The following is a 120,929-nucleotide window of genomic DNA, read 5'->3' on the forward strand; positions in this document are numbered from 1 at the left end:
CTATATGTACACGGTACACCATGATGTAAAATAATGTACGACTTAACTACGCATCAAAAAAGACAGTTGTTTTTTTTAAGTAAGAGGAAGTACAACATGGAGACCAATGCTATGCTATACCATTAGAACTGAATGTGGAACAGTTTTGTAAGTAAATGTGGTAGGACTGTTTATTTTTTTCCCTTTTCTTATAAAACTTGTTTCAATTTAATTTCCCATTAATATTTGATTAGCTTTAACCCAAAGACTGTGCACGTGTAGGAGATATTTTGTCAAAGTTAGACAGAAGGCTTTATTCTATCTTACATGTTAGTACAAGTTGATTCATCATGTACGTAACGTCGTTCCAATTTCACCTAATTCAGTCATCTTTCTAATCAATGGTGATTACGTGATGTGAGATTCTTGGGCACTTTGAGTTCTTAGTTGTTGCTTGCATGTTTAATACTTAATCTCTTTTTTTTTTTTTTCCTTTTTCATGTTTATTTCATTGTTGATATATACTCTAGTAAAAAATAATTTGTTAGAATAATAAATCTGGTGTGTATTTTTATTTGTAGAACGATATAATTAAACTTTAGTAATTTGAACTAGTTATTGATTCGACAAGATGAATAGATGATACTCGTAATTCTTTGATACACATATCATTCGGGTATTTAAATAAATAAAAAGGTAATGTTATATGTAGCTCTAAAGGTTACAAATAAGCATTAAATACATTTCTTTAAATGAAAATACATTTCTTTAATTGTTGATATATAATAAAGAATAAGGAAGCAATTTTATATCATTTAAGGAGTAAAAAAGAGGGAGAGTCACAAATGAAAATTTTCAATGTAATACTCATTTCACGAGGGAGATGCAATGTGACGGATATCTTAATGTCATAAACCATTTTATATATATATATATAGCTTTTCTTTTGTCTTTTGATACTAAAATGAAATATAATTTGTTGTGAGAAAAAAAGAAATCCATAACTTCAAGTAATTACCTTGATAACTTTATTGTAAAATTTAATTTATTATAATTTGGAGAAGAATCATCTGAACTTTTCTGAATTTATAATATCTAATTTATTTTAGTTGTAAATTGAACCTATTAGAAGATATAATAGTTTATATCTCATTTTAATAACTTTCTAGGAATAAGTATAATAAGTGAAACAAGTATAATTAGGTTATAGTCAAAGATAGAACATACATGACAAAATAGCAAAACATATTAACATGCAAATAAAAAATCGAGTCATTAATAATAAAAAAAACCAGATTTTTATTTCGTTGCACCGCTACTTTTTAAGATTAAACTTTGACCTATTTAAAAGTTACAAGAGAAAAAATATATGATGGAATTAATTTCTTTACTACATACATAAATTATTGTTAGGATATTATCCTCTATTCTATATACCAATTTGAGAAATAAGCCTTTGATATAATTAACATGAGTAGGAATTGAATAGGAAAAGACAAAAATTCGAGTTTAAAAAAAGTTACAAGTTTATACATAGTGTACACGCCCTTTTCTCAATAAACCGGATGAAAATAAAACTTATATTAATTAGTTTATATGACAGGCTTACAGCCTTACACAATCAATTATTTGCATAATTTTTTTCAATCAATTTACAAGTGATATACGAAGTCATAACATAATAACTATTGATACACAATTACACATGCATATAAGATTATCGAATGAAATTACTATAACACAATACCATTTTTTTTAACATACAACACATTACAAAGAACACTATTTTTTTTTTTTACCATTATCTACTACTTACTAGCTAGACCACATATTCTACTAAGGAATATATAAGTTGATGTACCTCCAAGACTTCAGAACAGTAAATTTACTGCTGAAAAACAGTGTAAAACGATGATGGAAAATTGGAAATGAATGATATCACTGAAAGAGTGCATGTGTTATGACTTATGTGTATGTAAATTGTAATGTAGTTAAGTTGTGCAAAAATATTTATACGAGTACACTGCGTAGCTGTTTGTGTGTGTGTGGTGAGGATTAAAAGAGTAGTCAAAGATGATGAGAGAGAAGTAAAAAAAAAGCTTTGATTGGATCACTGTGAAAGCCCAACTCCTAAAGGCCCAACTTTTTTTCTTTTTAATGTATTAGTAGTATACTTCATTTAAATTTGTCCACGTCATCTGTAACAGACAGTTGCACGTGCTGTTAGCAGGTAGTGCCCCACTTTTTATTTCTATTGCATTAATCAATAACAGCATGGATTACGCCATCTGTGTGTTATTGCGTAGTCCGAATTCTCTAGGGTTTTAGTGAAACTTTATAGCCATATTCGATAACTGAAATTTTATACATTGCCTCACAATTATTTAAAATCGCCCAAAAAAATAGTTGAAATTACCTCTATAACCTTCTCTTTTTTTTCCTTAATCACCACCCACCTGCTAAGCACCCACCACCACCCACCTAACAGACTGTCACCACCACCACCCACCTAACAGATTATCACCACCACCACCACCACCACCACCCACCCACCTCTGATCCTGCCACAACAAGCCCTTAACCTTGAGTTCTCTCTCTCCTTCTCAAGCCCTTAACCCCTTAGTGTTCTCTCTCCTTCTCAGTCGCTGACCACCTTGCTGTGGCGTTGTATTCGAACTTCCGACGACTTTGCTGGTCCACCACCCCCGACGACTTGAGACCAAGGCGGACAGCTCTCCGTCGACCCACGTAGAATTGTTGCGAATTTTTTTTAGGATTGGGCGAACGTCCGCGGTGGACGTTCACCCCATGGCCGGAAAACACGGGTTGAGAATTCAGACATTATTATTACTATCATGTAAGACCATTAAGGATGCTAGTAATTTAAGGATCCCGTTTAATTGGTTAGATTCTTAATTATAGTCTATGCTATGATGCTAGTGTTTCATTTACATGACAAAAGAAGCAAGAAGGGGAAAGTTTCAAATATACTATCTCTGTATTTTTTTAGTTATATCATTTGTCTTTTTACATTTGTCGAGACGCTTTTTGAACGTTATATCTTTTATTGGCGTAAGTAAAAATTATAAAAATTTGATATTTGAAATCCTCACATTGCGACGAATTTAACAAGACTCCACTTGACTATGCTTTTTCTTATATAATAATACGAGATAACTTAATAAAGTTAGTTGATAAATAATGTAAAAAAGATAGATACTGTAACTAAAAAATAAAATTAGTTGATGAAGCCTAAACCCTATTAAAAAAATGTAGCTGAATTACATTAGTGGCCTGGGGGGGGCCCTACAAGTGTGCAGGAACTTAAAGCCAAAAGGCTGACAAAATATATATAACTGAAAATAAAAACAAAAACATTGAGGTAGATTTTTTTTATAAAAGAAGAACGCAAACAAAGAAAAAGGTACTTATGTACGTTCTTGCTTTTTCACAATCCAACATGCCAAGAATTGGAGAAGAAATGTGAATATCAAATTGTGTAATGATGTAAATTAACATAAAGAATAAGCTTTTTGCCCTCAAAACAAACCAAAATCACATTATCTATTCCCTAATTATCTTCTTAGTCTCCCATAAATCCTGACCCTCGTGAGCCCAAATCTTAATTTTGGTATATTAATCATGTACTTTGTACATACTTTATATGTTTTATAACAAACTAATACCTAATTAATGATGGTAAATAAAACATGGAAATAAAATGACTCCAAGTCCCGTTCGTCTTAACAGATGAAGTTATAATCTCATACAATAATCATAATTAATTTTGGTTATGATTAATGAACAAAGATGGCGATCAAATATATAACGAATGTACAACACAATAATTACAACTATTAAATAACACACACCATTATATTTTCAGCGTTTAATTTTATTATAATATTACTAATTAAGTGATGATATACTTAGGAAAATAAAATTAATCGACATTAATACAAGAAGTAACAACAAATGGAGAAAAAAATAGAATCATACTATGTGCAGCGATTGATAAACCAAGAGGTGATCATGAAACAGATCGGATTCGGGCCGGACCAATATTCAGGCCAAATTTTTGTATCAAAAACTCGCTATTTCGGCCCAAAATCAAAATAGACTAAAAAGTCATTTTTACTTATCCAAAGCCCAACCCAAAGCAAAAAAACGAGCCGAGCCCAATCGCGGGTCAAAAAATTCTGCCAAAAATCGAGTCGGATCGGAGCTGGGTTGATCGGCTCTATATCATAGGAATCTAAGTTTTGTATTCATTTGTCACAATTGACAATTTTTACACCAATGTAGTAATGAGGTGTTAAGTTTTATACCAATTCGTCTGGTTAATTGGCCATAACCAACAGTAGTGAAAGCAAAGCTATAGACCTGATGACTATATTGTTGTTGGTCACTTGATTAGTATACTTTGCACGTCTGGATATTAGCTAGCTCTTAGGTACGTACTTGAGTCCATCTCATCCACTGAATTACAATCCTCCAAACTCAATGAGAAAAGTCACACATGAAAAAATAGATGATCAATTGTCTCATTCTCCTTACACTAAACAAACACTTGATCATGATGTTGATGACACTGAAAGCTAATGTAATTAGAAGATTGTTACAAGTAACTAATCGGCCAAGCAATGCTAATTGCTAACCAAACAATGGAAACAAATTGGTACACATTAACAATATATTTTAAAAATAATCAAATACTTCTTTCGTTCTTAATTATATGCTTAGTTTTCTTTTTTGGAGTAAGTAAATTGTAGAGTTTGACATTACCAATTAATATATAAGAAAAATATATCATCATTTACATGACATATTCACATACATATAGTTCAAAATATTAGATTTTTATATTTAGATTAACATGTACTTAAATATTTTTAATAATTAACCACAAACATCGAACTAGTGAAAGACTAATAAATAGGAGCATATAATTAATGATAGATGAAGTAATACTTCTTTCTAATTTAGCAAGGAATCTTATTTTAAGAGCGAAAAAATTATGCTCCCATTCTTCCAAGAACGGATTAACAGGGTCAGCTATTCAGCTAACTTTCAAAATTAAATACCATTACTGTACAGGTGAATCTCATTGTAAAAGACCTATATATTACTGGATAATTCATGGGTAGAGCCAACAGATTCTAGAAGCAATATTTGATTTCTTTTTCCAACTCCAAACCAAAAAGTAAATATTTACATCTATAAAAAAAAAAATCTAAAATAACAAACACTTTACATTCCCAAAAGTTGAAATTATTTTAATGAATTCTTTTATATTACCTTACATATTAACATCATTTAAAAACTCCATGACAATGAGCTAGCTATGAGTACAATAAGTTGCCAATAATTCCAAAATGGATCATGTAGTAATACATTCAAATTGAAGCATGCATGTGAGTACTTCAATAGTCAAAGAAAGACCAAACAATCCAAAGATTAACATTTAGCACTTAGATTAGATTAGATAGATAGCATGGATAGCTTTTAGATGGGGACCTCTTTAGAAAGAGAGATGGTGACATGTGTGTTGCATAGGGATGGATCCATGGTTACTCACACGTACACAACCTAAAAAGAAAATTACATAAAATTGACAGACAAGACAAATAGACAAACACCCCTCTTTTTATTTCTTTTTTCAACATTAAAAAACCTAATCAATTTCAATTATTTAATTAATTAACTACACACCTTCCCTCCAATTACCCAAAATTTCACAACCCTCTAAATATTTTTTTAATCTGATTTTTTTAACATTTTTTTTTTTTTTTTTAAATTTTTTTTAAATTTTTTTTTAAATTTTTTTTTTAACAGTTGAGAGAAGAAGAGAACTTCAAGAAACAAAATTTTTAGAGAGAGAGTGGCACATGGCATGTGAGCACCAGCTGTTTCCTCCACTCCTCCCTAAGTCTTCTTCCTCTTAATATATACACTTCTCTTCATTCTTAAGACAGATTTTTTACCTCTCTTTTTTCTAGTTTTTGTTTCTTCTTCTTCTTCTTCCTCAAATTTAATTTTCTTCAAGCTCTCAACTTTTTCAATAATGGCTGACTCTGAAACCCTAACCCAGTAAAACCCAGTAATAATTAGCTTAATGAAACAATACCCAGAAAAAATGAAGCTACTTTACACACTATTATTGCTGTTTTTTCTCACCCCACCTCTGTTTTCCTCTGTTTTAGCTGCTTCACCTCCTCCAAATGGTAAAAATAGAGATACCCAGAAATTGTTGAGCTTTAAATCTTCAATCTTTAACCCAAATATCCTGAAAAACTGGCAAGAATCAACTGACCCATGTGAATTTACTGGTGTTTTCTGCAAAAACTCTAGGATTTCTTCATTGGATCTTAGTTCTGTTTCTATTTCTACTGATATTTCTTCTGTTACAACCCATCTTTTCTCTATTGAGCTCTTAACTTCACTTTCTATCTCCTCCTCAAATATAACTGGTTCACTTCAAGCTTTCTCTCTATGTTCTTCTTCTCTCAGTGAAATTGACCTATCTCATAACTTCATTTCTGGGTCTTTTGTTGATTTGTCTAGGTTTTCTTCATGTTCTTCTTTATCAAGTTTGAATCTTTCTTTCAATTTATTGGAATCTTCTAAAGATTTGAGGGGTGCTCATTTTGGGCTTTCTCTTAAAAGTTTGGATGTTTCTGGAAATCAATTAACTGGGAAACAAGCTCTTCCATGGCTGTTATCTCAAGGGTGTGAAAACTTGAGTCAGTTGGTTTTGAAAGGGAATAAACTTGAGGGAAGTTTTTCTGTTTCTGGGTGTTCAAGTTTGGAGTATTTGGATCTTTCTTCAAATAATTTCTCAACTCAAATCCCTAATTTTGGGAAAGATTGCCCTAATTTGAAGCATCTTGATTTATCTTCCAACAAATTTGATGGAAAGATTGATAATGCACTTGATGGGTGTAAGAGTTTGAGTTACTTAAATGTGACAAATAATCAATTTGCTGGTGGATTTCCAATATTACCCTCTTCAAGTATGGAGTTTCTTTACTTGGGTGACAACAAATTTCAGGGTTTAATTCCTGAGAGTTTTGCTGAAGAAATTTGCTCCACTTTGTTGGAGTTGGATCTTTCCTACAATAATCTCTCTGGTATGATCCCAACTGGCTTTCAATCTTGCAACTTGTTAGAAATTTTTGATGTTTCTAACAACAATTTCACTGGAGATTTGCCTGTTGATGTATTTTTAAAAATGGGTAGCTTGAAGAGATTAGAGCTAGCATTTAATCACTTTGAGGGTACTTTGCTTGATTCTTTCTCCATGCTTAGTAGTTTAGAATCCTTGGATTTGAGCTCAAATGATATTGTTGGGAAAATTCCACCTGGGATTTGTCAAAATCCTGAGGGAAAACCTAGCAACTTGAAAGAACTTTACCTTCAAAACAATTTGTTTAGTGGCCCTATACCATCAACTATAGCTAATTGCTCTAAGCTTGTTTCACTTGATCTTAGTTTCAATTACCTCACTGGGAAAATCCCAAGTAGTTTGGGTACTCTCACACAGTTGAAAGACTTGATTATGTGGATGAACAGGCTTGAAGGGGATATCCCTTCTGAGCTTATGTATACGCGAGCACTCGAAAATCTGATTCTAGACTACAATGAGTTAACTGGTACCATTCCATCTGGCCTGATGAACTGCACAAACTTGAACTGGATTTCGTTGTCGAGCAACAAGTTGAGTGGAGTAATACCATCTTGGATTGGTAAATTGAATAATCTTGCCATCCTCAAGCTCTCAAATAACTCGTTTTATGGCGAAATCCCACCAGAGTTGGGGGATTGTAAGAGCTTGTTATGGTTGGATTTGAATAGCAATAATTTGAATGGGACTGTTCCTCCTGCCTTGGCGAAACAGTCAGGGGAAATGGCTATTGGTCTTGTTGTTGGGAAGAAGTTTGTGTACTTGAGAAACTATGGAGGAAAGGGTTGCCACGGTACTGGGAATTTGCTTGAATTTGCCGGGATAAGGTCCGATGCTGTTGAAAGAATCCCTACCATGTGCAAATTCCAGCAAATTTACCAAGGTCATACTCAGCCAAATTTTAATTACAATGGTTCCATGATTTTCCTGGACCTGTCTTACAACAAACTCCAGGGTGGTATCCCCAAGGAGCTTGGCAAAATGTTCTATCTGTCGATATTGAATTTGGGTCATAACAATCTCTCTGGTCAAATCCCCGAAGAGCTTTCCGGGATGAAGAACATCGGTGTTATGGATCTCTCTCACAACCATCTCTCAGGTCTAATTCCATCATCCTTGGGCAGTCTCTCTTTGTTAACGGATATGGATTTATCCAACAACAACCTCTCGGGTATGATTCCTGAATCAGCACAGTTCGAGACTTTCCCACCTTCTAGATTCTTCAATAACACCGGCCTTTGTGGGTATCCCCTGCCAGTTTGTGCTAAGAACCCGGCTGCAAATGCATCTCAGCATCGGAAGCACGGGAGGCAGGCTTCCCTTGTAGGGAGTGTAGCAATGGGGTTGCTGTTCTCTCTGTTCTGTATATTTGGGTTGATCATAGTGGGCATTGAGGTGAAGAAGAGGAGGAGAAAGAAGGAATCATTGCAGGATATCTACATGGATAGTAACTCTCAAGCAGGCAACACAGCTTCTGCTTGGAAGTTTACCAGTAATCGTGAGGCATTGAGCATCAACCTCGCCACATTCGAGAAGCCCCTTCGGAAGTTGACTTTTGCTGACCTTCTAGAAGCCACAAATGGGTTCCATGATGACAGTATGATAGGCAAAGGTGGATTTGGTGATGTCTACAAAGCTCAGCTCAAGGATGGAAGTGTGGTCGCTATCAAGAAGCTGATACATATAAGTGGGCAGGGAGACAGAGAGTTTACTGCTGAAATGGAAACCATTGGGAAGATCAAGCACCGGAATCTTGTGCCTCTCTTAGGATACTGCAAAGTGGGGGAAGAACGGTTGTTGGTCTATGAATACATGAAACATGGGTCCCTTGAAGATGTCCTGCATGATCGAAAGAAGGTCGGGATCAAGCTAAATTGGTCTGCAAGGAGAAAAATTGCCATCGGGGCAGCTCGAGGCTTAGCTTTCCTTCATCATAATTGTATCCCACACATTATTCACCGGGATATGAAATCAAGTAATGTTTTGCTAGATGAAAACTTAGAAGCAAGGGTATCTGATTTCGGGATGGCTAGACTTATGAGTGCAATGGACACTCATTTGAGTGTGAGCACGTTGGCTGGTACCCCTGGATACGTGCCACCTGAGTATTACCAAAGCTTCAGATGTTCAACGAAAGGTGATGTGTATAGTTACGGTGTTGTCTTACTCGAGTTGCTTACAGGAAAACAACCAACAGATTCAGCTGATTTTGGTGACAATAATCTTGTGGGATGGGTGAAGATGCATGCAAAATTGAAAATAAGCGATGTATTTGATCCTGAGCTAATAAGGGAGGATCCAAATTTGGAAATAGAGCTCTTGCAACATCTAAAAGTCGCGTGTGCTTGCTTAGATGATCGACCATGGAAACGACCTACAATGATTCAGGTCATGGCTATGTTCAAAGAAATACAAGCGGGTTCAGGGCTCGATTCGTCATCCACCATTACAGGAGATGATGGAAGTTTCACTACCATGGGAGGAAGTTTTAGCACCACAGTTGATGTGCTAGATATGACAATAAAAGAAGTCCCTGAAGGAAATTTCAAGTGATAACTATCATTTTTCTCCCAGTAAATTCTTTGCAAATTCACAAAGGATCAGAAGATCAAGATGAAAGTGGTGTTTAAACTCCACAAAAATTTTCCTATACCATTTGAAAATGGTATAAAACAGAAATTTTTCACTGTATCTTGTAACAATTAATGTATGTATAATCAAAGACTTCTTTTTTTTTTTTTTTTTTATACATAGGTGGTTTTGTTAAACCTCCCTTTTTTTCCTCCCTATTTTGGGTTACTTTGTAGTTTGTACATAATGTATTAGAAATGTAGTTTTATTTTTCTTTGTTTGTTTCTTGCATGGGCAAATGAACACTGAATCAGTTGTTTACTTTGTTGTTAGTATATCCGTGACCTCAGTTTGATAGTGACCAAGTGTAGCAGGCTGTTTTGGCCATTTTCTATAGAAAGCACTTGATTTGTATTATTGCAATTTTTTTTTCTTTCTATACTTGTATTCCCAATAACTTTCTTTCAAGTGTCATAACTTCATGTCTCCCTATTTTTATGCTATATTACTATTACTATCTTATCTACCACTTCCATTATAAATTAACGGATTTTTTTAACAAGAATAATACAAATTTTCGTCCGTTCTCTCGCAATAATACAAATTTTTGATTATTTTTTAATACTTCCTCCATTTCAAAATAGATGGGACATTGTGATTAAAACGGACTCCTAGGCAAAATTTCATAAGTATGTTTAGGTAGTATAATTAATTCTAGTGGTCCCATGTGAAAAGGAGGGAGAAAGATTGGGGACCACCACTGGAAAACCTCTCCCCCAAACCTGCCCACCGAAAAACCACCCTCCCCCAAACTCGCCCACCGGCCATCCACCACAACACCTCCACTACCGGTCACCACCACCACTACCGAAAAACTCAAAAACAACCACCACCACCCGAAAAACCGCCCTCCCCCAAATATGACCATCGAAAATCACATAAGATTTCTCCACCATTTCCACCGACATCCATAGTTTCTCCCTACCACCACCATCACACCAACACATCATGTCACAAACCCCACCACCGTTCAAAAATTGAAACCCTAACCCTTCACCACCGTCGGCATCTTCTACCTCTTCCCATCACCACCATCACACCAACACACCAACACTACCATCGTCCAGGAATCTGGTGCGTGGTGGTGTCGAAACCCTAGATCTAAAACTAGTAAAGATGAAGAAAGGAGTGATGGAGGAGGTGAGAGAAGGTGAGGAGGAGGAGTTAAAGGAAACGAAAGAGGAGGTGAGAGAAGGGCCTAGTTGTGTTCGGTTGCATCTGGTGGCGTGGTGGTGCCGAGGTGGTATTAGGTCGCATTAGGTGGGGTGGTGGTATCGAGGTGGTAGTGGTGGCGTTGGGTCGCATCTGGTGTCGAGTTGGTGGTAGTGTCGGGTTAGTAGTGACGGTGGTGGTCTCAGAGAGGAGAGAGAAGGGTGGTGGCTAAGAGAGGGGTGGGTTGAGTTGAGGAGAGAGAGGATGGGTGGTGGCTATGAGAAAGGGGTGGGTGGGTCATAAAAAATGGTGGGAATCGTTAGTTTTAGGTTAGGATTAATCAGATTATTAGAATTAAATTAATGTACATAACACAAGTTAGTAAGGGTAAAATGGTAAAATTGTAAGGCAAAAGTTACTAAATAAGGAAAAAAAAAACAATGTATCATCTATTTTGAAACACCCATAAATAGACAATGTCCCATCTATTTTGAAACGGAGGAAGTAATAAAATTTTTTGATCAAAATTCCTCCCGTAAGGCAATATCGGTTGTTAACGTGTTATAGGAGGTAACAAGCTGAGGTGGTTTAGGTTGGTGGGGGGTTGGGGGAGGAGGGAGAAAGAAAAAAAATCATTTTGTAATTTTTTTGGACCTATTTTACCGGTTACAAGTCTACTTAACCTATAGGAGGAAGTTTGATGTAAAGTTCGTATTATTAAAAAATAATCAAAAGTTTGTATTATTGCAAGAAAACAGGTAAAAATTTGTATTATTGTAACTAAAAAATCCTAAACTTAATGAATTCACTATTTTTATAAAGTAAAAGAAAGAGTAGATATCTAATCATTAGTAGATTTACCTCTTCCGTTTTAAAATTAGCGAAACACTTGTTATTTTTAAACGGAAAAAATATGTAAAATAGAGAAATCGATAAATCTTACTAGATTTATATGCGAAATAGAAAAAACAGTAAACCCAACTTTGTTTAGTGGGATTACAAAACGGTTGCACAAACTCATATTTCAAAATTTAGAATCTAACAATTTATTTAGTCTTCATCATTAATATATTCTGTCATCTTGTATGTGTGTGTTTTATGTCGTCAAAATATATTGATCACTTCCATAAATCTCTGCTTTTTATACAATACAGTAGTAGTTAGTTTATTGAATTACTTTTACTGTTGAATTTACCCAGAAATTGTGTAGTTAAATACTCCTATACTAGAAGGTATCAGAGACCTGTGTTACGTAGGTTGAGGTATCTCAGATATTGAGACAAGTAAAACAAGAAAGTTTGTGCTTCACCTTCACATGAATCAATCAATCAATCAAACTAAGAAGACAATACCTTTTTTCCATGTAGTTGCGCTTTACCCTGACACTTGTATCTTTCCTTGAACTTCTATTCATCGCCATCACTACGATGAGAAGAAAGGCTTGGTAACCAACGATTTGAGTCCAAAAAAGACTCAAACATCCAAAATAAAACACAATGATACCATTATAACCTGACATTGGTATCAAATTGTTATCAGGACTGGTACCAAGGTATCAATATTTTTGGAGAATGGTACCATTATAACCTAGCATTGGTACCAAGCAAATGTCAGCCACACGCGCATGAAATCTTCCAATGCATAAAATGATCAAATTACCCCCGTTTGAGTCCCCTAAGAGACTCAAACGGTTGGTTGCCAAGACAAGCTCCTATGATGAGAGTGTGAGAGGTTCGTTTAATTTCAATTCGGTTTAATTTAGTTAGTTTTCTCTCACAGTTTCCATTCAGTTCAGTTCAGCCTGGTTCAGTCCAAAAGAACAGGGTCGAAATAATAAGGTCATATTCTTATGGACTTATTTTCAATTTAGTTTATGTCATTTTAGTTAAGTTAAATTTTAGTTTAGTTCAGTTCAATTCAGTTTAATTTCTCTTAATCTTAAAAAAGGGTCTAAAGATGTTTATTTTACCAAAATTTAAGAAAAGTTTTGATATATATAGTCCCACATTAACTTATATAGGGTATTAGAGTTATCTTTCTTTAGAAATATGATGTCTTTATTAAAAATAGTAAAAAAGACCCAACCTTAAAAGTTAAAATGAGTTATTACAAGTGTTGAGACAACTATAATAAGACCTAGTAATTCAAGCATAAGATAAAGTAAAATTAGTAAAGTAAGTAAGAAAAAGTAAAAATTTGTACATTCCATTAAAAATGTTAGATAGCTAACATCAGATTAGTAGTCTTACTCTTTATACTATATTTGATCCTTCAAAAACATATTGTTGGTATATAGTCAGCAGAGACTTGCCTTGTCAGCAAGTTTGTTATCATACAACTGCAGTTAGTTAGAAGTTAGTTAGAGTTTGTTAATTCAGCTTCTAACCTCAACTTCTTTAATTTATTTTCTCTAGTAAATACTGAGTTGTATTCTCTCCAAGTATAAATACTTGCTCATTGTAATGATGCTATTCATTCAGAAATAATAAACACAAATCTCTCTTTCTCTCTCTAATTTTTCTCTCAACATTTTCATTTCATCAAGATGAGTTCATACCAAAATAGTGAACTCTGACATGGTATCAGAGCAGATCAATTGATCCGCTAAAATTCATGCATTGAATTGATCATCTTCTTATGATCAATCAATCAATTCCGCAACTCATTTTTTTTGAAATCAGTAAAGTTCCTGTAAACAGAGAATTTCTTTAGCAAATTTTTTCATATTCTATTGAAATCTTTTCAATCTTCTTGTTAGAATTCTGCAATTCAGCAACAATGTCAACTGAAAATACGCAAAACAAAGAAAATCATCAAGATCCTAATTCAGTATATTTTCTGAATAACTCTGATGTTAATTCATCAAAATTGGTTAATGTTGTGTTCGATGGAAGTACTGGATTCAACGATTGGCAAAGATCAATGACAATATCTCTTTCAGCAAGAAACAAGTTATGTTTTGTTGATGGATCATTGAACAGACCAGCAGCAACGTCAACAGACTTCAAATTGTGGAGCAGATGCAATGATCTGGTAATATCCTGGATTTTAAGCTCTCTTGAATCTTCAATCCGTAGAAGTGTATTGTACTTAAGAACAACAAGAGATATTTGGCTTGATCTAGAGGAAAGATTTGGCCAATCATCTGGACCTCAATTGTTTTCTATTCAACAGCAGTTAGGAGATTTAAATCAAGGAAATGATGAAGGAATTTCATGTTTCTTTACAAAAATCAAGTTGCTATGGGATCAGCTTCATGGATTAGAACCTCTTCCTTTCTGTACATGTGTTGGATGTAAATGCACTATTACAGAAAAGTTGTTAAAATCTCAGCAAAATCAGAGATTAATTCAACTGTTAATGAAGGTGAATGATAAGTATGCTCATACTAGAAGTGGTATACTAATGATGAATCCACTTCCTACAATCTCCAAAGCTTACAATCTGTTGTTACAAGAAGAAACTCATAAAGATTTGAGTAATTTGAAGTCTCAATTTAGTGGAGATGGTTTAGCTTTTTCAGCAAATAAATATCATGATGTGAGATCTTACAAGCAAAATGGGCAAACTAGTACAACCACTAACACAATACAAAGAAACTATGCAAGAAACAGCTTGTATTGTGAACATTGCAGAATGAAAAATCACACCATTGATAAGTGTTGGAAGTTACATGGTTATCCCAAGAACAAAGGAAAAAGAATTGTTGCTGCTGTCACTCAAGATTGCAATGATGATGAACAAGAATCTGGTACTGTTCATGCTACTCTTACTGCAGAACAACATCAACAATTAATGGAGTATCTGGAGAAATTTCAGAACATAGACAAGCCCAATCCTACTACAAGTTCTCTTGGTTTGGCTGTAAGTTCACAATTGGAAGGTAATTTTTGTCTCTTATCTAATTATTAAAGCAATTGGATATTAGATAGTGGAGCAAGTGATCACATGTGCTCAGATTTGTCTATGTTTACCTCCTATGATAATATACATGAGCCTTCTTCCATGATTACTATTCCTGATGGCAGTAAATTACAAGTAAAACATAAAGGTACAATCAAATTGGGTCCTATGGTTGTCCTTAGAAATGTTCTACATGTCCCAGGCTTTCACTTCAATCTCATTTCAATTTCCAAGTTGTGTCAAGATGCTGGTTGTTCTGTTACCTTTGCTAACAATACCTGTATTCTTCAGGACCTTCCCATGAACAAGCAAGTTTTGCTTGGTAAGCTGGATAAAGGTCTTTATATCCTGGACACTTCATTGCTTCATACTTCACCTTCCACTACTACAACTGCAGCACCTAAATCAGCATGTTTCTCAGCAATAACAGAAGCCAAATTATGGCATCTCAGACTTGGACATCTCTCTTTTGGCAGAATAAAGAATATCAAGGGCATTGATATTCAGGGTTGCTTAGCTGAGTGTTTTTGTAATATATGTCCTCTAGCTAAGCAAACTAGACTCCCATTTCCTTCTACTAGTCCTGTAAAAACTCATCAACCTTTTGAGTTGATTCATATAGATGTTTGGGGTCCTTACTTGACTTGTGATTCTTCTGGTAATACTCAATTCCTCACTATTGTAGATGATTTCACCAGGATGACTTGGATTCATTTACTAAAAAGCAAGAGTGATTCTGTTTCAATTATGGCTAATTTTTTACAGCTTGTTGCTACTCAGTTTAAATGCAATGTTCAGATGATAAGGTCAGATAATGCTCCAGATCTCACAGAGGGCAAAATGAAGCAATTGCTTCTTGATAAAGGCATCTTACAACAGAAAAGTTGTAGTAACACACCTCAGCAAACTGGCATAGTCGAAAGAAAACATAAACATCTTCTTGAAACAGCCAGGGCACTGTCTATTCAGTCCAAACTCCCTCCTAAATATTGGAGTGAATGTATCCTTACAGCTGCTTATTTGATAAATAGAATGCCCTTAAAGAGCATTCAATTTCTTAGCCCCTATGAAAAACTTTTTCATCATCCACCTGACCTTTCTCACTTAAGAGTTTTTGGCTCTTTATGTTACATCTCCACCTCTCCCATTCACAGAACTAAATTTGCTCACAGGGCACATCCTTGTGTTCTCATAGGCTATCCTACATATCATAAAGCCTATAACGTCCTAGATTTAACTACCAAGAAAATAGTTATCTCTAGAGACATTCATTTTCATGAGGATCATTTTCCTTTTCACTATACATCTTCTCCTCATACTACTTATGATACTCATTTCTTTCTTCCTCACAACACCCCTATTTATATTCCTCCTAATCCCTCTCCAACAACATCTCCTCATTCTGATTCTCCACCTACTTCACCTGTTTCACCAACACCACCTGTTTCACCAACACCTTCTCCACCTAGAAAATCCACAAGACTTATCAAACCTCCTTCTCATCTCACTGATTTTGTTTGTTCTACAGTTACATCTCACTGGTGTAATTTAGTCTCATTTGACTCTCTTCCTTCTACCTCCCAAGCTTTCATTGCTACACATACTGATATGGTTGAACCAACTCACTATGCTAATGCTGCCAAGAACAGCAAGTGGGTAGAAGCAATGGATAAGGAAATTTCAGCCTTAACTCTCACTGGTACTTGGGATTTTGAACCTTTACCTAAGGGCAAGAAAGCCATAGGTTGCAAATGGGTTTATAAGATCAAAAAGCATGCTGATGGCTCTATTGAAAGGTATAAATCTAGGCTTGTTGCCAAAGGTTTCACACAGAAGTATGGGTTGGATCGGATTATCAAGAAACCTTCTCTCCTGTTGTAAAGATGTCTACTGTGAGATGTCTCATTTCTTTGGCTGCTAGTAAAAATTGGAATTTATTCCAATTGGATGTCAATAATGCCTTTTTACATGGGCATTTACATGAAGAAGTTTATATGAGAGTTCCTGAAGGTGTTACAGCTCCACCAGGTTGTGTATGTAAGCTAAAAAAGTCCCTATATGGTCTAAAACAAGCAAGCAGGCAGTGGTTTGCAAGGCTCTTAGAAGAACTTCAATCTCAAGGTTTTGTGCAATCAAAGAATGACTATTCATTATTCTTGAAACATGAAAATGATGATATCACTATAGCTGCTGTTTATGTAGATGATATCATCTTAACAGGCTCTAATGAAGCTACTATTGCATCTTTGAAGCAACATCTTCATTCTACTTTCAGCATCAAAGATTTGGGTCTCCTACATTTCTTCCTTGGTATCGAAATTTCCAAGACTTCTGAAGGCTATGTTCTTACTCAAAGAAAGTTCACTACAGAACTTCTTGATGGTTGCTCTCTGAACATTACTAAACCTGCCATTACTCCTTTTCCACTTAATTTCAAGCTAGCTGCTGATGACAGTCCTGCTTATCATGACCCTGAGTTCTACAGATGCTATGTTGGCAAATTAAATTTTGTCACCCATACTAGGCCTGACTTAGCTTTTGCAGTTCAAAGCTTAAGTCAGTTCATGCACAAACCTTGTGTCTCTCATGTTCAAGCTCTTACTCATACTCTTAGATACCTTAATCACACTGTTGGTCAAGGAATTCTTCTCAAGGCTTCGCCTCAATTAACTCTTCAAGCCTTCAGTGATTCAGATTGGGCTGCCTGTCCAACTACTAGAAGGTCTGTTACTGGTTATGTCCTTCTACTTGGTAATTCTCCTATCAGCTGGAAATCCAAGAAACAAAGTACAATATCTAAGAGTTCATCTGAGGCTGAATATAGGGCAATGGCCCAAGCTGCTAGTGAAGTAACATGGATGGTCAGACTATTGGAGGAACTAGGAGTATCTTCATTGAAGCCTGTGGTTCTTCATTGTGATAATCAATCAGCACTTCACATAGCCAAGAATCCCATCTTTCATGAGAGAACAAAACACATAGAAGTGGATTGTCACTTCACAAGGGATAAAGTTCTCACTGGTCTTCTTCAGCTCAGTTACTTGCCTACTACCCAACAGTTAGCTGACATTTTTACCAAAATTCTCCCTAGTATTCAGCACAAGACTCTTTCTTCCAAACTTGGCATGGTTGATTCCCTCCCAAGTTTGAGGGGGGGGGGGGTGTTGGTATATAGTCAGCAGAGACTTGCCTTGTCAGCAAGTTTGTTATCATACAACTGCAGTTAGTTAGAAGTTAGTTAGAGTTTGTTAATTCAGCTTCTAACCTCAACTTCTTTAATTTATTTTCTCTAGTAAATACTGAGTTGTATTCTCTCCAAGTATAATACTTGCTCATTGTAATGATGCTATTCATTCAGAAATAATAAACACAAATCTCTCTTTCTTTCTCTAATTTTTCTCTCAACATTTTCATTTCATCAAGATGAGTTCATACCAAAATGGTGAACTCTGACACATATAAACAATGTCATGCCATAATATTACGTGTATAAAGTCCTATTGTTTGGATTATATTTAGTTCAATATAGTTCGGTTTAATTTTACTCAGTCTAAAAGAACGGTGTCTAACTATTCCAATTTGATTAGGTGTAACATTGCTAATTTAATTTATTGTACATTCACACACTCTCCATAAATTAGGCGTATTTTTGAAAAGTTTCTCCCCAATCTTGCCAAAAATAATAAATGATCAATTAGATATTGAATGTCAGTCCAATTTACTAATTCGTCGACTTGCATTTTCGATGATCAACACTCAACAGTAGGTAGTTGTTAGTCGGCGTTCAGTTAGAGTACTGACCAGCTAGAATAAGACCACTTGAAGTAAGATTAAAGAAATATGTATTTTTTTTAATTCGTATGAGGCACGAAGGCAGTATAAAGTACAAAGAAGGAGAGGGACGATTCAAACCTGTGATTTATCGTTCACACTTCACAACACCGCAAACTTAACCACTCGGACAACACATCCTTGGTAGGAAATTATGTATTTATTTACTGAAAAGAAAATCACTTTTCAATGAAAAGGGTAAATTTGTTATATTTCTAATCATTTACTCCTTCTGTTTTTTTTTTATCATTCTCACTTTCCTGTGCGCGTCTTCCCAATGCACGTTTTAAAACTTAAATATCTTTCATTATATATTAGTAAGAATTATAACGATTGAATATTAATAAAGTATTAATTGAGACGAATCAAACAAGACCCCACATGACTATGTTTTTTCTTATAAATTGAGAACATTTGAGAAGATTCTCTCTATGCATGAATAGTGTCAAGATTCCAAGTGAGAAAGATAAAAAAAACAGAGGGAGTACCAATTTGGCCAAGAATTTAATTTTTTTACAATATATCTTTTCATATCTGAATTAAAGTTATTAAAAAAGCTATTTCATATGATTCCCTATGAGAGTAACAAGTGTTATTATGGAAGTAACAAGAATCTGAAACACATAAGCATGAGTTGATTTATCAACAACAAGTATTTTTTAATACACAAACATAAATGCATAAGATTTCAATTTTTCACTTTTTCTTCGAAAAATCACACTTTTGCTCTAAATGGTAGATAATCCATTCATTATAGAATGGTAAAACACTATATATTTTTAACTAGCTTTAGTATTATCCTAATATATTCACGGAAAGTCGGAGGAAAAAAAAAATGAAAAGTTACAAATATAGTAGGTCAGCTTTTTGACAAAAGAGGAGAAATCTTCAAGAATTGATGAATAAGCAATTCTATGCTTACATAATCAAATTCTTAGATTGTCAATGAAACCTCAAACCTAATTGTGTCTTTATCACGATGAATGCGCAATCAAGACAAACAAATAATCCTAATTAAAGTAGGTTGATTTAAAGATAGAACAATTTTCCAATCTAATCTAGTAAATTAAAATAGTACTCCATCCATTTTAATTTAGTTGTGACACTTTTAAAATTACGGACTTTTAGGTAATTTTGGAGAGGAGAGAGGTAGAGAAAGAAAATAAAGGATCCGATGTGATAGAAGAGAGATAGAAAAAATTTATTACCCAAAATAAAAGTGTCACAACTAAATTGAAACTTCTTAAAATAGAAAACGTCACAACTAAATTGAAACAAATGGAGTAGTATACTTTTGCATGGGGCTTATCCGTTATACCACGCAACCTCAATGACTTACGACTTATGAGGGCTACTTTTATTTCAATGACTTGGGACTCATGAGAGTTAGGCTATGTTCAGTTCATCTGAAATATTCTGATCTGAACTTATCTGATTTGATCTGAACTTAATTTTTCTGATCTGATCTGATCTGATCTGAACTGATCTGATTACAAGATCTTATCTTTTAGATTTTTCTCAATACATAAGAAAAAATATAGTCATGTGAGGTCTTGTTTGATTGGTCTCAATGAGTACTTTATTAATATTCATTATTATAATTTTTACTAATATGTAATGAAAGATATAATTATTTTTAAATATAAGCATGATCTGAACTGATCTGATCTGAACTTATTTTTTCTGATCTGATCTGATTAGATATGAAATAAGCAAAAATAAGGTGAACTGAACATAGCCTCACTATAGGAATGAAATCCATTATTTGAATTTTTTTTTTCTTTATCATCGTTGCATCATTTTTATATTAGGTAGACACTTTCAACATTTCTATATCTTTATTATCACCATTTATTACACTATTTAAAAAGTTCTCTTATTTACCCCTCCAAAAAAATTTCTTTTATTCAGCCCACTAATTAATATACTCCCTTCTTTTCGTAATATAGTGTTCGTCATTGTTTTTTTAGTGTCTCAAAATGTTGTGCCTATTTTCATTTTTGTATTGTTTTACGCTATTCCAAAGAACATTCATTACTTGTTGATTTAATTAAAAGAAAAAAGAAACTAAAGAGCTTGTTCCAATCAAGACAAAAGCTACCAAAAATACACTTTCTAATTTTTTTTTTGTGAAATCCTACTATTACTTCCATTTTTCTTAATTCATGTGAAAATGACAAATGAACACAATATTATGAGACGGAGGGGAAAAAACTTTGTCTACCCACCTTTAATAAAGACTTAGGGCCTGTTCTCCCCAACTTATTTCCATTTCAGGTCAATTCAATTCAGATCAATTCAGTTTAGTTCAATTCAATTCAATTCAGTCGAGTGCAATTCAGCTCTAGATAATACTTTTACTCTCACATATCACTATTCATTTCAGTTCAGTTCAATTCAATTCAATTCAGTTCAATTCAATTCAATTCAGTTCAGCCGTCTTATACCGAAGAGAACGGACCCTTATTAATGGTTGTGGTAATAGAATTCGACTCAAAATAATTATTATTTTTCAATACTCTACTAGTAATGGCCAATAGATTATCGATTTGGCGAGTAAGTGTAGCAATGTCCGAACGAGAGGAGTATTATTTTTCAAACACTAACATACTCCCTCCTTAATTTATGTAAGAATCATACTAGTCATGAGCATAATGATTGGATTGATGTACTATTACTATATGCGTTTAAGCTGGCTGAAGTAAAGATGACCTTATTGGACATGCTAATCGTTTAATTCGGCGCCTCACGACTCTTTGAATCGCCTTAAGTCGTAAACTAATAAATTTCCCAACTACTAATACTTACTATTATTTAAATTAAATCACCAATCATAATAAGATAGACTTTCTTAATAATCATCTTTTTTATTGTTTTTGTGGATGAGTTGGTATAATTATCTAGTACTAAATTTTTTTTTTTTATGCCAGCTAGAATTTGTAAATTTCTCACCAACCACGAATGCAAGTTTGTCCACGGTTGTCCGTTGTGAGAGATTTTGCAATAAATGATCTTTGATCTCAATCTCCATTTTTTTTTTTTTTTCAATTTTAGTTTCTGAAAGCTGCCCTCTGTCTCATTCTCATCTGCAAAATTTTCTTGAAATTGTTTGAATATTTAATGTTTTCATTGTATTATTGTATAGTAGTACTTTTAGGCCATGTTATATCAACGTATAAAGACGTATATGAACTTATCTGAACCTATTAGGCTATTAGATCTTATATGGCGAGAGTCTCATATAGTCATATATATCTTATACTGTGAGTGTCAAACGACCTTACTTTAGGTTAAATTAAACGTATATACCTTATATCATGATTATATATGGTCTCACCTACATAGGGCGGCCTAACTTAGTTTGAGGTACGCCAATCGATTATTTCTTTCTTTTGGCTCGATTCTTTTTGTTGTTGTTATTGTTATTATAATACTTCATAATAAGAAGGCCCAATGGCATGAGAGGATAATGAATTCTAGTACTGCCTCTAATTTTTTGTTACTCGCAATGTTTCCCTTATTTGCACAAGGATTAAGGAGAATAAAGAGATAATTAAAAAACTCATATGCTAGGAGAAAGGAAAAAATAATATAATTCTCAAAGATAGAAATGTTACAAATAATAGAAAATTGCTAAAATGGAAAATGTTGCAAGTGTTAAAATGAAGGAAGTTCCATTTTTTTCCCCTAATAACAAAGTGACTTCCCCACTCGTTTTCCATCTCTCCCCACAAAAATGATGCCTTAAGGCTCTGTTTGGTAGGGCATAAAACATTTTCAGTGTAAAATGATTTTCATGAAAAATAATTTACAATGGAAAACACAATTCCAAAATTAGTTTTCCGTTGTTTATTTAGTTCTACGTAAGAAAAATAATGAAAATGAAAGAAATATGAAAGAAAAAGTAAGGAGGTAGTGAAAGGAGTGTGTAAGAGAGATAAGGAAAACAGTTTTTCCCTTCATTTTGAAGGGAAAATGATTTTCCATCATTGGGAGTATAATTTTACTCCAAGGGAAAATGGTTTTACACTCATTTGCCAACCAAACAACTGAAAATAGAGGAAACAGTTTTCCAGAAAAACGTTTTACGCCCTACCAAACAGAACCTAAGTGCTAATGTTCTAGCTATTAAAGGTCATATTTTATGTATAAAAAATGTAATATTTTCAAAGTTGTATATCACGAACTGAACCTTAAAATTCCGTTCCTATATGGACTGGAAATTTCGGGCCGATGGTCCAAGGAAATCCAAATCCCTATCTACGGGTCTAGCTATAGCCGGTCCGATCCGCAGATCGAAGCGAATCCTAGTGATTAGAGTTAGACTCGACCCACATCCGACCTGCACTCGCAGCCCAAAATTTGAATTTAACCCAACTAGGAGGACACCTGACCTGACATTTTGTGAACCTGATTCATACACCCATGTCAACAACTCTAGGTGAGATGACCCTTGTCCAATTTGTTCCCTAGATGATCATGCTTTTGTCTCTGTTGGTTCATGCACGTCGACGCTATTTTATTTTATTAGCGGTTTTGCAAATTGCAGAATTAAAAAATGAAAATAAAAGATAATAGGAGTAATATGTGTTATATATTAATTAGGTACATCAACTATGTTAACGTTATTAAATTTCATGTCTCAAAGGGGAATAATAAATCAAGATGGAATACGTCAAGGAGGACAATGCAAATTGCATTCCCAACTCAATTCCTCAAAATCCCAACTAGTTATTATAGTAGATGTCAATGATACCATGCATGCATATGTACATATTTTACAAGCTTAGATAGTATCATAGATTCATAGTACTTTCATTCTTAGAGAATCAGGGAGTGGAATAGTGGTAATTAGGGGAGATCTAATATCTATGGTTTAAATTGTGGGGTTAATTGACTTCATTTATAAATGATATTTTTGCAATTTTTGCTTATAATATTTTAGAAATTTGCAATATTACATTAAAAAAGTACCAGTCGACCTTATTTTGACCACAATAATTCCTATTCCAGTGTAAGCCACTATCTTGATTAGTGTCGTCTCGGATATTTTTGAGACCCGTGCAAAAGCAAAAAAAGGGGCCCTAACAACGGAATCGTATTTGCGTTTGATATTATTGGAATTTTGCGTCTTATAGTGTTGGAATACTAATCAGAATTGTCGGAATTTTTAGTCCGGCTACCATGTATACCAAAACGCTAGCCACCACAAGAACTTGAGATGTGAGAAAGGGGAAAGCGCAAGACAAAGGTTGTTGGCATGGTTGTGGATTTAATTAGGAAAAATTAGTAACGTTAATTGAAGAATTTTAAGAGTTATAGCTATGAGAACTGGAAGAGGAAAAGTTGAGAATTAAATGAAGTGTGAGATAAAAGGTTCAAGATCGGGATGTTTAATAAAATAGAAAAGAACGACCTCAAAAGCTTCTTATAAGAATATTTTTTCTAGATTTTTTTCTAAAAAGTGGAACCTCTTAAAAGAAAACCTAGCTAAATCATCGTTCAGAGTGCTCCTCCTAAACCTTTTATTTTATGTTAGTTCGATTCTCATCAATGAGAGTTTGAAATTATAGTTAGGTGACTTGTACGCGAGAGAACATAATTTACCCTACCAAATCTCTATAATTAATCATAGTACACTTCCTATCAATTATCTAGTATGCAACTTAAAAATACTAACATACAACGTCACAATGCAAGCATATAATAACATTTTTATAAATATTTATATGAATGATAGCCATCGTCCATCGTTTATGGTCTTATGAGACGGACATTGCTACATTTACCCAGTTGGTAATCTATCCACTATTAATAGAGAATTAAAATATTATTAACGGTTTTTTCACCATATACCCCTGACAAATTTTTTTTTGCACCGTATACCCTTTCAAGTTTCCAAATTCATCATATACCCTTCACTTTTCGAAAAATACATCAACTTACCCTTTTGACTAACGGTGTTAGACTTCCGTTAGTCATTAGGCCCTAATCCTCTCCTAATCCTAATTAACTATCATAAACCCTAAACCCTAAATAACCCTAATAACAATAAGAAACCCTAAAAACCTAACTAACCCTAAAGCCCACCAGCCCAGCCCCCAGCCCAGCCCCCAGCCCATCCACCACCCCCAACACCCCCACCCCCACCAGACCACCACCCCCACCACCCCAGCCGCAACCTCGCCTAACCCCACCAGACGACCACCCCCACCACCCTAGCCGCAACCTCGCCCACCCCCACCCTACCGAAATTTCGCACCCGTGACCCCCACCCTACCGGATTTTTGCATTGTGAACCCCACCACTCAGTTTTTCGAAGCCCACCCACCACCACCACCCCCTAAAAATACTCGCACTACCCTCGCAGCACCTTGAGAATGTTACACCACCCCAGAAACCGTTTGCACCACCCGAAAACCGTTCGCACCATCCCAGAAACCGTTCGCACCACCCCAAAAACCGTTTGCACCACCCGGAAACCATTCGCACCACCCCAGAAACCGTTCGCACCACCCCAGAAACCGTTCGCACCACCCCAAAAACCGTTCGCACCACCCGGAAACCCCTAAAACCTCGCATCATCCTCGCACCTCACTGAAAAATGTCGCACCATCCTCGCTGCGGGGAGGGAGTTGCGCAATTTTGCAGGGGAGGGGTGGTTGCGCGAGTTTGTGAGGGAGGTGAAGGAGACTTTTCGGTGTTGTGGGGTGTCAGAAGGTGGAGGGGGTTGCGGCGCTGTGGGTGGGGAAGGAGTGGCTTCGGGGGTGGTGGGGATGGGGACTGCATGGGTGGGGTTGGGTATGGGGATGGGGATGGGGATGGGGGTGGGGTTAGGGTTAGGGTTAGGGTATTAGGGAGAGGATATTAGGGTTAGGGTTAGGGTTAGGATTAGGATTAGGATTAGGGTTAGTTAAGTAGGATTAGAGGGTGATTAGGGGTTAATGACTAACGGAGTTTAACGCCGTTAGTCATTAAGGGTAACTGGATGTATTTTTCAAAAGTGAGGGGTATATGGTGAATTTCAAAAGTCGAAAGGGTATATGGTGCAAAAAAAAATTTGTCAGGGGTATATGGTGAAAAAACCGTATTATTAATCGTGTGAGTTGGATTCCGGTATCATCACTTACCATTCTCTCTATTAGTGATGGTATATCACCCGGTGGGTAGACTAATTATTTTCATTATGGGATATATAGGCCAGGATTATTTGAATGTTAAGGGCCCTACTTGCATGGATGGTCAAACAGTTGACCGTGTGTCTTAAAGGTACCACTCTCTTGTTAATTACTCTTAATTAATCACAATCAATTTCCATTGCATGCACGACTCTATACCTAGCTAATACTCCATTATGACAGCTATTATATATTATATGATCATCATCAAACTAATTAATCTTAATCAAATAATGTAACAAGTGCAAGTTGATGAACTATTTTTATATGATTTATACAACAGATCATGTAGCCAAAGATAAACAGGTGTATAACCAAACAAAAATTATAAACAAAGCACAAGACAAACTGATATCATAAGAAAATGTTCCCTCTTTAGAGGGACAAAGGATGAATTAACAATTATTGAATCTTGGTATTATTAATAACTAATAAGGGATACATTGAGCCTCAAAACAGGCTCAAATTAAGTCTAAAATTGCACCAAAATATCATATTTTAAATAAAGAGTAGTGAAAAGAAGTGTAGAAAAGACGCAAAACCTTTAATTTTTGTTGGAGATCGTAAACATTTTAATTACATTGTAATCTGGTGTGTGTGGGGCTTATTGCGCACTCCCACAGTCTTACACAAAAAACATGCACACACGTTTGCATTAATACATGCATGAGATTTTGACTAGACTTCTTTTTCATAAGTTCCAACTTTTGTTTTGTAGAGTACTGATTCTACTCAAGTTTTTTTTTTTTTTGTTAGGAGATACTCCCTCCATACTTTATTAGTTTACTTCTTTCTTTTGCAGAGTTTTAGGAGAAATAATATTCTGAGTCATAAAAAGAAAGAGAAATTATTATTTTATATTAAAGTTGAATGTATGTGTGATGAAAAGTTCGTGGTCCCATTCCAAAAATAGCAAAAAAAAGAAAGAGATAAACTAATAAGAGACACCCTTAAAAGAAATACGGGTAAACTAATAGAGGACGGAGGGGGTAAAAACTAAAGTTACACTCAAGTAGATGTTTATAGGTGTAACTAGTAAAATGGTCTTCTAAATTTTAAATAGTTATTATTAATGGTTTTTATTTAAAGTTTAAACTATAATTATCAATCATCACTTGAATTTTATTTAAATCTCGATATTATGATTATGTGTCTCCTTATCGAAAACTCATAAAAATATGGTCAAAGAAGAGTATACGAATAGTGTAAAAGTCAAATTGTGCTATCTAGTCTAAAACGGAGGAAATATATCACATATATCATCAAACAATACTGCGATTAAAAATAGACAATTATTTTATTGAAAAATAAGATTAGTTTGTGAGATATGTTAGCACTTCAAATTTATTTGGAAAATTTCCGATAATTTAGAGATATTGTATTTAGGCCATGTTTTTTTTGGACTGAACTGCACTGAACAGAAATGAACTTAACAGAGCTGGAAAAAAACTGTGAGAAGAAACTAACTGAATCGAATTGAATTGAAAAGTCCAAAAGAAGAGGGACTTATTGTGTAATTCTCCTAAAAGTAATTCTTGGAATTAATGTTGCAAAAAGTTGTATGTTCATTGCGGGTTCACATATACTTTTTCGTAGGAAAATCTCTTTATTTCTTATAATACATGAAACTCTTCCCACTTTCATCACATAAATTTTCTTACTAAGTGTATTATTTCTTAATTTGTTAATAGTAAATAGAAAAGAAGATATTTGTTTTGAAGTATATATAAAAATATACTCCTAATTTTTGGAAAGGATGTCATATACTCACTTTAGATTTTATTTAAAAGGATATATATATATATATATATATATATATATATATATATATATATATATATATATATATTATATATATATATATATTATATATATATATATATATATATAATATATATTATTATATTATTGTGATTTGAAATAAAAAAACAGTAGCTTATGTTGAAGACACCACCCCATATTTCTTAAGGAATTAGTGTACTAAAATTAAATGTACATTTGAAAAGCTTATACAGTACTTACTACTTGTCCATATGTCCCCTCCTAAAATTGCTAAATTCCCTTGGTTTTGCTCATTCCACCAATCTATGTGACCCTTGCTTTGGCATACTTAGAACTTCTATGCTACTTGCAACATTCTATTATTTCCAAGGCAGCAAAGGATATCACAGTATAAGTGCTCCTCCCCATGCGGCCATGCACAATATTTGTAGAGTTTCGAAGTCTTGCGTTGATGAAGGACATAAGTAAGGGAAAATAGTTGGTTTGCCAAAATTTGGAAAAGTATAAATAGAACCTTTTCATATAATAGAATCTAAAAATGAAAAAGCAATTAAAATGCATAAGATATATTATATGATCTACTCTTTTTGTTTCATAATAATTTACCCATTAGGTTTTTCACCACAATCTCCAATATAATTATGATTTTTAGCTATTGATAATAATTATTTGGTTTTTTCACCATATACCCCCGACGTTTTTATAAATATATCAAACTATCCTTATTACTAACGGAAGCCTAATACCGTGAATCATTAAGGTATAATCCCCCTATAACCCTTTTTTTTTTGATAATTTGGCACTTGCTTTTTATTGAAGAGGGACAAATGTTACAGAAGGGAGCATTCAGACTTAAAAAATGAAAAAGCAAGCTATTCTATAACCACGCCACAAACTCGTCTGCCCTTGAGAGACCTTGCTTAGCAAGACGGTCTGCCACTATATTCGACTCACGACTTCTGTAGAAGATTTCGATTCCCATACCACGGCACATCGCGTTTCTGATGAAATTGATTGCAAAATTTAGATTCCAAGGCCCCTCATTTTTATTGTTGCACCAATGAACTGCGTTTTGGGAGTCCGATTCAATCTCAATTTTTGACTGAGATAGATAATCAATTGTGGATGATAGCTTGACTGCTCTGTGTATGGCCAATACCTCTGCATGATTAATCTCCATAAAAGGAATAGGGCTTGAGAAAATGCATAAAAATTTACCCTGGGAGTCCCTAAGGACCCCTCCAATAGCTGATTTGGATTCACTTAACTTCAGGGAAGCGTCAACATTCCATTTATACTTGAATTGATCTGGCGGGCCCAACTATAGGTTTTCTTATATATTGGTGAAAATTTATGTTAAAATAAAATCTTGAACATACAAGTCACAAGAACCACGATGTGGGCCCCAGTGGTCCTGGACTGCATGATCGACCCGATGGGACGGGATTACATTGAAATCAAAATTCCTCGCTTCTTTACGAGGTGGGAGACCAATCCATCTCTTTAAACATATACAAATGTCTCCTTACATAAGAAATGAGAATGAATCTTAATCACACTGAACTAGAGTTATAACACTTGTTCATTAGAGTTATACTCCTGAAAAAATTTCGACTGCAAAAATAATTTTCTATATGTAATATCATTTGTCCTATTGTATCATACTCTCTCTGTTTCAAATTATAAGGCATTTTAGCTAAAAAAATTTGTTTCAAAATATAAGGCATTCTACAATACTAATGTAAGATTAAATGCAATTTTATATTATCAAGATAAGCTTATAGGTTGTTTTGTACTATCAATACAATATCTAATGTCAATTCTTATTACCCATGCAAAACTAACTAAAATTAACTAAATTATTAATTTGTGTGCAAAAATCTTAAACGACTTATATTTTGGAACGGAGGGAGTAGTCTCTTTTATAGATATACTCATATACATCATCACACTACCATCATCTATCACTTCATTTTGGGGTAATTATGTTTTAAAATGACCCTATTCTCAATAACTCTAATATAGTCTATGTAACTATTAATTCTACATAGAATAGTATTAATATTTTACCTTTAATTTGTTTTTAATTCTTTATAGTTATATGTACTATATCATTATTTATCTATGCTCTTAAAATCCAATGCATCTTTATCTTGGAACTATGTGACTATACAATGGCCAATGCAATATACTACTATACTAGTAGTCTAGTAGTAGTAGCTAGCATTAGAATTGAGTGCATTTATGTGGAAAATTTTGATAGGGTTAACGTGCTATTGCTTTTCTTAACACAAGCAATCCTTTTAAGGAATGCTGCTAATGAGGACACTGTAACATTATCTTATTATATTTGCCGATTACTAGTATTAATTATGATATATATCAAAGATGTTTTGGCCTAATGATTAAGATTGAGGTGCTGTGAACGATAGATTACAGGTTCAAATTTCCCTTCTCCTTCTTTATATTTTGTATCGCCTTCGTGGCTTGGATAAAAAAAAATTAATTATGATTATTATTAATGCTTAATCTTTCCTTTTTTTTCTCGATTACTATTTTACATTTGCTTAGCTTTTGCATTCATCCACATATGGACCACAATATACTTGAATACAGTGGTCTACTTTTGATCATTCACCTGACATGGCCTTTGCCAAGAAAGTAGTAATATTCAATAATGCTATTCTACATTGAAACTAATACCAGATGCCTATCTACTCACAAAATTAATTATCATGCTTAATATTGTCGATCCACCACCAACTTATACGATTGTAATTTAGCCACTTTGAGTGGAATATTATTAAATTGGGTGCGAAACGAACAAAATAATCTTTAGTTTATAAGAAATTCTTTGACTGTTGCTTGAGCTTTTACTAATAACTCCTTTTCCACACAAAAAAGACCTTATTTTAGTAACCGGAAAAAACTTTATTTACCCAGTGGGTCAACAACCAGGCCACTACTAATAGAAATAAATAAATAGTGGAATCCAACTCATCAATTCTAATAGTTTTTTAATATTCTATTTCTAGTGGGTTAACTACCCACCGGGTAGATGTAGCATTGTCCTTAATAATACGATATTTTCTAACAAATATGTGAGTATTCTTTATAAATGCAAAATTATGTGGAAGGAGATGTCGGACGTGAAGATTGAGTTCTGTAGTAGGACCCTTAACAAAGTAGCTGGCTAAACAGTTTCGTATGACGGATTCTAGTTGTAATGTAACTAGGCTGCTTCTCATACCCCCTAGTTATTATATGGAACCTTCTTTAAAAGGATTGTAAGGAAATTTTTAAAAGCTTTTAATTAATTATTGGATGCTTTGTTCACCAAAACAAAATAGTGGCTATTTGAATTTCCATATTAACTTTTGATAAATAGTTGATTGAGCTAGTGAGGAGGAGATCCTAAAATGAGCTAGTGAGGAGTAGGAGATCCTAAAATGAGTAACCACACACAAGGTTAAATGAGTTTCCTACCTAAAATCAATTGTCAATAAGAGAAATAGTCCATTAAGTTTATATGTGAGTCATCCTCTCTCTCTCTTTCTTCAATGTGGGACAAACTCACATCCGGATTAACACCATAAAAACTTTAGATCCGATCCAAGTTTATGATCAATTAATTCTTGTAATGAAGGAGTTATGCCTAACTAACCAAATGTATCTTATTATTTTGAGCAAGAAAGATCCTTGATTAATATGATAAATTAAGATATATATAATGCACTTGAACCTAGATTTTGATCATATAAACATGTAAAATTATATCGACTACAAACTACTTAATTAAGTTTAAGGCTTGATTAATTAATATGATAAATTAATTAAGACCGCGACAACGTACGTAAACTAGTATTATGCTTAAGTATGCATGTGTGGTTGGCTAAGCCTAAGAAATTAAGTTAATTATATTTTGTTTTAATTAAGAGGATTCCTATGACAAAATTGTAAGTACGAGGCTTCGAGGAACCGTCCTTTGGACAAGGATCCGCTCTAGTTGGAAACTTCAACCTCATGGATCTAAAATTCCAAAACAAACCAACAAAATTATTGTTACTTGCAAAAGATGGTTTTGGCATGTAATTTGCTGGCTTCGATATTCTAAGATAAAGTGCACTTGAATAAGCTAAAAATTAATAATGTTGAAGTTCGTACGTCAATATGTACACAAAGTTTAGCATTTTCATGCAAAATAATATAAATCAATTAGTATGAGAATCTCAAAGTTTTTTTTTTCAACATTTAATTTAACGATGAATTCTCCTAGTATAGTTTTTGTTTTCTCGGTTTGAATTTTAACTTTAGGGTTCCCTAAAATAGTATGCAAGATAACCTACATTACAACATCCCTTATTTTAGAAAAAAAAACAGATGCTTATAATTTGTGTTTTAGACTTTTAGTCAGTATTTTACAACTTATTTTGACTTATATAAGAAGGTATAATAAGAAATGCTCATTTAATATATTCAGAATCAAGCAACAACGAGCAATTAACTTGTAAATGAGCACAAATACAATAAATCCCTTCCTCTCTCTTCCAATTAAAGTATTTTTATCTTTGATATCTAGTTTTAAGTAATGTTGAGAATTGATTTTATATTAGGATGGAACTAGTATTTTGGCCAAGGAGATTCCGCGGGTTAATTACTATTATCAAATATATTATTATCATAAACTCATACTTGATTTTATCATTTTTCTTAATATTCTATGTAGTGCAAAATTAAAAAATGGACGTTATGACATGATGAGTGTTCGAAATCAAAAAGTTTATCTATGTCTTTATAATTATGTATATAAGACTTTATTATGTTTTACTTTGAAACATTAAGCATTAAAATTACATTGAATTAGTGGTTAAACACTCACATTTTATTTCAAAGGTCATTTATTCGCGCGAATCATAGTAACTAGTAACTACATATATTGTTAATATTTTTAAATGAGATTATAAACACGTGTATTAAAAACTTGAAACAGAGTGCCATGTGACATCGTTCCTTTGATAGGAACGCCTTTTAATATATTTGTATAGATTGATAAATTTATCCAACTACTCCCTCCGTCCCATAATATAGTGTTTGTTTCTTTTTTATACGGTCTCCAAGATGTAACTTTGGCCTTTAATATCTTCAATTCCGTATTAGTAAAAAATATAAAAAGTTGATAGTATGAAACTAGACATTGAGACGAATCTAACAAGATCCCAAAATGAAGTAGACACTATATTATGAGACGGAGGGAGTATATTATATTTGGTATGTTTCTTTAAGGTGAAGCATTTGTAATTAATTTTTCAGCCGTCGATTAGTACCAGACTTAACTTATATTAACACATTTTTATATGATATTGTATACTACAAAGTACTTGAAATAATAATGTTCTTAAAGACTTAAGGATATTTACATAATTTTATGTGATTATTCTGTATAATACAAAGTACAAACTAGAAACAAGAGGAAGTTACCTCAAATATTATCCGTACAGTAGATATACTGTATGTTCAAGGAAACAATATATTTTTTGTACTTTATTTAATTTTAAACTTGATTCTCAACATTATTTTTGGTCTAATTCATCAATCGATTTCACATAAAAAATATCTATTAAATAACAAATAAGTTAATAGTATTAATCAGTTTTAAATAGTTGTCTCGACCCATCTATTTCGAGCAACAATGTCTACAGATTGGTAGGTGATTTCGGAGCACAAAGTCAAAATAAACAGACAACTCTGCATTAGTTGGCTGCTTTAGCAAATACAACCTAGTACTCCAAAAAGAATACTGTACAAAGGTACATCATATTAGAATATTTGTTAAACCACTAATTCACATGCATTTTTTTCTCTAATCTTAAGATTAAAGGACAAGTGTTGATTTTTAGATTTAAGTAATGGTATGATGATTTTTATAATCAAGATGCTCAAGTTTTCTAATAGAATCGCGTGAGATAAGGTAAAGGTCCAAGGTGATATTAGCAGTTCTAAGATTTGAATCATATATATATATAGGGTAAAGATCACATGAGCGAGAATGTTACATGAGCGAGAATATTACATGAGAAATGAGAATGAATCTGAACTACACGATTGGATTAGAGTTATAAAACTTGTTAATTAGAGTTATACTTCTGAAAAAACTTTAAGGTCAAAAAAAATTTGTTTTGAAATTTTTTTTCTAAAATTCTTTTTTTGGAGTTACATCACTTGTTTATTAAAGTCATAGCGCGTAAGATTCATTTTTATTTTTCATGTAAAGGATGCATTCTCATATGAACTCTCTATATATATATCCTCTAATATAATAATATTTTTTATACTCCTATAATGATGAACATCGATTTTGTGGTAAAATGAGATTGTCATATAGTAAAAATGTAGTGGGAAAAAAGTGTTACACTATGATTTTTATTTATCTTTAACTTATACTGGAACACTTGAAAAATTTACAATTTTGTATTTTTAATAATCATATTAAATTGTGTCTCTTTTTTACATTGCTTTCTTTTCTATTTTGACGGGAAGAAAAAAAATATATAATTAATAAGGTAAATGACACATACAATAATAATTATGATCTAGAAAAAAAAGATTTGCTTATATACTTTCTTATAGAAGAAAAAATTTATTAGATGTACCGTGAACATAGTACATTCAAGACTTTTTTTTTTCCATTACTTATTTAAAAAAGTGGAGTTCCAAACGCGCAAAAAATAGATTTCTACTACTTTATGTATAATGAATGAACTACTTATCGAAGTACCTTTCACTACAGACGGCATTGTATTTTTTTTCTACCATGCGGGGATGCCAACATATAGGTTTCTGTATTACTACAATACAAAACGTTATATAAGGCGGATCTATAATAATTTCATGTTTGATTGTGATTCCTTACTGAGATTAAAGATAATAAATTTTTGAATCTTCTTAAGGATAACTTTTATGCCTAAATTATTGTAAGTCCACCTTATCTAAAGCTTCATGTTATTATAATGAATATTCTATAATCAATAAAGTAAGATATTTTTTGTATGTTTGTCCAAAACCTGATTTATTACCTAATCCTATATAAAGAGGAACTGATCATAATTAGTTTTCTGTCAAATTACAACTATTAAAAAAATTTATTATATCCAGTATTAAACAAACATCTCTGAAATTATCTTGAATGAAATTGGTAATCTATACAAATATATTGAAAGACGTGCGAAAACAAGAAAATGTGCCACTTGGCGCTCTCCATGAAGAGTTCTAGTTGATGTTATCCATGTACAATTAAAAAATTAAGAAATTTCATAGTATAGGGTTTGATCCCGAGATCTTAAGTACATATACTAAAGTTTTAACCACTACGCTAATTGTATTAAGTGTTATTATTATAAAGTATTATATTAATAAATGAAATTTTTTCTTATCCGGGGCATAACTCGGGCCTAATAACTAGTTTTATTAAAATGAAGATTGTCTTGCTACAAAAAAAACATAATGGATACTTATAATTAAGTTAATGAAATATCATACCGGATATCAAATAAGACCAATTACATTGAATACGTAGGAGATACTTTATACTTTGACATTCTTCATATACTTACTTTACCTACTATTTGTGATTTATACATAAAAAAAATAGTCACGTATGATCTTATTAGATTCGTCTCAATATATATTTTCAAAATATCAACATTTTATAATTTTACTTATTCAAAATAAAAATATTAATGGTTAAATTTCTATATCCATAAGCAAGCAATTCAAACTTTGTAAATTAAAATGACATAGAGATGGCAAATCTTTTTGATAATTTAAAAGATAACAATTCATATGGAGTTATCAGATATTCTAAATCAGTAGTACTTACTACTAGGAGTGGTGATTTGTTTTTTATGAAGTTGGTCTGATTAGTTCAAAGGTTTGGGCCTACAAGGCTACAAACATACAGGGCTACAATATTATCATATCAAATGATAAACCGAAAACGGGCCTGGACAACATGGGCTTAACTTTTCAAACATGTTTGCGCACCTTAATGAAACGACCCAACGAAAGAAGAATGTCTTATGGTCTATACTCTTTCTTTATTGGATTTCCCATATTATTTACAAGGTAATCATTTGTGTCTTAATTTGGCTATCCTCTATCTTCTTCTTTTATACTCTGTCCGTTGTTTTTTAGATGTAACAAGTTGACTTTTGACATTATTTGTACAACTCACTTTGATCATAAATTATTATTTATATATATGAAAAAATATAGTCATGTGAGATCTTGTTGGTTTCGTCTCGGTATACACTTTTTTAATATATAATTATTTTTAGTTTTTACAATTATATAATTAGAGATATTACGGGTCAAACTTGTTTCTCGACAAGTATCAAAAGTCGAACATCACATCTATTAAAAAAACGAAGGGAGTATTATTGTTTCCACTAACAACCTCAATAAGTAGCTCTACTTGGAATAAAAAGAAGTTAGTTGTTTTTTGAAATTAGGAGTGAATGAGCAAGAATCTCATACTATTATAGGAGCAAGTCGTTTAAATGAATCCCATCGATCCTAATCAACTTGGTAAATTAAGAGCCTTCACAGAGGTATTGCGTTGATGTTTATGTCGAGGTAGATGTGATGTAATACTTGTGCCTGTTGAAATATAATGGATTTATGATTTAGGTGTCCAATATGTAGAAAATTTCCCTCCACAATTGTTGTAAATCTTATACTTCCTCGGTTTCTAAATAAGTGCAACACTTCTTTGCTTGTTTTCACGTTTGTCAATGCATTATTTTAACCATTAATATCTTTAATTATCAATAAGTAAAAATTATAAAAGATATTAAAAAAAATTCACATTCAGACGAATCTAACAAGATCCCACATGACTATGTTTTTTCTAAAATGTAAATCACCAAAACTAATTAAAGTTTAAACTGTGATAGTAAACACTATGCAAATGTTACATTTATTTAGAAACGGAGGAAGTATAGTATAAACTATAACCTAATTATGTGACCAAAAAAAAGGAGAAAATTACAGTGACACTTATCTAGCTTGCTTCCAACATGTTATTATTGTTTTTACATGTTTTTTACTGAATTTCAGCAAACTTTAACTATTAACTTCTGATGCACGGACACTTCAGTTTGGTAGACGTTTTGCGTGTCGAAAACGTTTTGCGTGTCAAAACACAAGAAAACATTTTTGACACTCATGGACACCCTATCTAATATTTATCCTTCTGATGGCCAGCTGCAAGCCTGCAACTATTGTAATCAACTATGCAGTTCATCTAGTACTATAGTCTATACTGAATCAATGTATTTATATGCTACTATTCCATATCCATTATATATATTAGTAATTCAAAAGGTCTAAGATAGTTGAAATTTGATTAAAATATAAAGCTAAGGCTGTACAAATAAAATGTAGATTATTAAGTAACTAGAATTACTAATAGAGATTGTTTAAAGTTTTCTCAAAACGTTTCCCCAACGTTTCCTCACTTTTAGAACTCGCGTTTCCCCGTGTCCCCGTATCCCCGTGTCCGTTTCCGTGTCCCGTTTTCGTGCAACTTCATAACAAAAGTGGTGCATTGAGAGTTGAGACTATTTGAGAGGCTTGAAATTCTATATGAAGCAATTAATATGAAATAAAAGGAAATATTAGTAATTCTATGATAATAAATTGGTTTGTAATCAAGACATACCATTCGAAAAAACATAAAGGAAGAGTGAGAATAATATGTATAGTTGTTAGTCATCCCATTTTGTTCCCATTATTTACTTTGATGCCACATTTGACGAGTGATATCAAGGGTCTTTATTTCTCAAATTTATTTTTGTTGAACTTAACTTATTCTTTCTAAAGTTTATCTTAATAAGTTGATTAGAACAAATCTTGAATCACGTTCACTATCGTAGTTTAATATCTTAATTTAATTTCTAATCTAAACGTTCGTGGATACATAATTATGTATAGAAACCTCTTTTTATTAAAATAATTTCAATAAGTTCAATAACACTGTATTATTTAACTCAGTTTTCGAACAATATTTTCCATACATCCTGCTCCTTGTGTTGTGCTCGTCTAGTAGCCGAAAAGTCTCAAGTCATCCTAACCAATCTCATGAGTCATGATCAACGATTTTTTTTATGAAGATACATATAGTACTTTGTTTAATTTCTTACAAGAATGCTCATAAACTTGTACTTTTTAAATCCTACAAGATCATTTATAGGTGAAATATTGTAAAAATAGGGTACATTTAGTCTGATGGAAAACATTTTTCTTTTCGTTTGAAAACGCAAATGAACATTAATTTTCCTTTATTTAGTTTGATGACAAACTTTTAAGATAGGAAAGGAAAATAACTAAAGATGTTGGAAATGAAAGAATGGAGGAAACTGGTTTTCCTTCAAATTTTGGAAAAAAATAGTTACAAAGGGATGAAAACTCTTTTTCACCTATAAGTTCTCCTTTTTAATTCTCTTGACCAACCAAATAATGGAAAATGAGGAAAATCGTTTTCCTCGAAAACTTTTTCTTCCAAATAGACAGAACCCTAATAACAATCAAACATTATTTCAAACAGTTTTCTTTCCCTAAAAATTGCAAAGAAATCTGCATACGATCTCAAAGTAATTAAGTAGCTATATGATTGAGAGATAATGTCCTACGTCTCTCTTCACCTTGTGCAAATGATGCAACTATGCGAACATAAAACAGTACTCTTCCAGAAAAACAAACTGCTTTTTTATTTTCCATGTAACGCAAATTTACTGTCTGTATGCATGGTTAATCCTTGCGCAGTTTCGCTGATGTGCCATTTCCATGTATCTAACTTCTCATATATACTGTATGTATCTCAAGCTTTTCAACAACTTATGAATTGTCAAGGCTAAAAAGTAAAAAGAACAGAAAAGACAGCATTTAGCTGTTCTAACAACTTCACTTAAAACGAGAAACTACAGTAATAATAAAATTTTACAAGTACTTTTCGATTATTCCCATACAAAAACATGCAAAAAAGACCAAATTTACGTACTAGCTAGACATTTACATATAAAACACAACTATATGCTTGAAAGTACACTACGTACTAATACTACATGGATTTTGGATTTGGCATGGCAAATTAAAACAGCACCAGCTCAGTACTTGAGAACACGTCGATGATTAGTGAGTGAAGCTAATAAACTATAAACTAATACCACAAAGGTCGTCAAATAATTATATTGATCATGTATAAACTAATCACCAGAAGAAATTATTAAGTTGAGGTAGACCGCCTTGTGATTCATCGAGATCATTAGAAGGAGAATGAATGTGTCTACCTTCATAAGTTGTGATTACCATCCTTGGATCTTCAGCTAATCGTTCAACTCTTTTTTTCACTCGGCAGTTGTCTTGAGTGCACCGGTAATAACTCCTGCAACATATATGTGTATATTTTTAAAATTACATTAGCTTAGCTTGAAAGTTAACTAGAGGATTTCCATAAACTTAATGCACATTCATTAATATATATTCTTTACATCGTTAAATAGTGTCTCAATTATGTTATACTGTTACAAAATAATACTAACCTCTGTTTCTAGATAAGTGTAACAGTTTGACTTTTATTGGTTGCCAATGCATAACATTGACCATTAATATCTTTAATAATGTATGTAAAAGTTATAAAAAGTTGATATTATGAAAATATTCATTGAAATAAATCCAACAACATTATACAAGATCAATTTTGTTTTTTTTTTGTATATTAGTTAAAAAAACTGGTTAAAAGGAAGTGTGAATATTGTAAAAGTCGAAGTAGTGTTGCACTTAAAAGAAACAAAGGAAGTATAACATTACTGTAATTGGTAAGTTGAATTTCAACGTGCTTATGTTACTCTTATTAACACCTTAAACATTCAGATATTGCGACCATTATAAGAACAATGATTAACACTACTTTGATATTACTACAAGAATAAAAGAAAGAAAGAAGCACCAAAGGCTGAGGGGGTGTATAGTCAATATGATCATCACCATTATGAGAACAATGTTTAAAAAACATGTTATTACTCTTAACATACTCTTTTGGTTTCATTGTAATTAATGTTCCCTTTTGGAATATTATATAATGGTCATAGAAAATATTCACTAATACCTACTCATAGAAAAGCATGCATTGAAAACTGTATAATTTAAGCAAATAAGAACATCAAGTGAAACCAAGTAAGTATGCTATACTAATCAAAATAATGTTTTGTTTACTAGCAAAGCTAAGCACAATATCAAATTAAGAAAAACAAATCAACGTCATTCTATATATACTCAGTATACTTCCTCAATTTCGTTTTAAATGCAACAAATGAATATTTTATATCTCACATATAATACCCCTTTGCTGCATTTAAAACGAAACAGATGAAGTATATTAAAAGAAAACGTGTTTTTGATTAATTTTAGGTCACAAACATAAGATCAACTCAAGAGAATAAGAAGCTGTGAAATCTTCAATCTAACTAACTTTTCACTCAAACTAAAGCATGGAAAGATTCAAGTTTGGTAAGAAGTTTAGTCGATTAGGTTTGAAATAATTAATTATAGCTCATCTCATATCATTACATCTGATCCCTTAGATGCACTAACTAGCACTTTTTTCTGCCCTTTCTTTTTTGTCATAGATGTGAAAGTTTCATGATGAAAATTAATAATGGTTGCACTTGCACTGAATTAAATGTGGATTAGAGTGAGTGCTAACTTTTTTTTTTCATGTGTCAATATACATATATATACAGTACTCATGCATACTAAAGGACGAATGAGCTAATAATTTAACTTTGATCATATATTATATATAATCTTGAAATGTTAGCTAGATATATAAATAATGTGTGCAAGATGTTGCTTATCCTTCTTCCATAGTATATATGCTTGGATTAGTATCTATCATGATTCATGAAGAAGGAAAAAGTTGTCTAGCTAGCTACTTCTATATCGGACTATAGTATATGAATCAATAGCAGTCTTTTAAAACATATTATACTTCCTCCGTTCTGTTTTAAATGAAACGTAGGGTTTTGGCAGGGGGATTTAGGAGAGCAGAGAGATAGATAGAAAGAAAAAGAGGGACTCATGTGATGAGGAGAAAAATAAAAAGAAGTGAATACCAAATAAGGTAACATTTCATTTATTTTGGGACGACATAAAATGGTGTGTTCATTTAATTTAAAACGAAGAAAGTATGTAATGTCGAGTAATATGTTACTTCAAAAAGAAAAAATATCTTTCGAGATCGATCGAACTTAGAGTATATAGAAGTGAAACACCAATAGAATATCCAATATTTATAATAACATAATTATGTAGATGTCAGCTAAAGTATTGTGCGGGGGACAAATTTTATTTACATTAATGTCCTTTGCGACTTTTTTCACCTTAGAATTAAAAAAAGGGAATTAATAGACTATAACTATTTTGAGACAAATGGGGGGAAAACATTATACATGTTATAGGGTCAAAATTAGTATTTTGGCCCGGACGATGTCTCGAAACAGTTACAATTACTAAATATATTATTATTCATAAATTCTATAATTGAATTTATTAGCTTTTCTTACTTTTTCAATAATGTTATTTCCTGAATAAAAGTATTAGAGAACAAAAGGAAAAAAAATTGTGTATGTTTTTTTATTGTTATATATACTTATAGGTTTTTATTATGTTTTACTTTGAAATATTAAACATTAAGGTTGTGATGGATTGGTGGTTAAACCCTCACCTTTCATGTCAAAGATCATGGGTTCAATTCCTATAGTAGCTACAAATTATTTTTAATGAGATCATAAACATGAGGCACACACGAAGAGTGCCACGTGGCACCGTTCCTTTGATGGGAATGCCTTTTAATATATTTGTATAAATTATTAGGCGTAATCTCCAATACAATAACCAACAAATTTCTCAGCATTTTCTTAGATTAGACAAAAAAAAAAATCACTCCAATTCAGACCTGTAAACTACATTAGTGTAGAAATAATCCTTCAATTAATGAGCACCATATAAACACAAAGCTATAGAGTATAGAAATTCATCATGAAGCAGCTAAACTTTACATAGGCAAATTTGATTGTATTGTCTCTATTTAGTTATAACGGCTTAGGGTCTGTTATTCCCAATTTATTTTCAATTAAGCTCAATTCGATTCAGTTTAGTTCAGCTCTGGACAATACTTTTACTCTTGCATATCACTATTCATTTTAGTTCAGATGTTTTATATCAAAGAGTAGAATAAAAAGGATGTATATATAGTAGTAGAATAAGGATTACTAAATATTCTCATGATTCTTTTAAATCATAAAATGCATTATTGATCTGATCATATATTATGTTTACCTTTTTGTTTCATGGCTTAAAATGTAGCATGATTAGCTGAGGTCCACTCTTTATTACTTTTACCCCTCTGCAAAAGGTTGCCTCACTACTATTTTTTTGGCTTAATGAGGAGGAATCATTGTTTAATTGTTACTCTACATTATGTTTTTGGATCTATCAATGAACAATAATAATGATAATATTCATCATATCTTCATAAATCCATGATTAAATCCTTTTTCCTACTTACATCAATTATCTCGTAATTCATCTACGATTATGAGTGTATAATTAATCATTTACAAATTCTACGAGATCTCATTTTTTTTCATAGTTCTTCAAACACTAATAATAATAATGAGAGGTAAATAAAGAGAGTGAGATCATTTCATTGCCATGCATGCATGCTCTTAAAAACTATTCTAAGTACATAATATAGTACTCCACATATTATTATCAATTATGCACTTGTAATTATCATAGTAATTAGTACTAATTAATTATATGAGAAAGAAAGGAAATGAAGATGTACAAAATTAATTAGTGAAGATTTAGATAATAAGTATATATTACCTAGGGTGAAGAGTGTTCTTAACCACTTTTTGGCCATATTTCCTCCATTTATAACCATCATCCAAGACATCTACATCACTCATGGTTTTGAAGCAAAATCTTGGTTCTCTCACCTTTCTTCTTGCTTTAATCTTCTTCATTTTCATGGTAGATACTCCAAGAAGTGGATCTTGATGATCTCCATTATTACAACTTCTTTTGCTTCCTCCTAATTGGAATTCCTTCCCTTCACCCCATGACCTAAAAATGAAAGATTCAACAAAATCAATAACTAAGAAAGTAAATACAAGCAAAACACATCACACGCACATCGCAAAAGGTTCGTTAAAGATTACTGGCTTTGATACCATGTAAGAATTTATCTCTGTATACGCACTTGAAACCTATTGAAATAATTATACAATATAATACATGATCCATGTACAACTTTTTTTCAAAGACAAGACAAAAGAACATTAGGAGACCCTCCGCTCGAGGAGAGCAGCAATAATCCATATACAACTTCTTACCATAGGTTATAATTTGGAGTTGGTTTTTGAAGGGAGAAAAGTGGAGGGAAGTTGTTGTAAGATGATGAGGAAATGTAATCTTCTTCTCTAAGCTTTGGAGTAGTGGAAGAAAGGAGGGCTTGAGTAAGAGTAGAAGTAACATGATCTAAAGCAAAGGAAGAAGGTAATAAACTATTGAAAGGTTTAAGATCATTAGATTGATGGTGTTGATTATTGCTATTAACAAGTGGTGAAAAGTTAGTCAAATTTGTAGAGTTTAGATAAAACCCCATTTGAGAGTTTGATATTCCAAATTGGTGATGATCCTCCATTAAACCTTGGTTCAACATAATTTGAGATATCAAATTTAAAAGCACCAAAATTTTCTTTCGATATATTCTTTCTCTCTCTATATCTTTTTTTGTTGGAGAAGAATGTAGAAAATGGAAAAGATAAGCTTAGCTAGGTAGGTTTTTATTGTTTTTTCTGCTCAAGAATGATTTTATTATTTTTTTTAGAAAATTATTTTAGATCTATAAAAGTGTAGGATAAACTTTAAAAGTATATAGAAAATGTTGAGAGGACAAAAAAAAATGGGGTTGCAGATTTGATAGGTTACCATCAGAACAAAAGAGCAGCTAGCTTAGCTAGTTGCCACTTTCCCTTTTTATTTTATTTTTATTTTTTTTATTAGAAAAAATAATTGGTTTGAAGACCAACTTCTGCTAGGCTACTAACCTGCAGGACACACCGGTCCAGAGGTTGGGTACAAGACTAAATAGTCCAAAATTAAATGTCCAATATATTATTAGGATGAGGATTCGAACTCTGGACAATGTCCTAGAATTCAAGGTGGCCGGTACTCGACTGAGCTACCACCTCTTTTTATTTTTATTTTTATTTTTATTTTTATTCTTTTTGAGGAACAGGAAAAAGTAGAAATATAGTGGGAGCGTTGAAATATTTTACAGGTGATAACAGTGCCCTACCTGAGAGTTGACGAGCATAAGCGACGAATAGAAGATAACAAAGCATATGGAACTTCTATACTAGCAAAGTAGCAATACTTGAGTAAGATTTTTTAGATGCACTTTCACTATTCATATAATATATGCTCACTCTTTTTTTATTTTTTTCAACCCTTTTTGATGGACTATAAGGAAATGAGTTTTATATAATCAAACATTATATATTATATAAACATGCATAACATATTAACATACACTATGATAAAAGATTCTGTGTAGTTCTTTTGACTTTTGTTTAGAATGTTTTTCTACATAAAGTAACAAGGTTATTATGTTTTTGTGTAATTTTAAGTTCAAGCCTGTTCTCCTTAATTTATTTTCAGTTTAGTTTAACTTAGCTTTGAAAAATACTTTTAGTCTCACATATCACTGTTCATTTCAGTTATGTTCGGTTCAGTTGTTCTATGCCGAAAAGAACAAGCTCTATAATGAAATTAAAAAAAAATCGGAATTTACTCATTTACTCATGTAAGTGTTTCGTTTGTTTTTTTTACTCATGAAATTGTTTCGTTTGTTTTTTTTTCAAAAGCTATCCAAATTATTGAGCAATGAGTAAAATATAATTTCGGGTGGCGTATGATGAAATAAAAAAAAAAAACGGAATTTGTATTCTAGCTAAATGGAATTGTGTAAAATTATCATTTTGTTGGTAACTCCAATTATGTGCATGGGTAAATAACCTTCTATGTAATTTGTCTTGGTCAATGCGTTAATTAATCTGTAATATACGGGATTTTAATCTTGTCTACTTCGTACATAGAGATTTCTTTATAATACTATATTTCAGATATCCGGAGGTGTGGAAAGAGCAGCTGTGAGAAGGGGAAAAACCATCAAAAAACGACGATTGTTCGTGAAGGTTTCCACAGAAAGACCCCTCGGTTATGTCAAATGGATTGTTGGGTATATGGTAGTATATGAAGCTCATGGAGGTGTATGGGTGTGGAGATGAGGTTGCGTAGAAGGAAAACGTCATTTGGGACATAAGGCTAACTTTGAATGGACATATCTTTTAATCTATAAATGATTTTGAGGTGATTCAAAGTGAAGTTGATAGCTTGTTCTGAGAGCTTTCCAATGATAGGTCATATGTCCAATTTCGGTGAGAAACGAGAAAGTTATGATGGTTTTACAAAGAACTGACGAAACTGACGAGTTTCATCAGTGTTATGTCCGCCCGCGGGTGAGGACCCTGCGCCCGCAGGATGTCGAGCTGCGGGGTTACGTTTTTCCGGGTTTTCTTTCGTTTAATGAGGGTATAAATAGGTGCCCTAATTATAATTATTATATTCATCATCTCTAAACACATATTTGAGATAGAAAAAGCTGTAGAGAGAGTTCTTGAGTGCTTTTGTAATCTTTCTTGAATATTCATCGATTCCTAGTGCAGATTCGTGGTTTTTCTCCCAGTTCTTGGGTTTCCACGTAAAAGTTCTGGTGTGTTCTTTCCTGCTTTATTATTTGATATTCTATTATTGTTTGATATTATTCTTAGATTGATAGTCAATAGAACTTACAAGTGGTATCATCAAGAGCTAGGTTTGATTATTGTCTAGATCTAGAATAATTAACAATGGAGGATTCAAATATTAGAATTGAGAAGTTTGATGGAAGATTTTGGATATTGGAAGATGCAAATGAAGACATCTTATATCAGAAAAATCTGTATCAACCTTTGTCTGAAAAGCCTGCTGAATTGAAGAGGCTAAGTGGAAGTACTGGATAGGCAGGCACTAGCGGTGGTGCGTTTGACATTGGCTCGGACTGTGGCGTTCAATGTCAAGGATATCAAAACAACGGCGGATTATCAAAGCATGTCAGATATGTATGAGAAGCCCTCGGCTATGAATAAGGTATATCTGATGCGCTGTTTGTTTGATTTAGAGATGAATAATGGTAGTTCTGCTGCTGAACATATTAATGAATTTAATTCATTAATAAGTCAGTTATCTTCGGTTAATATTGTCTTTGAGGATGAAGTGAAAGCCCTAATTTTGTTGTCCTCTTTACCTACTGCTTGGGAAACTGTTGTAACTGCTGTTAGTAATTCCTCTGGTAAAGAGAAATTGGTTTATGATGTTGTCCGTGATCTGATTTTGAGTGAGAGCATTCGAAGGAAGGAGAGTGGAGAATCATCTGGAGCATACAGTGCAGAAGGTAGAGGGAGGGAAAAAGGAGGAACTTTCAGGGAAAATCGGAGTCAAAGGGGGACCGGAGTAAGTCAAAAGGCAGGCTAGTGTTACTTGTGGGGTGTGGTAATGAAGGACATTTAAAGAGAGATTGTCCTAAGAAAGTGAATGGGAAAGGGAAGAAGAAGGTTCAAGAAAGTGATGATGAAGAAGAGCATCAACTAACTTGATTTCGAGTACGATTCTGATGCTTTGATGGTAAGCATGGATGATCAGGAAGAGTTGGTTGGGTGCTCGGATCATGGGTCTTGGATTCGGGTTCTTCTCATCATTCTCACCATGCAAGGAGTGTTTCGGAATTTCAAACCGGAAAACTTGAAAAGGTCTACTTGCGGATGGCAAGGCAGTGGAAGTCATGGGGAAAGGTGATGTGAGTGTGAAACTCACTCATGGTGGCTCGTTGGAGTTGAAGAATGTCAAGTTTATCCCAAGGTTGAAGAAAACTTGATATCGTAGCCCAACTTGCTACATCGGGTTACAAGGTTGTGTTTGATGGTGGTTCTTGGAAGATTGTCAAGGGAGCAATGATCATAGCTCGTGGGACAAGGACTGGAACACTTTACACCATGGGAGCACAGTGAAGGGGCCGGGATTGGGATGAGAACTTCATGTAAGGTGTCGTTTGGTCGGAAAACTATCGATAGTGGGCAAGGGATGAGAACCGTGGTGAAGCGGTATCCCGGTGGCAAATTGACCGGTAAGCGCACAAGGTGAAGGACGGCACACAAGCATGTTGTGCCGGAAATCCTAAGTGGAACAAAGGGTGTATTGTTCGAGTGGGAGCAATGTGAGTTTGCTTTTAGAACAATGAGAAGCTTCTTTGGCTTAGGTGGTAATTGGTTTTATTGAAGTTTGATGAGACTTCAATGTGCTTCTTTGGTTGGAGAGGAAGTGGTTATCTTCTTAGTTGTAGAGGAAGGGATCTTCATTTGGTTGTGCTTGTCTCTAAGGTGATCCGACCTCCGGGGTAGGAGGGTGTGTAGGTTCATGGAGTATGGTGCAATTTTGGAGGTTAGTTATTAAGAATTAAAGTCGGTGTAGACTTTGATATCTTTTGTATTGGAGTTGGTGCAAACTTCAATGTTATTTTCCTTGGTGTAGAGGAATAGATGTTGTCATGGGATGCTTGATGTATGTCATGGTTTGGACACGACTAGAGATTGCTTTTGCAGTGGGAGTTGTGTGTAGGAGTTGAGATGAATGAGAGGATGATGAAGGTATGAAGTTTTCTTCACTTACACCTATCTCCAAGTGGGAGATTGTTATATGGTAGTATATGAAGCTCATGGAGGTGTATGGGTGTGGAGATGAGGTTGCGTAGAAGGAAAACGTCATTTGGGACATAAGGCTAACTTTGAATGGACATATCTTTAATCTATAAATGATTTTGAGGTGATTCAAAGTGTTGATAGCTTGTTCTGAGAGCTTTCCAATGATAGGTCATATGTCCAATTCCGGTGAGAAACGAGAAAGTTATGACGGTTTTACAAAGAACTGACGAAACTGACGAGTTTCATCAGTGTTATGTCCGCCCGCAGGTGAGGACCCTGCGCCCGCAGAATGTCGAGCTGCGGGGTTACGTTTTTTCGGGTTTTCTTTCGTTTAATGAGGGTATAAATAGGTTCCCTAATTATAATTATTATATTCATCATCTCTAAACACATATTTGAGAGAGAAAAAGCTGTAGAGAGAGTTCTTGAGTGCTTTTGTAATCTTTATTGAATATTCATCGATTCCTAGTGCAGATTCGTGGTTTTTCTCCCAGTTCTTGGGTTTCCACGTAAAAGTTCTGGTGTGTTCTTTCTTGATTTATTATTTGATATTCTATTATTGTTTGATATTATTCTTAGATTGATAGTCAATAGAACTTACACAGAACACAATTACAGGTAACTGGGAGCATACCGATGGAATGAACGAAATACGAACAGTTAACATAATATAGTCATAGATCTTAGGTTGTAATTTGATCATGAGCGAATTTGTTGATGTTGCACCCACGAAGTATGGAAAGTGCCAAACATTGGGAACTACCCGGGAAAGAGTTAAGAACAGGAACAAGAAGAAGCAAAAACCACTTAAATGGAAAAATCTATTGTATTTCGTCCTTTGTTCCCCATAGCAACTGGGGATCAAAAAGCACCAAATTTGGTGACTTACAAAAGGAAAGACGAAGTAAGAGCATGCTATTGAAGACGTTGCTACATATGTCGAGAAGGCCTCCGTTGATTGTGTACGAACAAAATACGAGTCCAAAGGCAGGGTAAGAAAGGGTTTAGCTAATGGGAATATTAACTCTTCCGGGAACCAATAACGCGTAAACCATGTCAAACCAAGACCGATCAATATCCGAACGAAACGGATTCGAACTTCTCCTAGAATAGTTTCCAATGCGAAATCAAATTCATTGGATATATATGAGTAATTCAAAAGAGAACTGAAAATAGATTCTTTTATAAGATTCGCCTTACTAATAGTAAACCGTCTTAATCTATCCATGGCCAGGAGAAAACCAGGCAACACTTTGAGCAAAAATAATGTTCCGTGATTGAACAAATAATGGATTATTACCAAGGAACATAATTATATTTAAATAAAATGTTAGTTACAGTCAATTCTAACTTCAGCAATTCAGCTCAAGAAAGACCAAATTTATAGTAAAGTGTCTTGGTTGAGACGAGTTTTAATTATGACACTTTTATATCAGTTTTAGGGGCTTTTATATCAGTAAGTTATATATCTATTGGTTTAAGGCATATATTTATCATTTTTATGGAATATTTTACTTATTAGTCTATGAAAATCCATCTTACTTCATCTTTTCTCTTGACCTTAAATATTTTCAATTCTTCATTTTCCCTAATCTTCATCTCCTTCCTTTCTCTCCTAATTTTCCTCCATCTTCCTCCTTCCTTACTCTAAATCTCCTTGTTTCTTCCTCTCAAGTGATTAACCCAAATTTCATGGCTGGCTCATCCCCTCACCAATTCTCTCTTCAATTGACGATGATAATAATGTGCACTTTCTCTATCGACAACATAATTCGCTGCTGTCACCAATTTTCTCAACCCCCCCCCCCCCCAAACAACGATTTGTTCTTAGCTTTTTCCCTCGCTAAATCAAAGTTGAATCGGAACTAGTTTCTGAAGATAAAGATGTGTCTTTAGAGATTGGAGTTCGTATTGTGGATAAGCGAGAGAGTTTGGTTAAACCGTCTAATCAGTGTTTTGCTTGACTAAGACGATCTTAGCCAACACTCTATATATTTATAGCATAATCAGTTATTTTTGTATGTGAATACTTTTTGAGTCAATTCAATATCGGACAATATACTCTTAATGTACGTACACCATGTGTTACATATTGTTCCTATTGAGCTCACTAAAAACTATAGAATGAGACAGCGACAATTCAATCATAGAGGCTTGAGCTAAAAAAGAATGTCTTTAAAATGCCATGAACGAATTAAGCTGAAACTCCACAGAGGTTTGGTCTAAAAAGAGTAAGGGAATGTCGTCCAATGTGTTTTCCCACTTCCCAATCCCATATCACTAATACACAGTTCTCAAAATCAAGGACAACTATTTTTATTGCATAAAACATACAGTTTTCCACCTCACACTATAACTGGTGCAAATTAAAACTCATCTTGTGGGTCGTCTAATTTTCTCTTTACAGACAATATATGTAGGTGTAAGGAGTAATTACTACTCACTCTAATCCATATCCCTATTGATCAGAGTATCTTTTTATTTTCACTCATATCATAATAGCAACATTTCTATTTTAGGCATTAGTCCAATTCTTTTTCGGTCTAAAAATATACCGTACAAACTAATGAAAAAACAATAAATAATAAATAATACTTTATATATTCTTTTTTTATTGTAACAATTCAATTTCTGCATTATTATGCATTACTTTTTCACAATCTGTTGTGATTTTTACGTAAAGAAAAATATAGTTCTGTAGGGGTCTTGTTAGATTAGTCTCAATATATACTTTCATAATATCAAATTTTTATATTTTTTTACCAAAATGTACTTAGAGATATTCGTAGTTAAAGTTGTGCATTGAAAACTCAATTGTTGCAATAAAGAAAAACGGAGGAAATATATAATACCACAATACATGCCCACCCTAATTAAAGTACCGAAACAATTGAACTATCTTCTATAAAATTAATTCTAATTAAAAGAAACTCATATTCCACTTTGTTATCTACTTCCTAACACTTTACAAACAATAGTGAGTTGCAGTTAATATGTGACAGAGTGACTATATATATAAATTTAAAAAGTGACTATATGGAAAAAGAAAAGGTCACTAAGCTAGAAAATAGTAGATATATATATATATATATATATATATATATATATATATATATATATATAAAGGGAGTAATTATAGATTATATAGAGTGACTATATATATGAGATAAAATGTCCACTCAAAAAAATGTGAAAAAATGTAACTATTTAGAAAGGGTAAATTTTACATGGTAAATTAGTAAAAGGGTGTATGTATATATATGTGTGTGTTCCTTTGTTTGTTTGTAGATATGAGAAATTGTTCTTATTTGTTGAAGTTCAAGACTATCAAGATCGGACGTGATCAACATTGTTAGTTCAAAAATGTTATTCTCTAAACTATGTCAAAATGATAGATGATTGTTTATGCTAAAATTTATCACTTACGACGAAATTAAAGTTTTGGTACGAGTTAACCAGATTATGTTACAGACAACGCGACAAAGGAAATGCAAAGGGGATCAAAGGGGATGAACACACAAAAATGGTGACGCGGAAAACCCCAATGAAGGTGGGTAAAAAACCGCGGGTGGTTGGAGATCCACCAAACTAATATAGTTCACTATCTTTCTTAGTGACTAACTGTCGTTACAAGAGTGCTAAGTTCTCTCTAGTGTTCTTCCAATAATGTTGCGTAAAAAACTCGTGAATGATCTCTCTCTCCCTTTTCTATGCCCTTTTTTTCTCTTGGCTCTTGTCCAACGAATACAAAAATGAATTCACTAATTATTACATTAACTTTGTGCTTCAATCATGGGAGATCCTCTACGCTTACGCTCCAACGTCCTGATTTGTGCTCTTCAACGACTGAATTTATGGCTCATTACACTCCTTCCTTATTTAGCTAATCTCGCGTCCTTCACTATGTCTTCGGGTCACATTTACCTTGTCATCATGTCAAATGGCATCACGTCATCGAGTCATCACGTCGTTGCGTCAGTGTCATCCTGTCAAAAAATTCAGTCATAACAATGATTTCGCTAATAACTGCAAGATTCAGCAAATACAAGGCACATGCACTACCTTGGTCAATCTGGTTAATTCATTGTAGTTTCATCGAATACGAGATTGATTTGTTTTTTTTTTCTTTGATACATATTGTAGTTGTCGTCACTCGTTACACCTTTAATTAATATATGAAATTTCTCTTTTAAAAAAAACTATATGTATATATATAATTAATAACTTTTTGAAATCATCACAAACACACACACATATATATATATATATATACTTCTTACTAAAACCATTTACAACCTAGCTCTTAACAGTTAACATCCAAACTAACCATTTAGGATGGACCCTAATTAAGGAGAGAAATATAAACATATTATACTATAAATAAAGCAAAAGGGTATCACAAAAGAGAAAAAAAAAAGAGGCAATGATTGTAAATCTAGGACACAAATCTCTTTCTCAGCATCAGCCATCAAGGAGTGAAAATTCAGGGCCTATTGACTTTTATGCATAAGGAGAAAGTTGTCAATAATCTTTCTACCTTTGTGACATCCTTTGGCCATCTTTGGTTTCCGATAATTTAATTCATCTAACCCGTCCCCAAATGGCCAAAGATATGCATGCCCACCACCACCACTTCATATAATCTAAACAAATTAAAGTCTCTTGGTTCCTTAGCATAATAATGAACATCAACTGTTATTTCTAAGATATTAATAATATAAGTATGATTTTATAAGCATGTAGAACATGCATGTTTTAGGTTTGTAATTTGTATACATTGTCGGCATAGGTTGAGAGGCCGAGAAGGTGAATTTCTCTTATGGTCTTCATACCTAAAAGCACTTGAGCATTGCTGTTCTATTCTAATATACTTCCTTTGTTGTTTAGTCGTATCATTTATTTTTGTACGTATTTCAATATGTTTTTTTGAACATTAATATATTTAAATATATACAAATATAAATAATAAAAAGTTGATGAAATTTTCCCTAATGAAACGAATTTAACAAGATCTAACTTGATTATGATTTTTTTTATATTATATTATATTAATGGTAAAATAATGCTTGTTAATGTTGATTGATGAACGGTACCCAAATGTCAAATAATACAACTAAAAAAGAAGAAGAAGTATATATATTTCTAAAAGAATGTAATATTAATATAGTTAGCAATTAATACAGCTAAATTATCAGAAAATACGAGAATTACGCTGAGGAAATTTTTAAGAATTACTTCTCCTTTTTACTTTGTTTAGGTGGCTAATGGTTAAAAGTGTCAGTTTTTAAAATAGTGGGGATCGTATAGATAATATATTAGTAAGTGCAAATTAATTATAAGATATTTTAGTGCTAAATTTATAATGATAAATTGATAATGAACGAAAAACTTAAAAAGAGTTCATTCAAGCATGATGAAAATTGAAAGCATCCAAATTCATATATATAGTCAGGCTAACATAATTCGGACATATTGGGTTAATTATATGGGTGGATCGGATGTTTAGGCATGATGAAGGCTCTCTGCATTCATGTTCAGCTTAACAAACATCGAACATATATTGGGTTAATTATATGGTGGATAAATTTTGGTATGTTAAGGTATTATACTGATAGAGATATATTCTTGGGGAGCACAGGAATATATTTCAATATGTTGATATGTCGTTTTAGTTTGTCCTTTTCATTCATCTATTCTTAGAATTTCAATTATACCTGGGATTACCATATACTTTGGGGTGCACAAAAAATTACTTAATTCCTGTCAGTTTGCTAGCTTATTAAGGGTTTCATATAAATTGTATGTATGATGATAAAAATTTTAAACAAGAGAAAAAATAAACACTCTTATAGTAGTACTTAGGAGCGATAATGAGTATGACCTATTTGTGAGCCGTTCGAGTCCGACTCGAGACCTTAATGAGTTGAGGGCCAGGACCGTCTCATAAAATTAGGGGCCCTGTGCTAAATTAAAATATAAAATTAATTTTTTTTGGTGAATATGAAGAGATGGGAGGGTCATTTATCATCTTTTTTGGAGAACAGGAGGAGAAAAAACACCAAACAAAAAAATTTTAAAATTTGCATCCAACATTATTACACTCTATAAAATTGGAAATGAATAGTTTGTAATTATCGTTAGGTTTTTTTTCCCCTTTAAGAGGACAACTAATAGAATTGGGCCCCTTATATTTTGGGGGCTCTGTGCAGTTGCTCACCCTGCACATGGCCTTAGCCGCCTATGAGTTGAGCTGAATTACGATAAGCTTAAGTCGAAAAATTCGTGAACAAACTCGATTATCTTTATATAAATGAAAATAATGTATTATGCATTAATACATATATATATTTATTCTTGATATTACACAATTGAATTTTAATAATAATACACCCAAATGCCCGAGTTTTCAAAAAATTCACCAAGTATCCATCATATTTTCAAAATTCACATGTTACCCTTAAAGTTTAATATTAATACACCAAAATCCCTTAATGTCTAACGACGTTAACCGACGTTAGTCACTTACCCTAATTTTCTTTTTTAAATCCTAATTAACCACTAATCCTAACTCTAAACCTAACCCTTACCTAAACCTAACCCTAAACCATAAACCTAACCCTAACCCCCTTCCCCCACCCTCCCACCACCAACGCAGCCCCTACCCCCGCGCCTTCTCCAACCCAAACCCAGATCCTCCACCCCTCCTCCACCATTGCGCCACCCCCCCCCCTTCAATATCAAAACTGCCCCCTCCCCCCATTACTATGCCCGCCACAGCACCACCCCTTCCATTTTCGCACCGCACCACCTCCCCCCGCCCCCAACCTGAAATTTGTGATGCTCCAACCCCCCCTTCCATTTTCGAACATTTCAGCCTGAAATTCAGGCTGCTCCTCGCTGAAAAAACCAAGATCTCTTGGTGAATTTTCGAACAAGGTTTGGTGGGAGTTGTTGCGAAAATCGAAGGGGTATGGGGGCGGGGGTGGGATGGGGGAGTGGGGCTGGCGAGGCTGCAGGGGTGGGGGAGGGAGGATGGTTAGGCTCTGGTTGGGGTTGTAGGGGTGGGGTGAAGTAGGGTGGGGAAGGGAGTGGTGGTTGAGTGGTAGTGGGGTTAGTGTTAGAAGTTAGATGTTAGGTTGGTAAGGTTAATTAGGCCTAATTAGCGTTTAATGAGGTTTAAGACGAACACTGTTAACCGTCGTTAGTCATTAGGGAATGTCGATGTATAACCAAGAAATTATGGGTACCTGGTTAATTTTGAAAACATTGGCGGCCCGTTTGGTAGTTGGTTATAAATGGTGGTAATGGGAATGAATTTGTGTGTAAATTTGTGAAAAATATCATTGTCCATTACCATGGTAATGCTAATTTATCCTAAAGTGTCCACTTTCCTTCTTGAATTTTCATTCCCATCCAATACCACTTTGTAGGTGGTAATGAGTGGTAATGAAAATTGCTTCCCCTTGGAGACAAAAACACAAGTTTAGGGGTGAAATTGCTTGTCCATGGAGAAAAAATGCCTCCCCATGGAGATTTTAAGGGTGCTTCCCTAATAAAATTACACTTAAAATTCATTCCCATTACCGCAATTTATTAACGACTACCAAACGGGCCGTGGGGGTATCTGGTGAAAAAACTGTTTAATTAATAGTTTTATTGTCAAAAAAAATAAAAATTATTTAAAAAAGAAATACAAATATTCTCAATATTATACAATAATAAGTTAATAATAGTTTCATTGCCAAAGAATAAACTCAAAAATTAAAAAATATTTTTTAAAAAAATATAAAGAAGACAAGTAAACTAAAGATGATAATAGGTCAAGCTTATTCCTAACCAGTTCGATAACGGCTCGGTTAACGCTTGGTGAAAGTTCGGCTCGGTCACATCTATGTTCGTCAAATTTCGATATCAACTTGAATTCGAATAACTTAAACAGACACAAGCCAAGGTAACAAGAGTCCGGGCTCGATTCGATCGATAAGCACCTTTAGTTAGTTGTACCTTGCAAACTATACATTTCGATGTAGAATTGATGCACGGATTGTTTATCTATCAACATGTTCGAGGATTATAGGAGTTTGGACCGATAATAGTAATTGAAATCAAAGGAATTCTATCTAACATCCAATTCTCTGTATAGAATTTGGGGATGATTTAATTTTTCCAATAATTGCAAATGCTTTCTCAATTTTGATTCTACGTTTTTTTCACCAAATACCTCCGACAAATCACAAAATTCACTATATACGTTCTATGTTTCAGATATTCACCATATACCCCTGAGTTTCCGAAAATGTTCACCAAATGTCATTTTTCTAACAGACGTTAACTTGTCGCTGGCTTTATTTACCATTTTGCCATTATTAAACCCTAAACCCTAATCTAACTCTAAGGGCCTGTTCTCCCCAGCTTATTTTCAGTTCAGTCTAGTTTAGTTTAGTTCAGTTCAGATCAGTTCAGATCAGTTCAGCTCTTGACAATACTTTTACTCTCACATATCACTATTCATTTCACTTCAGTTCAATTCAGTTCAGATCAGTTCAGTTCAGTCCAGCTGTTTTATACCGAAGAGAACATGCCCTAACTCCCTAACTCTAATCATAATCTAACCCCTAACCCACCCTCCCCTCCCCTTCATATCCCAACCCATCCCCTCACCCCTCCACTCCATCCCAACCCACCCCCACCCCTCCCTTCCACCTCAGGCCAACGTCCCACCTCTCCCCCTCCCCTGCATCGTCGTAGCACCGCTCCTCCTCCCCTCCACTGTTGCTTTTAAATGACTTGGTACATCAGCTTTTCAAGCAATATTGCTTTCTAGTTACAAAGTATTCCAACGATAAACTACAATACATTGTTGTTTGAATGATCCCACATCTCGACTAGTATTGCTAAAACACAAAACTGATCAATCTTGTTAAACGAAATTACTCTAACGGCTCGTTTGGTAGTTGGTCATAAATGGTGGTAATGGGAATGAATTTGTGTGTAAATTTGTGAAAAATATCATTGTCCATTACCATGGTAATGTTAATTTATCCTAAAGTGTCTACTTTCCTTCTTGAATTTTCATTCCCATCCAATACCCACTAGTAGAATAAATGTTATTTGCTGCGGTGATATTGCTGCGGTTTTACCCATACGCAGCAATATATCACGTAAAAAGAAAAGAAAAAATATAAAAAAAACATATTGCTGCGGTTTCAATAGAAAACCGCAGCAATATGGTTTCAACGATTTTATTTTGAAAAAGTTTGACTACTTGACCGAGACATATTGCTGCGGTTTTTAGCAAAAACCGCAGCAATATATTAAAATAATATTAAAAAAATAATATTTTAAATATTGTTGCGGTTTTTAAAAGGAACTGCAGCAATATAATAAAAAAAAGATATAAAAGACACGAGTTAGGGTTTTTTTTGTTTCTTGCCTTTCTCTCCCACACGCCATTCTCCCTCTTCTCCTCTCATCTCTCTCAACCTCTCCCTCATCTCTCTTCAACAGTCCGTCATCTCTCTCAACCTCTGTCAACCTCTCTCTCATCTCTATTCAACAGTCAACCTCTCATCTTCTACTCTCGCCGTTATCCTTCGTCGGCCCACCGGCCTCAACGCCTCCCGTCAAGCTTCGAAGCCAACGAAACGAAGCAACGCCCCGAAGCCTACGAAGTTGTCAGGCCCACCAGCCTCGACCGCAAGTCGCGAGTCGGTTCGTCGTTGTCGCTCCTCTACTCCGCCGTGCAATTTAACTTTTGTCGCAGTCGAGTGGATTTGTTGCCATTGACGGAAGTTTTCCGGCGACTGTGGATGTGTGTGAATTTGTCGCCTATAATTATGTGTTATCAGTTTCTTAGTTTTTTTTAAGGATTTTTGATTTTCAGTTTGTTATTTTTTAATACATTTTTTTATGGTATTTTTTGTAATTTGTTATTTAGTTATTGTTTTTATTTTTGCTTTCCATTTTACTGTATTTTTGATTTATATATTGAAGAAATTTTTACTTTCACACACATCATTTATATGTCATTTTATTTTCACACACATCATTTATATGTCATTTTATTTTAAGTTCATCTGCGAATTTGGTGGATAGTGGATGTGTTAGTGAGCTGATTTTAATATTTCAAATTTTAGTACAAAATGCAAAAAAAAAAAAAAAAAAAAATTTACCTTTACCAGGTCATATTGCTGTGGTTTTAAACCGCAGCAATATACTTAAGTAAATTAATTAAAAAAGGAATATTGTTGCAGTTTCTAGGCCAAAACCGCAGCAATATTCTCTTATAAACTGATAACACATAATTACATTGCTGCGGTTTGGCATAGAAACCGCAGCAATATCTGACATATATTGTTGCGGTTTAAAACCGCAGCAATATAATTATTACCTATTGCTGCGCCCTTAATTGCTGCGCGCCCTATTCCACAGCAATAGGGCACTTTTTAACCGCAGCAAGTAGCTTTTATTCTACTAGTGACCACCTTGTAGGGTGGTAATGAGTGGTAATGAAAATTGTTTCCCCTTGGAGACAAAAACACAAGTTTAGGGGTGAGATTGCTTGTCCATGGAGAAAAAATGTCTCCCCATGGAGATTTTAAGGGTGCTTTCTTAATAAAATTACACTTAAAATTCATTCCCATTACCGCAATTTATTAACGACTACCAAACGGGCCGTAAAGACTTCAAGGATTTTGCTCCTATTTGTTTGTCTATGTTGACTTTGGCACACACAAGAAAACCTTATACTCTTTTTTACAACTACTATTCCTAGTGAATATTAACAGAAGCGTGGTGCTAACGTTGGAGTGATGTCATAGTCGTACGTACCAAGGGAATGATAACATGCATCATAAATATATATGGAGAGAGTTTTAAGAATAATAATTAACAGTAGATTCTTAATGACTCAAATTAATAATTAGAATAGAAAAAACATACTCTAGCTAGCAACTTTAAGTTTTCAGTAGAAAGGTCGTGACTAATGAGACAGAGAGCGTGGGGAGGGGCAACTGGCAAACGAAATCATTCTCTTTTCTTTCTTCTGCTCTTCTTCTTGTTGTTGTTGTTGTTGTTGATAGGTGGCCATCATTTGCCAAAGTTTGATGTGCTCTTTTCTGTACACTCTACACCTAATCCTGATCTCCTCCACTTTGTTCAAGTTTTCTCTTCTTTTCTTTCTATTTTCCCACTATTACTATCCTTTTTTTTTTACTAGAAGACACTAAATTGAAATGAGTCGAGAAAAATTGAATTACATAGCATAACTAAATTGAATAGGACTAAATTAAATTAAAAATAAGTTCAAAAGAATAGGATCTTATTTTTTCTTTTTTCTGTCGTTATTTTTTATTATTAAGAAATTAAGTCAGTCTCGTGCGATCAGATGAATTTTTGGCTTGGATATGATCTTGCTGATGTGTAATGTAGTCTCACTGATGCTGGAATGATGTAGTAGTGGTACATCGTATAAACTCTGTTGTAATATTGGCTTTGTCCACAACCAGTAATGAAAACGAAACAAAATTATCAAAAAAAAAAAAGAAATTAAGTCAGTCCAAAGACTAATCTCTACAAGGCTACTAGCCTGTAGGAAGCACCAACACATTGGCTGGTAAGGCATGCATAGCATGCTAAGGAAATATCTCAGTATAATGTTGGGGGTAAGGATCAACCCCGACCTCAGGGACTAAGAGGAAACGCTCGACCCACTTGAGCTAACTCATATCCTTCTTTTTTCTCTGCCTTGATCCACATGCTACTCACTTCCCAAATTTTCCACTTAATTTTATACTACGAGTTCTTGTTATAGGAAAAGTCTTGTAATATTTTTTGGGTTGTTAAAAAATGTGGTATATCATTGTAATATTTTTTTTAATTGCGATTAAACATGAACATGGACAAAAGCTTAGCAAAAGAATTGACAGTCTAATAAAGTTTTTCTTAGGGCTTGTGGTTAAACATGAACATGAATATGCAGTAATTAATATTTTCTAGAAAATAGTATTTTTCTTAAATCTTCATTTTCTAGGAAGTGGTAATAATGTTGATCATGGGAAGAAAAATTTCCATTGAGAAGTTCTACTTATCCAAGGAAAATCTATGTAAGTAACTTCCTCTATTTTATACAAAGTAAAACTTTCTATATATATATCAACCAAACAATCCTTTAAACTTCCAGATTTATTGAAAATTTATCACTCTTTTAGTAAACCCATATAACCTAATTGTAAGCATATAATCACAAGCAATAACGTTAGTATTAATTTATTGCCGAAACGTACTCCATAAGTGTGTTGGTTTTTTTTTGTGACGCATATGTTACTCATGCGATAATAGTCCATCCAAAGACTAAGATTCTATTCTTTTGGACTGAATTGAGCTGAAATGAACTGAATGAAAACTTCAAGAAAAAACTACTAAATTGAAGTGAATTAAAATTATTTTAACTAAACGGAAAATAAGGCTATGTTCAGTTCACCTTATTTTTGCTTATTTCAGATCTAATCAGATCAGATCAGATCAGAAAAAATAAGTTCAAATCAGATCAGATAAAAAAAAATAAGTTCAGATCAGATCAGTTCAGATCAGATCAGTTCAGATCATGCTTATATTTAAAAACTCATTATTACTATTAAATATCTTTCATTACATATTAGTAAAAATTATACTAATTGAATATTAATAAAATACTCATTGAGACGAATCAAACAAGACCCCACATGACTATATTTTTTCTTATATAGTGAGAAAAATCTAAAAGATTCTCTCTAATTGTGAATAGTGTCAAGATTCTAAGTGAGAAAGATAAAAAAAAATACAAAGGGAGTATTATTATTTACTAGTACATTTGTTCAAAAGGATTATTATTGTTGTTGTTGTACTTATTAATTATTAATATTGGTAATTATTATTAATCTTGTTGTTACCATTATAATTGTCATTGTTATCATTATATTAAGTTATTTTGTTGTTATTGAATAATTGAAAAATTAAAAGTCACGTGTTAAGAACATAAGATTGACGCAAAAAGAAATATATTTCCTCCGTTTCTAAATAAGTGCAACATTTGCATAGTGTTTACTATTCACAGTTTAAACTTTAATTAGCTTTGGTGATTTACATTTTAGGAAAAACATAGTCATGTGGGATCTTGTTAGATTCGTCTGAATGTGAATTTTTTTAATATCAACTTTTTATAATTTTTACTTATTGATAATTGAAGATATTAATAGTTAAAATAATGCATTGGCAAACGTGCAAACAAGAAATGTTGCACTTATTTAGAAACGGAGGAAGTATATAATATGATAGCTCAAATCTATGACAGCGAAACTACTAAGTTCGGATTACATTTCAAAATAAGCTAAGTGTGAGATACAAATTATAAATTTAGATTCGGTACACCTCTTCCTACCGAATTCCAAATCTCTCTAGCTAGTTGAAGTTGCACGCTATTTATTTCTTTTATGCGCAAGTCATAGTTGTTTGTATCAATAAAATGATAATAATAGTAATACTATAAAGATCTTATAATATATTGTATAATAATGAATTACAAAGTAATAATATAATAGTAATAATATATTTAATAAAAGATAAGATTTTGTAAATCAGATCAGAAAAAATAAGTTCAAATCAGATTAGATAAAAAAAATAAGTTCAAATCAAATCAGATCAGTTCAAATTAAAAAATTTCAAGTGAACTAAACATAGGCTAAATTTAAAAAAAAATGACCAAACGCGAACTCGTTATATTGAAGAGGGGGTAATTTCATAAAACTAGTACTCGGCATTTTGGCAACAATTTAAAACTCGTGTTGTATGACTTGTATCAATAAAATGATTACAGTCACAAGCAAAACTGGCCTCTAAAATCTAGCTATATTCCAATCTTTTGTTAGTAGCTGGCAAGAGACAGAAAGAATAAGGGCAGGGCATTTAGCCATTAGGTCATTCCCCACCGTTCAAACTCCCAAATGGGGTTAAGCTATATTGTTACTAATTTATCATAGTACTAAATAATTGACACGTATATATATGGAATTGACAAGACATTATGCCCCTTTAATTTGTCTATAAAATTTGGCATCTAATAGGAACTATATATAGTGATACATATGTGATATGCAACATATGTTACCATTAGGGATGACAGGTGGGTATAATTTGGCGGGTTTTGCACCGCATCCGCCTCAGTTGGGGCGGGTATGGATATGACTTTGGTGGGCAATGGGTGAGCAATGGTATGGATACGAAAAGTCAAATCCGTCATGGGTAGTGGGTAGGTGGTGGATATGAGGCCACATTCGCCCCAAATCCGCCCGCCCCGCCCCATATCCATCTGCCCCGTATAATATTTACTATTTACCCTTTATAAAATAAAGAATTATGTTCATAAATCTAAAAAATTGTAAAAAATAAAATTAAGAAATATGAATACTAACTTTATGTTTTGTTTATTAGTGTTTTGTGAACTTTGTATTGTCATTTGGAACAATTTTCAACTGTTCTTGAGGTTGAACTACTGCACTTTATGTATGACAAAGAATGTGTACTTTTTTTTCTTTGAAATGGGTGTTTCTAATAATTAATTTATATAATAGGTTATATATAGAAAATAATCAAGTGGACGGGTGGAAAATCCACCTGGGTGATGGGCGAGTATAAGTGGGTAATGGATATCCACTTGGGTGGTGGAGCGGGTATGGGTATAACCTTATACCCACGTGTGCGGAGGTGGATATGGAAACTTGTACCCGCCGTGGTTGGCGGACAGGTGGTGGGTATGGAAAATTTAAGTGGAGGTGGGTGTGGATTTAGGGGTATTCGCATTCGCCCCGTCCATTTGTCATGCCTAGTTACCATTTATTCATGTGTAGGTGTAGTGTGGTTAGATGTGCTAGTAACATAAATTAGTAACGAGTTGTTTTTATCTTACTACAATTATTCCTATTATAGTTCTAGAAATGCTTCCATATTTGTTGAGAGAGCTTTGTTTCCAACTGGTTCTCCTAGATTTGGAATCGAATTAGTTGGAATTTAGTAACATATGGTTGTATAAATACATAACATAAGGTCACATTAGAGGTCACATCCCTCCTACCCTTTTCTTTTTAAAATCAAAAGAATGAAGCGTAAAGGATGACCGATAAGTATGTTGATTATATTAAATGTGAAGGTAACAGAGCCGGCTAATTCCTCATTGAATTTGAATCAAATTTAAATTCTTAACATGCTATTAATTTCAAACGATAATTGAGCTTCTTTTGTAACCGGAAAAAGTTATTACACAATTAGTTTATATCGTTTATAAACACGGGTCAGGTGTACATAAAATATGATACACTTCCTCACATTCGTTTGTATCATGTGTTTTGTACTTGAATACATGAATGGAGAATGTGAGCGAGTGTAAAATTTACACCTGAGTATCGCAGGCATGCAAATCTTTCTAGAAACATAGGAGGAAATAAAGATAATTAAGATGATATATTACATATATATACCTTGCATTTGGACAATGTTGACAATGGCCCGGAGTGGGTGAAGGAAAGACAAATTGGCGTCCTTTTCGCCAAGTCTCTATCGCCTTCTTAGCTTTTGGCCCTCAACTTTAGTCATACATTGGATGTATGGGGAAAAGCTTGTTGTTTTGAATAAAAATCGTTACTGACACCGAACCGTCGATCTAACTAGAGTCACTCGACATTCTATTTTTGAAAAGGTTTATTCACGAACGACTTTTCATCAATCGTTATATAGCCGATTAGTTGTGTTGAGCAACGTCAAACAAAAATGCCACCGGTAATCATTGTAAACCGTCAGTGACTAGCATACGTGTCATAAACATCGATGTTTCTAAATTTGGCAACTCATTTACGATCCGTCGGTGATTTCAGTCAGTAAACCAACGACTTCTTGTAGTGGTAGAAATAATCCATATGCATAATAATCATCAAAGATCTCTATTATTCTTTATTGAGATCCAAAAATAAAACACGCAACAATTTTTAATATCACTCACTAATTGAACTACTTTTTATGTACAAAAATATCATGATATTGATTTGATCCTCACTATGTCCAAATCATACCCAATTAAAATCCATCATAGCTCATTAATTTCACATGCACGAGTTAAAGAGTACAATGAAATCGACAAATATTGATCGTTTCACTATGTGAGGCCTTTGATTGATAGATTCCTTCTAATAATTGAGGTATTAAGATGCATATATACAGCTGATCATCGAGCTGTTAAAGTTAGTTTCAATCAAATTTCAAAATTAAAGTGAGCCCCAAAACAAGGTAAAAAAGTGTACTCTAAAAAGAAATCACTGTAAAAAACTCACAACCCAAAAAAAATAAAATAGGGAATTCTTGGATGCAAATCAAAAGGTAGTGAACTTTTATTTGATTCGGAGATATATAGCATCTATATTCTGTCACCGACCTTTGTAAGATATTGGATTTAGTAGGGGCATTAGGCAATCATAAATTGGGGATGCATCAAATCTAATTTACTGTCTCCCCTTTGTAGTAATCATTTCCTATACACATATGCACCAAGATTCGCACTATTGATCTTCTTCACAAGTGCCATCTCTTCCTCTTTGTTTGCTTCTCTCTTCTTTTTCTTTTTTATACTACCTCCGCTTCATATTATCTATTTACAACGATTTGACATGAATGATGAGTAGAAAACAGGGGCGGATTTACTATGGGTTCACTGGGTTCAGGTGAACCCAGTGATTTTTGGAAAAAAATTGCCCGGTTTTTTTTTTAAAATTAAAAAATATTTTAGATATTAGATATATACTATATGCGTGCGAAATAAAACATGAAAAAAGCATGTGTCCTAGTGGTTTTGTGTCTCATGGGCCGCGGGATTTGGAGTTTGAGGTCTGAGGTTCGAAACCTCGTACAACCTTTTTTTTTTTAACCCTTTTCATTTCTTTTCCCCCACACCCCAACATTTTCCATTCTCCTCCCAAACCAAAACCCTAACTACTAACTCCCTAGCAGCGACCCAAAGTCACATCTGATTTGCCGTCTGCCGACTGACCAGCCGCCATCGACGCTGCGACGACGGCCCACGGCCAGTGTAATACTCCGTATTTTTTAGTAAGTTAATATTTATGTTTTTAGAAAATTTTTAGTTTCTAAAAAGGTTTTATTTACTAAAAATGCTTATTATTTATTAAAAAGGCTTTTATAAAAGATTTTGAGTATTTATAAATAAATTGTAGCCCAAATAAATATTGGGCCTAAGTTTACTAGTTTTAAAACTCAAGTATCTTAGTAACAATTTAAAAATATTTTAAGAAATTGCAAAAAAAAAAAAGGAAAAAGATTTTATAAAAAGAAAAAAAAAAAAAAAAAAGAAAAGAATTTTTTTTTTCCACCGCTATCTCACAGGGTTGTGAACTTGTGATGAGGTTTGGTTAATTTTGTTTTTTCTTATCTTTTAGTTATTTTATCTAGTAATTATATATGGGATAATTTATATTTTCCTAATCTTAGTTGGATAAGCTAAATTTAGTTATTCGTAGATTAGTTTATCTTTTTCCCTAAATCTATCTTTTAGTTTCCTAATCCTATTCCGATTCTACCTATCCATAGTATATAGGGGTCCACCCATCATATTTTTCACACCAAATTTGAGAAATAAATCTCTTTTCTCAAGTTTAAACTCTCTCTCCCTCTTATCCTACCTTTTCTCTTTCTCCCTAGTAGTTATTATTATTCAAGGTGCGTGTATTTGTAGATCTTTAATAATTGTTTTGCAAGTGTAGTATCATGTTTTTAGGAAAATATTTTGGATTGAAATACATGTTTTTATGAGTTTTGTTATGAATTGCATCTGTTTAATAGGAACATATTTAAAAGTTTATATATTTTATTTATGAACTTTGAATTATGTCTTTCATTTAATATATTTATAAAGTTTTATCTTTGAATTTATATTCAAATATTTTAGAAGGAGTTGGATCTTTTGATTCATGTTTATATATTTAAAAAGGAGTGTTTTTGAACTATTATTATTTTTCAAAGGTTAACCCTTGAGCAAGTTATTTTATTTATGCTTTTATATGGCTAAGTTTTAAGAATTATTATTCTTTTTAAAGGAGGATTATTTAAGGATTTTTATTAGTTATATGATCTTTTATGATCACAATTTATAAAGAGGCCACGGCTTGTTATTTATTAGCAAGAACGGTAGCTATTATATTATTTACCCATGTACTTTTTGTATAAGTCATGTGGACAAGGTAGTTCCCCTCGTAATAGACTCAATAAGGAATACTAAACTTGGGGGGTGTGCACACTTTAGGCAAGGTACCTAGGCAAGGAAAAAGGATTTTTATCAAGGTTATATCTTTATATTATACAAGTATCCAAGGAGTTTATTAACAATTATTTCAAGTATACAAGGAAGGTTTATATGAGTATTTTGAAAGTTTAGTAAAGTATTTAAATTTCCGCATATACATGTACTCAGTATTTTTACTGACACGCATTTTGTTTTGTTTTGTTTTATGGCTTTGTCCCTGTGATGACCCTTTTGGTGAGCAGATTTACAGGTTGATGCATACTTCATATGGGGGAGCTAGTGAGGAATCATAATTAGTCAAGGAGTTGTTATTTTATTGTCTTCATTTCCATTGTTATATAATTGTACAATAAAGTTTATATTTATAAAGAGAAGTTAGTTCAGTTATTTCCGCTGCATTACTTTCAAGTTTAATTAGTTAGTAGTTAGTATTAAAGCCTTTAACGTTATCACGTGGCGGTAATACTCTCAAGTTTCTCAAGGAGTTTTATATTAAAAAGAGTTTGCCAAAAGAGAGAAATTTGGGGGTGTTACAAAGTGGTATCAGTTTTCCAGGTTCTTTTTTAAAATAAAATAAACAGTTAATGAGAGTATGGGTAGATCGAGGAAGGGCATATAAGATAGAATTTCGCATTTTATTTGCATTTTTTTTTTTTTGCATTTTATATTATGTGAAAAAGAACTTCTTTCTTCAAAGCAAATAGTTATATTTTTAAGTATAAATATTTTTTGATTTATATTTTGAAGAACGGAATAAGTATGTGGATTTATTTTTCTGAGGAAAGTTCTGGCTAAGGAAAGACTTGGTACTTAAGTTGGCCGTTTGTGCCGCACCTCTCTTTCCTGGGAACTCACTCGACTAATTATTCATACACTAAGCCTAGTATTCAAATAAACAACTCTTTTGGTCATATACATATATATATATATATATATATATATATGTATTTTTCAAGAATATCAGACAATTTTTTTATATAGGAATTTCAAATATTTATTCGATTCATTTCAAATTATAGTTCAAATGTTATTTTTTATTTTGACTATTATGTCAACATGCAATCCGTATTTATCTTATAAATCTATATATATTTATTCGAATTATAAAGCTGATTTTTTTTATAAAGTATTGATTTTTTTTAAAACAAAGAATTGTTTAGTGTTTATTGTTCTATTTGTAACATTATTATTTTGAATATATTTTAAGGAAGTGTGACTTATTGTCAAGTTAATATGAAAAATCTTCGTATTTTTCATAAGCAAAAGAAAGAGTTTATTATTTAAGAATTGAATTATTATTCAGTCTTTCATGATATGTTATTAAGAAGTTACTTGCAAGTTATGAGATTAATATCTCTTACGATATTTTTTTTTTTGGCATGTATATTCTCTATGAGATGAACTTGGTTATTTAATGTCTTATATGACATGTATGCATGTGATCTAATTCATGCAAAGTGATTTATATACATTGTGTAAAGCATCAATATGTTTATCTTATTGATTTATAAGTGTTAGGAGAACCTATGAGTTCAAAGTAAGCCAAGTTGACTATTTGAGATCCATTAAAGGTGAAAATTGTTCTAGTTTATTCCTTTGAAGGAAAGAAGTTTAGTAGTTATTATTTTTAGTAGGAGTGAAGAAGGCCATACATTATGTTATGTGCTATAAGAATTGTGAAATTAGTCATTTGAAGTTTTTTTAAGTTGGATGATCTTTAATGTTTAGTGATATGAGTAAGGAAGAGAAATTTCATAATTTGTGGAAACAAGTAGGAGGTCAATGGTTTATACCATCTTGGAGGAATATTAAGATTCTGCTAAGTTATATATTTTTTTATGGATATAGTCAACACCATCTTAGCAATGATATAGAGATAACCTTGGAAAGGTGACAAATAAGAAATATTATGAGGACCTTATAGGTTTATGAGATACCATATTAGAAGCTGAATTTAATTAAGGAATTTTTCCCTATGCTGAATCACAAAGGAGTTATCATTGTTATAGTTAAGCAAAGAAAGTACAAAGTAAGACCATATTTGAAGCTTTAGCAGGTTCCTCTAGATCATTATTGTCTTAAAGGTGAAGTAAGATACTTGAATTCTCTAAATTTATTCTAAGTTGATTTTGAGGATTATTGAGGGTCAAGAGGAGTATTATTTATGGAGTAGTCTTGAACTTCTGCTTGAATGATAGTGTATAATTGTTGTTTTGGCAAAATGAAAGATAGAGTGATTATAAGGATTGAGTATATATCACTTATTGAAATAAGTGACTCTAATAATAGAAGAAATATATTCTTTTGGGAGGAATCTGGAGCTTAATAAAGGAGAAAAGGGAAGAAACTAGTCAATCAAGGTAATTGACTTTGGAAAAATAGTCTTTTTATATTATGGATTTAAGCATTGGCTTTTTATATTATGTGAAGAGTAATATTATTGAAGTGAAGGTTGGTGAATTTTCAGGAAAAGATTGTTTATTATATCTCAATATAGTGATACTGTTTATTTTTGAGAGAATATTAATTGTGTACATTAAGAAAACTTGAAGATGAATTTCAGAGAGTTTTATTTTGAGACCTAAGTAAGGAAGTCTATTTTTTTTTCTTCAAGTATATTTTGTGTTAGTATATATATTAACAAGTTTTGCTTATGAATAATGATGAATTGTTTTGATTTCGATTTGTAATAAAGTAAGAGCAAGGGTAATTTTTTTCATTAGAGACCTTCATGAGTTATGTGAAGCTGATTAAATTTTGAGGGAAAACAAATGTATTTTAATTACAAACAAAAGAAAAATTGTTGAATATTTATTTTCGATAAAGCTTCGAAAGATTTTATAAAGTTCTTTTGTTCTCACTATATTATAGCATTTTGATAATATATTAGTATTTGCTCAAATAGTTTTCCTACAAAACTTGTCTTTAGTATCAGTATGTATTTCTTTATTATTTCAAGAATTTGAAAATTTTTCCTACTCAATTTTTATACTTTTCAGTTTGTCATAAACTATACGCTTTTGTACTTATTCAAATACTTTCTCTATATTTGATCTATTATTAAAGGCATATTATATTATTAAATACCTTGACATAAAGGTTATTCTTTTTAAAGCCTAAAATTATTTTTAAAAGTGTTATTTCTCTAGTGATTTTATTATTATATTTCCTGCAACAATTCTTATATCGTTGTATTACAAATGGTATTAATTTTTAAGTCAAGTTTTAAACCTTAGCGAGTTACGGACGTAACTCCTTTTAAGGGTAGAATGCGATAGAGTTTCGCGCTTTTAACTTAAAACACTATTTTTGACCTCATTTTGACTTATTTTATGAGTTATTTAATGAGCCAACTTACTTTAATAGAAATTTTTATATTTATGTTAATTACATGCTTTACTTCTTACTTGCTTGTTTCAAGTTTCGAGGACGAAACTTCTTTTAAGGGGTAGTCTGTAATACTCCGTATTTTTAGAATTAATATTTATGTTTTTAGAAAATTTCTAGTTTCTAAAAATTTTATTTACTAAAATGCTTATTATTTATTAAAAAGGCTTTTATAAAAGATTTTGAGTATTTATAAATAAATTGTAGCCCAAATAAATATTGGGCCTAATTACTAGTTTTAAAACTCAAGTATCTTAGTAACAATTTAAAAATATTTTAAAGAAATTGCAAAAAAAAAAAAAGGAAAAAGATTTTATAAAAAGAAAAAAAAAAAAAAAAAAAAAAAAGAATTTTTTTTTCCACCGCCTATCTCACACGGTTGTGAACTTGTGATGAGGTTTGGTTAATTTTGTTATTTTCTTATCTTTTAGTTATTTTATCTTAGATAATTATATATTATGGGATAATTTAATCTTTTCCTAATCTTAGTTGATAAGCGTAAATATTATTATATCTTAGCTAGATTAGTTTATCTTTTTCCCTAAATCTATCTTTTAGTTTCCTAATCCTATTCCGATTCTACCTATCCAACTAGTATAAATAGGGGTCTCCACCCATCATATTTTTCACACCAAATTTGAGAAATAAATCTCTTTTCTCAAGTTTAAACTCTCTCTCCCTCTTATCCTACCTTTTCTCTTTCTCCCTATAGTTATTATTCAAGGTGCTGTATTTGTAGATCTTTAATAATTGTTTTGCAAGTTGTATCATATTTTTAGGAAAATATTTTGGATTGAAATACATTTTTTATGAGTTTTGTTATGAATTGCATCTGTTTAATAGGAACATTTTAAAAGTTATATATTTTATTTATGAACTTTGAATTATGTCTTTCATTTAATATTTTATAAATTTATCTTTGAATTTATATTCAAATATTTTAGAAGGAGTTGGATCTTTTGATTCATGTTTATATATTTAAAAAGGAGTGTTTTTGAACTATTATTATTTTTCAAAGGTTAACCCTTGAGCAAGTTATTTTATTTATGCTTTATATGGCTAAGTTTTAAGAATTATTATTCTTTTTAAAGGAGGATTATTTCAGAAGGATTTTTATTATTATATGATCTTTTATGATCACAATTTATAAAGAGCCACGGCTTGTTATTTATTAGCAAGAACGGTAGCTATTATATTATTTACCCATGTACTTTTTGTATAAGTCATGTGACAAGGTAGTTCCCCTCGTAATAGACTCAATAAGGAATACTAAACTTGGGGGTGTGCACACTTTAGCAAGTACCTAGCAAGGAAAAAGATTTTTATCAAGGTTATATATACTTTATATTATACAAGTATCCAAGGATTATTATACAAATTATTTCAAGTATACAAGGAATTTAATGAGTATTTGAAAGTTTAGTAAAGTATTTAAATTTCCGCATATACATGTACTCAGTATTTTTACTGACACGCATTTTGTTTGTTTTTTTTATGGCTTTGTCCCTTGATGACCCTTTTGTAGCAGATTTACAGGTTATGCATACTTCATATGGGGAGCTAGTGAGAATCATAATTAGTCAAGAGTTTTATTTTATTTCTTCTTCCATTGTTATATAATTGTACAATAAAGTTTATATTATAAAGAGAAGTTAGTTCATTATTTCCGCTGCATTAGTTTCAAGTTTAATTAAGTAGTTTATTAAAGCCTTTAACGTTATCACGTGGCGGTAATACTCTCAAGTTTCTCAAGGAGTTTTATATTAAAAAGAGTTTGCCAAAAGAGAGAAATTTGGGGGTGTTACAGCCAGTCCCCACCGCGACGCCGACCAGCAGCCAGCAGGTATTTCCCGAACCCAGTTTTATTGTTTTTCAATTTTAATTATGAATGTGGACTTTGGATTTGGATTGTGAAATTGTTACTTGTTAGTATTATTTATCTACTTAGCACTTAGCCACTTACTCAATATTCAATTACTCATAGAATGAATTTGTTGCTTTATGAATTTAGATTTAAATGTTCAATGAATGAATGTGAATTGTGGACTTTGGAGTTTGGATTGTGATTTGTGAATGTTAATAATTTTCAATGAATGAATGTGGATTGTGGATTGTGGATTGTGGATTGTGGATTGTAGATTGTAGATTGTGGATGAATGAATGATTAATGTGAGTGAACTTTGTAGTGTCTAGACTCATGGAGTTGAAATTTCTTGCTTGTGTTATTGTGTAGATTGTATTGTGACTATGAAGGGTTCAAGTTAGTGATGATGATGTATTAAAATGTTTCCAAAGTATGAAAACTCGTAGGATGCTTTTGTAATTTTTTTTATTGATGTAATGTAATGAATTAACATTCTATTTAGCTATTGTAGTTTGATATTTGAATTAATGTATTGAACTTTGATTGAATGAATGTATTTTTTTTACCGGCTCCGAACCCATAGGGTTGGAATCCTGGATACACCACTGGTAGAAAATAGCTAATCGTTCCAAATAATATTAAACGGAGGTAGTATATCAATTGGTTAAGCCTTTTAAAAAAATAATTTCATAAAAGAAATCCACATAAAATATATGATTAACATTGATCTAGGTATATAAACCTTTTATTATTGAGTTAAGACATTTGTTTTTCCATTCATTTGGTATCTAATAATGAGAGATGGAAAACAACAATTGGCCACTTTGCCCATAACAAATGTACTTTAATAATTTTCCTTTATAAGTATTATAAAGATATTACTATCCAAAGGACTTTGTAGTACTACCCAAGACCTCCTTAATTTTAGCAATATAAATCCTTCAATTTTGACCGTTTTAGGGCTCCTTTATGTCCGGTCATATTTTTCGCCGAAAACCTTCCTATGAAGTGTGGCACGATTTATAATGCATCTCGGGCTCTTTGAACCATTTGAATTGCACTGAATGCCATCAAACCACCTAATTATGATTTTGGGGTACATCCACATAATGACTCCGAAACGATCGTAAAAGTTGTTCTTATGTCCGTTGAAAGTCGTGGAAGTCTTTAATATATCATCCCATGCCCGCTCAAGGAATCCCACGACATTCGGTGCACGGGTCCCGAAACGTCTAAAAGCGTGAATTATAACCTTCAATTTTGACCGTTTTAGCGCTCCTCCGGGACCGATCATATTTTTCGCTGAAAACCCTCCTATGGGGTGCGATACGACTTATAATACATCCTGGGTGCTTTGCACCATCTGAATTTCCCCCACAATGCCATCAAACCTCCCATTTATGATTTTAGGGTGCAGCCACGGGATAGCCCCGAAACGGTCGTAAAGTTATTCTTATACCTGTTCAAAGTCGTTGTACTCCTTAATATACCATCTCATGTACCCTCGAGGCATCCCACGACATTCGTTGCACGAGTCCGGGACGTTTAAAACCTTGACTTATAGCCTTCAATTTTGACCGTTTTAGAGGTCCTTCGAGTACGGTCATATTTTTCGCCGAAAACCTTCCTATAGGGTACGACACGACTTATAATGCATCTCAGATAATTTGCACCATGTGAATTCCCCCCAGAATGCCATCAAAGCACCCATTTTTATGATTTTGGGGTTAGCCACGGAATGGCCCTGAAACAGTCATAAAAGTTGTTCTTATCCCCGTTCAAAATCGTGAAAGTCCTTGATATAATATTCCATGTCCCCTTGAGGCATCCCACGACATTCGGTACACGGGTCCGATGATGTCTAAAATCGTTAGCCTTTAATTTTGACCATTTAAGAAAAACCTTACTATGGGGTACGACACGACTTATAATGCATTTCGGGTGCTTGACACCATCTAAATTGCACCAGAATGCTATCAAATCACTCATTTATGATTTTGTGGTGCACCACGGCATGGCCCCGAAACAGTCGTAAAAGTTGTTCTTATATCTGTTCAAAGTCGTGAAAGTCCTTAATATACAATCCCATGCACCCTCGAGGCATCACACAACATTCGGTGCACGGATTCCGTGGACGTTTAAAATCGTGACTTATATCCTTAAATGTTGACCGTTTTAGGGATCCCTCGAGACCGATCATATTTTTCGTCGAAAACCTTCTTATGGGGCGCGACACGACTTATAGTGCATCCCAACCCTTTGCACCATCTGAATTGCCACACAATGCCATCAAACCACCCATTTAGGATTTTATGGTGTAGCCACGGAATGACCTCGAAACGGTAGTAAAAGTGGTTCTTATACCTGTTCAATGTCGTGGAATTCCTTAATATACCATTCCATGTTCCCTCAAGACATCCCACGACATTTGGTGTACGGGTCCCGGGGACGTCTAAAACCGTGACTTATAGCCTTTAATTTTGACTGTTTTAGCGCTCATCCGGAACCGGTCATGTATTTTGCCGAAAACCTTCCTATGGGGTGCAACACGATCCATAATGCATCCTGGGTGCTTTGCACTATATGAATTTCCCCACAATACCATCAAACCTCCCATTTATGATTTTAGGATGCAGCCACGGAATGTCCCCGAAACGGTCGTAAAAGTTGTTCTTACGCCTGTTCAATGTCGTGGAAGTCTTTAATATACCATCCTATGTCCCCTCGAGACATCCCGCGACATTCGGTGCACGGTTCCCGAGGACGTCTAAAACCGTGAGTTAGCCTTCAATTTTGACTGTTTTGGAGTTATTCCGGGCTCGGTCATATTTTTCGCTGAAAACCTTCCTATGAGGTGCGACACGACTTATAATGCATCTCGCATGCTTGGCACCATCCCCCATAATGCTATCAAACCACCCGTTTATGATTTTGTGGTGCACCCACAGAATGAATCCGAATCGGTCGTAAAAGTTGTTCCTATGTCCGTTCAAAGTTGTGGAAGTCTTTAATATACAATTTCATGTCCCCTTTAGGCATCCCATGACATTCGGTTCATGGATCCCGAGGACGTCTAAAACCGTGACTTATAGCCTTCATTCATATTTACTAGTATCAACATAAGCTTTCATAACTATGAAACATAGCCAACATAGAGTACTACACTCTACTACTAATCCTCCGACTAGCCTTGTATTTAACTGATTACACCAAATCATTTCTAGTAGCACCAATACACTTTTCAATACTATTACTATGGTACGATCATAATCCTTTTTGGCTTTTTGTATAATCATATATATATATAGTACTACAAATGCTCGTATGAGATTTAATTTTCAATAATGCTATATAATATTCCGTGGTGATACCAAAGACCTTCCTAGATGTACATTTGTTTTACGAGTAATTGGATATAAGTTTATGATATTTAACAAGATAAAACCACTTATAATAAAATTTGTATAGAAAGATCTCATGGTATTTTTACGAGTGATTGGAGATAAGTTCATGACATTTAACATTCTATTAAAAAAAAATTGTGAATTAGAGCTGTGTGATCAAATATTAGTCACTCTAATCTTAACGGACATTAGTAACTTTTTCACTTTTTAGGCGGCTGGCTAGTTTCGGTTGGTAAGTTATTTTTGCCCCTTAATTTCCTCTTCTCATGAGTACTTTTTGTTTTTCAAAAATTGAAAAAAATAAATAAAATCTTTAGTGATTCAAATAATTGCACAACAATTGAAAGTAGAAAGAAACCAACTAGGGTTGAGGGGGCCCTCAAAAATGATTGGGGACAACAACGAAATCCAACCCTTCAATGTCACATTGGTTTAAAGACATAATTAGGGTTATAAGATATGTGGACCTACTAACTATATGGTATTTGCCTTAAAAAGTCATTGTCATTATTACATTGTTTGCCATTATGACTTACAACAACATGATTTGCATTTCTAACAAGATGTAATTATTTCCGGATTTTTATAACCTTTGACATTTGCATATACTTCCAACCTCATTTTATTCCGTGATAACCTCTTTTTATTCCTTTTCATCTTCTACCTCTTTTTTCCTTACATTAATGTCAATTGGTATGATTATTGATTATCCTTCTACTACTCATCGTATGGTCTTTTCCATAATTTTATTTCTTTTTTAAGGAACTTTTTGCTTTACTTTTTATACAAAAAATGGACAAATTTCACATGAATAATTCCAACATTCACCCGTCTTATCAAAATAATCCCAACTTTAAATTATTTCAACATAATCCCAATTTTTAAGAGGATCATATCAAAATAAACCAAACTATCTTTTTCCTTGTCCGCACTAATCTATTTTAGGTCTATAATACGTTGAGAATTAACAGTTCGGATTATTTTGAGAAGGTACACCTTAAAGTTGGGATTATTCTAAAATAATTCAAAGTTGGGATTATTTTGAAAAGACCGATGAAAGTTGAGATTATTCATGTCAAATTTTCTAAAAAAAAATTAAGAAATAATTCTAGAGTTGTTGAATGGAGAATTTTCTCCCTTTTTCTTTTACTTTTTTGGGTTTTCCATAATGAAGAGGCAAGAAATGGGTTTGGTCTTATGATATTGGATAATGAACAAAGGCCCAATTGATTTATGGGCCACATTCTTTTTCTTCTTGAGGAATGGGCCACATTCTTATTTGATACGCAGTGATTTTAAAACAAGATATTGTAATACAGCCCTGACTACTCAATTGGTAATGTTTGGACTAAAATGTATTAGGTGACAGTTTTTTCGATACTTGTTATGAATCATTTTTTTTACACAGAATTTCAATATGACGACTATACAATAATTTATAAAAGAGCGGAGATAACTTTTTTCCATGATAATCTATATAGAAGTGACCCGGTTAATATAAAAAGTTATGGAGTTTGTCATTCGGGGTAATATTTTGTCATAAATAGGTCGCTTTTACTTATACATATATATAAGAGTTTCATTTGAGGTTAAAAATTACTATTTATGTAAAATTGATCGTTTTGACTTGAAAAGGAACCTATTGTAGTTAAAATTGACATGGTCTGACAATAAATTTATTGTACACCCGATATAAACAATATCAATTTCTTTTTTAACGTATGTATGCTATGATACATATTTGTCGATGAGGCGACAATTGAATGGGAGCATATCTCCTTTCGCGTGACCTCAACCCAGGTTGAAGACATTTTTTGGGAACTCCCTCCTATAGGTTCGCTTGGTAGGTAGCCTTGTGGGTCTCTCCAAGGAGTATAAAAGATACAATTTCTTGAGCAATCTTCTGAATAATAATCTTAACTTAAACTTTGCATCATATGATCTCAATCGGGTTAACTCCTAACATCGAAGGTTGTTGTACCATCGCGATAGTCCAGATAACTTAGTTTAAAGTTTTTCTCAAATCATTAATTGTTCAAAGTCAACTATGCTAGTCTTTTCGTCTATCTTCTTTATAATTTTAAATATTTTTCTAAAAAAAACTACTACCTATGATTCAGTGGCGGATCCAGGAATATATGAATAGTTGGTCACTACCGACTAAGTTGCACAGAGACGGGTACGGGTACGGGTTTGGATACGCGTATCCATATAAGATAATCCATGAATTTAAAGAAAACTACCTCAAATGAAATCAATTTATGACTAATAATAGTTCATATTACAATAAAATAGTACCTAAAAATAGTACTTCTTACAACCAAATAGTACTTAGAAAATATTACAATTGTTCTCGACAAGTTTTCATATTTTGATATCGATTTATAATACACAATCATTTGTCAATTTCGCATCCTATATAACTCCTAAATCACAATTCACACCACAATCGTAATGAAATCCAATTGACAAAAATACATAAATACACAATCATTTGTCAATTTGGCATCCTAATATAATTCCCAAATCAAAATACAATCAAATCCTAAATCCTAATGAAATCAAATTGACAAAAATACACAAATACACATCAATTTTCAGCAACAACTTACAACCCAACAATGATTCAATGAAGAATAATTGAAGAAGCGATTAATCAAAGATTAATAAGGTTGAATGAGAAGAATACCTGAAGTTTGCCGCCCCTGCCGCCTGCTGTCGCCCGCCTTCTGCTACAAAAAACAATGTCCTGTTTGCTGAAGCAGATGCACCTACATCAAATGTGATTGCCGAACCTCCGCATCCTTTTATTTCTTCCAGATTGACTCCCATTTCTATCACTAACTTCATCAATGTAACCGCCGAGCTAAAGACTTTTACCTCTAATCTTACACGAAAACAACCAAACTCAACTCACTTTAACGATACAACAATGCCTAAAATCTCTCTGAACACCTTAAGAAAACAAACAAACAAATCTTTGAAACAACAAAACCCTAATAAAATCAAATAAAACAAAATCAAACAACACAAAATTTGAACAAAACCCTAAAAAAATCAAACAAAAAACAAATTCACCGGCACCTGCGAGGAGGCGACTGGCCGAATGCGATTCTGCGACAGTGCGACTCGGCTCGAGTCTCGACTGAGTACCGCTGCTAATGTGGTGGCGCTGCTACTGTGCGACTCGACTGAGCTGCGGCGTCGACAAACTCACCGGCAAAATATAATTCCGGTTGCGGCGTCGGTGCGCGCTCAATACTACTGATGTACGGAAGACTTAGGGTTTCGCGAATGAGAAAGAGGAAGTGGTCTGGGTGAGCGTGTGAGAATCAGAAAACGCTTCAAATTTTTTTTTTTTTTTTGGAATATTAGTTGGTCACGTGACCAACAGTACATCCGCCACTGCCTATGAACTCTTATTAATAAGCTACATTCATCTAGATCGAAAGATCAATAAGTTAATGGAGCAAATGAGTTATGGTCTTATGGATAACTAAGTTTGCCTTAAAAAATCTTACACCTTGGTGGCAATTGCACTCACATATACTTGTATTCATGGATAGCCAAGTACTTCTTATTGCATGAAGTTGGTTATAAAACGTGATTTAAAGGTCATCTTAATTTATTAATTGCTACAAATAGGAGAACAAATTTGTAGATTGGTCGACTAACAGGTGAATGCAACAAACAAAAACTCCCTTTGTCTCAAAATATAGTTCTCATTTGATTTTGCACAGTCTCTAAGACGTACATTTGATCTATGATATCTTCTATTTCTTATTAGTAAAAAATATAAAAAGTTAATATTACGAATTTACACATTGAGACGAATCTAACAAGACCTTTCATGAATATGTTTTTTTTGTATATATTAGTAAGAATATTTGGTCAAAGTTTTTAAAATTTGATTCCCAAAATAGAAACGGGAACTATATTTTTGGACGGAAGGAGTATAATTAGATGTTTCAGAATATCCCATTATAATTGTGCAACTTTAACGAAGAATGTACAGTGTATTAGTATCAAAGATCCTAAATTCCTAATACATTTAACAACTAAAAATAATATGTTGGTCTCATTGTTGTCAAAATCCCGATCCGAATCTTATGATTCTACGATTTTACGATCCTGGAGGACCTCATCGATCCCGATCCTACGTAGGATCTTAATTTTGTAGGATCTTTCGATCCTGCTCAACCACAAAAAATCACATGGTAGGATCTTAACACGATTCTACGATCCTACGACTCTACGATCCGATCCTACCATATAAAAATCATAAATAATTTCACATATTATATTTCTCCTATTAGATTTTGATCGCATGTAACTTCAATCTTATTGTATTGAAAAACTATCATCATTTGCTAACTAAGAAAATCATTATTAATATGTGTAAATTTTTAATATGAGGTTCTCACCATATTTTAGTATAATTATATCTATTTCACCGAATTGTAGGATCTTACGATACTACGATCCGATCCCACCGATTCGATTCTACCAGCCCCTACGATCCAAAGTAGGATCCCGATTACAATAATTTTGTTATTGTTTATCAAAAATTACTAAACAATGTGTTTGGTTCATCTTTAGTAAAGGAAAGAAAGGGAAGAGAAAGGAAGGGAAGAGAAAGGAAAAGAATGGAAGAGAAAGGAAAAAAACCTTAATTTCCCATGTTTGGTATAAATTTTCTCTTTCCTTCCGAATTCCCCGCTTTTGGGAGGAAAGAAAAGTGATATTTTATTAAAGAGTCTTTACTTCCAATTCCTCCCATTTCCTTTCACTTAATTTTTTTTTAATGAACCAAACATTGGAAAGTAATAAATTTCCTTCCACTTCCTTTCCTTTCCTTCCAAATTCCTTCTACCAAACAAATTGAAAAATTAAAAAAATGAAGTGATGAATGTTAGTATCAAAATAGAAAGTGTTCCTATTCCTCTCAACTGACCACGTTCACCAACACTATTAGTATCAAAAATCAAAACACCCAAAAACAATCGAATTTCAATGCAAGTTCACGCAATTCTGGCAAATTCCACAATCTCATCAAATTTCCATCATCATCTTTCCAATTACAATCTTAATTTGGTGAAAAATCGTCGCATCTCTGTTACTTTCTTCCTCTCTTTCTCAATTTCATCAGTTTTTACGAAAAGAAGTAAATCCACCATGATTACTTCCAGTAGTAGTAGCAGCAGCAGCCATGGCAGTGGAGCTTTCAAAACCCTAGCTGAGAGAGTAACTTTTGAGAAAGAGATTAAAAAGAGCAAATTCATCGCCATTGCTGCTCCAGTTTACAAGGAACAATCTGCGAATTCCTTTCTTTCCGAGGTGATTTTTTTTCGAATTTTATTTGATTTTTAGTTTGTTTTTGCATTGGATGAATGAATTCTTAGGTTTTGTTTGATTTTGATTTGTGTTATTAGGTGCGAGATAATCGCGCTTCTCACAATTGTTGGGCTTATAAGGTACTACTATATTGTATATCCCTAATTTAAGAAATTTCTAACTTGTTGTAATTGTATTGTTGAAGCATGGATAGAATTATATGGCGCTAGGATTAACCAAGCACGGGGGTCGATAGTAGAACGCTTCTCTTGTGTCGGTAGATGTAGCTAACACATTGTTAGTGAACCACGTTAATTGCTTTATTGCGTTTGTTATAGCATGCATGAACGTCAAGTTGAATGTGTTATGGTGGAACTAATACTTGGATGTTGTATTTGCCAAGTTTGATGATTAGATTTAAGAATTGATCTTATGAAGTTCTTTATGAGATTGTGATGCTGCATTTACTACATTGATTAAGAAAGAGTGCATGATTGTTGCTATTTTCATATAGATTGGAGATCAATATCGATGTAGTGATGATGGTGAGCCGTCGAGTACTGCTGGCAAGCCTATATATTCAGCTATTGCTTCCTCGGGTATTGATAGAGTCATGGTGGTTGTAATACGGTAATTATGCTTCTTAATGCTGAACATTATGGTTATCAATATGCTCTCGCTTGTTTGTTGGAGCCTTGGAGGCATTCAGATGATATGTCGTTTATATAGATCGAGGCTCTCAGATTGTTTCTTTTAATGGAATAACAGGTATTTTGGTGGTATCAAATTAGGTACTGGAGGGCTTGTTAGAGCTTATGGTGGGGTCACATCAGAGTGCTTGAAAAATGCGACGACTTGTTTAGTGAAATCAAAAGTAACAATATTATGTTTGTTTATAAGATATATGCTCTTCATTTTCGCACTTTAAAGTGCAGGTGAAACCCATATAGAAGTAGATTTTTGATATGCTTGGGAAATTTATAACGCATCTGGTATGCTGAAACATGAGGAAATTTTGGCTCACATTTAAGTTTTATCTTAATGAATATATTTGATTGTAGGTTCCTATGGGTGTAGAGGTTTCCTTCGATCTCTTGGGGCTTCTGTACCATCAGGTGAGCTTTACTGTCAATATTATGTCTCATTCCTTGCTACTTATAGTCAGGTGAATTTAATCCATTTTGCTCTAATTGTTTGTTAGAAATGCTAAATCACGTGAATGCAAAAGGTTTAGTTCATTAATAATACAAAGTATCTAGTTTTGCATACATAGAAAAGCTTTGCATTTCTTATCAATTTTTTATGGTTATATTTGACTCATTCTTCTTTCGGACAGCTCCAATCCTTTCAAGCAGCAGATGTCAAACAAGATTATGAAACTGGTAAAGATGATACAACGATGGTGACTTTTAAGATGGATTTTGACAAAGTTGACAGTCTAGAAGATGCTGTTAAAGCTAGTTGTGGCAGAGATATAGTCTTTTTTAAGCACTGAAATGGCAAGGTTGAAAAGTGCATTGACTTATTATGCTTGAGCAGAAAAATTGCTGGTTGTATCACTATTCTCTTTCAGTATGAGGCTATGAGCTACTAGATAATCATCATGCATCGATGTTCTATTTTGCTATGAGCCGCTACCAGCTGGTATGTATCGGGTTTTCATATACGTGGTTATTGCCACACCTTTCAATATAGTTTACATGTACATACATTTAGTTTGATATGAATATAATTTTCTCCCATTCTTTCCTCCATGTGTCTCTCTTCTCTGTTTCCCACACTTTTTATTTAGTCCAGACTTATGCCTACATCATAGAAAATTTAGTGTCAACGTTGATAGAAGTTACAGACTCTTAGAAATAGGAGAAAGAAGAATGGTCATTTTGACTCTTTTTTTTAACAAGATCACCAGACTATGGGCCAAAACTATAATGGAGCTTTACAAACCATATAAGCTGCTATGCATCAAGCATAACAAATGTGAAACAAAATCCAGCATTGAATTTTGTAAAATTAGTATGATGCTTGTTAAAAAGAGAGAGTTGGCCTTCATATGCTAGTATGGAGGTGGTGCAAGAGATGGTTTTGCTGAGATGTTGACTTGCTTACAAGCTATGTAGCATGGGTACTTCTTCTAGGTCACGTACTCGTACCCGTACCCGTACCCGATATGATACGTATCCTGTATGGGTACGCGTACCCTTTCCTAAAATTTCAAAATCTCGCCGTTTTCTGTCCCCGTACCCGTATCCGTACCCGTATCCGTCTATGTGCGACCTAGCTTACAGGAACACTGAGCATAGCTGTCAGAGAAGGCTGTGTTTTCTTAGCTGCAGAAGGCATGGATGGAATGGTCTGTTGAGGTCTGGGGGGGGGGGAGATTAGAAACTCACTGCTCATTGGAATGGTGTATTGGGGAGGGATAGGGAACTGTGCAGTGTGCTTCTTAATGGTGGCAAAGTGGCCTTTAATGGCAAGGTGGAGAGGTGGTCAGTGGTATGAATACTAGTGGGCTTTAGCAGAGTTGATGGAGCTAGAATGTGGCCATGTAGCAGCTTTAGTGATGGAGGCTGGCAGCTAACTGACATTGCTGGCAGGGGAAATTAGGAGTGGAGATAACACATTGCGTGTTGAGGAATATAGCTTTGACATTGATGACACATCTTGAGCTAGAGGTTGGTTATCTTCATTTAAGGAACAGTAGGCCACAGGAAAGTGGAATTGGAGGAATGTTTGCAAAAGATCGCAGGGTTCAATAGCTGATCCGAGTACTTGAGAACTAAAAATTGATGGAGAAATGATATAAGATTAGATCAAGTATTTGAATATAAGATGAAGTAGCCATTGTTGGGATCTGATATTACCTGATGGCGTGTGAACTCTTTATTTGTATTGCTTATGTGCAGACTGCAGAATATCATAGTAATTCTTGCTTATGTGAAGACTGCAGAGTGTTTTGATGGGTTTCGATGTAGAACTTATTGTTGATGATTTGGAGACAATAGCTATCTAGATCTTGACTTCCTTATGTACGATATTGAAATGATTTTCTTTAGTACACTTAAGTCAAATTGATGAACAACATGACAGGCTTTTTTTATTTTGCTATTTTTTTCAGAAATGAACTTCCTGATCAAAGCCTTTTAGGCTGACTGTAAGAGAAAAATCTCAACTTAAAAATTAAATATGTACATTTTCTTATTCAATGAGAATTTACGCCTGGAAGGAAGTTCTACTTCATCCGCTTTGTCAACTTACAGCCAATTATAGAAGCTCTAATACCCTCATAAACTTGTTGTAAACTGTGGGATATCTTGTTGTCCGGTGTGTGGTAGCCTGGTAGGAAAACTTCTTGTACTTCTTCATGGATAGGTTTGACGTAGCTTAGTTCATTAGACATCTAAGCTTTTACAGCAGAACTCCTTTGTTTTTGTTCTTGATTTTATCTTAGAAGTTGCATAAGCAAATGAAGTATTCTCTGCAAAATAGGAATATTGCAGTTACTGTTTACACATTATCTGAATGTTAATGTTATTAAGTAGCTTTGTAAATGTTGATTTAGGTGGAATGAGGAAGTTTTGTCAATGTCTGTAGATTTGGTGACATGGGATGGTGGGGCTTAGTGGATGAGTTTGCTTGCATGTAGTTTAATTTGTTCAGATTAATTGGCAAATTTTATCGGCCATCTTCTCATAAACACAAGTTATCTGAGTATATGTCAGAGATTTATGCTATCACTCCTTGTAAAACACTCTATAATTGTTTTGCCATGCATCTTTTCTTTTGCATTAATAGAAATCACTTTTATTCCTTGCTTATCTTTGTCTCTTCTTTTGCTTGTGTGGAGTTTAGACTTGTAATTTTTGATTGCTGCATGTGTTGCTTTTGCTATTTACTGCAGATTATGAGTATCAACATGTTTTAACCATATTCTATTTAATCATCTATATTGACTTGATATAGGCTGGGTCAGTTGCCAAGGTTGCTTGCATCTTCACCTCCTCTGGCCTGCTAGTAGCAGGGTTCCGCAGTAGGTGCTTGTTATGGACTGACCCAGGGAAAGGATCCCACATCGACCGTATGGGAGGTTGGTGTGTGGTTTATATAGGACAATGGGCTCTCCTCCTCTTGAGCTAGCTTTTGGGAAGTGCATTCCTATTGTCCTATAACAATGGTATCAGAGCCAAACCTCGGAGTGGTGACCCACAGAGTGGTGGCCTGGAACCAGCCAGCCGTGACCAACATGGCCGTGAACAACGAGGACGTTGGTCCTTATGGGGGGACGAATGTTATGGACTGACCCAGGGAAAGGATCCCACATCGACCGTATGGGAGGTTGGTGTGTGGTTTATATAGGACAATGGGCTCTCCTCCTCTTGAGCTAGCTTTTGGGAAGTGCATTCCTATTGTCCTATAACAGTGCTTTTGCTGTGCTTGTAAGTAGAAAAATATACAGGTTTGAAAATATTGGTTGTATTCTTTATTGATGGATTTATAGGGGAAATAAAATTTTGTGCTCCAGCAATAGAGAGTCATTACAAACCATACAAGCAACCTGTCACTACTAAGACTTGGAAACAAGAATAGAGCTCCTTGTTATCCACCTTGATGAGACTTGTGACTTTAACAAACCCATTTAGCAACCTGATAAAGTTCATAAAACAAAGTAAATAGTAGAGGACCATATATAGGGAATGAATGTGGGGACTCTTAATAACTGGGATGGAGGTCTCACGATGGAAGGAATTATAGGAGTACAGGAATAGTGGTCAGAGTGGTAGGACAGTCAGTAAAAGAGGTAATGTGATCTTAGGAACAGATTGTATTGACGGAACTGGGCTTTGGCAGAGGGGAAATTGGGAGTGGTGGCAGAGTTAAGGGCTTCAGCGCTGGGCTGGTAGGCATTTATGGCTGCGCCATCGGCTGTGGCATGTTGGTGGTTGCTTGCATTGTAGGCAGTGGGTTGGGAGGCAATGGCAGGAAAATCATATTTGGTATTTAAAGGATGCTTGAGTTTGATATTGGGGGGGGGGGGGGATCCTCTTTGAAGTAGATTATTACTGCTGGCATCAGGAAAAAAACTTGGTCTTGGTTATGTTTGATTTGTAGGTGTATTCTAAAGATATCAGGCTAGAAAGCTTTTGGTATAATGGTAATTGGTACCTGATAACAGGTTCATAATCAGGGGTAACAGCAATGTAGAATGCCTGGCCAGTTTGGGGAATGGGATAAACATAGATGCTTACAGTGTTTCTCTGTGTTCTTGTAACTGATTCGGATATCAGGGGTAACTGATTCTTCTGAGCTTTTCGTGTAGCATCTGCCTTACATTGATACATGTAGGAAACCTTTTTGCTGCTGTTTTGGAGTCCAAAAAAATGATTCCTGAGTTATGGCCCTTGTGGGTACATCTCTCTGTGTGTGCTTACTTGTTTCTGAGATTTAGAAGCAATGAATTGTTGTATAGAACTTTGCATAGAGTTGATGCCAAAATCAGTCATAACATGAAAATCATGTTAGGATTATATGATATGTCAAACCCATGAATTATCCCCTAATGTCTAGTTAGAATTTGTATACCAATTATCAATGAAGCAATTACCTTAACAGAGGCCTTCACCATGGTTGTTCACCATTTTCAAATCATTTGGGATTCTTTGAGAAAATATCATTAAGTAATGTCGTCAGCTTTTGGGCAGCCTCCTAGTGTGTCAGGTTCATATTCTTTAAGGCTAACCTTGCAAACATTCCTAGGTTGGTTGTAAATTGAATGCTTTGAGACCAAAATAGATCTGTTCTTGTTCCTAATCTGTCATGTGTCCTACTTGTTTATCATTAGGAAAATTCAAGAAATTGTTATTAGGAATTTTGGTCAACTTCGAAGCAACCTCCTAGTATGACGGTCTATGGGGTTCATATTGGTCATAATGACTTACATTGTATAGAATCCCAAATTGTTTTGGCTGACCTAGCAATCCTTCCAAGGTTGAGAGTTGGCGCCACATGGCTTGTGTGATTGTGGAAGACATCGAAACCCAAGATTGATTGCTATATGTCAAGGCCCTAAGTCACTTATGGCATAGAGAACACGTTTTTGTATCACGTACGTCATTGATGAAATGTATAATTAAAGCTAGGTCTTGCCTTTTGGTCACTTGGGGTCCATATTTGTTATATAGATCATACTAATGCCTCTGAGCAGTAGTTAAGTAGGTGGTGGGCTGTGTTTCATGTTTTTTATACCTAAGTAGTACTAATTCGAACTCTTTGACACAAATAGAATCGTTCACATTCTTAATCTGTCACATCTTTTTTCAGCTTGTTTGTCATTATTCTATGAATACCATTTTATGGTTGTATTTCTTTTGTGAATTAGAAGCCAATATGTGAATTGAATCAAATCGTCACATGTTTCATGCAAATTATGAAATATATACACTCCCTCTGTCCACTGATCGGTGAAACATTAGGATGTGACATGCATATTGATATTATGGAGACCCATGTGGTGATCCAAGAGGTAAAGAGCGATTAGAGTCTGCCTATGTGATGAGCAGAAATTTAGAGAGAAACCACAAACAGTTTAAGGATGTTTTGTTTATTTCAAAATAGCCAAATTATGAAACTGTACGACTTATTAGCTGACAGAGGGAATGTTTTATTAGTACATATTATATATTGAATAGATTTATATAATTCAAAATCCTCTCACTATCAATACTGCTTATATGGTCATCTGCGGTACTGTGACTTCTGACTGAAGGATCAAACTCAAATGATGAGGACTAACTATGAACTGATAGGATCCCAAATATCAGAGGATATATTGGGAAGGTAGTCATAGACTCTACAGTTACTGGGATGGAGGTTCTGTAACTGAAGGTACTTTGGGATTGCTGCGCGGAGCAGTAGGCATTGTGACTTTAGGGGCAGAGGGTATGGATGGCAGTGGCGGGAAAGAGGCCTTTGGAGGAGCAGGCAGAGATGGTAGACTGGCGGGCAGTGGTGGCAGCGTTGTGTGCTTAGGTAGGCTGGAAAAAAATTCTGGAAATGGTGGCAAATTTAATTGCATTGGGTTTGGGATAGTTGGCAGCAGTGGAGTGTTTATAGGCTTTGGCCGGGTTGTGGGCTTGTGCAGGCTGGAAAAAGTTTCTGGAAATGATGGCAAAGTTAGCTGTGAGAGGTTTGGGATTGTTGGCAGCAGTGGAGTGTTTATAGGCTTTGGCAGGGTTGTGGGCTTGGGCAGGCTGGAAAATATTCCTGGAATTGGTGGTAAATTGAACTGTCTTAGGTTTGGGATTGCTGGTAGCTGAGGGGGTGCTTGTAGAAGATGCCAGGCTGCAAAGCTCATGTGGAGGTTTGAGATTGACAGAGCTGCAACCAGAGAGGAAACGAAGTAGAGCCATGAATTCGCCATGTTCGCAAGAGATCAAGTAGATGTGCTGAGAACTTTTATCTCTGTTTGCTCTCGAGATGGTGATGTTAGTAGGGTGGTTGTTACGTCTGAATTTTGTTGTCCAATATCTGGCCTTGATGAATATTTATAGGGAGAATTAGGAGGGACTTACCAATCAATGGTGGCTTGACATAGTATTATGGTATATGCCTGTCCAAAGAAAAGAACAAAACAATAAACTGATTAGTTCCCCTTTCTCTTGACTTGGACCAGTTTTAGATTTTGCCAGTATCTTGACACGACAAATCTACGACGAGTTTGGAACTTGTGGTAAAGGTCGTTTGTTGCTTTAAGCCTAAAAGTAGGGGTAAATTGATAATACTTCTACTTACCCCCTGGTGTTACCTACTGACCTTTAATCCTGAAATCTCCTCCCAATAGTGATAATGTCCAGGGAAAATTTTAGGTCATTCAATCACTGTGTCTTTATCTTCTAAGTGAGTGAAAGGTAGGTTTATAACTTCACATCACTAATGCTCTTTTCGATGAAAGAGGTGTCATGATGCTCTACTGATTTGAGTTATCTGAAGCTGAATGACTACAGATGTGGAGTGGATACTGGAGAAGAATTGGGTTGGTTGGCTGCCAACCAGTTGGTAGCCAACCCTCCCTCATCATATTGAAAGACTAGAATACCCCCTCTTATCTTTCCCTGTATTTCAAGATGTCAATGTTAATTCACTGGTGACTGAAGTTATCCGTCTCTCACACAATTAGCTGCCTCTGTTGCTGATGCAGGACCAACTGAGGTGGTGGAATGTTAGGGTCGGTGGCGTAGGTGGAGTACATTTGTTAGTGCTACTCCATCATGGATAGAAATAGGCAGAGTAAGGGACTTCGGCAACTTTCTCATCAGTGGTATTATAAGAGGGAGAAAGAATTCAGGGGTGGTGGTGCCAATTGGTGGCGATCCAGCGGGTAAAGCTGTAGGGACTTTCAGGCGATGTTTTTGGGACTTGAGTATTCATGCTGGATATAGGTTGGTGTTCAAGTGTCTTATTTGTCTATATTATAAGAAATTTCTGTGATTTGGGCATAAGACGTGTCAAATTGTCCATATACATTCAGAGAGTCAAGAATCTGACATTGATATCTGTGGTAAGATGAAGCTAAGAGTTTGAATAATATAGGGAAAAACTTTATCTACCCACTGGGTCAACAACCCACTACTAATAGAAATGAATAAATAGTGGAATTCAATTCATCAGTTCTAATAGTTTTTTAATTTCTAGTGGATAACTACCTACTGGGTAGATATAGCATTGCCCAATAATATAGCTTGAGAGCGAGGAGTACTCGTAGAAAGAGCCTTGTTTGGAAATTGGAACACAACTACATCTTATCTGTAAAACATCTTTTCCGAATATGGATTGGAACAAATTTGCCGAAGTCAAAAAATTGGCAACAGGATTAGCATTATGCGTATGACTAATGATGATGTTGGAGCTTAATTATTGTGGACTACTGTATCATTATCTTAGAAATAAATATCCAAATTAAAGAATCCCACGTAAAGTTTCTTTCTCTATTTTTTTATCCATATGAGTCATAAAGGCAGTACAAATAAGGAGAGGGGGATTCGAACTTGTGAACTCTCGTTCACAGCACCTCAATCTTAATTACAATCTTAATTACTAGGCTAAGACATCGTTGATAAGTTTCTGTGCACTATGGATGGGGAAGGAAAATTAAAGAAAGGATTTAACTTTTTTTCTCTCCTTATCAAAAAAAAAAAAAAAAGATTTAACTGCCTTATAATTAGTGTGGATTTATTACTATCTATTTAATTTTTTTTTTTGAAAATAAAATTAATTCATTGATTCAAAGTCATACGACATCTACAATAGAAGTAGAAACTAAAAAATACATATCAAAATGAAATAAATACAATTCTAATATGATAAAACCACGATCGTTGAGTAGATATAACACTTCTGAACACCCTCGTCTCTTACATCGCTGTCTGATACAGCCTTCTGCAAGGGGGTCGGTCGATCTTTTGTAGTTTTGAAGTAGAACTGGATTTAATTCAATTGATTGTAAATGAAGTCTTGACATCTGTTGCAACTCCGCACAAATTTCGATCAACAAATTAACATCTAGAATTACACAAAAATCCAAAAACATCTCCAAACTCTCACATGGAGAGAGATAAAACCCAATATATGGGTAGAAAAACTCTCCATTAGAGAGAGACTAAAATTTATTAGAAACATAAATATAAAAAAACTAGTAACAAAAGGAGAAAAGGGGGCTTACCACCGCCCAAAAGGGTGGTGGTAGCCCCTAGGTTGAAAATTAGGGTTTTATGGGCGAGAAGAGAGAAGAGAGAAAAAAAGTTGAGAGGAGGCGGCTCATCCCCGGATTTTAGATTAATAGTAAGGTGGGTTTGAAGTCACACAGGAGAGAGAAGAGAGAAAATTAGGGTATTACTATCTATTTAATTAGTTATTGTTTAATTGATATTTTTGCTGAACTGTGTAGCTGGGTTTGAAGTCCCAACTGACAAGAGAGGAATTAAATGTGACTAACGACGGTACTACTTTCCTCTACACAATAGTAATCTTTCGCAGTGAAAAGGTGCAAAGTGAAACCATTCACTTTCGAATGATAGAGTTATCACCATGAATTTTTATGTTAAATTTTGGTTAGAAGATTACACAAAAACATATTACTATCACCACCTTACTATATTATACATTTGCAAAAATATAGTTAATTTTACCGTAGACATTGTTGGTACATGTTTTTTTTTTTGTTGAATCACCCTTTTTTGTAAGAAACATTTGACAAATTAAATAGATTAATTTATTTGTTATCAAACAAACATAGACTAACCAAGGAAATGTACATGAACGACTACAATCTTCATCATACACCTGAATGTACCATGAACATGGTACAACTAAGACTATTTTTTTTGCTCATTTGGAGCTCTCACTATCTCATTTGGAGGTCTCAAATGAACAAATGAGCGAAAATAGCCTTGGGTATATAGTTTACTATACACATGATATACTCGAGCATAGTACATCCGAGTGTATGATGAATGCACTCATGAATGACAAATTAAACTATGAATCATGTTAAGGATGATAGACTCAACGGTCTTGTATCAGAGTTCGATTAAGGACTGATTACTTATAATCTATACACATAATGAATATTGATCAATGCATTATAATCCAATTGAGGAGTTATATGTTTCTAACATAATATAATACAACAATATATCTCTGTTCGGTCATATTCTTATCAGTTTTTCAAAAATTATTTTTACATAATTAATTAATTTGCAACCTGTTGCAATTGGCTTATTGCTACTGCATCTTAAGTCGTAGACTTGTAGGTATATGTTCTACAACTCGCCTACATAAAGCCATAATCGTTAGTAATCGCCAATCAGCCATACGACGGTGAATTTGTTTCTTTTTGTTAGGCTAAAGTTACTACAGTAGTATTGTATTGTATTTCTTAAACATACTTCATATGAAGCAAAAGACACAATGGCTACAATATCATTTCCACTAGAACACATTAAAACATAAGAACATGCATATATAAAATAGTGAAATAAATAAGTAATAATCTCCAAGTACTCGAGCTATATACTACCTCCGTTCTGTTTTAAATGAAACATTGGATGAAATGACACTATTCATTGATCAATTTTAACTCCAATTTATCGCTATTATATAAAGAAAAATATAGTCAAGTGGGATCTTGTTAGATTCGTCTCGATGCATACTATCAAATTATAACTTTTTTATATTTTTTACGTGTACACAACTAAAGATATTAATGACTAAAGAAACGCGTTGGGTTGCGTGAAAAAGCTAACGTTTCATTTAAAACAGAACGGATGAAGTATATAAGTTTTTCTAGTTCATAATTAATTGTCATATAAATATATAAGTAAAAACTAGTCTTCTATTTCTTAAGCGTATGCAAATTATTATCCCACGTTGATAAAAGTATACTTGTGATCAGTTTGTCTTAAAAATCTATGAACTTATTGCGCATGGACCAACAACTAGTAATATAACATACTCCACAATTTGATCACAACTATGAATATCATCCTAATCACTTGATATAAAGATACGAACTTGTACAAACTTCATTTATATGATACTTCTTATCTCCTCATTACCTTACTAATTTTTGTTCTAAACTTCTAATGCACAGTCAGAAAAGAGTACTACACTACTACATATAAGTTAGTATTCCAACTGTATACTTAACTACAAATTACATTTGCCAAAAGTAAACCTTAGATAACAAGCCCAATGCTACTGAAGCCCAACACAAGAAGCCACTAATTAATATGGTCTATGCATCCTCAGCCCATGGCTCAAGCCAGAAGAAGAAGAGGAAGGTTTGTCCACCACCACTTTCAAGGCCCTCTTAAGTAGCCCTTCAGGCGCGCCACCACCAACGCCTCGAACCCACAAAACACTCTTGGTCCGGCCCCCCACCGTCGCCATCTCCGCCTTCACAACCTTGCCTTTCACTGACCCTAATGCTCTTGTCAAGTCCACTATGAGCTCTGGCCTATCCTCACAACACAATGTAGCAATGTGTGTGGTATTGTCAATTTCACTACGTTGGAGGTTAACCTCATCCATGTCCCCTGGAAGTACACAAGCATTGCACCCGTTGCACTCGTCGTGTCGATCCGTAGCCAATTCCGAGGTGGCCTTTTTCAGCTCCCTCACTCGCCGGACCACCTCTGCCAACACTGAGGCCTTGTCCGTCTAGTCAAAATAATTGCATTTTCAAAAATGTTACACACATTTATTTATACTCAAATCTCATGTCATATCAACATCACATATTATAGATATGTTATTTTCTACTTGTGCCTTGGACAAAATACATAATGATAGTACTCCTATAGTCCAAAATAAAATCTGGTTGAAAATGAAAGTTGAAGTAAATTGAGTATACCATATGCATGTTTTGCTTCTATTCTATTTGGTTCAACTACATTCCACATGCAAAATTTACTTATCTGTCTTTATATAACAACTTGCAATTAAGGACAGGTGAAACGAACAAACAAATCAGCAACAGTACAAAACTGCAAAATCTTTGGACAATAATTGGGACTGATGATTCACCTTTTTATATTAGACAACAAAAATAAATTAATATGAAGTATACTTAGTCCCTTTTTCTTGAATTTTTTTAATTGGACTAGCTACATTCAAAATGTACTAGTTCCTCCGTTTTTTTTTATTTGCAAGTAAAAAAGACGGAGAAAGTAAATCAATTTAAAAAAAGTCGTGTGGCAACAATTCAACCACTTAAGTCTTTGTTGACGATTTACATTAATAAGGATTATATTTTAGAAAGGAAAAAAAAAAAGAGTTAGTGTAGTATTACACTTTCTCAACATATATATTCTCCATTTTTAAACAAAAGTTACGCATTACTAATACATAATGTTGAGGAAAAATTAATACTATATTATGAGAGTTTGGTAAATCTAATGGTATAGTTTTTATATGTCATATAAATAATTTACATGGCAAATTTTCTTATTTAATTAGCATCATTTGTTGTATTATAAAAGACAAACTAAATGTTGTCTGTATCACTCTTAATTACATTCTTGTATACCCATTTTGGACAAGAAAGATAAAAGAACCAAAGCTACTAATCAATTAGTAACCTTGAAGTATAAGAATTACTATCATAGAGTAAATTTATATACCAAGCATGTTTTGGCCCAGTGTTAAGATTGAGGTGCTGTGAACGTAGGTCATATGTTTGAATTTCCCCTCCCCTTCTTTGTATTTTGTACTGACTTCGTGACTCATATGTATAAAATAATAGAGTAAATTTATATGACATGATATTATGAAAACATTTTATGAAGTTAGATGAAAATTTCTTCATAAGGTGAGAAAACAAGAATATAGTGAAAAAAAGAAGAGAGCTTACTTTGATGAGATTAGGGAGAAGGGTTCGGAGGGTGGCAAGATGAGCGTTGATGCGCTTTCGACGCCGTCGTTCAGCCTCCTTGTGGCTCTTGCAAGCTGCAAGAGCTTTAGCCTCAGGTGATAGCCGTGCCGCCTTTGATGAAGAGCATAGCATTAAGGGAGTAATATTGGTTGCACTTGCTAGCAAGCTATTATTTTGTGAAGTGTTTAAGTTTGTATTTGGATGAATAATATTTGAACAATTATTCACTTCATAAAAATTTGCCATTGTATTCACCAACATTATGTTATTCCTGTAAGATCATAATGTAGGATGAAACAAGAAAATTAAACACAAATACTACCATAGAATAAATATAAAAAGATTAAAGATACATGAAAGTGATACTCTAATTAAGGCATTAATTCTAGTGATTATGGTGGGATATAAGTAATTTATTGAACAGAATATATGTGAATCTTATAGAATGATTTTTATGGTGTTTAAGAATATGATAAAAATATACCTCTTTTTTTTTTTCAAGAATCTCTAGAAACTTGTTAAGTTGCTTTGCTTGTTGGCTATGCAGTATGCTAAAGGATGAGTGATTTGTGAAGTGTAAGAGAGTGGACTGGTGGCCCTTGTGTGCAAAGTCCTACTTATAGAAGACTAAAAGAGCAATATCCTACTATTTTCAGAGCTTCTATATATTAGTATATTAATTGCTAGATGAAACACTGAGATATTGTTCTTATAGTACAATCATGTTTTTTGGTTGGATCTCCCTTGTTTCTCTTTTTTTTTTTTTTAATTTAAAAAAACGACTTACTCTGTTGCATAATACTCGCTACATTTTATGGAGTATAAATAAATGTGTTTAATTTAGTTATAAATGTGTTTAAATGTGTTATTGTCCAAAAAAGAAGTGTAGCAAGAACGTACACGAACTTTTTGATCACTAACACAATGGAGGTTATAACATTTTCTTACCCCAATTCCACTGAAATTGTTATTTTTAATTCCTTATAAGTTATTTTTAAACAACTTATCATGCCATAACGCCCATTTTTTAATTTCATACTAGAAAGAAAAGTACGAATTAAAAGGAAAATTTCCACTGGTATACATGCAATTTTCCATAATCCCAGTGGTAGACCTCATTTTTAAATCTCCAGTTGTATACCCGAACTTCATTGATGCTCCAAACCATGACTTTTTTAGGAAATATTTCATTAAGTAGCGGAGCATTCAGTTAGATAATAAATAAATATAGGATTTAGCTCGATTATTTGTGCGGATTGGTTTGCATGCGCTAGAAAAATAAGGGTCAAATTTGAGATCGAAAATTTGCAAAAATAATCAAATTCGCCTCAATAAAAATATCTCGATTTGCATGCATCTGTTTGCATGCCGAAAAATATAGTTCGTTCAAGGTTACAAGGAGTCATTTTAGCCTTTAAAGGTCAAAATTGAGGCCAAAATTTGCAAAAAAAAAAAAAAAAAAAAAACTATTAGATTCGCCTCAATTTGCGCTTCAGAACATCTCGATTTACGTGTAACGGCAACTAACGTTTTTTGGTGAAAAAAGTCACATCTCGGAAGATTGAAGAAGTTCGGGTATACCGTTGAGAATTTGATATTATAGTTCAGGTACACCTAAATTTTTGTTTTTTGAAAAAAAAATAATTCCTCTGTTTCTTTTTACTCGCTACATTTCTCATTTCACGGACTCCTAGGCAATTTTTGGAGAAGAGAGAGGTAGAGAGTAAAAAAAAAGGGACCCATGTGGGAGGAGAGAGATAGAGAGAGTTTATTGCCCAAACAAAAAGTGTAGCAAGTAATATGAAACTTCCCATAATAAAAAGTGTAGCGAGTAAAAAGAAATGGAGGAAGTATGTTTCTTAACGTTGGCCAGTTCACACTTCACAGCAATGGAGAGGAAATTACAGCAAAGAACAAGACATGCTTAAAATTAAATAAGGCAAGTGGAATATTCCTGCAAGAAATGTGTTTGGTTCAGCAGTGATAATGCCGGGACTAGAAAGGCCAATCATTTTCTTGCTCAGCCCAGCGAGCTGCGAAGTAGGAGTATAAATTTTAATCATAATGAAATCACACATCATTTTTTTTTCATCTACTACAATTAGGTTATGTTCAGTTCACCTTATTTTTGCTTATTTCAGATCTAATCAAATCAGATCAGATTAGAAAAAATAAGTTCAGATCAGTTCAGATCATGCTTATATTTAAAAATCATTATATCTTTCATTACATATTAGTAAAAATTATAATAATTGAATATTAATAAAGTACTCATTGAGACGAATCAAACAAGATCCCACATGACTATATTTTTTCTTATGTATTGAGAAAAATCTAAAAGATAAGATCTTGTAATCAGATCAGTTCAGATCAGATCAGATCAGATTAGAAAAAATAAGTTCAGATCAGATCAGATAAGTTCAGATTAGAAAATTTCAGGTGAACTAAACATAGCCTTAATCCACCTTTTACAGAGGCTACAAGAGTACAATAAATTTAGGCTATGTTTAGTTCACCTGAAATTTTCTGATCTGAACTTATCTGATCTGAGGTTATTTTTTCTGATCTGATCTGATCTGAACTGATCTGATAACAAGATCTTATCATTTAGATTTTTCTCAATGTATAAGAAAAAATATAGTCATGTGGGGTCTTGTTTGATTCGTCTCAATGAGTACTTTATTAATATTCAATTATTATAATTTTTACTAATATGTAATGAAAGATATAATGATTTTTAAATATAAGCATGATCTGATCTGAACTTATTTTTTCTGATCTGATCTGATCTGATTAGATCTGAAATAAGCAAAAATAAGGTGAACTGAACATAGCCTTACTTTGTTTCATACTTTCTTCATGCTTAAATAGTTAGGGCCTGTTCTCCCCAACTTATTTTCAGTTCAGTTCAGTTCATTTCAATTCAATTTAGTTCAGTTCAATTCAGTTCAGATCAGTTCAGTTCAGTTCAGACCAGTTCAATTCAGTTCAGTTCAGCTCTTGACAATACTTTTACTCTCACATATCATTATTCATTTCATTTCAGTTCAGTTCAATTCAATTCAGTTCGGTTCAGCTCAATTCAGATCAGTTCAACTGTTTTATACCAAAAAGAACAAGCCCTTAATCTTTGTGAGGATTAAGGTTGGCCTAGTGGTTATAAGATCCTCATTTCACCTTTGTGTCAGGAGTTCAACTCTCACCCCTTGCTAGAAGGATCCCCAATTTCTCCCCTTCTTTGCAAGAGAATTCTCATTAGCTCAAAAAAAAGAAAGTTGTCTTTGTTAATTAAGTATGTATTGGTCTAGTGGTTAAAATTGAAGTGCTGTGAATGATAGATCATGTGTTCGAATCCCCCTCCCCTTTTTTGTACTTTGTACTACTTCTTCCGTTTTTTTATAGATGCTACATTTCCCTTAAATGGAAATGTCATAATAGATGCTACATACCATAAATGGATTCCTTTTCACCATAAAAATCTTAAAATACTATTAAAAAGTTGGTGGTCCCCCACCTTTTATTTTAAAATACTCATACTTTTTCCTTAACAAATGGTTTTTTATTCAAAAAGTGGTGGTCCCCTACTTTCTCTCTCTACCTTTCTTAAAACCCCCCCACTTTCTCTATGTAGCAAGAATAAAAACACGGAGGAAGTATATGATAAAACTTTGAAACAACTCTGTTTTTTTTTTTTACTTATTTTTTCAATTTCTCAATTTAGTTTAGTTTTGTGCTTAATTAATTCAAGTAAGCTTTATAATCTAGCTAAAATGAATCTAAATAAACAAAGCCTAAATTGAGACAATCTACAAACTTTCACATGATCGACTAAATACACTTGTATACTATTAATGAGTCGGGTTTGTATATATTAGCCTGTATCTTGTATATTTGGAATATCCTATCTTTTAGGAATATATCCTTTTAGGAGTTTAGGTTTCCTTGTATTATACGTATATATACTTGTGTGATCATCAATACAAGGTTAAGCCGTTTTCTCAATTTCACCGCACAGTTAAAGTGGTGCGCAGTGATAATGGACAAGAGTTTCTCGGTTTGGGCTCATTTTTTGCTGCTAAGGGTATTTTACATCAGACGTCGTGTGTTGACACGGCACAACAAAATGGCAGGGTGGAGCGTAAACATCGTCATATTTTGAATGTGGCTCGCGCCCTACGGTTTCAAGCCAAGCTTCCTAAGTATTTTTGGGGTGAGTGTGTTCTTTCTGCTGTTTATTTGATTAATAAAACCCTACACCTCTTCTTAATGGCAAAACTCCGTATGAGTGTTTATTTGGTCAAGCTCCATCGTATGCTAATATCCGTATCTTTGGATGTCTCTGTTATGCTGCAAATCGTCCTCGTGTAAAGGACAAATTTGATTCCCGTTCTCGAAAGTGTATCTTTGTTGGTTATCCCAATGGAAAAAAAGGGTGGCGTTTATTTGACTTGGAGACGAATGAATTTTTTGTAAGTAGGGATGTTCAATTTTTCGAAGACAAATTCCCATATCTTAACTCGCTTCCGGATGAGAAACGAGCTCTTTGGGAAGCTTTTTTGCTTCTCCACCGGTTTGGGAGGATGCTAATGATGATGATACGCCACCCACCGCCGGTACCGCCGCCCACCCGCGGTCTCCCGCATCAAACCGCAGCCAGGTCGCGGACTCTACTGCTGCCTCTCCCCCTTTACGGCAGCTTCCAGCAGCAACCGCGGCTTCCCCGCGGCACCCAGCCCCAAACCGCGGTCCTACCGCGGCGCCTCCTGCTGCCCCCACTTCGTTGCTGCGTGTCCCAGCAGCAACCGCGACCGCCCGCAGCCCGCAGCTCCGAACTGCAGCCCTACCGCGGTCCCTACTGCTGCGTCCCCAGCACGGGTGTGCGACGCAGCCCCCAGCTCCTCCGTGCTGCTGTCCGAGGGTCCCTCACCTCCCCTTGGACAGCCCGGTCTTGGTCCTAGTGATACATCGTCGGTTGGTGATGGTGGTAATACTACAGGGTTATCTGAATTGAGGGGAGTTCATCAACGGGTGATCGTCGTAGTGATGAGAAACGTCCTCCTTCGTGGCATCGTCATTATGTTATCAATACTGTTCTTACGGCAAATATAGACCCCTCTCCATCATCTGTTGCTCCCACTCCTTCTTGTTCTTCAGGTAACCCTTTTCCTATAGCTTGTCATGTTGAATATAATAATTTTTCTATGAGACACAGATGTTTTTTGATGGCGATTACCAAAGGAAAGGAGCCGTCTTCTTTCAAAGAGGCGGTTAAGCATGAGGCCTGGCGTCAGGCGATGCAAGCTGAACTTGATGCTCTTGAGCGTAATGGTACTTGGACCATTGTCGACCTTCCTCCTGGTAAGAAGGCGATTGGTAGTGGCTGGGTTTATAAAATCAAATATACCGACCAGTCCACGGTGGAGCGTTTCAAGGCACGGTTGGTTGTCCGTGGCAATCGTCAAGTTGAAGGTGTTGATTATAACGAGACATTTGCTCCCGTTGCTAAGATGGGTACGGTACGCCTTTTTCTTGCTGTTGCTTTTCTTTGAATTGGGAATTGCATCAGATGGATGTTCACAATGCCTTTCTTCATGGTGATTTGGATGAAGAAGTTTATATGCATTTTCCCCCTGGTTATGGTACTCCTTCTCCTGGCAAGGTTTGCAGGCTCCGGAAATCTTTATATGGTTTGAAACAGGCACCCAGACAATGGTTCTCAAAACTGTCTACTGCTCTGCGGAATTTTGGCTTTAAGAATTCCTACGCTGATTACTCTCTGTTCAGCTATGTCCAGGGCAGTGTTTCGTTGCATGTTCTTGTCTACGTCGATGATTTGATTATTGCCGGGTCTTCTCATGACGCCATTCTTCGGTTTAAGACATATCTGTCTCAGTGTTTCTTCATGAAGGATTTGGGTGTGCTTAAGTATTTTTTAGGTGTTGAGATTGCTCGTAGTCCGGAGGGTATTTTTCTCTCTCAACGCAAGTACTCGTTGGATATCCTCACTGAGGCTGGCATGTTGGGATGCAAACCGATTGATACTCCGATGGAGCAGCACCATCGTCTCGCTCTTGTTTCAGGGGAGCCGTTCGCGTATCCAGATCAATATCGTCGGTTGGTTGGTTGGTTTACCTCTCTGTCACTCGGCCGGAGTTGAGTTACTCGGTGCATGTTTTGGCTCAATTCTTGAGTGATCCCCAGGTTTCTCACTGGGATGCAGCCCTGCGTGTCTTGCGTTACCTTAAGGGTAGTCCGGGTCAAGGCATTTTGTTACGCCCTATGCCAGATTTACGATTGACTGCTTTTTGTGACAGTGATTGGGCCGCTTGCCCGTTGACTCGGCGCTCTTTGACTGGCTATCTTGTTTTCTTGGGTCGTTCTCCAGTTTCTTGGAAGACTAAGAAACAACCCACCGTCTCTCGCTCTTCCGCTGAGGCCGAGTACCGTTCTATGGCTGTCACCACTTGTGAGTTGAAGTGGTTGAAAGCTCTCCTGTGTTCACTTCTAAACCTATGCAGTTGTTTTGTGACAGTCAGTCTGCTCTTCATATCGCCAAGAATCCGGTGTTCCATGATCGTACGAAACATATTGAGGTCGACTGTCATTTTGTTCGGATGAGTTGTTAAAGGGTAATGTCTCCACCTCCTATGTCTCGACGACTCATCAATTGGCGGATATTCTTACGAAGGCCCTTGGCCGACAACAGTTTGGTTTTCTCTTACGCAAGTTGGGCATTCGTGATTTACATGCTCCAACTTGAGGGGGAGTATTAATGAGTCGGGTTTGTATATATTAGCCTGTATCTTGTATATTTGGAATATCCTATCTTTTAGGAATATATCCTTTTAGGAGAAAACGGCTTAACCTTGTATTGATGATCACACAAGTATATATACGTATAATACAAGGAAACCTAAACTCCTAAAAGGATATATTCCTAAAAGATAGGATATTCCAAATATACAAGATACAGGCTAATATATACAAACCCGACTCATTAATACTCCCCCTCAAGTTGGAGCATGTAAATCACGAATGCCCAACTTGCGTAAGAGAAAACCAAACTGTTGTCGGCCAAGGGCCTTCGTAAGAATATCCGCCAATTGATGAGTCGTCGAGACATAGGAGGTTGGAGACATTACCCTTTAACAACTCATCCCGAACAAAATGACAGTCGACCTCAATATGTTTCGTTACGATCATGGAACACCGGATTCTTGGCGATATGAAGAGCAGACTGACTGTCACAAAAACAACTGCATAGGTTTAGAGTGATCGATGCCAAGAGAACACAGGAGAGCTTTCAACCACTTCAACTCACAAGTGGTGACAGCCATAGAACGTATCGGCCTCAGCGGAAGAGCGAGAGACGGGTTGTTTCTTAGTCTTCCAAGAAACTGGAGAACGACCCAAGAAAACAAGATAGCCAGTCAAAGAGCGCCGAGTCAACGGGCAAGCGGCCCAATCACTGTCACAAAAAGCAGTCAATCGTAAATCTGGCATAGGGCGTAACAAAATGCCTTGACCCGGACTACCCTTAAGGTAACGCAAGACACGCAGGGCTGCATCCCAGTGAAAACCTGGGGATCACTCAAGAATTGAGCCAAAACATGCACCGAGTAACTCAACTCTCCGGCCGAGTGACAGAGAGGTAAACCAACCGACCAACCAACCGACGATATTGATCTGGATACGCAACGGCTCCCCTGAAACAAGAGCGAGACGATGGTGCTGCTCCATCGGAGTATCAATCGGTTTGCATCCCAACATGCCAGCCTCAGTGAGGATATCCAACGAGTACTTGCGTTGAGAGAGAAAAATACCCTCCGGACTACGAGCAATCTCAACACCTAAAAAATACTTAAGCACACCCAAATCCTTCATGAAAGAAACACTGAGACAGATATGTCTTAAACCGAAGAATGGCGTCATGAGAAGACCCGGCAATAATCAAATCATCGACGTAGACAAGAAACTGCAACGAAACACTGCCCTGACATAGCTGAACAGAGAGTAATCAGCGTAGGAATTCTTAAAGCCAAAATTCCGCAGAGCAGTAGACAGTTTTGAGACCATTGTCTGGGTGCCTTTTCAAACCATATAAAGTTTCCGGAGCCTGCAAACCTTGCCAGGAGAAGGAGTACCATAACCAGGGGGAAAATGCATATAAACTTCTTCATCCAAATCACCATGAGAAAGGCATTGTGAACATCCATCTGATGCAATTCCCAATTCAAAGAAACAGCAACAGGCAAGAAAAAGGCGTACCGTACCCATCTTAGCAACGGGAGCAAATGTCTCGTTATAATCAACACCTTCAACTTGACGATTGCCACGGACAACCAACCGTGCCTTGAAACGCTCCACCGTGGACTGGTCGGTATATTTGTATTAAACCCAGCCACTACCAATCGCCTTCTTACCAGGAGGAAGGTCGACAATGGTCCAAGTACCATTACGCTCAAGAGCATCAAGTTCAGCTTGCATCGCCTGACGCCAGGCCTCATGCTTAACCGCCTCTTTGAAAGAAGACGGCTCCTTTCCTTTGGTAATCGCCATCAAAAAACATCTGTGTCTCATAGAAAAATTATTATATTCAACATGACAAGCTATAGGAAAAGGTTTACCTGAAGAACAAGAAGGAGTGGGAGCAACAGATGATGGAGAGGGGTCTATATTTGCCGTAAGAACAGTATTGATAACATAATGACGATGCCACGAAGGAGGACGTTTCTCACGATCACTACGACGATCACCCTTGATGAACTCCCCTCAATTCAGATAACCCTGTAGTATTACCACCATCACCAACCGACGATGTATCACTAGGACCAAGACCGGGCTGTCCAAGGGGAGGTGAGGGACCTCGGACAGCAGCACGGAGGAGCTGGGGGCTGCGTCGCACACCCTGCTGGGACGCAGCAGTAGGGACCGCGGTAGGGCTGCAGTTCGGAGCTGCGGGCTGCGGGGCGGTCCGGTTGCTGCTGGGACACGCAGCAACGAAGTGGGGGCAGCAGGAGGCGCCGCGGTAGGACCGCGGTTTGGGGCTGGGTGCCGCGGGGAAGCCGCGGTTGCTGCTGGAAGCTGCCGTAAAGGGGGAGAGGCAGCAGTAGAGTCCGCGACCTGGCTGCGGTTTGATGCGGGAGACCGCGGGTGGGCGGCGGTACCGGCGGTGGGTGGCGTATCATCATCATTAGCATCCTCCCAAACCGGTGGAGAAGCAAAATAAGCTTCCCAAAGAGCTCGTTTCTCATCCGGAAGCGAGTTAAGATATGGGAATTTGTCTTCGAAAAATTGAACATCCCTACTTACAAAAAATTCATTCGTCTCCAAGTCAAATAAACGCCACCCTTTTTTCCATTGGGATAACCAACAAAGATACACTTTCGAGAACGGGAATCAAATTTGTCCTTTACACGAGGACGATTTGCAGCATAACAGAGACATCCAAAGATACGGATATTAGCATACGATGGAGCTTGACCAAATAAACACTCATACGGAGTTTTGCCATTAAGAAGAGGTGTAGGGTTTTATTAATCAAAATAAACAGCAGAAAGAACACACTCACCCCAAAAATACTTAGGAAGCTTGGCTTGAAACCGTAGGGCGCGAGCCACATTCAAAATATGACGATGTTTACGCTCCACCCTGCCATTTTGTTGTGCCGTGTCAACACACGACGTCTGATGTAAAATACCCTTAGCAGCAAAAAATGAGCCCAAACCGAGAAACTCTTGTCCATTATCACTGCGCACCACTTTAACTGTGCGGTGAAATTGTGTCTCAACCATAGCACAAACTCACGAATCAATGGAGCAGTGTCATATTTACCAACCATCAAGAAAACCCAGGTAGCACGAGAAAAATCATCAACAATGGTTAAAAAATAACGTGCATCACAACTAGACGCAATTTTATTCGGACCCCAAATATCACAATGTATTAAGTCAAAAATATCAGATGCTTTATTGGAACTTAATGGAAAAGAGTTTCGGGGTTGCTTCCCCATAAAACAAATGTCACAATCAAACAAACAACTTGAACCAGAAGTACTATGATGACTACTAGTAACACCCGGAAGAGAACAAACAACTTGCATTGACGGATGCCCGAGCCGCCGATGCCACAACAAACTAGCATCTGAAACAACTACTCTATGCGCCTGCAGATTCCGAGCACGAACAGGACGAAAAATATAGACCCCATCACACTGCTCCCCCGCTCCAATCAGGTTCCTCAAATTGCGGTCCTGAATAATGCATAGCTTGTCAGTGAACATAATAAAATAAGATTGTTTTTCTAATAATTGAGACACAGACAATAAATTGCATTGAAGAGCAGGGACATAAAGAACATTATCAAGGGTTAAACCATCAGACAAAATAACCCGGCCTTCTTTAGTGGCAGTCGTGCTTTTGCCGTTAGGCAAACCAACAGGCGAAGAAATATCAGACAAACAAGTAAATAAATCAATGTTACCAGACATGTGATTCGAAGCGCCAGTGTCAATGAGCCACTCAATAGAGTTAAACGTACCAAGTTTAGTGTTATCCGAAGCAGAACCAGACTTGGAACCCTTTAAGGCAGCCAGTAGCTCCTTCCATTGAGTATCAGAAAGCGTAGGAACACTCCCACGATCAGAATCAGAAACTTGCTCATTGGCGCCACGAGCAGTACTACCAACGAACCAGCAAAATCACCCCTGCCTTTACCAGTCGACCGGCCGCCACGACCGCCTCGACCACCACGGCCACTACGGCCACCACGACCCCCATCAGGAAAACCATGAAGCGAATAACAATGGTCTTTATCATGACCAACCCGTTTACAGTGACTACATTCCAGGCGATCCGAAGACCGACCAGAAGCAGAACCAGTAGCACGGAAACCAACAGAAGTAGCAGAAGTGGCCTCCTGAGCCGCAGACACAGACTGCTTACGCTCATCAGCAATAATTTTAGCATAAGCAGCATTCATAGTAGGCAAAGGATCACTCATCAACAACGTAGACACAACGGACCCAAACTTCTGGGAATCCAAACCAATACAAAACTGATGCAACATCGCAGTTTCATGCATTCTAGCATATTCAGCAGCAGCGGAGCAAGTACAAGCAGGCAATTTCAAGTAACTAGACAACAGATTTTGCAGTTTATTTAATTCACCATAATAAATTGCAACAGAACGACCGCGTTGTTTACAATCAGCAATAGCATTCTTAATCTCAAGAATGCGGGGACCGTTACCAAGAGAATAACGATCCCGCAAGTCATCCCACAATATTTTGCATCATCAGGAATAATGATAGTGGAACGAATACTAGAATCAATTGTATTAAAAATCCAAGCAACAAGAGTAGAGTTAACAATACCCCACTGACGATAATCCGGAGATGTGGCAGCAGGCTTAGAGATAGTACCGTCCACGAAGCCGAGCTTGCTCTTGGAGCGCAGGTTATTGCGAATGGATCGGGACCACTCTTCATAATTGTCCACGGTAAGCAAGACGGGGCAAATAACTAACTGGGAACCCTCACTAGGATGAAGATAATAATCTGTGAAAGGCTCATACTTGGAGGGAGTAGCGTCCCCCTTGGATGGAGTTGCGTCACCCATCACACCTCAAAGAAAATATGGCAGAGAAAAAAAAACAACAAGCGAAAGAAGGCTAGGGCACACCAACTCACGCTCCACAACACCAACGAGACGGCAAACAAACAAAGACCAGGGGCACGGAGTAGCAGCACGACACCGGAACCACTGTGGAACGACAAGGATCGCCGGCCAAAAAAAAAAAAAAAAAAAAAACCAAACCCGACGCAAGATTGCGTGGAAACAAAACCAAACCCGACGCAAGATTGCGTGTAAACAAAACCGGAAAGAAAGAAAAGAAAAAAAAAAAAAAAAAAATAAATAAATTTGTGAAGCTGTAATCTCGTTTGTGCGGAAGAAACAAAGAGAAACGAAATTCAAGAACAGGATCGAAAATAATCTCTAGGTTAGAGAGGCTGTGATACCATGTTAAACTCAGAGAAATATTGGAGAAAACGGCTTAACCTTGTATTGATGATCACACAAGTATATATACGTATAATACAAGGAAACCTAAACTCCTAAAAGGATATATTCCTAAAAGATAGGATATTCCAAATATACAAGATACAGGCTAATATATACAAACCCGACTCATTAATATATACCTACCTCATGTAATATATAAAGGGTTGCAAATCATAAGAGAAAATATATTCATCGAACTTAGTATTATTCTTACCTAAGTCTAAAAGTTTACTTTGCTTAAGGTCGTCTTACACTAAACTTTCTCAATTCTGAAAAACATTTTTGCACGTTCTCATCTTTCTACCAATCATAATAGTCGCACACTTCGTTCCTCCCTAAAAGTAACTTACTTTTAGATACAACTAATCATTCATTCATTCATTTGTTCTAAACAGTGACACTCCGTTGATTTAGGTGGAAAATTTGATTTTAACATACTTGTTTTATTTATTTTTATGGCCCTCTAATAATCTTAACAAGACAGCATAAATCGTCTTTTTTCCCTATTCAATCCAAATTGTCAATTATCGTAATGAATATTTTCATACTTGGGCAAACCAATAAGAAGGAGCTGGTTGGCTGGTCATATTATACAGATGGATGTATCTTATTCTTGGGTCAAAAACACAAAACATGCAGGAATTGGCCTGGTTGAAATTCAAACTCTTCTTTTGTGTCTTCAATGGATCATTCAAAATGATGTTGGATCTGTTAATTAAGATCTTAACATATTATACATAATGGTTGCATCCAACTTGTACAAAACAAAAGTTCGACTAATGTGGTGCTTCGATGGACGGTCCAACATATAATCAAAATGGTTGATAGTACTCTTCCTTTATGCCATGTTTGTAAGGTCTCCACATAGACCAAGTTAAATATGCTCATGACTTAGCTAGAGTTTTTCGTTCTTCTACTTGATGATGTTGTCTAGTGTAGTTTTTTTTAGCTCTTGCCAAAAAAAAAAAAAATTAAGGAGGAGGAGAGTTCAGTCCACATACAATTCCAAAGATTCCATACTAAAACCAATTGATAATGGTAGAATTAACTCCTTTAGCGCTTAGTATGTATTTTATTAATGTGTACTTTTTATAATTTTTACAAATACAAAACTAGAAATATATATCGTCAAAGTTTTGCATTGGCATGCGTGAAAAGTGTAGGTGTGTAGATTAAAATGAAATAGAGGGAGTAATACTTTATCTCATATTTCTTCAATATGGAACAACTCATATGTGCACAACAAATTAAACAAGGGGTTTAACAACCTTATTCAGCCGCAAGCTAGGAGCTACCATCATCATCTCTTTAATGGTGGTAATCGCAAATCCTTCTTTAATTAATTCCTTAGTTTTTACTTGGTTAGTTTTTAATAATTTTCCCTTTTCCCTCTTATGAGAGTTTTTCTCTCAATTTTTGGGTTCGTTCTCTCATTTAGTTGAAGTTTGGAGTATAACTTTCTTCTCTTCCCTTATGGAAAATTAGGATTTGGTAATTGCCGCTTGCTTGGAAGATTAACTTCTTTGATTGTTCGTTTGGCAAGAAATGAAGACCTAGGGTTTCATAATCAATGTAAGTTTTTATTGGACCACATAAGTATTTTCACCCAAACGACTATGTATCAATGGTCTTATTTAAACCGATCGAATTAGTGCTAACTGACATATCGTATTGCTTTAGATGAAGTTTTTTTAATTAAGGTTATTGTTGATAATATTTTGCGATGTAATTAATTAGTTTTAAGTGTTATGTATTTGTGTTGGAATTTTAGATTTCTTAGGAAATATTTGCAAGTGTAGTCTAGAATAAAGTACATGCTGATCCATGATCCCCTACACGTCTCCTTTTAAAAGAATGTCAATACGGGATTGGATCTATGAGGAGCCGAACTAGGATAAAGAGGATTCATGATCAAAGCCTCAACGACCCTAATAATTATTATTTGGATTTTTTTATTAATAATCACCTTATAAAAATATTCATAATGGTTCTTATGTGGAATAATTGTTTTATAGAAAGTACACATCTAAAAAAATGACTCAACAGTAAAAGAAAACAAAAGAAGTACTAAATTATAGGCCTATTATTATTTCAAAGAAAAAGAAACGAATGAAGACATTTGAACTTTTCTGATGAAAAACACTGTCAAATGGGAAACATCAAAACGAGCTGGCCCCTAAATGTAACAGTTTTTGGTAGCAGACATTCCTCCTTCACTTTACCCAGCAAACGCAGAAGATAATTGAGTATATTTTGTTTGGTTTTCTGCCCTTTTTCTTGACATTTTGGGTGAAACTACGAAGAAAAAGTTTAGACATATAACTGTTTACTGTGATAATTCTGGATAAATCATAATAAGACAGAAGTACAAAATAACGTTAGATAAGCTCACCAAACGTTGAAGTGCGTTTACAATGAATTGATGAAGGAAAATTTATTAGAAACTTAGAAATAAAATGACTGATATACTTAATATTTACATGTTACAATTTACAAACAAACATGAGTTTGTAGAGTCTAGAGGCATTTTTACAGGCGCGAAACATCATGGGACCGGCAGGAGCCGCGGTCTCGGTCAACTTTTGAATTTTTCTAAAAATTAAGGTCAAAAAAATATATTTTTTAAAATAAAATAGCTTAATTTTTATATTTGACCTCTTCTAAAACATACAAATTATATTTTTGACCCCCTCTAAAATATTTTTCTGATTCCGCCCCTACATTTTTACAACTTCACTTGATATGAAGCTCACCAATTTTCTATTTTCATTAAGATATTGTTTGGTTCCTATTTTCATTAAGATATTGTTTGGTTCGACTGTATATATTCTCTTAGTAAAGTGGTTTCTCACATTTTTACGTGTCTAGTTTATAAAGGATGGAAAATAAATTTTCATATGGTGAAATAGTTTTTTTATGGATGGTACCAAATATCTCTGTCTATTATTTACAGTTATTTGTCCTTTGATCTCCCATATATTTATTATTTCATTTCCTTTTTTTTTCTCTTAAACTTTTTATGCAAGGCACCAAGAAGAGAATATATATGTGCAATTGTATTTTTACTTCAAAAATGTTTTTATGCAAGGCACAAAGAAGAGAATATGTATGCACCATTATGTTTTTACTTCAAAAATGTTTTTCATGGTAAAATTATTTCCATTTAAGAAACAAAGCCTAGTTACATATCTAAAACTTAAATATCAATATTGTTCTTGCATCCGAAAACATGTTCATATAGCCCGATATAGGAGTAGTTGTTTCATAGTGTAAAATATGCATACTACTTTTTTTTTGATAATTTCTTTTCCATTTTATTATCATAATCAAGATAAAATGGATGAGGCCTCTACTCAAAATAAGGTATTCCCCCACTAGGTGGGCGACATTTTTATAGTGCATACGCACACCCTATAGAGAGGAGTCCCCATCCATATTGAGTTACTCAAAATATGCATACTACTTTGTATTAGGAAAATTTGTTTGTTGCCTAGCTAGTTTGGTGGCTTATAGCTCGAGCATAAAACTTAACAAGACAAATAGACAAGCCTTTCTTTAACGATGAATCGCTTTTCGTGACTTTTCTTTCCATACGTAATGGTGAATTAAAGTTATAAGTGGTTTATCCAGACTGGTTGAACTCCCGAAAGAAGAACCAATTGCTATCATAGTTGAAGAATAGATAAAAACGTTATGAATAGAGGCCAAATGCACACATCTATCGGGTAGGTTAAAAACATTCCATACACATATATCCGGTAATAGGCTGAACTGAACATTACTTTAGTCTATTACGAACTAAGAGGCCCGGTCAACAATCTCAAAGATTTCATTCCCCCATTTGAGAGTAAGAATCCTAGCCAGGCGTCCACTAGATGGTAGGCGGAGTGGAACCAGAACCATAGAAAACAACAATTCCAGAGACGATTGATCCAACGGAGGCATCCGCCTTTCTCATAGCAAGCTAGAAAAACAATATATTTTCAGCTAGGACAATCCCAACTCCGTGTTAATTAGATATCTAACCATTAGACATTTAGGCCATGTTCTTTAATTTCAGTTCAATTCAGCGTTGTTCAGTAGTTTTCTCGCACAGTTTTCATTCAGTTGAGTTGAGTTCAACGTAGTACAGTTCAATTCAGTCCAAAAGAACAGAGTCTTAGACTACTGGCTACCCATGCCATGAAAACAATATTTTCCTTCCTTTTGTTGTTCCGAGAAATTAGCAAAGTTGCTAGTTTGAAGAATTTGAACTCATTGAGAGACAAAATCATTAGCATAAAGCAGATGAATAGTAGCTGTTTGGTTCAACACAGCTCTGTTTTCTGACTGTGATAAGAAGGGATTGACCTCTGAGAGGAATATTTTTAGCTTTGCCCCTTTATCTTTGTCCTTTGTTATTCTCTCCAATTCAATCACCAAAATAGTTCTTTCCACTTCTCAATTCTCTATAAGAATACGTGATTCCCTTTGTATGAGGTAATCATATCTTAGGACTTTCTGTCTTTGATATTGATACTACCAAAACATTTCAGGCATTAATGGACCCCTATTATTATGAAAGTTCTATTGTACTCCTAATATGGTCTTCAAATTGTCTTTTAAAGCGAGAGATAAGCTTATACTAGTAGTTTTTTTTTTTCGGTATTTAGAGAGTCGCGAGTACAAGTAATGAGAATTGATTGTTGAATCTCCTGGAATAGGAAGAGAAGTTCTAACCAATTTAGTTATCCTTCACTTCCAGATAAGCTTATAGTAGTTGTTGAGAAAAAAAAATTAGAATTATATATATATATATATATATATATATATATGGTGAAAAAGCAAAGAGGTAAACCAATAAAAAACGGACGGAGTAGTAGAGATAAAAATCTGTGGATATTCTAAGTATGATGAGGCTAATGAGGTTGACTGTAAGATTATTTAGATCCTAGATATATCAAAAAGGGGTTTTTATTTAGATATAAAAAAAGGTTAACTTTGGTGAACCAATTATTAATCTACTTGAAAGAGGACATCATATATATTCGGAATTTTTTATGTACATTTGGACTCATCAAGTCATCATGGTTTACAATTGTCAATCTCCATCTTGCTTATAATAATGTTAACTTGGAACTGAAATGAGTCAGGTGATTATGTCATATACCCTTACATTAAAAATTACTTCTTTCTAATATATTTTTAGGGTGTAAATGAGCGATTAAGCGTACTGATGTAAACGAAATTCGATTCCAGGTCACCAACTAAGTTAAATGACATTCACATTTCCAATATTAGTATTAAGAAGCGGCATAGCATTATTAAAAGGTCCACCGAAAATGTGTTATGATTTTGGTTAATTTGAAACCACTACTAATTTCTAGTCTTTGTTACTATTGTCTTTCTAACATTGTGATGATGTAGACAGTGAAATGAAAGAGATGTATGAAAAGGGCTCGAGCTTTTCTTTGACAAGAATGTGGCATATATAATCTTGACTCTTGCCCACCAACTTTTGACCATTCCGATTTTGAAATCATCGAACGAAATAAACTTGCTATGATTGGATGCTGAATCAATAATATTACCAAAATGAATAGGTAAGAATTGTAGCTTGTTGTGTATATTCCCCTCGTAAAAAAGTTAAATGTTTATTCAAAATACTCTTTTGTTATTCATAAAAATGAAAAAGAATATTTTTTTAAAAAATTTAGATCCTTAATTTCTCACTTTGTAAGTAATCATCCAACTAACTTGAGCTTACAACAAAATATCAACTCGTAACAATATATTATTTTTGACTTAATAAATTACTTAAAATACCGCTGTTTCATAATTAATTGTAATAATAATGTTTAAGCAATAACTCTTGGCTAAAACTAGTTTACAGATTAAAATCAATTATGCTCTATATGGACTCTTACATAAGGAACAAAAGTAAATAGAAAAAACATATACTGTATGAAATTTATATAACTTTGAAATTCTACGTTGGTAGTAACTTTTGGCACTAAAGACTGAATAGCAATGTTAATAGCTTATGTAACCCAAAACAAACAAAGTAACTTAACCAAAAATTAAAGTAACAACGATTATGAGAGACATATTAATAAAGGCCCATGTAATTAATTTGTTGTTAAATTCTAGAGAAGTTTGAAGATGAGTTTGGGTTATTCAAGAAGAAGATTCTTAACCACTTACAAGCATAATGCAGTTTTATCCTAAAATTAACTGGTAATCGAATAAAACTATTTATTGAATCTGGACGATGTTTCAGGTCATTTAATAAGATAAAAAGAATGTATAGTTAGGAACAAACATTTTATCACAAATACAAGTCATAGTATAGTGGTAATTAATAAGATGAAAATGATGTATATGTCAAAATTTATCATTGTGTCTAGCATGCTGGTCATTATGTACCATTTGCATCATGCATCCATGTCTCATGCTAGTCATTAGAACACGATTTTGACCTATTGATAATGCTTCGCACAAGGTCAGTCTGCGCAACCAAATTCTAGAGGTACGGTGGCTAGTGCATAGGGATGGGTGATGGTGCAAGTTGAGTTCACTCATGGTACACCCGGGTGTACCATCTCATGGTACACCCGGGTGTATCATGAGCATGGTACATCCAGGGGTATTTTTGTAATAAATTAGAACTTTAGGTGCTCATTTGACACCAAAATTGCTCATATGGGAATTTTTCTCATTTACTCATTTGCTCATTTTGCTCATTTTGTAATAAAAAGTGTTTGCTCATTTTCTTAAACGAGTAGAAATGTTTGTTCATTTGCTCATTTGCTCATTTGTTCATTTTGCTCATTTGCTCATTTGCTCAATCGCTTATTTTGCTCATTTGCTCATTCGCTTATTTTGCTCATTTGGAGAAAATAGTCTTGGGTGTACCATCCTCATGGTACACCCTGGTGTACTATAAATATTCTCGTGCAAGTTTAATAATGGCTAAGCAACCAAAACTCAACTAAGATCAATTAAGAAGGCCGATGAATCAATCGCTAATCTCAAATATCTCACCAAATGAACACTTAATTTATTGAGCCTTTGGATGTTTTCTCTTATTTATCATGGGCAAATGTTGTAACATTCTTCGGTTGAAGTAATTGTGACAATAAATAGTGGCGTAATTAGAGTACATATAAAATCAGATATCAAATCCAAAAGAAAACAAAAAGGGGGTCCGTTCGACATCACTGTACGTTTTCAGTTTTTAGTTTTATAAATATAAAAGTCATATGCTATAAAGGGATAATAAACTTAAAATTAGTCATACTTATATCAAACATGACAATTTTGAAAACTGACAACTAAAAACTGGAAACTACTTTTTCTTTGCATATCTTTGTTTTTTGTTTTTAAACTGAAAACTAGAAACAAAAAAGATAATTGTTCACGCTAAATTGAAATTGTGAAATACAGAGACAGACAAAACACCAGACTGATGGATTAGCCCATGAAGCATGCTCGGGTCCATTACCAGAAATTCCCGACTCCATCTAGAACTGGCCCAAATCCAGTTGGCCCAACCTACTTGATAGCTTGGTCCAGTGATCCAGTGCTATCTCTTGTAACAATCAAGATTTCATGACTTAAGCGAACGATTATATCGAAGTAGCAAAAGCAACTAAATCTAGTTTTAACTTTTAAGCTAAGCTCGTAGATTGGTCCTAAAGAGTGGTCCAAATCTACTTCAAGTTAAACTTTAATTAGTAAACTACATATACCATTCTGTAATTTTGATACTGGTAATTATCTTAGAATTGCAAATAAAATCTATAAGATGATAAAATGGGAATAGAAGTGATTCCTTATGGATATCTATATACTTTCTCCGTAACATAATAGATGTTACACTTTGACTTTCACACTTGTCGATGCAGTATTTTGACCATTAATAACTTTAGTTGTGTATTTTTTTAAAAAATTATAAGAAGTTAATAATATGAAAGTATACATTGAGACGAATCCGACAGTATATCATATAGTAACGGTTGATTTTATCCAAAACTAAAAAAATTCATGGTCAAATGTAGTAGGTGAATAGTGCAATTTTCAAAGTATAACATCTATTTTATTAAAAATAAAATAGTTAGTTACATCCATTTTTATTTATACCTTTAACTTTCCATATTCATAATTTCATATCAATGAGATGCATCAATAGTTTAATCTATATTAATAATAATAATTATCAATAATAATAATAATAATAATAATAATAATGATGATGATGATGATAATGAGTTATATCCAAGCACAGGTGTGTGTATATATATATATATATATATATATATATATAAAAGAAGAAGTAGCACCTTTAAAAAAAATTGTACCAACTTAACTCTCAATCAAACATCTTATACAAAAACTGAAGAGATGGAGTCATGGAGATATGGTTGTTGCTCCTACTTTATTATCTACACAGATGAAATGCCTAGTTATTTCATACTACCTCTGTTTCATATTAATCTACACATTTTGACATTTTACACTATTCACAAATTGCACTTTGACCCTCATTTGTGATTTATACGTGAATAAAAACATAGTCATGTGGGGTCTTGTTAGATTCGTATTAGTATGTATTTTATTAATATGTACTTTTTATAATTTTTACAAATACAAAACTAAAGATATATGTCCTCAAAGTTTTGCATTGACATGCGTAAAAAGTGTAAATGTGTAGATTAAATTGAAACAGAGGTAGTATATGGCATTAACGCTACTATGTTTACAACACTTTGTGGTAGTCTATTCTATATCTAAAAAAAGTATATATAACCATACATGTCTATATTTAATTTAGTATATAAAAAGTAACATATAACCAAAAATTATTTGTTGTATTAAGAGATTACGATATTTATATTTCAATATACAACCATTTTATTTTGATATACTTCATCCATTATGAAATAAGTGAAATAATTTACCTATTTATATGAAATTCTTTTGAAAGAAATATTTAACTTGTTTTAGAACAGAAAAAATACGACTTTTTTTATTTAAATACTATTTGGGCCTGGGAGCCCCGGGTTGATATTGTGTTTTCGAACTTGACATGCATTTTTTTCATTCCCACTAAAATATATTAAGAATACTCAACATTTAAAAGATATAAATATAATAATGTGGACACTTAAAGCGTGATTAAAAGTTGGTTGAGATGGTAATTGTGTCATGTTATAATAGCAAGAGATCACGGGTTCAATCTTGTTGCAAGCTAATTTTACATTTATTAATCAACATAGCTTAAACTATTCACGTTGTGAGACCCCTTCAACTTACCAAAAGAAAAAACATCTAATTTTAAATTAAAATTAGATGGTTTCTTACAAGACAGACTCTTTTTGCACACGGGTCACAATTTTTTGTCTCTATCTCTTTGCTTTCTTTAATTCCACAGTCTCCATCAACATCTTACGTATTTTAGAATAGATGATGTATGGTAGTACTGAATGGTAAGGCATTAAAGCTCCTATAATACACAAAATTTTCATATTATAGATTCGTACATGAGACGAGGTTACAATATACTTCCTCCGTTCTTTTTATATACAATAATTACTATTTTGGTAGTTTCACATCCATTGCAACAAGTCCAATTTTGGTATAAAAACAACTTTAATTAACAATATTGCCCTTACTTTATCTTATTAAAACCATCATTAATTACTCACTTTGCCTTAAAAAATTGCTCTTAATTATTTTCTAAGGATGATTTCTCTCCTACTCTAGTTAATTAAAGAGTTACTTCTATGCTAAGCTACTAATTTGTTCCAAATCCTCAAAAATTGTGTCCAAACACATTGTTGTAATAGAAAAGGAATAGAGGTAGTAATAGTTTCGCTAAATTTTAATCGGATCGGGTCACCTTTAGCTTTTATTACTTACGACCTTCAATTTTTGCTGTTTTTGCGACATTTTTGGATTGGCCTAGCCCTGGTCATGCTTTCTCCCATAACGTTCCTAGAAAAGTCGACGTGACTTGTAACGTTGCGCATGTGCTTGGCGCCATTTGCATTGCCTCGAAAAGCCTCTGAACACCACATTAGTGTTGTCACGAAAAGCCTTTAAACACCCTATTCGTTCATTTCTCGTGAAACGTAAAACTGCCTCGAAATGAACGTAAAGACACCCACATATTTGTTCTAAGCCAAATAAATCCTTTCCAATGACCTCCCATGGCCCTAGGAGTCATCTCGTGGCATTCAGAGCTCGGGCCTTGGGATAGTCCGAAAACGTGTATTATAACCTTCAATTTTGGTTGTTTCAGGACTTTTTTTTACTTCTTCGGGCCTGGTCATATTTCTTTTCGAAACATTTCTAGGAGTGCCAACGTGACTTGTAACATTTCACGGGTTCTTGGCATAATTTGCAATGCATCAAAAAGCCTCTAACACCCTATTTGTTCATTTTTCGTGAAACCCTAATTGCCTCGAAATGAACGTAAAGGAATCCACATATTCGTTCCAAGCCACATGACTCTTTTCAAATAACCTCCCATGTCCCTAGGAGGCATCCCGTGGTGTTTGAAGCTCGGGCCCCGGGAAGTCCGAAAACGTGTATTAACCTTCAATTTGGCTGTTTTCTCGATATTTTTCGACTTCTGCAAGCCTGATAATATTTTCTCCCAAAAGATTCCTAGTTCGACGTGACTTGTAACGTTGCACGGGTTCTTGGCACCATTGGCATTGTCCGGAAAAATCTTTGAACACCACATTTGTTCATTCCTCGTGAAACCCAAATTGTCTCGAAATGAACGTAAAGGCATCCATATATTCGTTCCAAGCCACATGACTCCTTGCCAATGATCTATCATGTCCCTAGGAGATATTCTGTGGCGTTCGGAGCTCGTGTCCGGGAAAGTCCGAAAGCAATTATAACATTCAACTTTAGCTGTTTTTTTCAATATTTTTGGATTTCTGCAAGTCTGGTCATATTTTCTCACGAAACATTCCTAGGAAATCCGACGTGACTTGTAACGTTGTACGGGTTCTAGGCACCATTGGCATTGCCTCGAAAAGCCTCTCAACACCCCATTTGTTCATTCTCGTGGATCCCATATTGCCTTGAAATGAACGTAAAGGCATCCATATATTCGTTCCGAGCCACATGACTCCTTTTCAATGATCTACCATGTCCCTAGGAATAATTTTGTGGCGTTCGGAGCTCGGACCCCGGGAAAATCCGAAAGCGTGGATAATAACCTTCAATTTTTGCTGTTTTTGGGACATTTTTGGACTTTTCCATGCATGGTCGTATTTTCTTCCGAAACGTTCCTAGGAAAGCCCATGTGACTTGTAATGTTGCGCGGGTGCTTGACACCATTTGTGTTGTCTTGAAAAACCTATAAACACCTTATTCGTTCATTTCTCTTAAAACCTAAAATTGCCACGCAATGAACGTAAAGGCATCCATATATTCGATCCAAGCCACATGACTCCTTTTCTATGACCTCTCATGGCCCTAAGAGGCATCCCGTGGCGTTTGGAGCTCGGGCTCCGAGAAAGTCCGAAAGCGTGTATTGTAACCTTCAATTTTGGCTATTTTTGAAACATTTTTTTACCTTTTCCAGGCCTGGTCATATTTTCTCCCGAAAAATTTCTAAGAGCGCCGACGTGACTTGTAATGTTGCACGGGTCCTTGGCACAATTTGCAATGCCTCGAAAAGCCTTTACAATTTTGAATCTGATCTGAACTTATTTTTTCTGATCTGAACTGATCTGATTACAAGATCTTATCTTTTAGATTTTTCTCAATATATAAGAAAAATAGTCATGTGGGTCTTGTTTGATTCGTCTCAATGAGTACTTTATTAATATTCTATTATTATAATTTTTACTAATATGTAATGAAAGATATTTAATAGTATAATGATTTTCAAATATAAGCATGATCTGATCTAAACTTATTTTTTCTGATCTGATCTGATTAGATCTGAAATAAGCAAAAATAAGATGAACTGCACATAGCCTTAAAGTTGAATATACGTGTGAGGAAAAATTTGTAGTCCCATTCCAAAAATAGCAAAAAAAAAAGAGAAAGGATTAAACTAATAAGGGACACCCTTAAAAAGAATAGGGGTAAACTAATAGGGGACGGAGGAAGTAATTACTAAGTGGGGTAATGGATAGACCGTAGACATTAGGACACTTCAGTAATTTACATCACCAATTATTAAGAAATCAACATCATAAACATCCTAGAGTATAGATTGGCGTTATATGTTGTTGATTAAAAATCATATAATATATCAGCTGCCTTCTGCAAAAATGCAATGAACATTTCTGGCCTTGGAAAGTGCATGTTGCAACGAGCTTGAGCTTGTGGACCGGTTTAGCAAATGGTATCTCTGTTGCAGACTTTGGACTTAAATGGATTTCTAGATGAATCGATCCAACAAAGTTGGAGTCTCAGTCTTTCAGAGCCTTACTGGGAAAAAAGATAAATAAACGGGAGTATTGCATAGAGATCGACTTCTCATCATAGGCAATTTTCGTGAGAAGTTTTATTTTTAGATAAGATTTGATCTCGTGACTTCGGTATTACGGCACCAACACTTAGGAAAAGGAAAGAGTCGTTTGAAGAGTTCATTTGAATGACTACGAGGAATTATTTTGAGATTACGTGACAAAATAATTTTCCGAACATTCTAAACTTTATACATACATACATACAGCCATACAAGACTATTATTACCAAATTGAACAACAGCTGCATCAAAAGTCCAAAGAGCGGATAATGTGAGGCAGAATAGTAGAAGGGTTAAAAGGGTGAACTAGCAGATTTTTACTCAAATAATTTAAGAAGACAAGTCGTTAGTAACTTAAAATTTCATTGCAATTTACGGATCAGTAGGAACGAATACTTGAACTTACCACACAACGACCACAAAATATAAGGAGGCCAAAGCTCAAACACCTAAAATCTAGTACTTGAGAACTCACAGATGAAAACATAAGCTGATCTTAAGATTCACTTGCATGTCAATCTTGTAGAAATTCCATTTATTTACAGCAGAACACAACTCAATGTAGTTCAGAGGATCTAAACCATACTCTAGGATATTATCCAACATTTACGCTTAATAACATGAATAATAACCGCTAAGGCTCTGTTTTCTCCAACTTATTTTCACTAAAACTTATTTTTATAACTGAAGAATAGGGCGTAAATAAGAGAAGGGGGTGGACTACACCAACTTAAAATTACAAAATTTAAGCAGCCAAAATTTAGCTATTAGGACTTGATCTACAATCTACATATAACATGCGCCTACACATACGTGCAACGGTGCTATAGCATATTAATACAGGGAAGGGAAAAAGATAATCAGACTCGTTTTTCTCACATTAGCAGAAAAACAGGGATCAACGATCAACAACCAAATAAGATCTTCAAAGTATCGAAAAAAACTATGCACCGGATACGATGGTTGGCTTTTACATGACTTATTTAGGATCCGAGGAAAAAAACCAGCAACCAGAAACGGAAGGAACACCATACAAATCCAACATCAACAACATTCTGCAATTTTGTAGCATCCAAGGCATCTTTCTTAACAAAGCAGAAAGATTTCACCAGGAACATGGTGATTAAACATTGATCAGCTCTAGGGGGCTCAAACCAGACAGCAAGGGTAGGTGCAAGGCTGCTGGAACCCAACAGCAAATCCATGATGAGATGAGCTCCACACTCGTAGGAGCCTTTAAGATATTAAATTAGATGATACAACAATATTTCAAGACCCCCATTCAAAGACCCATCCTTTCCATAGCAGGGTTTTCGCCTCCAGGTAACTTTCACTCTCTATATCGTAATGTTCAAAACTTCATAGGATGTACGATGACAAACTTGACATGTGTAAACAATCTCATTAGATGGGTCTATATTTCTTACACAACCCTGACCAGTTTTTCTGATTTCCAACTCTCCTGTCCATGTATATGCTTTCAACACTTTTTAATCCCAATTCCCACCCATTCGATTCATATTTTCAAGTCTGATGTTCCATGGGATGAGCAAACCCCCTACCCCCTATGTTCTACTCATTTAAACTTGATGGAATGCTGATTGCTGAGCAAGCTATAATAGACAATATGCTCAGGATAACAACTGATAAGAGCAAATTATACCAAACATAGCTGATATGCTACAGAAAATGCATGGTGATGGAGCTACAATACAAGCTTCCTACAAATTTGACCGGGACATTGATACAATATGATGATGCATGTGCAAGAAACTGAAAGAAATATTTGTTTAGCAAAGAGAAAGGTCAAGGGGGGAAGCTAGGGGGGTCACAGGGTGTATTAGACTATTAGTGATAAAGAGAGGTTGAATATGACCCACTTCAATTTCATTGCCTCTCTCTAACTCTACAACTTATGCACTCTACTCCCTGCCTATTCCAATCTTACTAGAACAGCTCGTTTTTTTTATCAGAGCTTTTGATTTAGTTTTTAATGCATCAAGTAGAGGAAAACAGTTTTTAATTATTGGGATCAGGTGTTCTCAGTCTCATCCGTGTAAGAATTAGGAATTCTTCTTCCAACTCGTCCCAGAATGGGCGTTATGGCAACCTAATTCTTTCCCTCTCACCCGAGTGAAAGTCTCAAAGAAAGGGAATTGGCCCGATATCCCACAGGTAATACAGCAATAGAAGGGTAAATTAATAGCACAAGCTTCGGATATGTTTTTCTAGTAACCAACAATGTCATTCAGTTTTATTCAATCTCTCAAAAAGACTATGAAGAATGAAAACAAATTAACAATGTCAACTGTAATGTCAATATGCCAACATAGGGAAATCAGCAATTAGAAAACATAACTCATGTAACTATAAATATGATTACTAACAAGATATAAAAAAATTGCTAGGCTTAGTGAAAAGATATACCACTGTTCAAAGAAAAACTACTTTCATATCACACAAGTTACTCACACAGGACTAAAATTAGAATACAGGAACTACCAAATTTTAAAATAAAATGTCCATGAGCTGCAATTGGTAATAACCACAGAAATGAGAACCATTCAGTAACACTTGAAACAGTAAAAAAAAGAAGCAAGACCAAGGCAATTACTCCACAAAGTCTGGATTAAACTTGCATTACTTTATCCCAAAAAAGGGCAACAAACTACAGTAAACCTTGGCTAATTCCATTAAAACACAAAAGCTAAGTTCCTGCCATCTACAAGACAGCCATTTAACCCAAAAAATTTCTGGACTGTCATCCACATTTAACCAAGAACTACGATGTTTCATATGTTTCATCATATCTACATTAGCTATTTGAAATGCCGAAGCATATCAAGAAACTGACCTGCACCTCATTCTCCAGTATTCATCCATCAAAGAGCATCATCAGGTCCAAACCCAACAAAAATCTCGCCATTCTCCTCGAAGAACGCCATGTCCTCAGATTGAAAACCACTCCCACCCCTTACACCGCCGTAATCACCTCCGAAACCATACTCCCCACCTTCACCTTCCTTCCCATAACCCCCATAACCATTAGCAGCAACACCTTCATTACTCCTCC

General features: G+C 34.4%; 9 protein-coding genes across 13 annotated transcripts in view; 4 read left to right on the forward strand and 5 right to left on the reverse strand.

Moving 5' to 3' along the window:
* The first annotated feature begins 5,683 nt into the window (after positions 1–5,683).
* On the forward strand, positions 5,684–10,150 carry LOC104895495 (systemin receptor SR160). Its single transcript, XM_010682024.4, has one exon. The coding sequence runs from the start codon at positions 6,095–6,097 to the stop codon at positions 9,713–9,715; it is 3,621 nt and encodes a 1,206-aa protein (XP_010680326.1). The 5' UTR covers positions 5,684–6,094; the 3' UTR covers positions 9,716–10,150.
* A 3,285-nt stretch (positions 10,151–13,435) lies between these two features.
* Positions 13,436–15,593, forward strand: LOC104895496 (uncharacterized). Its single transcript, XM_010682025.4, has 2 exons — positions 13,436–14,828; positions 15,140–15,593. Exons 1-2 carry the CDS (start codon positions 13,724–13,726, stop codon positions 15,172–15,174), a joined length of 1,140 nt encoding a protein of 379 aa, XP_010680327.2. The 5' UTR covers positions 13,436–13,723; the 3' UTR covers positions 15,175–15,593.
* Positions 15,594–38,602: 23,009 nt separating this feature from the next.
* LOC104895497 (probable WRKY transcription factor 13) lies at positions 38,603–43,603 on the reverse strand. The gene is made up of 3 exons (XM_010682026.4): positions 43,095–43,603; positions 42,586–42,825; positions 38,603–39,079 (listed from the first exon to the last, which is right to left on the reverse strand). Exons 1-3 carry the CDS (start codon positions 43,421–43,423, stop codon positions 38,905–38,907), a joined length of 744 nt encoding a protein of 247 aa, XP_010680328.1. The 5' UTR covers positions 43,424–43,603; the 3' UTR covers positions 38,603–38,904.
* A 4,084-nt stretch (positions 43,604–47,687) lies between these two features.
* Positions 47,688–77,385, reverse strand: LOC125498897 (uncharacterized tatC-like protein ymf16). The gene is made up of 3 exons (XM_057395658.1): positions 77,243–77,385; positions 48,163–48,781; positions 47,688–47,708 (listed from the first exon to the last, which is right to left on the reverse strand). The coding sequence occupies exons 1-3, from the start codon at positions 77,383–77,385 to the stop codon at positions 47,688–47,690; spliced, it is 783 nt and encodes a 260-aa protein (XP_057251641.1).
* A 1,864-nt stretch (positions 77,386–79,249) lies between these two features.
* Positions 79,250–90,029, forward strand: LOC104895499 (uncharacterized). Of its 5 annotated transcripts, none has more exons than XR_790303.4 (7): positions 79,253–79,890; positions 79,986–80,027; positions 80,402–80,517; positions 80,656–80,761; positions 80,949–81,002; positions 81,224–81,531; positions 88,082–90,029. XR_790303.4 is itself a non-coding variant. In XM_010682027.4 (6 exons), exons 1-6 carry the CDS (start codon positions 79,567–79,569, stop codon positions 81,380–81,382), a joined length of 801 nt encoding a protein of 266 aa, XP_010680329.1. In that variant the 5' UTR covers positions 79,253–79,566; the 3' UTR covers positions 81,383–81,641. The 5 variants fall into 5 exon arrangements, 2 of the variants coding, with proteins under 2 accessions (XP_057251581.1, XP_010680329.1); XR_790304.4 differs by lacking the exon at positions 88,082–90,029 and adding an exon at positions 83,851–84,408; XR_790305.4 differs by lacking the exon at positions 88,082–90,029 and adding an exon at positions 82,176–82,261.
* Positions 90,030–91,365: 1,336 nt separating this feature from the next.
* Positions 91,366–93,953, reverse strand: LOC104895500 (transcription factor bHLH30). The gene is made up of 3 exons (XM_010682028.4): positions 93,798–93,953; positions 93,293–93,584; positions 91,366–92,100 (listed from the first exon to the last, which is right to left on the reverse strand). The coding sequence occupies exons 2-3, from the start codon at positions 93,572–93,574 to the stop codon at positions 91,666–91,668; spliced, it is 717 nt and encodes a 238-aa protein (XP_010680330.1). The 5' UTR covers positions 93,575–93,584; positions 93,798–93,953; the 3' UTR covers positions 91,366–91,665.
* A 4,582-nt stretch (positions 93,954–98,535) lies between these two features.
* LOC130591758 (uncharacterized mitochondrial protein AtMg00820-like) lies at positions 98,536–98,862 on the forward strand. Its single transcript, XM_057395659.1, has one exon. It carries the CDS (start codon positions 98,536–98,538, stop codon positions 98,860–98,862), a length of 327 nt encoding a protein of 108 aa, XP_057251642.1.
* A 4,396-nt stretch (positions 98,863–103,258) lies between these two features.
* Positions 103,259–104,597, reverse strand: LOC130592005 (uncharacterized). The gene is made up of 2 exons (XM_057396038.1): positions 103,853–104,597; positions 103,259–103,565 (listed from the first exon to the last, which is right to left on the reverse strand). The coding sequence occupies exon 1, from the start codon at positions 104,393–104,395 to the stop codon at positions 103,895–103,897; it is 501 nt and encodes a 166-aa protein (XP_057252021.1). The 5' UTR covers positions 104,396–104,597; the 3' UTR covers positions 103,259–103,565; positions 103,853–103,894.
* A 16,141-nt stretch (positions 104,598–120,738) lies between these two features.
* The window catches only part of LOC130591759 (probable L-gulonolactone oxidase 1), a 5,476-nt gene continuing 5,285 nt past the window's right edge, over positions 120,739–120,929 (reverse strand). Inside the window, exon 5 of the mRNA XM_057395660.1 lies at positions 120,739–120,879. Within this exon, the coding sequence (XP_057251643.1) occupies positions 120,739–120,879 (141 nt within the window). The remainder of the gene's footprint in view (positions 120,880–120,929) is intronic.

This window comes from Beta vulgaris, chromosome 6 (genome assembly GCF_026745355.1).
Source record: "Beta vulgaris subsp. vulgaris cultivar EL10 chromosome 6, EL10.2, whole genome shotgun sequence".
Lineage (NCBI taxonomy): Eukaryota > Viridiplantae > Streptophyta > Magnoliopsida > Caryophyllales > Amaranthaceae > Beta > Beta vulgaris.

Excerpts from the sequence above, each read along its gene's own strand:
- LOC125498897 (XM_057395658.1), bottom strand. The coding sequence starts at position 77,385 with ATGGGAGTCAATCTGGAAGAAATAAAAGGATGCGGAGGTTCGGCAATC. Across the intron at positions 48,782-77,242 it reads GCAGGGGCGGCAAACTTCAG|ATTAAGACGGTTTACTATTA; the intron begins GTATTCTTCTCA and ends GGCCATGGATAG. Across the intron at positions 47,709-48,162 it reads TACCTGTAATTGTGTTCTGT|AACAAGCTATCAACACTTTG; the intron begins GTAAGTTCTATT and ends GAAAGCTCTCAG.
- LOC130591758 (XM_057395659.1), top strand. The coding sequence starts at position 98,536 with ATGGCGATTACCAAAGGAAAGGAGCCGTCTTCTTTCAAAGAGGCGGTT.
- LOC104895499 (XM_010682027.4), top strand. The coding sequence starts at position 79,567 with ATGCAAGTTCACGCAATTCTGGCAAATTCCACAATCTCATCAAATTTC. Across the intron at positions 79,891-79,985 it reads CGAATTCCTTTCTTTCCGAG|GTGCGAGATAATCGCGCTTC; the intron begins GTGATTTTTTTT and ends TTGTGTTATTAG. Across the intron at positions 81,003-81,223 it reads TGGGGCTTCTGTACCATCAG|CTCCAATCCTTTCAAGCAGC; the intron begins GTGAGCTTTACT and ends TCTTTCGGACAG.
- LOC104895500 (XM_010682028.4), bottom strand. The coding sequence starts at position 93,574 with ATGTTGGTGAATACAATGGCAAATTTTTATGAAGTGAATAATTGTTCA. Across the intron at positions 92,101-93,292 it reads TTCTCCCTAATCTCATCAAA|ACGGACAAGGCCTCAGTGTT; the intron begins GTAAGCTCTCTT and ends TATTTTGACTAG.
- LOC104895497 (XM_010682026.4), bottom strand. The coding sequence starts at position 43,423 with ATGTTGAACCAAGGTTTAATGGAGGATCATCACCAATTTGGAATATCA. Across the intron at positions 42,826-43,094 it reads ACTCCAAATTATAACCTATG|GTCATGGGGTGAAGGGAAGG; the intron begins GTAAGAAGTTGT and ends TTTCATTTTTAG. Across the intron at positions 39,080-42,585 it reads AAGAACACTCTTCACCCTAG|GAGTTATTACCGGTGCACTC; the intron begins GTAATATATACT and ends TATATGTTGCAG.
- LOC104895496 (XM_010682025.4), top strand. The coding sequence starts at position 13,724 with ATGTCAACTGAAAATACGCAAAACAAAGAAAATCATCAAGATCCTAAT. Across the intron at positions 14,829-15,139 it reads TGTAAGTTCACAATTGGAAG|GACCTTCCCATGAACAAGCA; the intron begins GTAATTTTTGTC and ends TGTATTCTTCAG.
- LOC104895495 (XM_010682024.4), top strand. The coding sequence starts at position 6,095 with ATGAAACAATACCCAGAAAAAATGAAGCTACTTTACACACTATTATTG.
- LOC130592005 (XM_057396038.1), bottom strand. The coding sequence starts at position 104,395 with ATGCATGAAACTGCGATGTTGCATCAGTTTTGTATTGGTTTGGATTCC.